Below are 142,402 nucleotides of genomic sequence, written 5' to 3' on the forward strand. Positions count from 1 at the left end.
AAGGAGAAATGCTCACAAACAGGAATGTAAACTAATTTGTGGTCAAAATTTAAGAGAAATAAACTTTTTGTGCGTATGGAACATTTCTTGGATCTTTTATTTCAGCTCTTGAAACATGGGACCAACACTTTACATGTTGCGTTTATATTTTTGTTCCGTGTAAGAAGATATCAAGTTTATCTTTATTTTTGTGGACTGTCCTGTGGAGATTAACCTATTTAATCCCATCGGTCACAATAGTGACCGTAAAAAAACGTTTTCAGTTATAAGGCTGTAAAAATGTTACTGACTGATCTATCAATGCATTTCCAGTAAATATTTAAATAATAAAGGGTCTCAATGAATGATGTGCAGTGTCACATGTTTAGTGTAAATTGTCACATGACAAGAGCTGTTTACTTCCTGGTTGCACCATGAGAAGAGGATGGCTGCATCAAAGTTCCCAAACAAAAGGTTAGTAAAGTATGTTAACATAAAGTTAGGACAAAGATGTTTGGTACACATCATCTTTAAGGTGTCTAGTTTTGATATATGCATTTGCAATTACTCAACTTTGTGCAGTGTGGTCATAGAATGTGTAAACATGTTGACGGCAACAATAGTGACAGGCGGGATAACACAGTGCATCTAGGTATACACATAGTTATACACATACATAGTTCTTGTTTTACCTAACTTTCTACTCTGTTCTTTCTTTTAGTTTCACTTTGAGTCAAGTTCTGGATATGTTGGATCTAGGTGACTGCCCAGACAAGGCATGCAACATTGCAGTTATCCCTCACAATGAGAAGGATGCTGTCCTGAGTGATTGTGACAGCGATGAGTCAGATATGGACTATGGACAGGCCATTTGCCAGCCAGGCTGTTGAATGCATATGCTGAACCTATGCAAACAGACCATGACAGGAACAACGTTATCAGTGATGATGACCTACCCCTCACCACCCTCCCCCATCCACAACCTCCTCCACTCCCCTCCATTGTTGTTAATGAAAAGCCAAGGGCCTCTACCCGCCAGAGGGTCCAGTCAGAAGAGCCAAGGGCCTCTATAAGCCACGGGGGTCAGCCAGAAGAGCCAAGGGCCTCTCTAAGCCACGGGGGTCAGCCAGAAGAGCCAAGGGCCTCTATAAGCCACGGGGGTCAGCCAGAAGAGCCAAGGGCCTCTATAAGCCACGGGGGTCAGCCAGAAGAGCCAAGGGCCTCTATAAGCCACGGGGGTCAGCCAGAAGAGCCAAGGGCCTCTATAAGCCACGGGGGTCAGCCAGAAGAGCCAAGGGCCTCTATAAGCCACGGGGGTCAGCCAGAAGAGCCAAGGGCCTCTATAAGCCACGGGGGTCAGCCAGAAGAGCCAAGGGCCTCTATAAGCCACGGGGGTCAGCCAGAAGAGCCAAGGGCCTCTATAAGCCACGGGGGTCAGCCAGAAGAGCCAAGGGCCTCTATAAGCCACGGGGGTCAGCCAGAAGAGCCAAGGGCCTCTATAAGCCACGGGGGTCAGCCAGAAGAGCCAAGGGCCTCTATAAGCCACGGGGGTCAGCCAGAAGAGCCAAGGGCCTCTATAAGCCACGGGGTCAGCCAGAAGAGCCAAGGGCCTCTATAAGCCACGGGGTCAGCCAGAAGAGCCAAGGGCCTCTATAAGCCACGGGGGTCAGCCAGAAGAGCCAAGGGCCTCTATAAGCCACGGGGGTCAGCCAGAAGAGCCAAGGGCCTCTATAAGCCACGGGGGTCAGCCAGAAGAGCCAAGGGCCTCTATAAGCCACGGGGGTCAGCCAGAAGAGCCAAGGGCCTCTATAAGCCACGGGGGTCAGCCAGAAGAGCCAAGGGCCTCTATAAGCCACGGGGGTCAGCCAGAAGAGCCAAGGGCCTCTATAAGCCACGGGGGTCAGCCAGAAGAGCCAAGGGAAAAGCTGCAGGTGGTCAAAAATAAAGATTGAGCGTTCAAACGATCGAAGAGGCCTGCCACTGATGTGATTCCAAAACACATAGAATACAGCCCAAATATGCAAAAGTTTGGCACAAAACCACTGAGCCATGGAAGGAGATCTTTACTGGTTGCTACTGTTGAAGATCAGGCAAGATATGACAAAGCTTCTCACTGGCCAATCAACACGATGCACCGGTTCCACAGAAGTCGTACTACCTATGCATGTGAGAAATGCAAAGCGCCACTGCACATTGAGTGCTTCAAGATATACCATGGACAGTAGAAAAGGAGATAAGACCGAATGAAAAAGGGTTGAAAAAGACAATAAAAGAAAAATAGAAAAGTCGATAAAGAGTGAGGAGAAGCAGTACAACGGACCCTAGGAAGAAAAGAAAAGTCGACGAAAAAGACAATCAAAATGACTGAAATGTTTTTGGAAAAGAAGGTCAATTGATTCAAGACATCCTGTATGACAGTAGGTCTGACTGATCGTAGTTCAAAACAGTGATGCACAAACTAATCTTGAACTTGGTTCTGAAGCCTAACTCTATGATATATATATATATATATATATACATCTATAAAAGCACTCATTGTCCAGTGGCGCTTTCAAAAAAAATAATATATATATATATATATATATATATATATATATAATTGTATTTTATTCAGTGTAGGCCTCTACTTTAATGAATATTCTACAGGCTACTTCTATCCTAAATGTTACCTTTATGTTCAGTGGGAATGACTCACATGACTGCTATACATTTGTTAGTGAATGTTGCACTAAAATGTCACAATGACAATGTTACAATAAATATTGCACTAAAGTACAAGTTCAACTGTTAAAATAAAGTTACAATATTAATGTTTCAGCACATGTTGAACTAAAGTAACAATGTTGAAATACGTTGATGGTTGTTGTCTTGTTGTCTTTGCTCTCAGTATTCATATCGTGTTGTGTAAGGGTTTTTGATGTGTAAAATAGTCACACTAGAATGTGACAGGGCATTCTAGTGGCAATGCTGGGGACTGCTAGTGACAGAGTTTTAAATGTGTTAATAACTGGGCTGGGGACTGCTAGTGACAGAGTTTTAAATGTGTTAATAACTGGGTTGGGATATATAACAACTTTTATAACTGCATAGGAGAAATATGTTAATTCAGTATACGTAACTTTATTCCACCGGTCACAATTGTGACTGACCATCAAACACACTTTTTCACCTACTTTTCCATTAAAATGTCAAAACATAATGATTGATTATTAATTCACTGCAATGTTATGTTTATGGAATCTGGGGATTATTGGCAGGAAATCACACTATTAAAATGCATGAAAAACTAGATCATTTATGTGCTGGCTTTTGGTTCTTAGAGCAGAACATTGAAATGACCTCGACAAACAAAAAGGCACACGTGGCTAGTGTAACTTGTATGAATCAATTGGGCCCTCTGCTGTTCAAGAAGAGAACTACAAATGCTCCCATCATCCCCTTCTTTCCTAAGGGCCATAGTTCGTAGTGCTGTTTTTTTCAGGCACATAAAGGGTAAAAACACTTAAATCATTCTTCATTCATTCACTTCAATGAATATATATTGAACCAATCCAGTTAAACAATAAGTACACTTTATTCACATTGGGTTCCAGCATATTTAAAACAGTTGAGACATTTATTTCGTCAATTATTGCTATACATCTAGATTATTTACTTAAACGGATATAAATATATATTCTATAATAGTATATTTTCAGTCAACAAGTCATCTTTGGTCACAAAAAAAATGTAAACAGAATTACAAAGGAGTTCTTTCCAGCCTGTATACCTTAGTAGGGAAAGGGGGTACCTAAGTCAGTTAGTTAGTACATGTTGATAACGTTTGAGGCTCTCTTTAGCAGCTTATTCATGACATCTGGGTAATACGACCCAACTTCTTCAAAGTGCTCTTTTGACAGGAAAAATATATCCACATAGTTATCAGCAATGGCAGTGTATCTACACAACTTGGATTTCAGCAGCAAGTCAACTCCCAATGCGGCTCCAGTTGTAAGATACTCAATGGCCTCCTTTCCAGTTCTCCATGAGCAAAGTTTCACCTTACCAATCAGGATCAGCAACATGCCACGGCCAGAGTCTCCCCTTCTATTGATGTATTCCCCTAGAAGAGATCGCATTTCAGCATGTATACCGAAAAGTATACACTGTTCCCCACTCAAAATAGTTGTGAATAACTCATGTGGTAATGTACACACCGTCAGATTATTCCTCAGAAGTGGTTAGGTGCAGAATCTTAGTTAAGAAAGAAAGTGAAATGGGCCGACCATACACCCTGCAGACTACTAGCGCAAAATGTGAAGTTATGCAGGTGAATGTCAAGTTAGTATTTAGCCCATGATGCTCATGTTTACCAGAGGTGTAGCTTTTCAGCAACATTTTCGTTGCCAAGTGTCGCAGGAATGTTTCTGAGAGGTGAGTGAAGAGCTGATTTTTCTTCAGTAGATTCACGCTTATTCTAAAATGGTGAGAAAAGAATAGTGTTTTATAATCACATGCTACATGGTCTTCTTTTGTACACATCATTCGTCAAATGAAGCAGTAGTTTGGTACAGTATGTAACAGTTTAACATTTCATCACTAAGCAGTTGCAGACGTATTGATGCCTTGCTAGTTACCTTGAGAAAATTTCAACTTTCATACAATGAGGTGTATCTTTGAACAATTCTTCTGAATCCATCCCTTTGGTGCGTGTCCATCGGTAATTGTAGAATCGGATTACGCGATTTTGCAGCGCCGATGGAATGTTCTCATCCATCATGTAGTTTTGGACTGCCTGCATTAAAAGAAAGATAATGAGTCACCCAAATGCATAGGTCTCTCGCAACAGTACCTAATTTTCAGCTTTTGAAAACTGAATTGCAATAAATCAAAAGTTGACTCTGAAAAAGTTTGTTAAATTCTAGTCTGAGTATTTTGTTAATAATACCTGCAGCTTCTCTTCATACGCCACTTGAAGTGATTGCTTGTTTGTTTGAGTGGATGAGAGAAGTCCCATATTATAACTGACTTGCATCTTGGAAAGAATCATTATCAAAACGGAGAATAACAATTCTCTGTATGTCACTGCACGGATATCACCATAGCCTGTTGTTGTGTAAGTTGCTAAAGTCCAATATACGGAGTAGGTGTAAATATCAGGGAGGTAAAACACTTCTGTAAAAACAAAACATTAAAACAACACAAATAAATCTAGTGTTTACATATTTAGAAACTCAGAAATGTTGCATGTCATACTAAAAGCTGTCAAAAGTCTAATAAATGTATTGTAATTAATACATGAATTATATTCATTTATTTATTTTCATTAATAAAACTAATTTAATCATTCATCATGCTTTATCCATTTTAGCTGACCTTCTGTGTTGACAACCCATGAAATAAAGCCACCATGCAAAGCAAATAAAAGAAATAAAACTGCGGTACAGTGGACAAACAGGATTGCATGGACCAAGTACTTGATGATTCGTATGGCAAGTAAGCTGTCAATGTAAAACGAGAGAAGAGAAAATAGATTAGAGGCAAAAGACTTGGGATAACACCAATCAACAACTTGACTGTGGGAAATTGTATTACACAACTGTTAAACACATACTGGTAAAAACAGCATTGAGAACATGCTAAATTTAACAAAAACATAATGCATATACTTAGTTATGATGGATTGCTCCTCCTTGTGCATGAAGACAAGTACAGTCAGAATCCGGAGTAGATGAAAAGTGCGAACATATACTATTATGGGCAGAAATGCTGACGGTGACACTTGATTCATGAGGTGCAAAATTGTAAATGCATATGGGAATGAGCATATGACATCATAAATGTATCCCACTTTCCTCGTCATATAGCTCAGTGACACAGATCTGTAGTCTGAGATGTATGATCCACTTTCATCATAGAAGCAAATATGAAATTTCAAAATGATCTAAAAGAAAAAAAAATGTTTTATGTAATCACACGCAGACTGAAAAACAAATCCGTAATACAACAAGGTGGGTGTAGTGTACATTATAATTTATGGAAACACAATGTTTCAACAGACTGAAAGGACCCTAAGGTGGTTATTTAGATTACTGACAAATTCGTGAGCTGCGTCTCTCACCTCAATCATTTGAATGTATTCGATAATCATAGTTAACAAAAAGATGCCTCGGTCAAGATTGAACACAGATGGCTGAAATTGAGGGAAATCAATTATTCATATTTTCTTATACTACTTACATCTCAAGTGTACCAACACGAATATTCATAAAGATTAATATTATATTTGACTGATATTTTACCTTGAGGTCAATAATACAATAGGCCGCTAATGGATATAGCAAACCATTATGCGACAACGAATTCTAATTCCGAGAACAATGTGTACCACCTACCATATATGTTATCGCCCAAAACAGAATGATGATCAGAAGGCAAGATGTGTACTGATACACAACACGTACTGTGCTTTCCGGATTGATTGTTGTGTTGTGGATTCTGATGACATTCAACAGAAAACTGATCAAGAATTGAGTGATGCTTGTCTTAATTCGGACATGAAATGGCAAGTCTTTAAACTTTGCTTTATTTTCCTCTTCTGCCATGCATGTCTTGTAAAGCTTTATATCTGATGGACGAAACAAATGGCTCATGTATAAATGGTGCAACCCATAAAAGCTACAATTATAATAAATATGTTTGCTGCAGCAATACTACACCAAAGAGCTAAGCAAAGCTTTTTCCTATAACTTGAAAGATAAAAAAAAAAAAAAAAAAAAAAAAAAATGTTGGCACCAAAACATTTTTGTGGGCAGTTTAAAAATGTGTGGTAGGGTGCCTCAGTACAAATACAATAATTATAAAAGTTACATAGATTTGCTTTTGCCTGACTTTCTATTTCATCAACACATGAATATAGCAACATTTCTGAAGTAATGCCAGCCAACTTACATCCGGTGTCATTCATAAGTATGTCAGTTGCTGAAACATTCTTCTGAACTTTTGACATGTCCATTGTTCTTTGCAGTAGCTGTTCACGTTTCGTTTCTGCAGCTTTCTTGATCTGTTTGCAAATGTCTGGATAGTATTTGACAGTTTCATCAAGGCTTTTCTTGGAGAGGACATACAGATCACAATTTGTGGCAGCCCTGGGACACACAAGAAAACAGTATAATTGATCAGACACAGTTTTATATTTAAATGTGAGAAAATTATGCTTTTAGTCATCAAAAGCCTCATGCCTTATTGTGGTTGCACGAGGTTCTGCAAACAGAAGGCTTCCTTCTCCAAAGTATTGTCCGGCATTCAGTTTGATGATAACAGTCAACTCGTCCTGTGACAAGACTTCTACTTCTCCCTTTTCAATGAAATACATCTAAGAAGAAAAAAATGCTAGTAATAACAAATATGGTGAAGAGCAACAGCAACAATCTCATGTACACCCGTTCTGTAATTGGGATGGAGCCCTGCTGTCATAGAACATAGAAACCTTAACACAGCAGGGCCGTGTGTCACACCTCAGATCCAAAGTCATTTCTTTTGCATATCAGGTCATTAGCTCTGTAAAGGCACGGTCGAATCTGTCTAGCTAGTAACCGAATGAATCCTCCATCTGTTTCCAATTGGTCCACACTCTCTTTTCTCAGTATTTTGTGAAAAAAGGGTCCCTGTAGAGTTGGCAGAACAAAAAGAAACTTAGCTTCCAGAATTAATTATGTAGAAAAGATTTGAAGAAAAGATTTATTAGCTGAAAAAAGTAAAAATGATTTTACATCAAGCTTTCCAGATAATGTTCTCTCGAGTGGGGATAAATGTTGTGCCACTAGGTTCCTTCGCTGCTTCCTCTTGATATCAAGTCCAAATGCCTAAAATTAAACAATAATAATAAGAAGAAGTGTATACCGGTATATGTACTTCAGTCACAACATTAAATCAAGGTATTCTAACCTGATAAAAAATCTATTGATAAATGTACCTTTGCAATAAGGTCAGAGTAGATAATGGTAGATATATCTCCGAGTAGAGATGATGGCAAATACTCAAACAGTGTGTCTTGGTCTATTCCTTTCGTTCTTATCCATTTGAAAGCATAGAAGTTCACAGTATTGTGATATAGATGCCCTGTAATATTCTGACTCTAAGGCAGAGAATTGCACATAATGAGACCTCAAAACATACAACAGGTAAGGAACAGAAGTTACAAACGATATCACATCTACAAAAATAAAAACCTTACCTTCAAGAATAGTTGTATGCTTTCCTTTTTCTCAGTAAAAGCTGCCCTTGTAGCATCTGCATTGGCTAACATAGCAGCAAATGTACCAGCCACATAACCACAATACAATGCTCCAGACACCATTATGAAGACCATGGTAATTTTCTGCAAATACACACACAAAAAACAAACAATACAATTCCTTTCGAATACTGTACATTTAATAATAACCGTATAAACCTTTTACAGTAGCTTTAAAAAAAATATTGCTGTGATCTTGAGTTGTTTACTTCATTGATCCTAAAACTGTCATTTGAATAACCTTACCATAGAGGTTAGATAAGGATGTATATCACCATAGCCTACACCACTGAGCGTTGCAGTTGCAAAATATAAACTTATGCAATACAGTTCTGTGAAGGTAGCCGTTTCTGAGGGGAAGAAGAGTTTCCATGACAATACAAAGTTCTCAAGTAAGTTACACACTTTCTAAAAAAAATATTTTTGATAACTTATGTTGTAGTGTAATTTAATGATATTATACAATACCAGTCAAAAGTTTGGACACACCTACTCATTCAAGGGTTTTTCTTTATTTGTACTATTTTCTACATTGTAGGATAATAATGAAGACATCAAACCTATGAAATAACACATATAGAATCAGGTAGTAACCAAAAAAGTGTTAAACAAATCAAAATATATTTTAGATTCTTCAAAGTAGCCACCCGTGGCCTTGATGACAGCTTAGCACACTCTGGGCATTCTGTGTCCAAACTTTTGACTGGTACTGTATATGGTTAAGATAGTAGTAAAACAATAGTAGCAGTAAAACAAACGAGTTGAGTTAGAACCTACCATACACCACGTTAAACGTGTAGTCCATGTGATATGCCCAGGACTGTGATGAACAGTTGTGCTTTACCATAGGCAATAAGTAATTGGTTGTGTCACCAAACAAGTCTGCTGGAGGGCATACAATTGCAAAAACGATGCAAGTGCTGAAGTGAAGAAAAAGGACGCAATACAGAAAGAACTTAGCAAATGTGACAATCGTCTTTTCGGTTGCAATCCCTGATTGCCAGAATGAAAATGCAAGAGGAATCCGATATAACTGGAGAAGATGAGGGGCTCTGAGATATGCATATAGGTGCAGCGCTTCACTGTTGGAGTAAAATCCATTCTCGTCAAAAGGGGAAACCACCATCCAACCAATAACTTCCCAAGGAAAACAGCTGATGAGATCTATTAGAAAGCTTGTCTTCACATAGTGCTTTGCCGTTTCCAGCGTGTCCACTTTGAGATTGTCCTTGTAAAAAGCAACATGCAAACGGATATAAATGTCAATCCAGCAAAAAAGGCCCAGAATATAGGACAAAATCCAGAGTTCCTTTTTGTAGTGGAGAAAAGCAAAAAGAAGAGAGCTATTGATGCTGACCGTTATGGCCAAAACAAATCGGAAACATTCCCATCGGATGTACAGTGGATTGCTAGGCAAAATGGCACCACTATATCTAGAAAAAACAAAAAAAAAACATTTTCATTACAGAGCAGAGCACTGTCATCAAGTCCCATAACATACTATTATTTCAAGTCATTTAGAACACACTGTCTGTCAGTTTGTCTCAATGAAACATTAAGCATTATATACACTGAAGGACAGGATCTGGAGAAAAACTCTGCTAATCTCTCTTGCGCAGTTCTAAAAAAAGAGGTTGCAACTTCTCACACTATTTTTTAATTTACTTTAGTTTATTTAGTAAATATTTGATTACCTATATTTCTTGAACTGCACTGTGGGTTTTAAGGGCTTGTAAGTAAGCATTTCACTTTCAGGTCGAAACGTGTTGTATTCGGCGCACGTGACAAATAAAGTTTTATTCGATTAATTTGTTACAGACATTCAGTGCATTCGGAAAGTATTTAGACCCCTTGACTTTTTCCAAATTTAGTTACGTTATAGCCTTACTTCAAAATGTATTAAATATTTTTTTCCCTCGTCAATCTACACACAATATCTCATAATGACAAAACAAAAACAGATTTTTAGATTTTTTTTGCAAATGTATTTAAAAAAAACGGAAACATAACATTTCCATAAGTATTCAGACCCTTTACTCAGTACTTTGTTTACGTATGTCTGGCAGAGATTACAGCCTCAAGTCTTCCTGGGTATGACGCAACAAGCTTAGCACACCTGTATTTGAGGAATTTATCCCGTTCATCTCTGCAGATCCTGTCAAGCTCTGTCAGGTTGGATGGGGAGTGTCGCTGCACAGCTATTTTCAGGTCTCTCCAGAGATGTTCGATCGGTTTCAAGTCCGGGCTCTAGCTGGGCCACTCATGGACATTCAGAAATTTGTCCTGAAGCCATTTCTGTGTTGTCTTGGCTGTGTGATTAGGGTCGTTGTCCTGTTGGAAGGTGAACCTTCGCCCCAGTCTGAGAGCAGGTTTTCATCAAGGATCTCTCTGTACTTTGCTCCGTTCATCTTTCCCTCGATCCTGACTAGTCTCTCAGTCCCTTCCCCTGAAAAACATCCCCACAGCATGATGCTGCCACCACCATGCTTCACCATAGGGATGGTGCCAGGTTTCCTCCAGATGTGACGCTTGGCATTCAGGCAAAAGTGTTCAATCTTGGTTTCACCAGACCAGAGAATATTGTTTATCATGGTCTGAGAGTCTTTAGGTGCCTTTCGGCAAACTCCAACTGTGCTGTCATGTGCCCTTTACTGAGGAGTGGCTTCCGTCTGGCACTCTATCATAAAGGCCTGATCGGTTGTGCTGGAGAGATGGTTGTCATTCTGTAAGATTCTCCCATCTCCACAGAGGAACTCTGGAGCTCTGTCAGAGTGACCATTGGGTTCTTGGTCACATCCCTGACCATAGCCCTTCTCCCACGATTGCTCAGTTTGGCAGGGCAGCCAGCTCTAGGAAGAGCCTTGGTGGTTCCAAACTTCTTCCATTTAAGAATGAAGGAGGCCACAATGTTCTTGAGGACCTTCAATGCTGCCGAAATGTTTAACTACCATTCCCCAGATCGGTGCCTCGACACAGTCCTGTCTCGGAGCTCTACAGATAAATCCTTCGACCTCATGGCTTGTTTTTTTCTCTGACATGCACTGTCAACTGTGGGACATTATATAGACAGGTGTGTGCCTTTCCAAATCATGTCCTATCAATTGAATTTACCACATGTGGACTCCAATCAAGTTGTAGAAATATCTCATAGATGATCAATGGAAACAGGATGCACCTGAGCTCAATTTCGAGTTTCATAGCAAAGGGTCTGAATACTGATGTACATTTCTAAAAACCTGTTTTCGCCATGTCATTATGGGGTATTGTGTGTAGATTGAGGAAGATTCTTTATTAATTTAATACATTTTAGAATAAGGCTTTAACGTAACAAAATGTGGGAAAAAAATCAGGGGGTCTGAATACCTTCCGAATGCACTGTAATTTGTCTCTTGGAGCAAAAAAACTAACTAGATGTAAATGTTTATGTAAATGCTTGTTATATTGTGGTTTTTATTATGAAATGTGGATGGTTTGACAGTGACAAGTTTTACAAGCCTGAGCAGTTGTCTGCATACCTTGTTGTGGGAGGTATCCGTTTAGTTTTGCTCAGTTTCAGAAGTTTTTCCTCAACAGTTTCTTCCTCTGCTCCAGCATAGATTGGGAAGTTTCCAAAATCCTCAATATCTACAATCCATTGTATGTTGTATGTTTAGTTTTTCCTAGTAATTGAATAAGAGGCACATATTGTATGCAGACATGGTGAAGGGAAAACTTACAACACTTCGACTTCTTGGCATATCGACGACCTTGATATGTCAACGAGGCATCTTTCTTCTTTAGTGTGTCATCATCCTGTTCCTCAGACTTCATAATTTCTTCAACGCTTTGCAGTAAAGTGTTGTAATACTCTGGTGTTGATTGCAATTCTGTAATTTGGCTAGAAGGAAACAAAATCAGAAATCATGATTTGTATTATATAATTCACTCAATCTGTTTCTCTACCAGTATATGGCATTTATAACGTTTGTGCATACACATTTTAACAGGAAATCTCTTATGACATTTGACAATTCATATGACAATGAATATTATGGACTCTTTTAACAAAAGGGTCAATCTAAGCGCAGGCGGTAGTGCTATAGGTTCAGGGGTGTGTCAGAAATATTTGTGCTATTTTAACTTTCACATTTATCAAGTTTGAGAGGAGTAAAACAGTGAGCTAATATTTGATGGGTTTTGTGGGGGTTCGATGAATAAACAAGTTGTGGGTGTGTCGATGCTTGGCCAATCAGAACATGCTCCATGGCGGAATATGTGGTTGCTTCAAGTTGTATTTACGGTATTTTATGTGTTGCCTTGGAATCAACTCCAACTCAAATGTTAGTCCGTTATAGTTTGTTAAATGGCTTATGGACATTTAGCCTACATCATGGAGTGTTTTAATAAGCACGTCCAAAACGGGACCTGCATGGCTAAAATAATGTGAGTCTGCCTACAATGTATAGATAAAAAGGGAATATCAGCTCACTGTTTTACTCCTCTCAAACTTGATATATTAATAAAGCTTAGGTGATTAAGATGTATTTCCAAACGGTCTCAGGAGCCAAATCCTTATCGAGTCTTGACTACTTCGCTATTGCAGTGGACAGGACAAAAACAAAGCCTTCATTGAGAGCAGGGGAGGTTATGCTTGGTTTTTAACCAAATAAACGAAATAGGAAGAAACATGAATTTTTTTTATGTTTCTAAATACGAAGTATAAAGGCTACTCATGTTCCATGCGCAATATTGTCAGTGTGCATCACCGCTGGATAGGCTGTTACCGCCTTCCAAATGCATCCCATTACCACATGCGTAACCGCTAAAACCAGCTTTTGGTTGGTTTTATAATCCCTATCAGCGCTGCCTGAAATTGGCACTTTGGATCATGATTTTAAGGACAAACCTCAAATATGTCTACCCTCCCATCTGAGTGCAAGCGAGCTGATATAAGACGGGGTCAATTCCCGAACCTGGCTTTAGGGCTTGGAAATGGCATTTCTCCAGTTTTTACATCACGAAATTGCAAACTAACGTGCGTTTGACACTGGCACCAACTGAAACTAGAGCTCCAAGTGTTAAAATAGATGTACCTTTCAATGACCGGGTATCTCTCCAGAACAGATTTAATTTTGTCAAAATCGATCACTAATATCTCACAATGAGTCTTTGCACGGACGGTCATTGTAGCTTGTTTTCCAAACAAAAATCCAGCCTGAAATTAGATCCAATGAGTATTCAGTGTAACATTCCAAATATGAATAAAAGTATTCAATCAAAACTCTGCTTGAGGAAATGTCTTTGTAAATATTACCTCCCCGAAATACATTCCTTCACCGTAGAGTCCAACAATTTCAGACAAGTCATCACTTAGAATCTTGAAAGTCAAATCAAAGGATTTATTTGTAAAAACAGAAACAAATGGGGGGGTGAGAATACACATTACATATCATTCATACAAGCATAACTATTTCATACTAACCTGGCAAGTCCCTCTTCGAATGCAAAATAGTTCTCTGGTAATAGTTTCACTGTACTGGATGATCTCCCCTCTGGGAAAGAAATACATGACAGAGGTTGATGCCAGGTCCCGAATGAACGCTTGTCCAGCTTGCTCGAAATAAGGAATCTGTTGAATAAAAATAAATGGCCCTCTTAATTTAAACATAGGTCGATTATGCTGTATAAAACGGATGATGGTTGCGATGAAAGAAGAAATAACTGATGAGCTCATAACTGACTCAAAAACATAACAGTGCCCTGTTATGATTGTAAATTAAGTTAAAGCTGTATGAAAAATCGATTTCCTTTATAAACAGTCTGCAATGTGTTTTTCTTCCTAACTACAAAATATGTGATATGACTGTCTTTATCAGCATACAGGTACATACTGTACAAAACAAATATGGATACCTTTGACAAGAACCTCCCTCTCTCTTTCATCAGGACAATCTGTTGAAGTTCGATTGGCAAGTCATGCATTAAAAATTGGCCCCCTGGGTATGCTTGACCCCTGAAACATAAAAATAATAATACATATTTGGTCTATTGAAAGGAATGACCTCTGAGATATATTTGAAAAATGAAAAAAAAAAAAAAAAAAAAAACCTTACTGGTACTTTGACCAAAGAAGACTCATATACTCAGTGACCCTTGTTTGAAGAGATACACTAAGGTCATGGCTTTCCATGAAGTTGGTCATAGCTGAGAGGAGATTCTGAAATGTAACCCTGGAGAAAAGATAGTCTTGCTTAGGAGTTATAAACCAATGCACATCAATACACACTTAAGATTAAAAAACATACAAAAGTAAAAAAGATTTACCTGGCAGCATTCTGACTGGCCAATGTGGCATAGACTTGACTGATAATGTAGTTAAAGACAAACAAGCCAATGAAGCAAACAAACACAGCAGTAAGTCGCTCTTTCATAGTGTTGGGAACAATGTCACCATATCCTGAGAGAGAAATATTCAGTTATGAAACGTTTAAGGCATTGTACTGTTGTATTAACTGAGCGGGGTGGACTTAATCTTACCAATGGTTGTCATGCTTGTTGTGGTCCAGTAAACAGAAATCATATAATGATACAAGTTGCTATGGCTGGCTTTCAGTCCTGTGTTCCAGGCCCATGACTCTTCATCACACCTATGGAAAAATGTAATATTTGTCTAAACATCAATTGAAACAGAAGTCATTAACACTTCCAAACCATTGTCTTTTTTTCTAAAAGATTGGAGTATTACCTGAAGTCCTTGCAGCCTGTGAGATACATTACTCCAGAGCAGCAGTGCACAGAGAAAATCAGGAGGAAAAGACATTTAGCCGTTCTTAGCTCAAACAGGTTCTTATCCATGTCATTTTCTTTTTTGTTGAAAAACAAACACACCTGGAATGTAAGAACATTTGTGTTCAGGTTCAAGCCTCACAATGACCTACATGGTCATAAAAACTATGAGATATTAAACTTGTTACCTTCCGAATCCAAATAAGACGATTCCATCGGACATAGCCTAAAACTCTCCAATGTGCTTCTCCACTTGTTGTAAAAGAGAAGAAGTCCAAAGGGACAACAGCCAGGACGTCATAATATAGATTCCAAGATTTTCGATAGTTGTCAAAAATACCCATTATGTCAGCTTGATAGCCTTTGTTAACAGAAAAAATAAACCACAATTAACATGCGTGTTTCTATTCACTGAAATGGCATCAGTATCAAAGTGAGTAAGTACATTTTTCTATAAAACAACGAAGACCAACACATTACCATCTTTTGTAAAAACTTCTGTGCGGAGGTTCACAAATATGTCGATAATGGCAAAAACATCAACCAATGAGCTGATTGTAAGATAGAACACACCCCATCCTTCATTGTAAAAGCCTGTAAAGCCATTTAAAAAAAACTTCAAAAACATTTTCAGTAATTGATTCATTTTAGATTTAAGGACTCGCTAACCTTTAGTGGTGGATGCATTTTTTTCAACAAAAGAGTTTACAGTTGTTCTAGTGGTGGTCTGGAAAATCAGGTCATTGAAAAATTACAACACGACTCACCCTTTGTGTCTAGGTTGTTGGTGAAAAAAAGTACCCATGTTTCGATAAAAATTGAAATGGTGATACACCAAAACATAAAAACCTCCCACTTCTGAGCAAAAATGCCATCTGGTCGAATAGTTGTCATCCAAAAAGACTGGGAACAAACAAAATAAATCAAGACATAAAGCACTCATAGAAGGATATACAGTTGAGGTCAGAAGTTTACATACACCTTAGCCAAATACATTTAAACTCAGTTTTTCACAATTCCTGACATTTAATCCTAGTAAAAATTCCCTGTCGTAGATCAGATAGGATCACAACATTATTTTAAGAATTTGAAATGCCAGAATAACATTAGAGAATTATTTATTTCAGCTTTTATTTCTTTCATCACATTCCCAGTGGGTCAGAAGTTTGCATACACTCAATTAGTATTTGGTAGCATTGCCTTTAAATTGTTTAACTTGGGTAAAACGTTTTGGGTAGCCTTCCACAAGCTTCCCACAATAAGTTGGGTGAATTTTGGCCCATTCCTCCTGACAGAGCTGGTGTAACGGAGTCAGGTTTGTAGGCCTCCTTGCTCGCACATGCTTTTTCAGTTCTGCCCACAAAGTTTCTGTAGGATTGATGTCAGGGTTTTGTGATGGCCACTCCAATACCTTGACTTTGTTGTCCTCAAAACATTTTGACACAACTTTGGATGCATGCTTGGGGTCATTGTCCATTTGGAAGACCCATTTGCGACCAAGCTTTAACTTCCTGACTGATGTGTTGAGATTATGGCCAAACAGTTATATTTTTGTTTCATCACACCAGAGGACATTTCTCCAAAAAGTACAATTTTTGTCCCCATGTGCAGTTGTAAACCGTAGTCTGGCTTTTTTTATGGCGGTTTTGGAGCAGTGACTTCTTCCTTGCTGGGCGGCCTTTCGGGTTATGTCGATATAGGACTCGTTTTACTGTGGATATAGATACTTTTGTACCCGTTTCCTCCAGCATCTTCACAAGGTCCTTTGCTGTTGTTCTGGGATTGATTTACACTTTTCACACCAAAGTATGTTCATCTCTAGGAGACAGAACGCGTCTCCTTCCTGAGCAGTATGACGGTTGCATGGTCCCATGGTGTTTATACTTGCATACTATTGTTTGTACAGATGAACGTGGTACCTTCAGGCATTTGGACATTTCTCCCAAGGATGAACCACACTTATGGGAGTCTACAATTTTATTTCTGAGGTCTTGGCTGATTTCTTTTGATTTTCCCATGATGTCAAGCAAAGATGCACTGAGTTTGAAGGTAGGCCTTGAAATACATCCACAGGTACACCTCCAATTGACTCAAATCATGTCAATTGGTCTATCAGAAGCTTCTGAAGCCATGACATCATTTTCTGGAATTCTCCAAGCTGTTTAAAGGCACAGTCAATTTAGTGTGTGTAAACTTCTGACCCACTGGAATTGTGATACAGTGAATTATAAGTGAAATAATCTGTCTGTAAACAATTGTTGCGAAAATTACTTGTGTCATGCACAAAGTAGATGTCCTCACCGACTTGCCAAAACTATAGTTTGTTAACAAGAAATTAGTGGTGGTTGAAAAAAACTAGTTTTAATGACTCCAACCTAAGTGTATGTAAACTTCCGACTTCAACTGTACAATGAAATAAATGTTCTTCGTTCATCTAACCTACCCGTTTCACATCTGTAGATGTTTTAACTGGTGAAGAGACATTGTGGGACTGGTTTGCAAGATATTCCATAAACAATGTAAAAATCTTCTGATCCCTTGGCTGAAAAGGAAAATAATTAAATACAATAACATCACACCAAGTCAAATAGACGTGCAGTACCAGTCAAATGTTTGGCCACACCTACTCATTCCAGGGTTTTTCTTTATTTTTTTTTTTACAATTTTCTACATTGTAGAATAATAGTGAAGACATCAAAACGATGAAATAACACATATGGAATCATGTAGCAACCATTGTTAAACAAATCTAAATATATTTTATAAAGTAGCCACCCTATGCCTTGATGACAGCTTTGCACACTCTTGGCATTCTCTCAACCACCTTCACGAGGTAGTCACCTGGAATGTATTTCAATTAACAGGTGTGCCTTGTTAAAAGTTAATTTGTGGAATTTCCTTCTTAATGTGTTTGAGCCAATCAGTTGTGTTGTGCCAAGGTAGGGGTGGTATACAGAAGATGGCCCTATTTGGTAAAAGACCAAGTCCATATTACAGCAAGAACAGCTCAAACAAGCAGAGGTGCTTTGCTGGTGACACTGTCAGTGATTTATTTAGAATTCAAAGCACACTTAACCAGCATGGCTGCCACAGCATTCTGCAGCGATACTCCATCCCATCTGGTTTGCACTTAGTGGGACTATCATTTGTTTTCAACAGGACAATGACCCAACACACCTCCAGGCTGTGTAAGGGCTATTTGACCAAGAAGGAGAGTGATGGAGTGCTGCATCAGATGACCTGGCCTCCACAATTACCCGACCTCAACCCAATTGAGATGGTTTGGGATGAGTTGGACCGTTGGAAAAGCATTCCAGGTGAAGCAGGTTGAGAGAATGCCAAGAGCATACAAAGCTGTCATCAAGGTAAAGGATGGCTACTTTGAAGAATCTAAAATGTCAAATGCATTTTGATTTGTTTAACATTTTTTTTTGGTTACTGTAAGAATATTTCAACGATAAATACACAACGCAGAGGACGAGAGGTCAATGGAGTACTAACAGTCAATAGGGAATTATCAATGGAAATAGTTGGTTTTCAGTTCAACATCTGTTAGGAATGTCAGTCCTGAACTTATAGCTACATATGGCACGTGCTTATTGGTCCAACCTGAAATAGGATACTTGTTATTTGGCTATTGGCACAGTTTTATTGCAAGGAATTGTAATTGGTCAATCACAGGCTAGGGCTGGGTTATAAAACTACATTCTGTCCCTTTGTTCTGTGGAGAGAATCACAGTAGAGAATCACTGAGGACAGGGAAGGAACGACCATCTACCATCTACCTCTCAGCATAACTATGATTTATCCTCTTTGAATAACCCTATTTACCTCCCCCTGATTTGCTTTGGGGTCTGTTTTATTAAGTGGCGGCAGGTAGCCTAGTGGTTAGAGCGTTGGACTTGTAACCGCAAGGTTGCAATATTAAATCCCTGAGCTGACAAGGCAAAAATCTGTCGTTCTGGCCCTGAACAAGGCAGTTAACCCACTGTTCCTAGGCGGTCATTGAAAATAAGAATTTGTTCTTAACTGACTTGCCTAGTTAAATAAAGGTAAAATTAAAGAATAACATCAACTGCTAACATTACTATATGATTCCATATGTGTTATTTCATGGTTTTGACATCTTCACTATTATTCTACAATGTAGAAAATAGTTAAAATAAAGAAAAACCCTTGAATGAGTAGGTGTGTCCAAACTTTTGACGGGTACTGTTCATCGCTGAAGCATCAACACTGGATGAAATGGCTTGTGATAGAACTCATACTTACCAACAGATTTACACTTAAATCCTTCTGAAAAACCACATTCTGGGGGTTCGATGCCACTCCTAGAGCAAAGGCTTCCCTAATAGGATGCTTAACATTATGCAGCCGTTTTTGAGCTGTTCTTGCTATCTTCAAACCAGCTGTTGAAGATATTTTATTTTGCAATATGACAGTATTTGTAATGTCACAGAAAATACAGATTTCAAAGAACAGATTTCAAAGGATGTACATTACATTAAACAATATGTTCAAAATGTGATTTAAAAAAAACTATACCTACCTTCTGGGTAATCCGCAAACAATGCAAGAAGATCACTGCGTTCCAACACACAAATTTCACACAATGTTGCTGCACAAATCGTAGTGTTTCTCGGAATTCTGTACATCAGATAAGCCTTGAAGGACAATAATCATATTTTACACACACATGATGCATAAGCCCATGGAATAGCTTACAAACACATTAAAACATTTTTTTTTTTTTAAATACTTCAAAATATCAAAACAGACGTGATGCTCTTTGCCATACCTCTCCAATTAACGATCCAGGTAGCAAACGGGCAACTTTGTCACAATGATTATCTCCTAATACCTGTAAGGAGGGCATAATAATTTGTAAACGAAAGCAATTTTCTAATGAATTCATTTTGAAATATGGAAATCTAAATTTGGTTGGACACTCAATGTTTACAGCATAGGACTATACATTTTCACTTTAGTTTGGTAAAGACTTGGATGATCGATTACAGTTTTGTACTAACTAGTTTAATCATGTTGAATGAAAAACTATTATTCATTATGATGGCATCAAAGTGATGACTGCTGATATTCATAGATAAAACTAAATGTACCTGCACCACTCCATGTTCAATGTAGTATGCATTTTGATTGATTTCTCCAGGCTTTGCCAAAATTTGTCCAGGACTGTATGTGTAGGTGTTGAATTTAAGTGACAAAGCCCTTTTGAAGCCATCTTCGGTATCATGAAACAGGGATGTCTGAAAGAGAATACAAAACATTGAATACTCATTGTCTCAACAGTTCAAGCCTTTGACTTTATCTGAGTACTATAAGGATCATACATGGCTGACCAAACCAAGCTACACATTAAAACAAATCTTACCTTTTTCATCAGAGGTTTGTAACAAGCAGAGGATATTTCTGAATGTAGCGCAAAAGGAAGGTCATCCAGTAGGCCAGCGATTATACTGCCTTTGCGATGCGTCCACAGATAATAGTAATATTTATGCACCCATGTTTGAACTTCCTCTGGCAATCCCATTTGTTTCTGGAAAAAGACAAAGAAAAGCTGTTTGTTTTTATCACGATTATTCATTTTTTATACATCCTGAATGCAGATTGGTTCAAACTGGATTCTAGACGGTGTCTATTCCACAAGTTACCATCGGCTAAATCTATGACGTTAAACTGCCTATCCACTGTCTAATCAGCCCAGTCAAGCAATTTATTAACTTGATCTCCACTATAAAAAGCATCTAGACATTATCTCACGTCTTTTAGACTAACATTTAGTTTTTAACAGCAGAGATTTGTATAAACCTTCCTGTCTGTCTCTCCGACATTTGCAACATTGTTTCAATATCCAAATTCGATCTCCAGCTGTCCCATAGTAATGAACGTGTCGGGACGAGACAGACAAGCAGGCAGCGTTTCTCAGCCAGACTAAATCATTAATCAGCTGGCATAATTTTGGGGGGATATATGCAAAGAAATGTCAATTGAAAAAAGATTAAACAAAATCTATTGCAGCTTGTTTGCAGCCATTCCAGCTTGAGTTTGAAGTGTGTTAGCTGAGTTGTTGGCTAGCTCCTTTGAACAACAGTGTCCTGATTAAAAAACAGCTTAAACAAATGAAAATGAATCTACTTTGCTGTTATTCTGGCTGCACTTTTTGGCGTGACTGTAAGTTAGCCGTAGTTGGCTAGCCAGCAAGTAAGGGATAAGAACGGTGCCAGCCAGTATGGCAATGGAACACTTAGAACGACTGCCATAGATACAGAACAAAAAGACTGAACACCTGGGTCGCGTCTCTAGCTACCGAACCGATAGAACGACCAACAGGCTTGGGTAGCAACCCTAGATTTGTGTCGGGACTATATCTTGTGGAAGAATAAAATAGTATGAATAAATTAATCAAAATAACATTTTTAATTAAAATATGTCAATCATTATTTGAATATTTTGGTAACCCGTTGTATAAAAGTGATAATACCCTCGAAACCGGTGTTTGGAGGACATATTGACAGGGTTTTCCCTAACAACACACGTGCCAATATATCCTCCAAACACCGTCTTTTTGGGCATTATCACTTAATTATGTCAATGGGTGTTGAGATATACCATATGAAGACAAATGGACTCCATTCGATGGCAGAACCTTCCTCTCCGGGCATCCAGATTGCTAATTATGGAGCTCATTCCAGTTGCGATGACTCCAATGAAGGCAAATAAACCAAGCACCATTACCAGTGAGGCAACCATAACCTCCGGGATCTTCATAGCATGTATGTCTCCATAGCTAAGAAAATCTAAATATTATTATACTTTCAGTTCTTTATGAAAAATGACCAGTATTCTAAAGCATTCAATACAAAACACCTGTGCCCATCAAAAACAAACTAATGCAAATACAGGGGAACACAAATGTATGGAGAACGTCACAAAGCATCCATGTGGTTATAGGTAGCCCAGATGGTTATTTTGTGATGTTTAATAGCCTTTGTCTAACATCGCTCACTATATAAAAGTGGTACTGGTAAAAAATTATATATATATTTAAACTCACTAAAAAGCAACTTACTTACCCCACAGAACATAGAGTTATTGCAGACCAGTATAGTGACGTGGCATAAAACTCTAAATCTGTTACTCCTGTCAAATTGGTTGAGACTTCAAGAAAAAACATTGAATTCAATACATAACAATGACTCATTCATACATGCAGCTACAATGATACATTTATTAACATCTTAGTGTTGTCAACATGTTTATTAACACCAATGATGGGATTACATCGTTGATCAACACTTATGAAACAAATCCCATCTCTGTTGCCAGTCATTAGAGAATGTTTTGCTCTACATCAGGGCTCTATGCTGACTCTTTTTTCCCTCCTAGATGAAAATTACAGGTTGCACAGCAAAATATTTAGGCGCATATGTGAGTAAAATGGTTGCACTGTAGAGCCCTGCTCTACATACATACAGTACCAAGCTAACTACCTCATTTTGCAAACAAAGAAAACTCTAAAACTTACACTCTGGCAACAGCTGTAACCAGTTCTCCTCTTTTGGACACTCCCTTGGATGGCCACCATGAGCAGCTATACACACCTGATTGTACCTAGTATGCAAAAATAAAGAAGATAATAAGGAATTCAACTTTAAAATGCAAGTATTTTATCTTTCATCTTGAGACTGAAGGAAAAACCATGTCAATGTCATAGTATTACTTGTAAAGGGGCCTTTGAATGGTGGGTGGTTTGAAGGGCCATGTAATTTTGACTAAAAGACCAACTCACCAGGCACACGCAGAGACTTGAACACTGAGGACAACAATAGAAAAGGAATTCAGGACTGCAACATGTATCTTGTTGGTGTCAGGTTCTTTTCCAAAGGACGCTTAATTGAAACAATGAGACAGTATATACAGGTTAAGATTGGATTAATTTGCCGTTTTGGAAGAATTTTTACAATATAAATTAAGCTAACTGTTTTTTTTGCCACAGCAAATAGAATTCTAGAATTTTATCTTGTTGTCATTATGTTAATCATTGACATGTACCATTATTCTTTTTTTTTTTAAAGTTAGGGCTTTAGGTGGTTTACAAATACAGTAGTGATTAATGTCATCACTGTTGTACAATAAAACAATCAAATGAAATCAAGAAACTTACATAATATGTCAAACAGCCGTAAGACTCTTAGACATCGATTGATATGCATAAAATGCAATTCAGGCGAGGCATATCTCAGAGTCTCAAAGGGAAGAACAGCCAACAGGTCCATGATAAACCATGTTCGGAGATATTTTCTCTGCACTGGTTTAGAATCAATTATGACTACACCATTACTTTCATATCCAATGTAAAAGCGTGAGATGATGTTCAACAGGAAGATCACATCCAGGCAGTATCTTATCCCGACAACGACAGGGATAGCGGAGTTGAAGAACAGCTAAAACCAAAACAAAAAGGTTAGCTGGAGGGGGATCTGTCTCAGTGATTTTGAGCAGATAGACAGATCATCTGCAGAGATATAGCTCCCATGCATTCGCCTAAGATTGTACTTTTCTATACCACATATCATATGGCTGTGTACAAAACCAAAATAATCTTATTTTAGCGCATATAAAAATCCGCCAATGGATGTTTTAACAAGGTGGTGCTTCTGAGTACGGCTGTGGGGAGGCACCCTCCTTTGGACTCAGAGACTTTTTGAACACATATAAATGCCATTTCCTGCAATCTAGTGCAAAAAACGGCCTTCTATGATATATTAAATAATTTAAAAAAATTATATACAGTGCATTTTAACATTTTTTACAATCAATATTACCATACATATATGCTTAGTTGCATTCAAAACAGCTCATAAAACTATTTCAGTGGAATGAATACTTGGTAGAACTGTAATACAGAAACCAGCTTCCCATCTATATGTACACATAGTGCTGTATTGGTGTGTATTCTCAGAAAAAAAAAGTTATTTTACAGGAAATATTATAGAATTCCTATAATATACTCCAATATTCTATATGTGCCACGTATTATGGTAATTGGTTTGCTATAACATTTGATTTAAAGAGACTTGGATGATTTGGGCATGCTTTTTTAGGTATCCTACCATAAGCCCTAACACACCTATTGATTCTCTAGTAGCGATGCTAATGCTGGATGTGAGGTAAGTAAATAAAGAAAACGAAACCGTATTTTGTGTCATTGTCTCTCAGGATGAATGGATGGATAACATTTGTCGATAAAATTAAGTATATTAAAATACTGGGTGTACCGGCCCTTTAAATAGCAGTCGTTTTTACCACATAAATACCACAAACAAAAATTATATTTACTTAACATTTCTAAAAACGAAATGATACTATATTCAAATGATCGTAAATCAGCTTTTTAGTACTAGTGTGGGTTGTCCTTTGAAAAGAAAAGTTGCAGATTATTATTTATGGGAAAAATATATATATTTTGGTTTGATAGAATATGCTAATTTACTGTAATTGTGCTAAAATATCAGTATTTCTTTATAATATTATATACATGTCTAATAATGTTTTGATAAGAATTAAATTGATATTTTGCTGGAGAAATGTAACCACTCAAATTCATAAACAGCGCTATGGATGCAAGGACTGACAATCCATGACATCAAAATTCTAGTTTTAACCATGATGAGGCCACACAGGGTACTTTGTTTACAAATAGAAGAAGAAAAAAACAAGCTATAGCCTATTTTGGGCTCTGATGGGTTACGACAGTGAAACTAAGATAATGAGGCATAAGTTATAGTCGTCAAGAATCAATGGGTACATATCATTAATTTATAAGTCCAAAAATAGATGTAGCAACTGCAGTTTGCCCCTTTAAATCTGACTTTGTAGTGTTGTAGCACAGCACTTGCCCTGATCACGAGCTACCGTTATTCTAGCTAGTTTACACGCGAGGTAATATTGAGCCCCACAGTGGACGGGTCATAAAATACCCATAAAACCTAACGGTCAAACACGGAAATAGTTCCAATAGTTTTTTCACCATTCATTTTGTTCTTTGTGGATTTTAGAAAGACTTTCATGTAGGCTTACCCTGACGTGATGTTTTGATAACTGTGTAAATCTCTCTCGGACAAGGTGACTTACCGTATTTATATATATATATATATACACTGAACAAAAATATAAACACAACATGTAAAGTGTTGGTCCCATGTCTCATGAGCTGAAATAAAAGATCACAGAAATTTTCCATATGCACAAAAAGCATATTTCTCTCAAATTTTGTGCACCCATTTGTTTACATCCGTTAGTGAGCATTTCTTCATTGCCAAGATAGTCCACCCACCTGATAGGAGTGGAATATCAATAAGCTGATTAAACAGCATGATCATTACACAGGTGCACTTTCTTCTGGGGACACAAAAGGCCACTCTAAAACGTGCATTTTTGTCACACAACACTATGCCACAGATACAGTGCCTTGCGAAAGTACTCGGCCCCCTTGAACTTTGCGACCTTTTGCCACATTTCAGGCTTTAAACATAAAGATATAAAACTGTATTTTTTTGTGAAGAATCAACAACAAGTGGGACACAATCATGAAGTGGAACAACATTTATTGGATATTTCAAACTTTTTTAACAAATCAAAAACGGAAAAATTGGGCGTGCAAAATTATTCAGCCCCCTAAAGTTAATACTTTGTAGCGCCACCTTTTGCTGCGATTACAGCTGTAAGTCGCTTGGGGTATGTCTCTATCAGTTTTGCACATCGAGAGACTGACATTTTTTCCCATTCCTCCTTGCAAAACAGCTCGAGCTCAGTGAGGTTGGATGGTGAGCATTTGTGAACAGCTGTTTTCAGTTCTTTCCACAGATTCTCGATTGGATTCAGGTCTGGACTTTGACTTGGCCATTCTAACACCTGGATATATTTATTTTTGAATCATTCCATTGTAGATTTTGCTTTATGTTTTGGATCATTGTCTTGTTGGGAGACAAATCTCCGTCCCAGTCTCAGGTCTTTTGCAGACTCCATCAGGTTTTCTTCCAGAATGGTCCTGTATTTGGCTCCATCCATCTTCCCATCAATTTTAACCATCTTCCCTGTCCCTGCTGAAGAAAAGCAGGCCCAAACCATGATGCTGCCACCACCATGTTTGACAGTGGGGATGGTGTGTTCAGGGTGATGAGCTGTTTTGCTTTTACGCCAAACATAACGTTTTGCATTGTTGATAAAAAGTTCAATTTTCGTTTCATCTGACCAGAGCACCTTCTTCCACATGTTTGATGTGTCTCCCAGGTGGCTTGTGGCAAACTTTAAACAACACTTCATGATTGTGTCCCACTTGTTGTTGATTCTTCACAAAAAAATACAGTTTTATATATTTATGTTTGAAGCCTGAAATGTGGCAAAAGGTCGCAAGTTCAAGGGGGCCGAATACTTTCGCAAGGCACTGTATCTCAAGTTGAGGGATCGTGCAATTGGCATGCCAACTGCAGGAATGTCCACCAGAGATGTTGCCAGAGAACCGAATGTTAATTTCTCTATCATAAGCCGCTTCCAACGTAATTTTAGAGAATTTGACATGATAAGTCCAACTGGCCTCACAACCGCAGACCACGTGTAATCACTCCAGCCCAGGACCTCCACATGCGGCTTCTTCACCTGCGGGATCGTCTGAGACCAGACATCCAGCCAGCTGATGACAATGAAGAGTATTTATGTCTGTCATATGGCCCTTTTGTGGGGAAAAACTAATTGGCTGGGCCTGGCTCCCAAGTGGGTGGGCCTATGCCCTCCGAGGACCGCCCATGGATCCGCCCCTTATATGAACTGTAACTCAGTAAAATTGTTGAAATTGTTGCATGTTGCATTTATATTTTTGTTCAGTATATATTAGCATAAAAATTAACATCATGGAAGACGACGAATCCTGCACGTCACCTCTAGCTGACACCTTACCTCTGACACCTTTACTGTCAGCTAGCTAGCTACTAGCTACCTTGACTCCCTTTCTAGGGAGTTTTTCCTAGCCACCGTGCTTCTACACCTGCATTGCTTGCTGTTGGGGGTTTTAGGCTGGGTATTCTGTACAGCACTTTGAGATATCAGTTGATGTAAGAAGGGCAAAAATGAAATATTTATTGAACACTAATGTACAGTCCCATATTTATTTTTAGGCATTTGGTCTTGTCTCGTACTGTGGTAGACACATATGTATAAATGTGCCATGAATACTAGGTAAGTTTTCTGCAAAGAAGCTATATAGCTAGCTTGCTACCTACCTACATGATATTAGCGACACCCTTATTTTACCAGATCCTCTTCTCCTTTAGCCGTTGGAGGTCGTTATTTAATCCCTTATAATTTCTGGTAACTATATGAACCAGGTGAAATCTATTTCATGGTGTCAGAACACACCAATGTATTAAAACAATTCAGAACTAACTTGTTGACATGTTCTGTTGCAGATCCAATGCCAGATTAACCCATTGCAGAATGTATCCAAAATCATGAATAAATTAAGCATATTTATTTGACAGGAATGCACTTAGTCACCCATCAATCAAGTCAAACACCTGCACTCCAACAATTACATTGTTTTAAAGAAATCAAAATAGTAAACAATGCATACATATGACTTTTAGACATAACATATAAACATCTGAATTTAAGTATTCATTCAATGATTTATTAATCAATACCACAAACCTGTGACATTGATGAGCACCATATGAACTGTTATAACTATCCAATAGCGTACAGATTCTTCTGCTTTTCCAGTTTAGGAATTAAACGAGAACAAATAAGAAACACATTTAACAGACTCAAAACAAGGAAGCCATGCCTAAACTCAGCTATATCAACACCCTTCTGGTCAATTTAACAGGTCCATGTTGCTGCTGTTAATTGTGAGCAGCACATTTTCCACTGCATTCAGTCTGAACCCCAGAATAAGCAGGACATCGTTACACAGGTGAGAAAAAGGTAGCAAAAACAGTACACCGCAACACTTAAAATTGTTAGTGAGTCTAGATGTTATCAAATCAGGAGAAGAACAAGTGAAGGAAGCAGCATAGGCAAAGGGTAGGGTAGGTTTAAAGAGGTTTAAAGTGTCTGAAGTTAAGGGACCATAGGGCATAAGAGGCATAGTGTGAAATAAGAGGCAGTTAGAGATGGTTGGTCATGGAATAAAAAATAAAATAGGGTGCTGGTGTGCTTTCTGCACCCCTTTTAGGTCAGTGTCACAAATATCCAGCCCATGTCCAGTCATACTCGGGGTCCAGGCATGTCCCTTGACGTTAGTCCGTCTGTTGCAGCATTCAAATCGTGGTCATCGTGTGTCTGTGAGTCACAACATTAACAATTATGTTTGATCACAGCATTTCCACAAATTGAGCCATAGACAATACAACTTAAGCATTGAGGACAGCATTTTGTCGACAACATGGTGGTTTACAATGTCTACTGTGTGTGAACAATGAAAGAATGTTACTTACTCTCAAAGTGCTGCTTGAATATCTTCTGGTCTGCATCTATAAAGGTCAAGTACAAAATGGAGGAAGTAAATCATCTATGGCTTAGATTTTAATTCAAAATAGACAAAAATGACAAACTAAGCAATACGATGGAACAAACTACTACACATATGAAAGATTGTACCACACATGCCAGTACAATAGCCTACACATGGAGAGGAACCTAAAGGCACATACAGTACCAACCAATACTACTCACCTGACAGACAGGGCAGGTGTGGACCAGTGCTGCCATGGCTGCAGTCTTCTGGTTTGCAGCTGCTCCCTTCTTCTTAACAGCCGCCGTCATGGAATCAGTAAACAAGTTCAACTTCAACTTGAGAGTGGAGCATGCGTTATATATCAAACATTATCAAGAATGATCAAGAATGCCTAGCCCTAGCTTCACCATATAAATTAGCTAGCTAGATAACTAGCAAGCTAGAATGTTGGTTTATAAAAGCCAAAGAAGGTTAAACTTGTTTTTATTAATTTCTCATGCATTTAAATGGCTGGACAAATAGACGGTTTATGTAGCCATCTAGCCAAGCTAATGTTGCTAACTTGCTAACCATGAGCTAGCTAGCTAGATAACAGGTATTTTTTTTTTTTTTTTAAATCACCCAAGACAGTTAACAGAATTGTCAATTTAAACAACTTGGACCAATTTAGTAATTACAAAATGTAGCTAACATTGGATAGTTAATCCAGATATTCTTACCTTTGCCTCGATTTGGCAGTCTCATCCTGATCTTTATGGCACTGGTCAGTGACATGAAGCTTGAGACAGGCATTTGTAGTTCTGTATGATAGCCACATTAGCAGCTAATTAGCATTTAATTTTGGGGTGGGTAAATACAGGCGATTATGTTGATAATAAAAGTCACCTTGTCCGAGAGAGATTTACACGCTTATCAAAACTTCACGCCTGGGTAAGCCTACACAAAACAGAGCACTTATTCGAAGTGTTTCTAAGAATCCACTATGGATAAAATGAATGGTCGAAAAACGATTGGAACCACTTTCGTGTTTGATCACTAGGTTTTTATTATGACTCGTACTGTGGTAGACTTAAATGAAGGATACGTATATACCCACAGTTATGTTGCCTATTGGATCACTCTAATATGGTAGGTATCCTTCCGTGCGGCAGGATACATTCCAAGTAAGGATTTCAGATTAGTTCCATGTACTGGGTAGTGCTGAGGCTGACCCCCTTAAATAGCTGCCACCGCACTACTTCCACCTTGTGTCTTTTTACGTGGATCACAGACAAAGAGGATTGGATTGATCCAATAGTGCACATAACCGTGGTTACATACGTAACCTTCGTTATGTAGCACTATATTGGATCACGCCAATATGGTATCACAATACCAGATTCATTCGTGAACTAGGTAAGGGCCAGACAGAGAGCAAAGTCCCGTAGGCCTGAGCTCAGGGCAGTTATAGTTGCAGTGTCCCTCCGTCCCCAATCAGTGAAGCGGAGGCAACAACCAGCACAGCCATCCCCACCTCATTGGCAGGAGCAACATTGACTAGATAGTACCTAGAAAAGGTGCTAGACGATGCCCAACTGGCCAAGGCGCAAATGTCACTGAGAGGAACTCCTCGGAGCAGGGCCCACGATGTAGCTATTCCTCTAGTAGAATGCGCCCCTACAGAAGAGGTCAGAGGCCGTTGGCCAGCCGATATGCTGTAGTAATAGTTTCCACAATCCAATGTGAGAGTCTCTGTATCGATAGCAAACAAAAAGCCAACCAGACTGCTGTATTGCCTGTGTTTGTGTAATGGGGCCCTGACCGGGCACAGCACACTTGGGGAAAAACACCATCTACCATCAACCTACCGAAGCACAGCTCAGAGTAAATATTTATTGCATTTTCCAATTTTGTATTGCTGATTCAACTTGTTAGCCAGGGTTCGTGAAGATAACCAAGAATTTACAACTTTCAGATGAGACTGAATTAAGGTGACGATTGACTGCTATCAAAATGATGTGGACAATTTGGGATTTTAAGAAACAAACATGCATGTAAATAATTATCTTCTCAATGAGACATTAAATAAGAACAATACAATCATAGCAATTTCAAATGAACATTGAAATGAAAACCCTTATTGACTGCTATTGATGTAAAGTATTACTAGGTCTTTAAGAGTTTATTCGGAAGATAACAGCTCTATAAATATTATTTTGTGGTGCCCCGACTCTCTAGTTAATTACATTTACATGAGCTCAATCAGGTAATATTAATTACGGAGAAAGGATTTTATAGAATAGCATGTCATAGCACTTAATCCGGTATAGACAAAGACATGACACACTCACAGAAGTTACAAAATAATAAAAGACATTTCAAATGTCATTATGTTTGTATACAGTGTTGTAACAAAGTGCAAATGGTTACAGTACAAAAGGGAAAATAAATAAACAGAAATATGGGTTGTATTTACAATGGTGTTTGTTCTTCACTGGTTGCCCTTTTCTTGTCAGGTCAGGTCACAGGTCACAAATCTTGCTGCTGTGATGGCACTGGTGGCCCATCACAATGACCTTGTCTAGCGTAGCTGTGATCAGGGGAAATGGCTTCGTTGCCGACCAATCGTGAGTGAGCACCACCTGAGGGTGTCCAAGAGCATGTCCACTGCATTGTTCAGGACCCCGGGGATATGTGCTGCTTGCAGTAATGCCAAGCAGTTCTGGGCCCATGGCAAGAGCTCCCGAGCCATTGGACCAGGAAATGCTGTCCTACCAGGTTGGGCTGGAACTGTTGGAGAGCTAGGTGAACCACCCTGAGCTCCAACACATTGAATTGTTGACCACTCCATGGCGTGCTGCAGTGTACGCCATTCCTATGAACATGGCACCCCAACCCATCAAAGAGCGTCAGGGCACATCAGCTCTCTGCGGAGAACTCTGATCAGGAAGGAGCGGGATAGCGAACACAGACACATCACCAACAGTTGACTGTGTCTGTGTTGTTTTGGATGCCGGCCATCACTGAAGTGGCCTGATGGGGAATGCCTAGTGGAACCAACAGTGAAGCCACCATCAGTAGACAAAGTGCCAACAGTTACTCAACACCAACATGGCTCGTCCAAGCTAGAAACGGTTGAGGTAGGATAGGATTTTGTTGCCCTCATGAAAGTCGAGTCTAAGGACATCTCGAGGTAGATCACCTCCTGTGAGGGGGTCAGGTGACTTTTCTCCTCATTTACAGTGAGGCCCAGAACTCTAATGTGGTTCAAGAGGGTCCTCGTGTCCGCTGTGGCCTGTTCCCTGGATGGGGCAAACTATCCATTCGTCCAGGTAAGGCAGTTACTCATCCAGTAGAAGGTAAAGGCCGGTAGGGCAGCTGAAATGCTGCGGTAACTAGAGGTCGACGATTAATTGGAATGGTAGATTAATTAGGGCCGATTTCAAGTTTTCATAACAATCGGAAATCGGTATTTTTGGGTGCCATTTTTTTTTTTTTTTTACACCTGTATTTAATCTTTATTTAACTAGGCAAGTCAGTTAAGAACACATTCTTATTTTCAATGACGGCCGAGGAACGGTGGGTTAACTGCCTCATTCAGGGGCAGAAAGACCGATTTTCACCTTGTCAGCTCGGGGGATTCAATCTTGCAACCTTACAGTTAACTAGTCCAACGCAATAACGACCTGCTTCTCTCTCTCGTTGCACTCCACAAGGAGACTGCCTGCCTGTTACGCAAATGCAGGAAGCCAATGTACGTTGCTAGCTAGCATTAAACTTATCTTAGAAAAAACAATCAATCAATCATAATCACTAGTTAACTACACATGGTTGATGATATTACTAGATATTATCTAGCGTGTCCTGTGTTGCATATAATCTGACTGAGCGGTGGTAGGCAGAAGCAGGCACGTAAACATTCATTCAAACAGCACCGTTGTGCGTTTTGCCAGCAGCACTTCATTGTGCGTGATGTGTGACCGAAGTGAAATGGCTGGCTAGTTAGCGCGCTAATAGCGTTTCAAACTTCACTCGCTCTGAGCCTTGGGGTGGTTGTTTCCCTTGCTCTGCATGGGTAAAGCTGCTTCAATGTGGTGGCTGTTGTCGTTTTGTTGCTGGTTCGAGCCCAGGGAGGAGCGAGGAGAGGGAAGGAAGCTATACTGTTACACTGGCAATACTAAAGTGCCTATAAGAACATCCAATAGTCAAAGGTTAATGAAATACAAATGGTAAAGAGGGAAATAGCCCTATAATAACCACAACCTAAAACTTCTTACCTGGGAATATTGAAGACTCATGTTAAAAGGAACCACCAGCTTTCATATGTTCTCATGCTCTGAGCAAGGAACTAAAATGTTAGCTTTCTTACATAGCACATATTGCACTTTTATATTCTTCTCCAACACTTTGTTTTTGCATAATTTAAACCAAATTGAACATGTTTCATTATCTACTTGAGGCTAAATTGATTTAATTGATGTATTATATTAAAGTTAAAATAAGTGTTAATTCAGTATTGTTGTAATTGTCATTATTAGAAATACATTGTTTTTTAAAAATCTTTTTTTTTATCGTCCGATTAATCAGTATCGGCTTTTTTGGTCCTCCAATAATCGGTCGACCTCTAGCGGTAACAGTGTCCATAACGCAATGTGAGAGCCCGGTTGGATAGGCTGTGGCCCAGAACTCTTTCACCATAGTAAAAGAAAACTGATAAAACGTTCATATTGGCTCTGTCTGCGAAAAGTAAGTGTCCATTGCCCCAGCCATGCACAACAAACTGAGGGAAGCCCTTAGTTCACCCGCAACAGAAAGAGGGGCATATGTGGACAATTGTAATGGCCGATTAACATGTCTGTCAGACAGAACCCTCGGCCAGAATGAGGGGTTAGGATGTAGGTTGAAACACTTCATCTGAACTCATTCGGAAACATTCAGTCAACCAGGGCTTCAACACCAGAAGACCCTGAGACATTAAAAGGCACCAGAACTATAGCCGTGGCCGGCATCAGAATTAGAGTTTGTAGCCTTCCATTACTGTGTTCAGTACCCATGGGGACTCCACTTGCCGCTCTCAGTTTGGCCTTTGGGCCTGTGAGAAGCTGCCAATGCCAGCGACAAGCACCCCAGGATGACTGCCGACTGGCACCGTTCTTAGACACAGTCCACTGCCTGTGGGCAGGGACACCTTGCATTTCTCAACGTCGAAACGCCATACTGGAAATTGACATTTCTCTTTGTGTGAAGAAACGGGTAGTGTATACCCTGCAGTGTAACAGAAACATATGGCAACCCCAGCTACACACTGCATATGACCAGCAGTGTCATCTAGCTGTTATGTGGGTTTCTAAGGGAAACTAGGATAGTTACTATCTGTACTGTAAAGTAGTGTAAGAGTACTATAGCTCAATCAATCAATGTATTTATAGTCATTTTTGCATCAGCCGATGTCACGAAGTGCTGTACAGAAACTCAGCCTAAAACCCCAAACAGCAAGCAATGCAGAAAAAGAAGCATGGTGGATAGAAAACAACTCCCTAGAAAGGCTTGAACCTAAGAAGAACCCTAGAGAAGAACCAGGTCCTCTCATAGATGACCAGCAGGATCAGATAATAATAGCTAACCCAGATATACACTGAAACAGTGTAATAGATATGAGCTGTGAGTTTCCAAGTGAAACGAGCTAGCATAGTCACTGTATGTACTGTAAAGTAGTGTAACAGAAAAACTATTGCGCACCAACCCAGCTACACACTACACACGGTGTGAAAAACAGAAGTGTAATAGAGCTGTAAATGTGAGTTAATGGAAACTACTATAGTTACGTATAGTAGTTTCCATAGTTACGTCTGTACAGAAAAAACATAGTAAACCCAGCTACACACTGTGCAATGCCCAGTGTATATATCTGAAAATGAGTTACTGTCGGTACTGTAAAGTAGTGCAACAGAACTATAGTACACACAGCTACACACAAACCCTTAGTATAAAACAGCTGAGATGTGGGTTTCCAAGGGAACAGTGAACAGACAAGTCACACAGACAACCCCTCAGCGCCGCAGTACTGGCCGACAAAACAGAGTATCGCCAAGGTTTGTACACTGTCACGAGTAATAAAAACAGGGACAAAACCCAAACGAGATAGCTGGCATGAGCCAAACCGAGTGGGGGGCGGGCAGCAGAGCACCCTGATGGAGAGGCTGGCTAGCTAGCTAGCTGCTCCATGCGGGCATACTTATGCGTTTGTACACTCTTAACATAAAGCTCTTACTAAGCAAATACTCTCTGGGATAAACTGGTAAAATGAAGGAGGTGGAAGTATTTAAGGGGGTCAGCCGCAGCACTACCCCGTACACTGGGCTCATCTGAAATCCTTACTCACTCTAAATGTGTCCTGTCGCGCGGAAGGATACCATATTGGAGTGATCCAAGATAACAGTAGTGCTGCATACTGACAACATAGCTACAGAAATATTTCACAAGGAAGAACATAGCTAACGTTTGCCTACCTCAAATAAAGACACTGTCACAGCCACCAACGATGTTAGGGCGATGAATAAATTCCATATCCGTACAATGTTCTGTTTCGGAGAAATTATGTTGACCTCGTTTTTTTTCAAAACAGTTGTCGGGCATTCCTCCTTGATATTGTACATTTCCTCGAACCCCATTGTCAAGGGACGGTTGGTATGGTATCTGTAAAAATCCGCCAGAAAAAAAAACAGGATTTATCCATCTGTTTTTACTAACGTTAGCTAGTTAGCTAAATTAGTTCGATTACATTAGTTAAAGAAAACTAGTTAGCTATTTTCATCATAAAAAACGTACCAGATGTTGAATTCAAGACATTTTCGTTTGTATCTTCTATATAACTACCGTTTCTTCAATGTTTCTCTGAAAAAAATAGGGTAAATGTAGAGAAAAAAATCCGTTGGCGATGCTCTCCTCACTATTCCAAACAGTCGTTTGAGCGCGCGACTAATGCTTTTTGAAATGTGCAGGTGCACCGTGCAGGATGGCTGTGACAGGAGCTATTCAAATTATACACACCAGATACACAACAACTTGAATTACTGCATGTGAAGCTTTAAACATTGATTAATCTGAAACCAAACCAATGAAAATAAATTATAAAATCAAAATGCATTGCCATGCCTGTAACATTTCGGAGGAACAGGATTTTTTTTTATTAAAATACTTTATTGTAGAAGCTAACATCACAAATACGTGTTTCTATTTAAAAAGTTCAGAATAAATTCTAGTTACAAATGTATTGGGTTTTTCCTCATTTTGCAGTCTGATGGAGATGACATCTAAACATGAAATAAAATAACCTAATGCACACAATGACATTTGTGTACGTTGTAATGTAAATTATCCAGGCATAGAGCACATCACATTTGATCCACATTGATTCCATTTCTAAAGATTTGATATCTCTCTCAATCAGACAAGTAAATCAATGATAAAACTTGATTGATGAAACAGGCAAGGACAACTATTTATTTTGTTATTGTTCCATCAAAGCAAGTAACATTCTCATCTCTATATTATAAAATGTTTTGGATTCTAATTACTAATTAATTCCCACAAGGAGCAAGACATACCACCAGACAACAACTTAAACAGCACAAAGCATTGAGATCAACTAAGGTATTTCCCTATACTTCGCCAGAGTGTACCATAACGAGCAGGGGTTGATGTGAAATTCTGGAGCCATTGTGCCCAAAGATGGCAGAACTCCGTTCCAATGCTTTTCCGGTTGTAAATGACCTGATTACAAGTAGGAATTATAGGAGGCTGGGCACCTTAGGCAGAATTGCATGTGTTTGAATAACATACTCTCCTCACACATATCCCCTCTCCAGTAACACGCACAACTCTAAAGCTGTGCCTGGCTCAGTGTTATATCTATAAACTCCCTTGATTTTCAATGACTGTTGGGGGTGTTAAGGCTTTGCCACTAGCATATTTTAATCTCTGACTTTATACAACATAGGGACTTCCTTATCCACATCACACTGCTATGCTAAATACACAACCAAAAGTGTACTCAATTTTTCCACTTCCTCGGTTCTTATACTTACCTTGACAGTCAGGAAACAGATTGGACATCCCTGCCAGGGATTCACTGCCAAGGATCAATTCTGTCAGATGAAGAAATGAAGCCACATCTAATCAATCAGTTTTCTAATTAATATACTAGTAATGAACCACTGTCCTCCGGTCTTCAAATGTTCTGAATGTGGTTGTGAACACCCATGTGACCAAGTCACAGATGCAAACACACATCACCACACAGCAGCAAGCCCCAGGTTCACACTCAAAAGCTGAAAACAACCAAAATAGTGTGTTCCACATGTGGTCTGGGCCTTGCACTGAACCAACATCAACTGGGCTCCTACCATCTTAATAATATTTCTATGGTTGTGACCTCGTTTTGCTAGGATGAAATGTGTTTTAAAGTTAAATTTAAAATGTTCAACTTCATATTCATCATCTTCCGCACCACCCCCAACATCAACATATGTGAAACTGGCACTTTTCTATGTTTGTAGTTAAAACAATAATAATTAAAAAAAATAAAAGAAGTGTTACCTATAACATAATAAATCAATTAGCGGTGGCAGGTAGCCTAGTGGTTATAGTGTTGGGCCAGTACCCGAAAGGTTGTTGGATGGAATCCCCAAGCTGACAAGGTAAAAATCTGTGGTTCTGCTCCTGAACAAGGCAGTTAACCTGCTGTTCCTAGGCTGTCTTTGTAAATAAGAATTTGTTCTCAACTGACTTGCCTGGTTAAATAAATGAGTAGATCATGCTAATCATAATTATTTAAAAATCACACAATGGACACCGATGCGGTCATTGGAATCACATCTGGTGTTTGTTACTACAGATCATTGAAAAAAGCACCATTTTCACTTATGTTGGTGGGTCTGGAGATGATTAGGTTACTTTCTAAATGTGATCCGTTAGTTACCTGTCTAAAATCGTCATCAGTAACGAAATTCTGGATTACCTAATCTGATTACATTCAGTTACTTTTAGATTACTTCCCCCTTAGGAGTACCTAAAGAGGATAGATCATTTGAGGACTTGACAAATATATTATTTTCATGTTTTCCTTAGGAGTCATTAGAAGACGACACAAATGTATGTTACCAATTAAACAAAATCTATTGCAGGATAAATCAATGTTAAAGTTTTCATAGCTGGCCATATATGGATGTTGCATTTTACTTTATGGGTTGGTTATGTAGGCTTCTTCTAACCCATCGCTTTCTACTACATATAATAATACGATTAAATTATATCTTTACATTAAAAACCAAAGTCTATTAGAATTCCAGTCAATCCAATAAATGTTATACCCCTTGATCTTCAAGAATAGGACTTATTAGCCAGCCCTACTCTCTTGTTTATGATTTTGTTGTCATGGAGGACTGATTGGGCTCATTGATTCGAGTTGAAAAATAAATGCTGCGCTCATGGAATGGCATGCTTTCAGCACTACTGAAAAGTGCTATTTACGTGTGAGAAATAAATGCCATATGCTGCATTTGCTATAGGCCTATTGTTTACCTTTTTGTTGGTGACATTTTGATATCTTGACAATATGCAGCTGTTTAAAGGGCAAATCCATTTGAAACAACAACAAAACGGCCACCCCGTCTCTGTTTTGGTAAAAAGATGAGTGATGGGCCTTGAGAATTGTAACCAGTCTCAGATTAATAGACAGAGCTATGGATGCAAGGACTGACCATCCATGATATCAAACTTGTTTTAACCATGTTATGAGGCTATACAGTGTTTGTTTACATTTAGAATGTTTACAAACATTGGAGAAAGACAAGCTTATATTTTGGATTCTCATGAGGTGTGACATTTGAACTAAGCCCATGAGGCATTTATAAGTTATATTCTTCAATAATCAATGGATATATGAATATATATATATATATATATATATAACATGTATTAGTAAAATAACTGATGTAGTAACTACATCAACTACAACTCCCTTTAAGTCTATCAAATGTGTGCGAGTTTGAGCATGTGTCCATTAGGCCTATGAATTTTTTATCAGCATGAATTAGATGGCGCTATAAAATACCCACTTTTATTCCATAGGCTGGGATCGGCACTATGCATGTGAGCATTTTTCACTGGCTGTCCGCTGGTTTCAAAAACAATGATTGCGCTTACTCAAATTGGATAATCTTTGAATTCCGACAGCAGTCGCGCCATTGGAAGACATTGCTTGGACCGTAGCCTAAAAACAGTCTATTCCTGCTCGTTACCCGTGATAGTGGTCGCTGACTTGAGGTCAGACTTGCTCAAGTGGAACAAACTTAAACGTGTACCTTTTTTTCAATGCTGATTTGAATGTCATTGAGACAACAGAACTGCCCCCCCCCAAAAAAAAAAAAATCACAAACATAACTTTCTAAATTTAAAAGTAATCCTCGAGGTCATCTAGTTCTTCAAAAGTATCTCATCTGATTTGAATATTTTCCCTCGTAATGGATTACAGTTTACATGTAAGTGATTACAACAACAAAATAACATGTAATCTGTTACTCCCCAACCCTGGAGATGTGAATATGAAGTTGAACATTTTAGAAATTTCCCTTTAAGAGTGACAGAGAAAATTCCTTGAAGACTGATTACTCTAGTCTATTTGAGATCGACAGCAACTGTGGAATCCATATGGGTAAAAGATGAAACCCTAAAATGAGTGTCAATGGCAGCAAACACTGTTGGGGGGGGACAATTGTGATACCGGACTTGACAAGGATATTGTTTTCATGTTCTATTCATATCAAAAAGGTAACATAAAAAAAGAAATAGGAAGGTATGAAGACCGTCGTCACGCTAGTCTTAGCAACCACAATGTGCAGAACATTTAAACACATTTAAATCAAGAAAAAAAAAACGGTTATAAGAGCAAACAACTAGTATACAGTCGTGGCCAAAAGTTGAGAATGACACAAATATAAATTTTCACAAAGTATGCTGCCTCAGTTTGTATGATGGCAATTTGCATATACTCCAGAATGTTATGAAGAGTGATCAGATGAATTGCAATTAATCGCAAAGTCCCTCTTTGCCATGCAAATTAACTGAATCATCCCAAAAAACATTTCCACTGCATTTCAGCCCTGCCACAAAAGGACCAGCTGACATCATGTCAGTGATTACCTCTTTAACATAGGTGTGAGTTTTGCCGAGGACAAGGCTGGAGTTCACTCTGTCATGCTGATTAAGGTCGAATAACAGACTGGAAGCTTAAAAAGGAGGGTGGTGCTTGGAATCATTGTTCTTCCTCTGTAAATCATGGTTACCTGCAAGGAAACACGTGCCACCATCATTACTTTGCACAAAAAAGGGCTTCACAGGCAAGGATATTGCTGCCAGTAAGACTACACCTAAATCAACCATTTATCGGATCATCAGGAACTTCAAGGAGAGCGGTTCAATTGTTGTGAAGAAAGCTTCAGGGCACCCAAGAAAGTTCAAGCGCCAGGACCGTCTCCTAAAGTTGATTCAGCTGCGGGATCGGGGCACTACCAGTACAGCGCTTGCTCAGGAACTGCAGCAGGCAGGTGTGAGTGCATCTGCACGCACAGTGAGGCGAAGACTTTTGGGGGATGGCCTGGTGTCAAGAAGGGCAGCAAAGAAGCCACTTCTCTCCACGAAAAACTTCTGGGAAAGACTGATATTCTGCAAAAGGTACAGGGATTGGACTGCTGAGGACTGGGGTAAAGTCTTTTTCTCTGATGAATCCCCTTTCCGATTGTTTGGGGCATTTGGAATAAAGCTTGTCCGGAGAAGACAAGGTGAGCGCTACCATCAGTCCTGTGTCATGCCAACAGTAAAGCATCCTGAGACCATTCATGTGTGGGGTTGCTTCTCAGCCAAGGGAGTGGGCTCACTCACAATTTTGCCTAAGAACACAGCCATGAATAAAGAATGGCATCAACACATCCTCCGAGAGCAACTTCTTCCAACCATCCAGGAACAGTTTGGTGACGAACAATGCCTTTTCCAGCATGATGGAGCACCTTGCCATAAGGCAAAAGTGATAACCAAGTGGCTCGGGGAACAAAACATAGATATTTTGGGTCCATGGCCAGGAAACCCCCAGACCTTAATCCCATTGAAAACTTGTGGTCAATCCTCAAGAGGAGGGGGGACAAACAAAACCCCACAAATTCTGACAAACTCCAAGCATTGATTATGCAAGAATGGGCTGCCATCAGTCAGGATGTGGCCCTGAAGTTAATTGACAGAATGCCAGGGCAGATTGCAGAGGTCTTGAAAAAGAAGGGTCAACACTGCAAATATTGACTCTTTGGACCAACTTCATGTAATTGTCAATAAAAGCCTTTGACACTGTTGAAATGCTTGTAATTATACTTCAGTATTCCATAGTAACATCTGACAAAAATATCTGAGGACACTGAAGCAGCAAACTTTGAAAATGAATGTGTCATTCTCAAAACTTTTGGCCACGACTGAATGTGGTGGTCTTGACACAGAAATATACTGTACATATTTCCGTGTTTTATCAGCAGAGGCATATAATGTGATATTATTGAATTTATGTCATAAAGCTATAAAATAAAAAAATCACAGCCACACTTTTATTGTGATGACTAAATGTAGAGTCCGACATTAGAAAATCCTTTGTAAGGTTTGTGAACAAATAGTAGTGGGGGAGGGGGGGATCATCTTCAATACCGTTCCAGACTTATGCCTCACTTTATAGCATGTCAAACAGCAAAAGAGATAACAAAAGCAAATAACACAGGAAAAATATTGGAACAGGTCTCCCACTAAGGACTAATTTACAAAACCACTGAGCCACATGACCGTCAGACACAGAGGGGCTTAAAAGCAAACTGGAAGAAAAATAAAATCCTTGAGTAATCCACTTATTGCATTCTGGATGAGAGAAAACAGGATGTGTGGAGGGAGTCGAGGATTCTGTCCCTCCTGAAGGATTCTGTTCTGTAGGACGGGACCAAAGCCAGGTCAGAATGGACCTCAATACCAGTGTCTGTCTATAAGCTTGAATGAACATGAAGGGTGACGACGGAATGTTGTGGACAAGAGGGGATTGGGGACAGTTGGGGGGTGGGGTGGGGGGCTACTGGTCCGTTGGCATGTCTCTGTCTGTTTCTGCTTTAGAGGGTTGCCCCGGCGATGGGGTGTGGGGGGGTCGGGACATGGGGGCAATCCCATGTGCCATAGCCAGGTTTCCTGCAACAATTCCCTCCACTGCAGCACCTGCCCCTGTCAGGCCTCCTGCCGTCACTCCCACTAGGCCAGTAGGGAACCTGTGGATCAGGGGGTGGAGTCAGAAGAATTACAACAGCTTTCTAAGGTCATAGAACACAAGCCAGATTCAAATCAATACCTGGAGTTGTCTAACTGTAATGTATATATTACCTACATGTGCTTAAGTCTAGTCGTACCTGTAAGCTGCAGCTCCGTTCTGTTCTGAGTGCACGGCCCCATGGTCCACACCAGGCCACTGGGGTGTTGCCATCAGATACTCCTTGTTGACACAGTTCTTCAGACTGTCAGGGATGCGGCCTGTCAGGACAACCATCACAACAGTGAAGCTAACTGATGAAATGATCAATGACAACTCTTGAAAAGGTTCTTTGTGCGGTAATACAAACTATATCACTAAAATGGTAAAGACTACTGTGCCAAGTATCACATGGCTAGACGGTTGTTCACTCTGCACGCCTGGTGTATTTGTGCCTATAAATATTCTGTCATACACCCTGAGGCTTGCATAACTGAATACCTGTGATGGCCCGGCGCACTTCTCTAGCTGCCTCCTCCCGAGCCTCAAGGGACGCCTGCTCACTGTACCAGGATGTGTGAGGGGTGCAAATCAGATTGGGAGCGTCCTTCAGTGGGCCCTGAGAGAAGCTGGAGAGAAACAGATTTAAGAGAGTGTACAAGGTGGAGTTTACACAGAGAATCACAACTTTTAAAACAGTTATTGTTTTCAAGTCTTAAATGGCTGGGCTATAAGTCGGAGGAGGCTGGGAGGAGGAAGCTGACCTGAAGGGCTCCGTCTCATGTACGTCCAAGGCTGCACCCCGTATCCTTCCCTCTTTCAGTGCCTGGGCCAGGGCCTTCTCATCCACCAGGCCCCCTCGTGCCGTGTTCACCAAAAACGCCCCCTGGCGCATCTGCACAGAGATCACAGTCAGAGGAAATGAGATAGATATCGCAAAGCAAGCCATGCAGACAACAATAACCAAAACGCATGGTCTCATTATTGGGGAGAACGGAGATACACTCAAGACTCGGGGTTATGAGGGGTGACTTGTTCATGGAGTTTGAAAGTGAAATCATTGATAATGGGGGTGTTGTGGGTGGCACACACCTGTGTATGTGTGTCTGTCTTATACCTGTTTAATGGTGAAGTCGTTGATGAGGTGATGGTTGTGCTCGTTGAGGCTGCAGTGCAGTGACACACAATCAGAGTGGATGAGAAGGTCCTGCAGGGTGGCCATTCTCTGCAGGCCCAGAGAGCGTTCCACTCCGTCTGGCAGGTAGGGGTCGTAGAATATCACACTGAAGCCAAAGGCCTTGGCCCGCAGCGCTACAGCCTGGCCCACTCGCCCTGCGGAACAAACACAGACACTCTATGCTCAGACTGGAGGATGGAATAGGGGAGAGAGGAACCGCTCACTAACTCTGAGAAACCTAAAATGGTTCACATTAAATATACACTGAAATGACCTGAGGCCACCCATAATAATTACTATAAAAACTGTTGGGCGTGAAAAACTCAGCAGCGTTGCAATTCCTGAAATAAACAGGTGCACCTGGCACCTACTACCGAACCCTTTTCAAAGGCACTTCAATTTCTTGTCTTGCCCATTCACCCTCTGAATGGCACAATCCATGTCTCAATTGTCTCAAGGCTTAAAAATCATTTTTTAACCTGTCTCCTCCCTTCAGCTACACTGATTGAAAATAATTTAACAAGTGACATCGAGAAGGGATCCTAGCTTCACATGGTCCGTCTATGTCACGGAAAGAGCAGGTGTCCTTAATGTTTTCTATGTACTATCCTTTGTGACTACACTTGCAGAGAGCCCATGCTAAGACAAGACCCATTTCCCTCCTCACCCAGGCCAATGATGCCCAGCGTCTCTCCCCGGATGCGGGCAGCGCCGCTGGCCACCTCCCTGATCTGCTCCACGCTGGAAGCCCTGGTGCCCTCTCTCATAGCCTGGTGCATCCAGGTGACGCGGCGGTACAGGTTCAGGATCAGACACATGGAGGTGTCCGCTGTCTCCTCCACTGACGTGGCAGGCACATTACACACAGCTATACCTGAGGGGGACAGAGCACAAAGGAGACAGTGGTTAGTTCTCATATATATTAAGGTGGATGGATGGGTCGACGGGAGGGGTGCAATGGGTCGACGGGAGGGGTGTAATAGGTCGACGGGAGGGGTGTAATAGGTCGACGGGAGGGGTGCAATGGGTCGACTGGAGGGGTGCAATGGGTCGACTGGAGGGGTGTAATAGGTCGACTGGAGGGGTGCAATGGGTCGACGGGAGGGTGTGAATAGGTCGACGGGAGGGGTGTAATAGGTCGATGGAGGGGTGTAATAGGTCGACTGGGGGGTGCAATAGGTCGACTGGAGGGTGTAATAGGTCGACTGGAGGGGTGTAATAGGTCGACTGGAGGGTGCAATAGGTCGACTGGAGGGGTGCAATAGGTCGACTGGAGGGGTGTAATAGGTCGACTGGAGGGGTGTAATAGGTCGACTGGAGGGGTGTAATAGGTCGACTGGAGGGGTGTAATAGGTCGACTGGAGGGGTGTAATAGGTCGACTGGAGGGGTGTAATAGGTCGACTGGAGGGGTGTAATAGGTCGACTGGAGGGGTGTAATAGGTCGACTGGAGGGGTGTAATAGGTCGACTGGAGGGGTGTAATAGGTCGACGGGAGGGGTGTAATAGGTCGACTGGAGGGGTGTAATAGGTCGACTGGAGGGGTGTAATAGGTCGACTGGAGGGGTGTAATAGGTCGACTGGAGGGGTGTAATAGGTCAACGGGAGGGGTGTAATGGGTCGACGGGAGGGGTGTAATAGGTCGACTGGAGGGGTGTAATGGGTCGACAGGAGGGGTGTAATGGGTCGACGGGAGGGGTGTAATGGGTCGACGGGAGGGGTGTAATAGGTCGACTGGAGGGGTGTAATAGGTCGACTGGAGGGGTGTAATAGGTCGACTGGAGGGTGTAATATGTCGACTGGAGGGGTGTAATAGGTCGACTGGAGGGGTGTAATAGGTCGACTGGAGGGGTGTAATGGGTCGACGGGAGGGTGTAATAGGTCGACTGGAGGGTGTAATAGGTCGACTGGAGGGGTGTAATAGGTCAACGGGAGGGGTGTAATAGGTCGACTGGAGGGGTGTAATGGGTCGACTGGAGGGGTGTAATAGGTCGACTGGAGGGGTGTAATAGGTCGACTGGAGGGGTGTAATAGGTCGACTGGAGGGGTGTAATGGGTCGACTGGAGGGGTGTAATGGGTCGACTGGAGGGGTGTAATGGGTCGACTGGAGGGGTGTAATGGGTCGACGGGAGGGGTGCAATGGGTCGACTGGAGGGGTGTAATAGGTCAACGGGAGGGGTGTAATAGGTCAACGGGAGGGGTGTAATAGGTCGACTGGAGGGTGTAATAGGTCGACTGGAGGGGTGTAATAGGTCGACGGGAGGGGTGTAATAGGTCGACTGGAGGGTGTAATAGGTCGACTGGAGGGGTGTAATAGGTCAACTGGAGGGGTGCAATGGGTCGACGGGAGGGGTGTAATAGGTCGACTGGAGGGTGTAATAGGTCAACGGGAGGGGTGTAATAGGTCGACTGGAGGGTGTAATAGGTCGACTGGAGGGGTGTAATAGGTCGACTGGAGGGGTGTAATAGGTCGACTGGAGGGTGTAATAGGTCGACTGGAGGGGTGTAATAGGTCGACTGGAGGGGTGTAATAGGTCGACTGGAGGGTGTAATAGGTCGACTGGAGGGTGCAATGGGTCGACGGGAGGGGTGTAATAGGTCGACTGGAGGGGTGTAATAGGTCGACTGGAGGGGTGTAATAGGTCGACTGGAGGGGTGTAATAGGTCGACTGGAGGGGTGCAATGGGTCGACGGGAGGGGTAGGAGAAGCAAAGTAATGATCCAGTAGCCAACCTAGTTCAGCCGCGGCCTTGATGTCCACATTGTCAAAGCCACTGCCTATTCGCACGATGATCCGCAGGCCCTTGAACTTGTCGAGGTCATCCCGCGAGAGAGTGATGGTGTGGTACATCAGGGCGCCCACTGCTTCATTCAGCACCTGAAGCACCAGGGAGAGAATGGGTGAGTAGTAGGGCGGGGAATTGCCAGGGACCTCACAATACTTTGGTGCCGATTCTATATGTAGAGTGAGCGATTCTATACAGTTGAAGTTGGAAGTTTACATACACCTTAGCCAAATACATTTACACTCAGTTTTTCACAATTCCTGACATTTAATCGTAGTAAAAATTACAGTTAGGATCACCAATTGATTTTAAGAATGTGAAATGTCAGAATAATAGCAGAGAGAGTGATTCATTTCAGCTTTTATTCCTTTCATCACATTCCCAGTGGGTCAGAAGTTTACATATACTCAATTAGTACTTGGAAGCATTGCCTTTTTTCAGGATTTTTTCTTTTTTTACCTTTATTTAACTAGGCAAGTCAGTTAAGAACAAATTCTTATTTTCAACGACTGCCTAGGAACAGTGGGTTAACTGCCTGTTCAGGGGCAGAACGACAGATTTGTACCTTGTCAGCTCGGGGGTTTGAACTTGTAACCTTCTGGTTACTAGTCCAACGCTCTAACCACTAGGCTACCCTGCCACCCCTTTAAATTGTTTAACTTGTTTAACCTTTCAGTTAGCCTTCCACAATAAGTTGGGTGAATTTTGGCCCATTCCTCCTGACAGAGCTGGTGTAACGGAGTCAGGTTTGTAAGGCCTCCTTGCTCGCACACGCTTTTTCAGTCCTGCCCACAAATGTTCTATAGGATTGAGGTCAGGGCATTGTGATGGCCACTCCAATACTTTGACTTTGTTGTCCGTAAGCCATTTTCCACAACTATGGAAGTGTGCTTGGGGTCATTGTCCATTTGAAAGACCCATTGCGACCAAGCTTTAACTTTCTGATGTCTTCAGATGTTGCTTCAATATATCCACATAATTTTTCTTCCTCATGACGCCATCTATTTTGTGAAGTGCACCAGTCCCTCCTGCAGCAAAGCACCCCCACAACATGATGCTGCCACCAACATGATTCAGGGATGGGATGGTGTTCTTTGGCATGCAAGCCTCCCCCTTTTTCCTCCAAACATAACCATGGTCATTATGGCCAAACAGTTCTATTTTTGTTTCATCAGACCAGAAAACATTTATCCAAAAAGTACAATCTTTGTCCCCATGTGCAGTTGCAAACCATATGGCTTTTTTTTAGGCGTTTTGGGAGCAGTGTCTTCTTCCTTGCTGAATGGTCTTTCAGGTTATGTCGATATAGAACTCGTTTTACTGTGGATATAGATAATTTTTTTACCCGTTTCCTCCAGCATCTTCACAAGGTCCTTTGCTGTTGTTCTGGGATTGATTTGCACTTTTCACACCAAAATGTTCATCTCTAGGAGACAGAACGAGTCTCCTTCCTGAGCAGTATGACGGTTGCATGGTCCCATGGTGTTTATACTTGCATACTATTGTTTGTACAGATGAACGTGGTACCTTCAGGCATTTGGACATTTCTCCCAAGCATGAACCACACTTATGGGAGTCTACAATTTTATTTCTGAGGTCTTGGCTGATTTCTTTTGATTTTCCCATGATGTCAAGCAAAGAGGCACTGTGTTTGAAGGTAGGCCTTGAAATACATCCACAGGTACACCTCCGATTGACTCAAATTATGTCAATTAGCCTATTAGAAGCTTCTGAAGCCATCACATAACTTTCTGGAATTTTCCAAGCTGTGAAAAGACACAGTCAACTTAGTGCATGTAAACTTCTGACCCACTGGAATTGTGATACAGTGATTTATAAGTGAAATAATCTGTCTGTAAACAATTGTTGGAAAAATGACTTGTGTTGTACACAAAGTAGATGTCCTAAACGACTTGCCAAAACTACAGTTTGTTAACAAGAAATTTGTGGAGTGGTTGAAAAACGAGTTTTAATGACTCCAGCCTAAGTGTATGTAAACTTCCAACTTCAAATTTATGTAGTGTGATTCTATATGCATAGTTTTAATTTTTTTTTAAACATTTTACCTTTATTTAACTAGGCAAGTCAGTTAAGAACAAATTCTTATTTTCAATGACGGCCGAGGAACAGTGGGTTAACTGCCTGTTCAGGGGCAGAACGACAGATTTGTACCTTGTCAGCTCGGGGATTTGAACTTGCAACCTTCCGGTTACTAGCCCAACGCTCTAACCACCCTGCCGCCCCGTGATTCGATACAGTGATTTTATTGCAATTTTATGTTCTAAACATATCTGCTGCAGAGGAACCAGAGAGACACATGAGAAAACAGGTTTTGATCAGTCATGGTAATAAAAGTGCTGAAAACATATTGGCTCCCGATTTAAAAAGATGGAGAACAAGCTACAGAAGGATAAATACTGGAGAGTTGGTGCAGGTACAGCCAACTAGTGCAAAAATATTGCGATAGTCAAAGCGATACGATATCGTAAAAAATAATATCCGATATGTAACTGTATCGATCCCCCCCCATCACTGGTGAGTGTTCAGAAGAGGCTATTGAATCGATATCCTGATTCTACCATTGCAATAAAAGAGCAGAGACTTTCTCTAACTCTATCGAGTTGGAAATAAAGCCCACCACAAAAATAGCAGACGTGTTCACGATGCAGACATTTCCCTCGCTATAAAGTGCAAACGGATACTTAGAGGAGAACCAGATAGTTAGAGGTTGGTTACCTTCTCGTGGATCTCCTGGGTGGACTGGGCATCACAGAAGGCCACCGTGGCCACGTCCTTCAGGACAGGCATCTCCACGGTGCAGTCGCGACCATCCAACAGTGCCACTAGGGGGCGCGGGTGCATCGGCCCATTCAAAATCGGGGGGCGAATGCCTATACAGATCAACATAAAATGGACAAGACTTCAAAATAAATAAAAATACACTCTTTGGATATTTATCCAGGGTTTATCACTTGTGTCCTTTCTAACGGATCAATCAGATAGATCAATGTGATCATGTAGTAGGTCTATCTGATTGAATTGTATGACAGTTAGGCCATCTACATGATCACATAGGTCTGACTGTCATACATTTCCATTTATATCAAACTTCCAGTATAAAAAATAAAACCATTAAAAAGTATATTACAAATAGCCTATTAAAAGACAGACAGGGCTTAGACTCTTGTGGGCTAAGGTAACAGCCTATACAAACACACTGAATAACAGATTCACTACATGGAACAGTCCCCCCTCCAAATAAAAATAAAGGAAGTTTGTTCTGATGTGTCTGTCCTATAACAGAGATAAGAACGAACAGGAAGTACAAAAAAAAAAAAAAAGTATTTATTTAACCCTTTATTTTTGTCACTAAACAGCCTCCATATATACTTCCATACATTTTTTCAACTGGTCCTGGGAGACCTTTGGAGGAATCTCATGACGGCCTACCCCGGCCAAACCCTCCCCTAAGCCGGACGACGCTGGGCTAATTGTGCGCCGCCCTATGGGACTCCCGATCACGGCCGGTTGTGATACAGCCCGGGATCGAACCAGGGTCTGTAGTGACGCCTCTAGCACTGACATGCAGTGCTGTAGACCGCTGCCCCAGTCGGGAGACGTCTGTCCATAATAAAGCACTGCTCTGGCTTCTTAACAACACTATCAACAAGGCAGGTCCAACAGGCCCTAGTTTCTACCTTCTTAACAACACTATCAACAAGGCAGGTCCAACAGGCCCTAGTTTCTACCTTCTTAACACTACTATCAACAAGGCAGGTCCAACAGGCCCTAGTTTCTACCTTCTTAACACTACTATCAACAAGGCAGGTCCTACAGGCCCTAGTTTCTACCTTCTTAACACTACTATCAACAAGGCAGGTCCTACAGGCCCTAGTTTCTACCTTCTTAACACTACTATCAACAAGGCAGGTCCTGCAGACCCTAGTTTCTACCTTCTTAACAACACTATCAACAAGGCAGGTCCTGCAGACCCGAGTTTCTACCTTCTTAACACTACTATCAACAAGGCAGGTCCTACAGGCCCTAGTTTCTACCTTCTTAACACTACTATCAACAAGGCAGGTCCTACAGGCCCTAGTTTCTACCTCCTTAACACTACTATCAACAAGGCAGGTCCTACAGGCCCTAGTTTCTACCTCCTTAACACTACTATCAACAAGGCAGGTCCTACAGGCCTTAGTTGTGTCACACCTGGACTACTGTTCAGTCGTATGGTCAGGTGCCACAAAGAGGGACTTAGGAAAGTTGCAATTGGCTCAGAACAGAGCAGCACGGCTGGCCCTTGGATGTACACAGAGAGCTAATATCAATAATATGCCTGTCAATCTCTCCTGGCTCAAAGTGGAGGAGAGATTGACTTCATCACTTCTTGTATTTATGAGAGGTACTGACATGTTGAACACCCATGCATACCCAACAAGACATACCACCAGAGGTCTCTTCACAGTCCAAGGCAAGAAAAGACAATGGGAAGCCACAGTACTACATAGAGCCATGACTACATGGAACTCTATTCCACATCAAGTAACTGACACAAGCTGTAGAACAAGATAAAAAAATATATTTAAAAAAAATACACCTTATGGAACAGCGGGGACTGTGAAGTAACACAAACACGATAACATACGAACACATGGATTTAGTACTGTAGATGTGGTAGTGGTGGAGTAGGGGCCTGAGGGCACACAATGTGTGGTGAAATCTGTGAATGTATTGATAATGTTTTTTAAATGGTATAAACTGAATTAAATTTTGTTGGACTCCTGGAAGAGTAGACGCTGCTTTGGCAGCAGCTAATGGGGATCCATAATTACATTTACATTTAAGTCATTTAGCAGACGCTCTTATCCAGAGCGACTTACAAATTGGTGCAAATTAATAAATACAAATACAACCCCAACCAACAGGGCAGACTTCTCCAGCCCCCCACCAACAGGGCAGACTCATCCAGCCCCCCACCAACAGGGCAGACTCATCCAGCCCCCCCACCAACAGGGCAGACTCATCCAACCCCCCCACCAACAGGGCAGACTCATCCTGTCCCCCCCACCAACAGGGCAGACTCCTCCAGTCCCCCCCACCAACAGGGCAGACTCCAGCCCCCAACCAACCTCCTCCCCCCCCACCAACAGGGCAGACTCCTCCAGCCCCCCACCAACAGGGCAGACTCCTGCCCCCCACCAACAGGGCAGACTCCTGCCCCCCCCACCAACAGGGCAGGCTCCAGCCCCCAACCAACAGGGCAGACTCCTCCAGCCCCCCACCAACAGGGCAGACTCCTCCAGCCCCCCACCAACAGGGCAGACTCATCCAGCCCCCACCAACAGGGCAGACTCATCCAGCCCCCCACCAACAGGGCAGACTCATCCAGCCCCCCACCAACAGGGCAGACTCCTCCAGCCCCCCACCAAACAGGGCAGACTCCTCCAGCCCCCCCACCAACAGGGCAGACTCCTCCAGCCCCCCCACCAACAGGGCAGACTCCTCCAGCCCCCCCACCAACAGGGCAGACTCCTCCAACAGAAGGGTGGGATTGGAGGCACAGGCTTCTTTTGAGTTATTATAACCATCATTTCCCCTGCCCTTCTGCAACAATACACAGTCTACCCTATCATCATAAAGCACACACATCGCATAAATAAACATCAATTACAGGGAAACCTAAATTAGCAAAGATAGATATGGCTCATAGCTGGGATATACATACATAAATGACAGAGAGAAAAGGAAGCATGTACGGAATAAAACATATTCCAAAACAAGCATTCTGTTTGCAATTAGGCACAACTGAAAAAAATGTGGCAAAGAAATGAACTTTAATGTCCTGAATACAAAGTGTTATGTCTGGGGCAAATCCAACAACACATGACTGAGTATCAAGCATGGTGGTGGCTACATCATGTTATGGGTATGCTTGTCATCGGCAAGGGCTAGATAGTTTTTTAGGATAAAAAGAAACTGAATAGAGCTAAGCAGAGGCAAAAACATCGTAGTGTTGCACGGTATACCAGTACCATGGGACAAAAACATCATGACACTTAATATTTTAGTATACAATTCTTATAAAGTCAGTTTTGTTTACAGATGTAGTTGAATTCAAGTAACAGCCACTAGTCTCTTGTATGAGCAGGTCCAATGATATCCACTTCGCTTTTATGCCCATAGCACGTGTGGAAGTTGTAATCAGCCCTCACCTGGTAGCCGTGATGGCGAGCTGGGATGCAGAACGTGATGACTCTTTTGTTGTTTATTTTATTGATTAAACTAGGCAAGTCAGTTAAGAACAAATTATTATTTTTACCATGGCCTACCCCAGCCAAACCCTCCCCTAACCCGGATGACACTGGGCCAATTGTGAATACAGCCCGGGATCGAACCAGTCTGTAGTGACGTCTCTAGCACTGAGATGCAGTGCCTTAGACCACTGCGCCACTCGGGAGCCTTAGATATGTTAGATGTTCACATTGGAGCAGCGCGCAGAACCTTACAAAATATTGCAGGTTTGAAACGGGCAGAGGGCAGAGAATGCCAACCCACTCCAATAGTGCAATTCTAAAATCTTGATGCCAGAGTCCCAAGTAGAGACAACTGAAAACACGAATAGCCTAAAACGAACAAGCTCATTCATAAGAGATAACATTACCATAGCCCCCCCCCCCAAAAGCAAGTTAGTTGACCATCCCCCAAGAACTATGAGAGATTACGTGCGTTTAGCAATTAACACATTGATGTGTGAACTTTTTCAATCTTAATGATGTGTTGTAATTGACAGTGACACCAACAATTGGGCAACAGTGGATGGACAGTAGAGTAGCCCAACCGGACAATACAAAGTGTAGCAACTAAAGCGAGAGAGTGTCACATGACCCTCACAATTTTTTTTTTTTTTAAAGGCACACAAGGGGCCTTGTGGACCTAAGATTTCTTCAGAGCTAAGGATAGTCATAGAGCAGCCTAGAGACATTGATGGCACTTAATAAAATAAATGAACATGAGAATTCGATCCTCAAAGCAACAGCACTACACACACTGACCACACCACTCATTGTGACTGTCAATAGCTTCCTTTGATAGAGAAAGATAGATATCTATATACACACACACAGTACTGCTTAGTGCTCTGTCGCCCAAAAGATTTCTTCATTCATCTTTTTTTTTTTAAAGACACGTTATGGACAAAGAAATTGCTTTTTGTCTCTTTCTAATCTGATCCAGAACATGAAAAACATAGCAGTAACGAGGAGCTAGCATGACACATCTTCACAGGGGATTGAAACAGAAAACACACTGCATAGCAAAAGGAGTGTTCAACAAACCTACAAAAATTACCTACATCTTTCTGGACAAAAAGACGAAGACATGAATTCAAATTAATCTGAAGGAAGGACAAGAAAGGCACATTCGACAAGGAAAGAGAGCGGAGCTGGCAACACACATGCACCATATGGTCTGGCAGAGTGTATGACCATGTGACTGTGTGACCGTGTGTGTGTGTGAGTGTGAGGAGAACGCCTGGTCCGACCAGCAGCAGGGCCATGCACACAATGCTATTCATTCAGCGCTCATTCATTCTCCCCCGTCCGCCTGCCACTCTGTGGGTGTAAGTAAGCGAGCTCGCAGGGAGGGGTGGGGGATAATGCTGCAGTACCCCACCCTGCCCCCTGCCACACAGGCTCCAGAGTACTCTCACACACACAATACTATAGAAGACCAAGGACAAAAATGCACCAGGATGGCGAATCACCTATATAAATCATACAAAACAAAATAGCAGATTTGTACTCCTCTGTCCTATCGATCTAAGCCCGCCTCCTCCTCCTCTCCTTCCTTCCCTCTCACTATCGCGCTGTAGGAAAACAAAAGAGAAGACATTCATCATCCTAACCTTGCATGCTGCAGTTGACCAGCCTTTCTTCTTCTCCTTCTCCACTTACAGTTACTGTCAGAATGCTTTCGCTTGGCACAATCCCAGGCAAACTCTCTCCTCCTTCAACCTACCCCTTGCTCCAATCAGAGGGAGGAACAATTCAGCCATAGCCAACCAAAACTGAGCTTATTAGCATTGAGAGGCTAGGTTGGGTAGTGTGCAGTAGAGGCAATTTCCATGTTGTTTTTTAAAGGGAAATGTGAGCCAGTGTGGTGCATTGCTCGCTGGAAAAACAAAAAGGTAAATGATTATGGCCAGTCTATTCAAATAAAATCTTTTTAGAAGATCAAATTCAGAAAGCACGTACTAATTCACTAATATAACAAATTAATGAAATTGTAAAATTATCAAAAGGCCACTACGTGCAACATTGATTTGACTGGTCAACAGTAGCTAAGGAACTGACTGTAGAGGCTGCTACTTGATACTAGATTCACATTAAATGATGCATAAATAGCAAAAAGCTATTGTGGGAAAAAAAAACATTTTAAAACATAGCCAATTAAAACGCTTGAATGATTTTTATAAATTTTAAATAAACACGAGTACAGGATTACAATCATCCCTGTCAACTAAAAATCCTACTATCCCAAAAATATTTCTGTGGATATTATTCCAGTGGATGCTCATTATGGAAGATGAGGCTATAGTGGGACCTCCGCAGCAAACCCAGCAGTCACCTGCACCACTGTAACAGAGACTGTATCCCTGCCACAGCAGACCTGGGGTTCGAACACGTCACAACCAAACAGATGGATTCATCATCATTACCGGTACAGTGGGGCGGTAGGTAGCCTAGTGGTTAGAGCGTTGGACTAGTAACCGAAAGGTTGCAAGATCAAATCCCCGAGCTGACAAGGTAAAAATCTGTCGTTCTGCCCCTGAACTAAGAAGTTAACAAAGAAATAGGCCTTCATTGAAAATAAGAATTTGTTCTTAACTGACTTGCCTAGTTAAATAAAAAAACAGTATTTCAATCTCAGAAAGGTGACCTCACTGCGCAATACAAGTTTAGCCATCCACTACACATTTGCAGTCAAATCACTGTCAGGAAGAGCTGAATGGCCATTCACATTGATATCCCAACCAGTTCTGCAATTATAAACAGAGAGTTCAATTAAGTTAAATGGGAAAAATCCTAATCCACAGCCACTCTCTGCCAGTTCTTTACGTGTCAGCATCCTCTGGGCACTGGACAAAGCACCGAGCAAATGGTCATTATTTTATTATATCTATGTAACTCAAATGACTTTAAGCGTGCAACGGGAACAAATGTGCCTTTCAGAAATCACATTCCTGACAGTTCCACCACTGAAAGTAGAGAGCTCTGTTACATGGTAATAGATCATTTTTTAAAATGCCTATTTGCACTCTACCTATCCAGTGGGGAGAGAACACCGACACCAACAGATAGCCATAGAAATTAATACACTTGTGTTAATACAGTAGTATTTTAACTGCATATGTGAGCGCCCTTAAGTGACTGGTGTATCAGCAGAAATTCTGTAGGTAGCACATTAACCGTAGAAATAACAACTACATTATAGAAGTTAAATAAGTTTTATGAAGGGATGGAGGTACAAGGTTTGACAGTGGCATGAGCCAAAGTCAAGCCAATGGTGCAAGTGAGGGGTTCATCAGTGTGTGTGCGCGACTGTCCTAGAAGCAGATGTGTGATTCAAGGAAAACAGTGCAATGCACTGCATACAAATATACAAGATATAGCCTGCTGTTTGTTATCAGTGTAATCTAAACTGCCAGTAATGACTTCACAAAGGCAACAGGAAGTAAGTAGGTCCACAGGCACCCTCCCTGTTTTGCTGTTTATGGAATTAGATCTGTTATTGACTCCGTTATTTGACAACCCTTCCCAACACAGATTAGACAGGAGTATACACTTTGAAATGTTATTGTCACATACACTGGGTAGTTGCAATGAAATGTGTTGTTTTACTGGGTCAGCCATAATTGTATCAGGGACAGAATGGGATTAGTTATAAATATATTTGTTCGTACGGCGCTATATGGTATATGGCACTGTCTGACATAATGAAGTCAAGCACAGATGTATGGTGTCCATCACCTATGTATGTCTACGGTCCATCGGGTCCATGTTTATCATTTCCCATTCTGTATTGGAGAAAATGTCCAATAATCCTTAGACAGCCAGCCGTTAAGTACAAAAGTTTGTACACGTGCATTGTCAGTCTCTAACATGATAATTGGGGGAAAGTATGTTAATACTGACCTTCACAAATGCGGTCAAGCCTCTGTCGCTTGACTTTATGCTTATCCATGAGAGCCATCGGCGTTCTTCACCCCAGCCAAAGCACAAACAAAATCAGACCAAAGCTGAGCCACAAAAGGCAAATGTCAGAGTCAAACACCTCCCAAGGAACAAGTATATGCCCCGGTGAAAACCTGTAAATAAAATTAACAACGTTTTAATATCTACATGACTGGTTTACCTACTAAACGTTTCCTAGCTACCAAGCCTAAAAGTGTAGCCACACGACTAGTTGTATGGATAATAAAGTTGTTGACTTGGAAGTACATATAGTTTTAATCTAGCTATTTTAGCTAACGCTAGCTAGCACCGCTGGCCAGAGACAATATTGTAGTTTACACCACAGCCGGTTATCACGCTAGCTAGCTAACATTCGTTTATTTTCCCAACTTTCACACTGCACTCACTTCTTAGTTAACTTTAGTTAAGAAATAATAAAAAAAGATAATTAATTTGAAGCGCCAGTTTATACCTAGCTAGCTAAATTACCCACGCAATGTGCACAGTAGTTAGCTAGCTGGCTAAATGTTGCTAGTTAGCTAAAAAAAAAAAAGTAACTAGTCTACCAATTCAAAGTCGGTAGACAATATTCGTGTGGCTAACATGGCTAGCTAGTTAGCTTATCTACAATCACGCAAACGTGATACAGAGTTGCACGAAAAGAGGCCTGTTTTACAAAGCTAACACAGCTACTGTAGCTAGTTAATACTAATAGCTAACGCCACTGATGGTAATTTTACAAGCAAATCAACACACGTTTAGGCGGCGTAAAACTATTTTTGCTTCAACAGAATAACACCAAGAAGACGACCACGGAGCAGTTAACGTTAGCTGTTGGATCAGATCACAGCACTACTAAAGTGGCTAGCTAAGGTTATTGGTTCATTACCAAGTACTGCAGGTTCTGTTAATCTCGGTCTTGTAGGGGTCAATATTAGTTTACGTCTTCCCACTTTACGGATCGTCATGAATCCAAACAGTTTGTTCAGATGAGTCAGGTGACGGACGAGTCGGTGTCACAAAATAATGAGAAGTCTTGATAAACCACTGTTAGTGGAGTGTGGCGCCTTCACGTAACACAAGGGGTATTGCAGACCAGACCTGCACACTGACCATCCGACCCCCGATTTCTCAGGGACCACATTTGAGCTTGACGAGGTTTCTTTCAAGATGGCAAAGGTCATAATGTATTCTTAACCACAGGTATACTACTACTTCCCTTTATTGTACAATAATAATACCTACAGTACCAGTGATCTGAGTGGAGGACAGTCACAAGACAAGGCCGAGTGGACAGTGCTAAAGCATTATGCATTCGAGTCATTTAGCAGACGCTCTTATCCACGATATACAGCACAGATGTTTCACCTAGTCGGCTAGGGAATTCAAACCAGCGACCTTTCAGTTATTAGCCCAACGCCCCAACCCACTAAAATACCTGCCTTCCTATTCCCTGTACTGTGGCGAGTGGGATGGGGGCCACTCATTTATGGTGGATGAGGACAGATACCTGACATACAATACATGCTTGAGATCAAAGGGAATATGATATATAAATGTGTTTAAAATAAGTACAAGTAAAATGTTAAAGACTAGATCACATGCAGTTGAAAAGCCCTTCCCCGTACTCTTTTCAAAAAAGCTCAGACTCTTTGTTTCCTTTCCTTGTAAAATAATTTCCAATAAACTTTATTTATACACAAACTGAGTTTGAAATCACCATCTTTTTTAACACATACAATAAAAAACATCTCTAAAAGACAGCAATGGCCTTCCCCGGGTCTGTCAGCTACCAGCTTTACACATAACTTGTTTTCAACAAAATGATCGCTGTATAATACAATATTACAATGTGCCCTCAGTGGTTGCTTCCCATTTTTAGGTTTTGTTTAACTTGTCAAACACAGTGCATTCATTATCAATGTCTATACATCTCTATATTCAGAGGACGAGTCCTAGAGATAAGAAATATTAAGAAAACAGCAGAAAATAAATAACAAAAGGACTAATATCAACTGCTACACAATTCATTTCATTTTCAGAGTAGTATTTTTTTTTGTTTACAGAAAAAAAGTTGTTCTTAAGGCTTATGCTGAATCATGTGGATTGTTTACCAGGAAATATAAGGACCGCAGGAATAAAACTGCAATGACACACTGCCCTTCTGCATCAAACTTAACAAAACACAGATATTCAATTCATCACCATCATTCAAGAAAGTCTATTCTTACTACTGTACCGAAAAAGACAATCGAGAGGAAAGTCATGTAAAAGAAAGCAAGTGACCAGAAGGTTGTTAGTCTTCTAACATTCCATCCTAGTCTGTTTGAGGGCGCATTAAGAAGCCATTCAACACACACTACGGGAATAGCTGGCATCTCCAGCATTCAGATTATTCACAAGAATGTTTCAGCAACTGGTTCTGGAATGTACTCTGATGGAAAGACCGCATCCATGGCTACCTGCATGAATTGTTCTTATTGGTAGTAGGCAATTCATGACTGTTGTCAATGAGATTATATATATACACCCAAGCTCATCCCATGAGAGAGAAGTCGTGTTCCTGAGAGCCCTGCTGATGAAAGCGGAGCAGGGCTGGGGTGGAGTGTTGAATGCTGGGGCTAGAGGGGGAAAACAGTCTCCAATTAACAAGATTTTAATTTTCTTCAATTAGGCTCAAATCTAGTTCTGTACAATCCCTCTCAAAGACACTCGGCTGACACTCTTCTCGATCAGGGTCCTCCTCTTCCTCCCCCTCTTCACCCTCCTCATCACTCTCGCTTAGAGGTCCAATGCTCGTCCTTCCCAGCCCCTCTGCTGGTGAACATGACCCTCTGAAATCCCCCCAAAAAGGCTCAAGGCCCATGCAAACGTCCCCCCCAGAAGCCAGCCTCCCACGCTCCATATAACTCAAGGGGTCGGTACTGCGAGTCTGGAAAGACACAAATAGGAGATCAAACAAGGCCTTGTTTACACATTTTATCATGCCTCTAGAAATACAAGAGCAGTTGAAATTCAGGACTCTATTTACAATTAAGAAATAGATATATCAAATGAAACCAAGTTGATATAACTGGCTAGGAAGTGGAAAAATGTCCCATCATACATAATATGTGTGATTCTTTTAACATGGGCGCCAAAGTTAGTTTTTCAGTTAAAATGTGACAAACTGTAGAAACAAGAGTAATATGATACCACATCTCCCTGAAAATTAACTGTGATAGTATCGCCAAATTGAATATATTGGGCTGAACTGACAAATACTGTAGAGGTCTTAGCCTAGTTTCGTGTGCCCGACTCAAACTCTTCAAATGACTGTGGCTTTTGAAAGAGACTATTCCAAACTTAGCTCAGAACACAACTGTTTTACATATACCACATGTACATGTTTAGGGTGGAATTAACAACTTCTTAGTGTAGTATTCTTAGTATTTTTTTTATGTCAGGGGGTGACTGGAAGCACTAACACGGGAAGCCAGACTTTCTCAAAGACATTCAGCAGCTGCATGCAAAGTATATGCAAATAAATTCCAGAGTGAGTCTTGGTGTACAGTACAACAGTGAGCTGCCATTGAAACTCTGCCAATCACCCAAACTCAAGGGCTGAGCCTAAGGCATGGGGGGTAGAAGAAGAGACAACTGTGGCCTGGGACAACGGGTAACAAGAAGGCAGGTGTGGTCTGGGTGACAGTTTCGCCTCATGTATGTCTACTGATGTTATAAAAATGAATGGTCCATCTCACTGATGAATTGGAATGTTTCTTTGTTACAGTACGGTTAAACTGTGTAGTTTGACAAGCTTAACAAGGATGCCTTTTAAGCCTTAACCTTCCTCTGGCTAGAAGATTTCATGTTCCACCAATCTACATACGGCAACCATTTCTATTCATTTGCTGACCCGCGGTTATCTTTTGTTTACCTGAGTCATCTTGGTGAAATCCAGTACTGGCCGGGCAAATGGTCTGTCTGGGTCACGCCGTCGCTTCAGGCCCGGTTTGAGAAGAAGCAGGTCGCAGGGCTGGGAGTGGCAGCGTGGGAGCTGAGGGGGGATGGCTCGTCGAAGAGAGGACGGGGTGCTGCAGGCAGAGGAGGGCGAAGCAGGCACAACTGGAGGGGGTGCTGCACGTTGGGGTGGAACTGGAGGCGGGGGCAGGAACTGAGCAGCAGCTTCTCTGATAAGGACAGGGGACAGCGAGAAGCGTCGCTGCGGAGGAGGGGGAGGGTGGAGCGGGGAGGGAGAGGATGAGCAGGACGACGGAGAGGGGAAGAAACAGCAGCAGGCGCCTCCTCCAGCAGTGTCACTTGGGTCCCATGGGAAATTCCAGGGCAGTGGGGAGTCAGGGGAGAGAGCAAGGCTAAAGAATGTGGGGCTTGAAGAGGAGTGTAGAGAGGAGTTTAGAGACGAGCTAGGAGCACGAAGCGGACAAGGCCCCCCCGCTCCCCCTCCACTGTGGCATTGGCGATTCACAGGTGTCCAGACCCTCGACGCGCTGGGCCGCCAGGTGTAACGGCAGCGTGAAAGGTCCTCTGGCACGGACAGTGAGCGACAGTGGCGTTTGGGGGGTGGCGGGGGGGGAGGGGGTGCACCGGGAAAAGACAGGTCCGTTACTGAGGTGCTTGGGACCAGGGGCCGGTGCAGGGCTTCCCCCTCTGGGAGGTGGGTTTCGGGGGAAACCAAAGGGACAGGGCCGGGGGGGAAACTGGAGCTCAGCACACCCTGCAGGCCAGGCTTGGAGGGAGGGCTGAACTGCCAATAACTGCTCTCTGTGAGGAGAAAGAAAGATGATACCATTAATACAAACTACCGTCAATATTCATTTTATTAAATTGTGAGAAAATGGACAAAAGGCAATTCATTCCTGATGCAATGTAGTTGCAGTTTGCTCTTGACAACAACCAACAGAGAGAAAAATGCAAAGCGGTATCATGATTCAACTTTTACAGGGAGCTGGTATGCATTAAACACAGTGGACTTAGCCCTTTAAAAGGGACATTTCATCGCTGGTCTTTCACTGTATATGTCCAATAATATGTTAATAATCAAGAATTTCCAGGCCTCCCGAGTGGCGCAGTGGTCTGAGGCACTGCATCGCAGTGGTCTGCGGCACTGCATCGCAGTGTTGCGGAGTCACTACAGACTGGGATATCTGTATTCCAGTCATGCGAAATCCATATACTAGGGCCTAATTAATTTATTTCAATTGACTGATTTCCTTATATGAACTGTAACTCAGTAAATTCTTTGAAATTGTTGCATGTTGCGTTTATATTTTTGTTCAGTGTACAGTTGTTTATCTAAACCAAAATCTAGCTAGGTTTCATAATTCGCTGGCTAGACTTTTCAAAGCAAACTAATGTAATTAGCCAGCTGCTATCTGGCAATGTGATTTGTAACTTTGCAAGCTAACGTTAGCTAACATAACCTGATGTAGCTAACGTAACCTGATGTAGCTACAGCCTATCGGACCATATCTAACCATTAGCTAGTTAACTATCTACTGCTGAGGCTAAAGGCACTGGCTTATGTGTTGTATTTACAGAGTCCGATCCCATCAACATCTGCAGCGGCATCAATATCAAGCTCAGCACCAGGACCTACTGTAAGTCACCTTTGCTAAATTTGTTCCATGACTCCATGATGAGCAAATAAACACATCGGACCCAGTGGATGAAAGCTTTCAGCCAGAAACAAGCTCAAGCTCAAGCTCAACATCATCTGACGGGCGGCAGGGTAGCCTAGTGGTTAGAGCGTTGGACTAGTAACCGAAAGTTCAAATCCCCGAGCTGACAAGGTACAAATCGGTCGTTCTGCCCCTGAACAGGCAGTTAACCCACTGTTTCTAGGCCATCATTGAAAATAAGAATTTGTTCTTAACTGACTTGCCTAGTAAAATAAAGGTTAAAAAAATATATATCTGACTCAGAGGAGGAAAAGAGTGCGCAGGGCTGGCAAGAGCCAAAGTGTACAGTCTATGAGTCCAAGGTCAAGGAGCTCATGAAGTTCTGCCAGACCAGCTGCCATTGCCCAACACAAGGTTCACCAGTTAATGAACATTCAGGACTCTGCCAACACAACATCCATATTCAGTAAGACTGATGTTGTAGTATAATACAGAATGAAAAGTATGCTCACAACTGCATTGTGGTCTAGATATTGCTAGTACATATGTATATAATTGAGTTAAAACATTATTATTATTTTTGAGAATCTTATTTACAAGTGTACTGACAAGTGACTAAACAATTCCAGCTGCATCAGAAACCAAGCAAGTGTTGACTTCCAACTTCATGAAGAATTTGTGATATTCATGTAATGTATTTGGAAGTAACTACAATAATCTTTAATGCGAAAACAAATGTAGGTAGTTGGTGTATCATTTACACTTTAATTTGTGGGCAAGGAAACATGTTTCAATAAAACAGATTAGTCAATGTAGCAAATAAGTAGACTTGGATTGTATTCAAAACCAAGTTTATTTTGTTCTGGAGACCGAGGTGAGTTTACACAGCAGTATGCAGGGACAGTTGTATGACATACACTGAGTGTACAAAACTTTTAAGAACACCTTCCTAATACTGAGTTTTGTATACTACAGTTTTAAAACGGGAATATTTGCATATGGTGTGTTTGGTGGGTGCAATGAGGTGTTTGGAGTCACTTTGAAACAAGGGGAGATTGTTGTTATGGACTTTCCACATCTCGTCTAAAGACATCAATTTATTTGTATCCAACAATACTGTCCATCGTGTGAGGGATTAATATATAATATAATAATATATGCCATTTAGCAGACGATTTTATCCAAAGCGACTTACAGTCATGTGTGCATACATTCTACGTATGGGTGGTCCCGGGAATCGAACCCACTACCCTGGCGTTACAAGCGCCATGCTCTACCAACTGAGCTACAGAATGATTAATTGCTTTAATGGCCCCCAACAACACACGCAGGCAAAGATATTCAGTGTTCTGTGCCTAGCGTCTCTCCACATAGAACTCCAAAAATAATCTGTAGGCCACCAAACTCTATTGTCTGTAAAATAATGACAAAAAAAATGCCTTTCATGGGCAATCGTTGTGTTCTGTCTGTATTCCTACTGTAGCAACACGATGCAGAACATAACACATCTCACAACCACACATCAGCTAGCTAGCTACAACACACAGGTATAGTTACTCAAAAATGAATATGAATCATTCCTTTACTCTCCATCCAAATGAATTCCTGTACTCTTCGTCATCATCAAAACATTTCTCCAATTTTGATCCTAAAAAGATACAAAGCTAGCTATAACAGACTACAGTACATTTTAGGTATAGCAAACACAGCTGACAAGCTCAACTTGCCTAGCTTGGCTTGTAGTGGTACTAGTAAGCCCCGTTACGGCCGAATCGATCACAAACTGAACAACACTGCTTCATTTGAAAAAAAGAGCTTAAATTGCTAGCTAGCTACCGATTACAAAACAATTTACTCGTTTGTCATTTGCCCTTCTGGTCTAGGCTGCCGCCACCAGATGATCTTGGAGGTTCTGAAGAACATCTCCAGCACAGCTCTATCCATACGTGAGACGAAACTTCGATGGTCTTGTCACAGACACACGATCCATTGGGTCTGCAGTGACCCTCTCCAGTAAGAAATGTCCGCGATCTAATTCGTTGCAGCAGACATTCGTCTTCTGTCAGAAATTCTGTTTACAAGGATATGCTTCTTAGTAAAAACCTATTTGAAACAAGCCATTACACTTCGTTATTATCATTACTATTCAGGTTATTACTTAGAAATATTAATCAACAAATTAAGAAATGCCAGGTTGGTCGCATTTTCGTATTGACAACATTTAACTGAGTCAAAATAAAAGAGATATGTTCTTGTCTGTTGGCTTTTCTGTATGTACATATTTTTTTTATACAGAACCTATTTTGATGCACAAAACCATTCAAACGAAGTATGATGGGTTTTTTCTTTTCCCTAAATATTCGTCACAAACACAGCTGCTGAGGTCATTCGATGGCATATGTCCGTCAAAGAGAGAACGCCATTTTGAGGGAAGTAATGTAGCCTAAACAACTGAAAACACGCCTTTTACAAGATTACATAATGACAGGAGCGTTTCAGTCTTATTAAAGAGATGGAGTCCAGACAGTTTCCTGAAGTAGCCTTTCTGAATGGACATACCAGCCATTTTTTTAGGTACACCACCCCGTTGAAGAAAATGGTTCGGTCCTACAGACAGTCATGTGGCTTGTTATATAAAGCAGGCAGAAAGGCTTCGAGGAATTCAGTTAATATTAGATTGAACTTAGAATGGGCAAAAACTAGAGACCTAAGCAACATTGAGCGTGTTATGATCGGTGCCAGGCTCGCCGGATCTAGTATCTCAGTAAACGGACGGCCTCCTGGGCTTTTCACACATGACAGTGTCTAGGGTTTACCGAGAACGGAGCGACAAACACACATCCAGTCAGCGGAAGTCCTGTAGGGGAAAACAGCTCGTTGATGAGGTGGTAGGAGAACGAGCAAGCTAACAGGCGGGTCACAAACACACATCCAGTCAGCGGAAGTCCTGTAGGGGAAAACAGCTCGTTGATGAGGTGGTAGGAGAACGAGCAAGCTAACAGGCGGGTCACAAACACACATCCAGTCAGCAGAAGTCCTGTAGGGGAAAACAGCTCGTTGATGAGGTGGTAGGAGAACGAGCAAGCTAACAGGCGGGTCACAAACACACATCCAGTCAGCGGAAGTCCTGTAGGGGAAAACAGCTCGTTGATGAGGTGGTAGGAGAACGAGCAAGCTAACAGGCGGGTCACAAACACACATCCAGTCAGCGGAAGTCCTGTAGGGGAAAACAGCTCATTGATGAGGTGGTAGGAGAACGAGCAAGCTAACAGGCGGGTCACAAACACACATCCAGTCAGCGGAAGTCCTGTAGGGGAAAACAGCTCGATGATGAGGTGGTAGGAGAACGAGCAAGCTAACAGGCGGGTCACAAACACACATCCAGTCAGCGGAAGTCCTGTAGGGGAAAACAGCTCGTTGATGAGGTGGTAGGAGAACGAGCAAGCTAACAGGCGGGTCACAAACACACATCCAGTCAGCAGAAGTCCTGTAGGGGAAAACAGCTTGTTGATGAGGTGGTAGGAGAACGAGCAAGCTAACAGGCGGGTCACAAACACACATCCAGTCAGCGGAAGTCCTGTAGGGGAAAACAGCTCGTTGATGAGGTGGTAGGAGAACGAGCAAGCTAACAGGCGGGTCACAAACACACATCCAGTCAGCAGAAGTCCTGTAGGGGAAAACAGCTCGTTGATGAGGTGGTAGGAGAACGAGCAAGCTAACAGGCGGGTCACAAACACACATCCAGTCAGCGGAAGTCCTGTAGGGGAAAACAGCTCGTTGATGAGGTGGTAGGAGAACGAGCAAGCTAACAGGCGGGTCACAAACACACATCCAGTCAGCGGAAGTCCTGTAGGGGAAAACAGCTCGTTGATGAGGTGGTAGGAGAACGAGCAAGCTAACAGGCGGGTCACAAACACACATCCAGTCAGCAGAAGTCCTGTAGGTGAAAACAGCTCGTTGATGAGGTGGTAGGAGAACGAGCAAGCTAACAGACAAACAGACCAATAACACTGCAGTGAAAACAGTGGTGTGCAGAACGGCATCTCAGAACGCACAACTCGTCGGTCCTTGTCGTGAACGGGCTATTGTAGCAGACGACCACACCGGGTTCCACTCCTATCAGCTAAAAACAAGAAGAAGCGGCTCTAGTGGGCACGCGATCACTGTACAATTGAGGAGTGAAAAAACATAACAGCGAGTTCAGTTTACTTGAGTGGCCTGCGCAGTCCATCCATCCAACCACCTCATCCCCATATTTGTTTTTCTGCTCTTTTGCACACCAGTATTTCTACTTGCACATCCTCATCTGCACATATATCACTCCAGTGTAAATAGCTAAATTGTAATTACTTCACCACTATTGGCCTATTTATTGCTGGTCACATTTGCAAATGAGAACATGTTCTCAACTAGCCTACCTGGTTAAATAAAGGTGTTCTCAACTAGCCTACCTGGTTAAATAAAGGTGTTCTCAACTAGCCTACCTGGTTAAATAAAGGTGTTCTCAACTAGCCTACCTGGTTAAATAAGGGTGTTCTCAACTAGCCTACCTGGTTAAATAAAGGTGTTCTCAACTAGCCTACCTGGTTAAATAAAGGTGTTCTCAACTAGCCTACCTGGTTAAATAAAGGTGTTCTCAACTAGCCTGCCTGGTTAAATAAAGGTGTTCTCAACTAGCCTGCCTGGTTAAATAAAGGTGTTCTCAACTAGCCTACCTGGTTAAATAAAGGTGTTCTCAACTAGCCTACCTGGTTAAATAAAGGTGTTCTCAACTAGCCTACCTGGTTAAATAAAGGTGTTCTCAACTAGCCTACCTGGTTAAATAAAGGTGTTCTCAACTAGCCTACCTGGTTAAATAAAGGTGTTCTCAACTAGCCTACCTGGTTAAATAAAGGTGTTCTCAACTAGCCTACCTGGTTAAATAAAGGTGTTCTCAACTAGCCTACCTGGTTAAATAAAGGTGTTCTCAACTAGCCTACCTGGTTAAATAAAGGTTAAATACAATAGCCTTACCTCCTTACTTCATGTGCACACACTGTATACAGATTTTTCTATTGTGTTATTGACTGTACATTCGTTTATTCAATGTGTAACTCTGTGTTGTTGTTTTTGTCGCACTGCTTTGCTTTATCTTGGCCAGGTCACAGTTGTAAATGAGAACTTGTTCTCGACTGGCCTACCTGGTTAAATAAAGGTGAAAAAAAAAATATATATATATATATAGTTTTTTTAAGTCCCCAGACCTCAACCCAATAGAGTATCTTTGAGATGAGACGGAACGGGCTGTTCCCAGCATGAATGTAGCATCGTCCAATCTGCAGCCATCGTGTCAGCATGTACCAACATTCCTGTGGAACATTTGACACTTTGTAGAATGCCCCGAATAATTCAGGCTGTTCTGCAGGCAAAGGGGGGTTCGACCTGGTACTAGATGGTGTTCCTAATAAACTGTCCGGTGAGTGTATAGGCTAGAGAGAATCAGCTAACTCACACACACACATACATACACCTCCGTAAATGCACCAATCAAAGTCACCAGCGTATGTCAGACCCAAAAATAACATATTAAAGCACCTTCCTTTCCTGAAAGTAGGCTCTAAGATAATGAACTGACAAGGAAAGTACTGTTTGAAGGGGACAGCTATGCTATGAAGATGACATTGACAATCATACCAAATACAAGTATGTAGTGTATATAGCGGTAGCTGACAAGTAGAGGCTTTGAGGAATCATCTCTGCCAACTGTAGTTTCTGTTTTTAGAAGATTTCCTTTGCATGATCCGCCTAAAATACATGCATGCAATAGATCGCATAATGTGGTTTCCTGTTTGGGGTGTATATAAAACAAGGGGTCGTGGAGAAGGAAACCCTTCACCAGGCACCATAGTACTGTTGTTCAGTCTATTTAACTTTATTAGCAGTAGCCTTCTTTTTGAGAGGTGGAAAATGAATGTACCTCTAGCCCCCGTGCCTAGTGGGTCTCTGTCTCTGTCTCTGTCTCTCTCTCGCTCTCTCTCTCTCTCTCTCTCTCGCTCTAATAATGGCTTGAATAATGGGCTAGTCCAAGGAGTTTAGGCAGAGACCATGGCATGTTTTTTTTAAAGATGAGACAATGTCAGCTAGCATTCAGACCGTATGACTGTGCACTCTCAGTAGCCTTCTGGAGCTACGCTACTCCCCAGGATAGGCATTGAGTAGGACAGCTAACGGGTTGTTTGATGAATGAACATCCCCTGATCAATCCATCCCTGCGTCTCATATTTTACATTACAAAATGACTGTGTTATTATTATGATATTACAGTGGTTATGATCAGCATATTTCAATGATGAATAGGCATGCACCTTGCAAATCATCTCGTCATCCATATACCACTCTATTGAAGGACAAGGACATCTGTAAATTATCAAAAACGTTGTGACATGTAATTTGGCTACTGGTCTATTGTGTCACAACATTTTGGTGCAAAATAATTTCCTAGGATAACTACATGAGCTAAAATGCTGAACATTTGTGCAATGTTTGCAGTGCCAGTACACTCAGTTGTATCGATTTCTATGCCACCAGTTTAGCGAGTGGTTCCCCCAGTGCTGTCACAGAGCAATTGACAGAACCCAACTGTTTTTCAAAAGTCTCTGCAAATTAACATGAAAAGTAGTCTTTTTTATTTTTTGAAACAAGGTGAAATTAGATGACTATTGGTTGTGAATAGGCTACTGGGTGGTTGTCGGGTTGTTTTCTAACAGTTGTTTGCCCTATTAAAATGTTTCATATACTCCTTTCAACAACCAATTCCCTTCTGTAATTTGGAATTCACCCCCCATTACCCTGTGCTAGTGTCAACATGGCACAGCACAAAGCCAAAGTTACAAAGCGTAATGCAAGGCATTGCTAAATCACAGGCTAAGTGGCTATACTTGTACATACTCACCAGGCATCAATCCATCTGTAGGCCAGCAAATTCCTAGGTTGTTGGGGTCCAGCAGAGACTGGAAGACATACATGTTCATTTAGAGGAGCCACAGCACAGAAAATACCAATCAGAAACAAACTGACAGCAGGGGAAATAAACGGTCCTAAACATGAGGACTATATTACAGTCAAGACAAGGGCAGGCAAGCAGTCATAGGCTAACACAGAAGTGAAGAAACCTTACCACGTTGAGGGCCGTTTTGTGAGTGTTGCCGTCCAGAATATGTTCGCGCAGACGCTCGACGATCAGTGTGACCATGGCATGGTTGCGAGGAGTAGGGGAGGTGGAGGGTTAGGGGGGGGCCCTCTGTGTTCGTCCGTCTGATTGAGAGTAGCCAAGCTATTCTGGCACCTCCAGTACTCCTCTGGGCCAGGTTGCCCTGCCCTGTCTCACTGGGGCATGTTCATCACTGTAGTCAGCTCACCTGAAGGGAGAAATCAGACACACAACAGGAGCCCTGTTACCACTTTTGTCTTCTCAACAGGAAAAGGCAGTGCAAGGGTCACCTTCATTAAACTCCAAAACAGGAGCAGGTGTTTAAACCGGTGGTGGTGCCTCTTAAATGGGAAAATCTCTAAATGTTTTAGGACATTTGCAATAACCCCATTTTCATCATATTCTGTACAGTTTGCCATATTGACTTTGGTGGTGACCCATCCCTTTCTCTGTCAAAAGTCTCCAGACCTAGAAGATGGAGACCGACTTTGAGATGCTCAACCACTGAACAACCCTTAAGGAAACATGCACATTAACATGTGTTCAGACACACACTATGTGAGTGCAGAAATAATGGTGACAGGTACCTGGGGAAAGCATGAAGCCTCAAGGTGCCTGCTGTTCAGGGCTGACCTGCCTGATGAAGCCACTCTGGGTTTCTTGAACAGTCCACGCTATCCGTAATCCCTGGGACGTCCCTATCCCATTTGAAATTAAAATGTAAAATGGTTAAGGTAAGGGTTAAGGTTATAGACGTCCCCTAGATTCCAGATATCATTTATCACTACGCACATGTCCAACAACCAGAACATTTAACCAAAAACGAATATATCAACCAGTAACCTTAAAAGGATACTTTGGGATTTTGGCAATGAGGAAATGTATCTATTTCCCCAGAGTCAGATAAACTTGTGGATGCCATTTTTTATTTCTCTGTGTGCAGTTTGAAGAAAGTTAACTACAGCTAGCGTCATGACTGGAAGTATATGGCAATAGAGAGCAATAGTAATGGCGTCTTTTTGTAGGCACTAAATCCACCATGGTTTGTTGAACAAAGTCTATGGAGAAAATGAAGTTTATTTTATTTGTTGTTGTTGTTGATAAACACTGAAAATAAGGTCTGTGGTAAACAGGCTTAGGAGATCTTGTACGTTTTGTTCTACGATATAATCTTCATCAGCTAACGTCCCTTTCTGTGAATTTTGAAGCATGTATGTAATAAAGCACAACATAAAGCTCATAAAGGCTTCATAATTCACGAAGGTTATGTTAACTGACTAATATCTCATAGAACAAAACATATAAGATCTCATAAACCGGTGTTCAACGACAACAATAATGTCTGAGTTATTACAAAACCCTATTCTTTCCCCATAGGAATGGCTGAACAAACCAGAGATAAATCATTCCTTATTTAGGACTACAAGCTGACGAGCTCAATGAACTGGAACCCTGTGGTATCTGTTAGCATGCTAGTAGATACCCATAGACTTCCAGACATTGCACTAGTAGATACCCATAGACTTCCAGACATTGCACTAGTAGATACCCATAGACTTCCAGACATTGCACTAGTAGATACCCATAGACTTCCAGACATTGCACTAGTAGATACCCATAGACTTCCAGACATTGCACTAGTAGATACCCATAGACTTCCAGACATCGCACTAGTAGATACCCATAGACTTCCAGACATCGCACTAGTAGATACCCATAGACTTCCAGACATCGCACTAGTAGATACCCATAGACTTCCAGACATCGCACTAGTAGATACCCATAGACTTCCAGACATTGCACTAGTAGATACCCATAGACTTCCAGACATTGCACTAGTAGATACCCATAGACTTCCAGATATTGCACTAGTAGATACCCATAGACTTCCAGACATCGCACTAGTAGATACCCTAATAGACTTCTAGTCATTGCACTAGTAGATACCCATAGACTTCCAGTCATTGCACTAGTAGATACCCATAGACTTCCAGTCATCGCACTAGTAGATACCCATAGACTTCCAGACATCGCACTAGTAGATACCCATAGACTTCCAGACATCGCACTAGTAGATACCCATAGACTTCCAGACATGCACTAGTAGATACCCATAGACTTCCAGACTAGTAGATACCCAGACTTCCAGACATTGCACTAGTAGATACCATAGACTTCCAGACAGCACTAGTAGATACCCATAGACTTACTAGTAGATACCCATAGACTTCCAGACAGACTTTCCAGATACCCATAGACTTCCAGACATGCACTAGTAGATACCCATAGACTTCCAGACATTGCACTAGTAGATACCCATAGACTTCCAGTCATTGCACTAGTAGATACCCATAGACTTCCAGACTTACCCATAGACTTCCAGACATTGCACTAGTAGATACCCCATAGACTTCCAGACATTGCACTAGTAGATACCCATAGACTTCCAGTCATTGCACTAGTAGATACCCATAGACTTCCAGACATCGCACTAGTAGATACCCATAGACTTCCAGATATTGCACTAGTAGATACCCATAGACTTCCAGTCATTGCACTAGTAGATACCCATAGACTTCCAGATATTGCACTAGTAGATACCCATAGACTTGCACAGTCACTTTGCACTAGTAGATAGACCCAGATATTGACTAGTTCCAGACTTCCAGTCATTGCACTAGTAGATACCCATAGACTTCCAGACATTGCACTAGTAGATACCCATAGACTTAGATACCCAGATATTGCACTAGTAGATACCCATAGACTTCCAGACATTGCGCTTACGCTAGTTATCATTGGCTCGCAAAACTTACTCTTACTTCATACTGGACACCAACATAAAAATGGTATCCACCTGACTCTGGAGAAGATAAACAAAGAGCCTCATTACCAAAGTCCGTAAGTATCCCTTTAATGATGGATATGTATATTTGAAAGAGGGTCATACTGAGGTCCAATCTTGCTAATTATTTTTCTATTTATTATGGATCCCCATTAGCTGCTACCAATGCAGTAGCTACTCTTCCTGCGGTCCAGCGAAATGAAGGCAATTAACTTATATACACAATGAAAAACATTACATTTCACAATACATTTAAGTGTGTACCATAAGGCCACTGATTTACAACCACATATCTACAACACAAAAGCCGTATATATGTACGTTTGTGTATGGTGCTTATGTTATCAAGCTTGTCATAATCTATCAATTGGCACGCTCTTCTGCATGATCAAATTGCCAATGTAGCAGATTGAGAAATAGCCAGTTTGAGAGGGGGGGGGCAATTTGGAAAACCAGAATGACGGCTACATAGGTGTAGCTGGTAGATAACACATTAACTGGCGCATTATAAACATATCCAGTGCGCAATAGTAGCTTTTCATTCACAATTATTATATCGTAGTTTTGAAGGTCGGCCTAAACTCGTTCACGTGATATTAAGCATTCTCATCGCTACATCAATAAAAAACTAAACGTTAGCTATTCCGCTAACATTGGTAGCGAGTTGTTGATTTAACGTTTGGTCCACAACCAGCCCGCACTGTGACAATCTGATGCTATGGTAGCTAACTAGCCGGTCAGTTAACGCAAGAGCAAATCGTAATTTCTATGGCTAGCAAGCTAACGTTAGCTCAGCGTACGTCCATTTAACTGATTAGGCCGATTTGCAGACAAACACAAACATTAAAATCAACAAAGCTTGTTGGCCTTAAATTAGTCAATTACAATGACTCCCTCCCCACCACCTGATTCAATTCCTAGCTATCGAGGCTATTGCATGCATTTATTGCTACACCCGAGGACCTCTGCTGAGTAGGACGCGTGCTAGCAAAACACGGCCATGCAGAATATAATGCAGTGAGCTATTTTTCTGACTAAACGGAGCTGGTATCAATACCTTTTTGTAACAGCTACTTGATTTAATGTCGTTCTTACCTTGACCAAGAAGCCCACCGGACCTTAGGCCTTGCACACACGGGTTAAATACTGCTCATGAAGGATAAACCCAATTTGTAGCCTGTGCAGCTCCCGACTAGTCAGCCGCGCTAGTGTTCGGCTATGGGTCTCCGATGTATTGACCCATTAAAAAGCATAACATGTAACAGACCATTCGTCGATTCCAATATCTGGAACATAAAATGTAATATTATCAACGTGCCAAATAGCTAAAGATATCATCTCTCTTTGAAAAATACATCTCCTACAAGCAATTCATCCAGTCTTCAATTTAAAAAAAAAACATTCACACGCCCGTAAGCGATTGGAATTCATAAATAACATTTACAGTTGGGGGTGGGGTGGGAGCAAGCAGTGAGTATTCAATAGTGCATACAAAAATATGTCAACATTAAAATAGCTCGGAATTTATGCTTTAAATAAAAAGCAAGCGGAAAATGTCATTCATGCTAGGAAATTGCAAAAATTGGACTGAACCGACAAAAATGTTTGGGACTTGTAGTTCGCTAAATCAGGATCAGTTGTTTACGTGACAAATTGATAAGACCTGATAATGCCAGGGCCCAACATTGAAATAGATCACTTTTGATATTAGGCTTTCTGAGACGCACTGATCATCCCGCAATACATTTGCGTCAAATTGGCGGGTATTGTGTAGCATGTAAAACAAAATTAAAGATTCACCCTAAGCGTATAGTGTCATCTTGTGGCCGCTTGGCGTAATGCAGTTAGTATGTTGAGGCCTTTTATTTTGTTTAACCAGGTAGGCAAGCTGAGAACAAGTTCTCATTTACAATTGCGACCTGGCCAAGATAAAGCAAAGCAGTTCGACAGAGTTACACATGGAGTAAAACAAACAGTCAATAATACAGTAGAAACAACTCTATATACGATGTGAGCAAATGAGGTGAGATAAGGGAGGTAAAGGCAAAAAAGGCCATGGTGGCAAAGTAAATACAATAAAAGTGGGGAAAACAATGGAATTGTAGATTTGCAGTGGAAGAATGTGCAAAGTAGAAATAAAAATAATGGGGTGCAAAGGAGCAAAATAAATTCATTACAGTAGGGAAAGAGGTAGTTGTTTGGGCTAAATTATAGGTGGGCTACGTACAGGTGCAGTAATCTGTGAGCTGGTATGACAGTTGGTGCTTAAAGCTAGTGAGGGAGATAAGCGTTTCCAGTTTGAGATTTTTGTAGTTCGTTCCAGTCATTGGCAGCAGAGAACTGGAAGGAGAGGCGGCCAAAGAAAGAATTGGTTTTGGGGGTGACTAGAGAGATATACCTGCTGGTGTGCTACAGGTGGGATATGCTATGGTGACCAGCGAGCTGAGATAAGGGGGGACTTTACCTAGCAGGGTCTTGTAGATGACATGGAGCCAGTGGCTTTGGCGACGAGTATGAAGCGAGGGCCAGCCAACGAGAGCGTACAGGTCGCAATGGTGGGTAGTACATGGGGCTTTGGTGACAGAACGGATGGCACCGTGATAGACTACATCCAATTTATTGAGTAGGGTATTGGAGGCTATTTTGTAAATGACGTCGCCGAAGTCGAGGATTGGTAGGATGGTCAGTTTTACAAGGGTATGTTTGGCAGCATGAGTGAAGGGTGCTTTGTTGCGGAATAGGAAGCCAATTCTAGATTTAACTTTGGATTGGAGATGTTTGATGGGGGTCTGGAAGGAGAGTTTACAGTCTAACCAGACACCTAGGTATTTGTAGTTGTCCACGTATTCTAAGTCAGAGCCGTCCAGAGTAGTGATGTTGGACAGGTGGGTAGGTGCAGGCAGCGATCGGTTGAAGAGCATGCATTTAGTTTTACTTGTATTTAAGAGCAATTGGAGGCCACGGAAGGAGAGTTGTATGGCATTGAAGCTTGCCTGGAGGGTTGGCAACAGTGTCCAAAGAAGGGCTAGAAGTATACAAAATGGTGTCGTCTGCATAGAGGTGGATCGGAGACTCACCAGCATCAAGAGTGACCTCATTGATGTATACAGAGAAGAGAGTCGGTCCAAGAATTGACCCCTGTGGCACCCCCATAGAGACTGCCAGAGGTCCGGACAACAGACCCTCCGATTTGACACACTGAACTCTATCCTGGAGCCATTTCCCCACAAGAGTCAATTTTCCACATATTCAATTTGGAACATATCTTTATTAATTTCATTTTGCATCAGTACTCAGGTTGTACAAAAAGACAATTAAGAAAAAAAAGGAATAAAAAAAACTACTAAACAAAGTGATAGCATTTTCCCCATCGACATTGTTTTTAGAAAAACAGCTAGGTAGGCAGGAGAGGATGGTGCATGAGACCGTATAGAGCCTGACAGTCAGTTGGGTCACAGACTGGTGAACATGGTGATGTGGCTGGTGTGCAAAACGCAACATAAAGCTAATACATTTTTACTCTTAGAGAGAAAACAGAATTTAGGCAGGTCAGAATAGAATCCAGTTTTAGAGGATGGGGCAGTGAAAACTCAAATGGAATTGTGATAAAGTGCAAAAAGTGCATTACAGTGGTCCAAATAGACATCAATGTAGGTACATGATTTGTGAAGCAGTTTGAAAATGTGCACTACAAAACCATAACCAAAGTGTAAAAAGTGAACCCAAAAGTGGTAAATATTTTACAGCAATCATCCCTTTCATAGTCAGCACAACACCCAGTGCAACCCTGCAAGTCTATTAGGATATACCCAAAAGATCTACCGCTGTGACTGACAGCAATGATCAGTACGGCTTCCACAGTAGCCGGTCGCCCTGCAGGGGCGCCTGTTGATCGCGGGAGTGGTCAGTTTCCAGGAGAAATCTTAGCCATCCCACCACATTCTCATCAGCCGTTAGATGACTGCTAAAGGCATACCCCAAGCCTGGCTGGGAGGATGGCACCTGAGGACCCGACACATCCACCTAAAGAGAGGCAAGTCACAGTCTGTACAGTCATCTCCAAATACAAGACAACACCTACTAAAGAAGAGAGTAAAACTGACACACCTGAGATCCATGGGGAAACATCCAGGGACTGTTGAATGACATTACTGGAGGTTTAGAGGAGAAGGGGGCTTTGGAGTTTGACAGCATCCCTCTGGTCCTCTCTTTACCACTATAGTCTTCATATAGCTCACAATTCATCTGCTCAAGCAACCCCTGCCTGCATATAGTCAAGAATTGATCAGGTCAACTTAAGACAAGCAAATACTATTACAAATGTAAAAACACCCAATGCCTACAGTTGGTCAAGAGGGTCTTGTTCCTCCACTTCTCCATGAGCTTCAGACAGAGGGTCCCACGCATGCAGAGCTCTCCGCCAAAGGCGAACCTGCATGTCCCAGGATCGGCGGCTGTACTTTCTATATTTGTTTGGAGTGGATGGGTGCAGCCCAGGGATTCTCAAACGCCTTGTATCAGAAAAAAAAAGATGAATAAATATTCCACCTACACATGGAGACTTACATTTATAGCCAACTTTTGAGTTGCCAAGGTCTCATCCAATAAATAGTTCAGTAAAAGTGTTTAGGGCTTTTCTTACAGGACATTAGTTACCCATTAGTTACCCATTAGTTACCCATTAGAACCTAGTTACTGTGCCCTGTTCTGATAGCAAATAAATAAATAGAATAATCAGTTGTCATACTTGGGAACTTGCTCCAGGTAATTCTGGTAGCCAGAGGTGTTCTTGCCGTACTGAACCTGTTTCTGCCGTCGTTTCAGAACAGATTCATTGCCTTCCATGTGAGCTGGATCCAGGTTTCGTGGGGCCAAACGCATCCCTGCCTGGGACCTAGAAAAACAAGCATTCAGGATTTCTACTAACATTGCTTGAAATAGTGCATGGGAATTCCCCATCTAAATAGAGAATGTTATACATTTCAAAAGAGCAATGGTAAAGGGTTCAAGTCATCTGATTGAAGGGCCTCCGTTCCTCAGTCATATAAAAGAGTCCTTAACTGTGCTCTTTAGGCTGACAAAAGAAATGAGTGGATTCCTACCTCCTGACACCATCCATGTCTTCCGTTCCAACAGCAACACTTGCAGTAGACATCCTAAGGATACAGCGCTCAAGGATGGAGGACCTGATAGGAAAAGCAATCAGACAAAAGTTCAGGTTAGAGTAATCAAAGTACAAATCAGGAAAGAAAGAACTGACCTAAATGTTTTCCTTTGCAAAAATGCTCTAGTGTGCACTAACAAATACAACTGTCATTAGAGCAGAGGTGCAAGGCTGGAATACCAGAGTAATGAATAATACCTGCGCAGCTTTTGCATAGCAGGGGCAGGTCCTCTTTCTCCATTAATGGGGGAGGGGGGCATGGCTGGGGCTGTATTACTGAAAGGAACAGGAAAATAAAGGAAGGGGGGGGGGGGATACCTAGTCAGTTGTACAACTGAATGTATTCAACTGAAATGTGTCTTCAGATTTTAACCCAACCCCTCAAACAGAAGTGCATGGGCAGCCATAATCAACATCCACATCTTCAGCACCAGGGGAACAGTGGGTTAACTGCCTTACTCAGGGGCAGAACCTTTTTACCTTGTCAGCTCAGGGATTCGATCCAGCAGCCTTTTGGTTACTGGCCCAACACTAACCTTAGGCTACCCAAATATAAGTAACCAGTGAATAGGTTGACTTTAGCACAGCTGAACAAACATTACATATTATGCATAATTATGGTTTTGTTTAGGAACAAGGGTTAGATTAAAGATAGTTTTAGTGATGTTCAGGTAAGGTTCAGGTAAGTGTTAAATATTAGGGAAAGGCATAGAAGGTAGTTGGGTTAGCACGCTGCCTTTCATTTTCTGCAGGTCAAATATTCTCTACAAGTAAACCAGACATTTTGGCCAAAAACAGTTTCTCTGGGTAAATTCAGGTTGACTGTTGTCATGCTCAATCAACAAAAGAAATGTACCTGACCAGACTGTCATACACAGAGCTACATCCTGGGAGAAGCCAAGGTTCAGGGCTGCTTGGATAAGAAGGTGGTCTGGACCTGAAGCCAGGGGGCAGCGCTGGAACGCCAGACAAAAGAGGCATTGACCAACCCCTAAAATAACAGTACACAGGAAGAAAAATATTATTCAATAAGTGAAACGTTTTTGTTAAAATTATACCACTTAACATAACTTTGAGCGTAGACTAAACAATTTCAGAATCAATTACGTGACCTTGTTGTAATTAGTACCAGATAAAATAATCTAGTGGTGGTCGGCCACTTTATGATGATGGGATTTTCGGCCATACACATAAGAAACATAACCTAATCATCTTCAATGTAGAGACGATGTCAACTACACGTGATAGAATGACAAACAAAAAAATACAGACCTCGACTCCATAAATGGACCTTGAAATGCGGATTCGACGCTTGTTGACATGATATATTTGGCTGCAGCCACGCAGTAAATTCTCCATTGCTGCAAGGAAAGGTTTTAAATGAACGCCAGGTGCCATCAGGGCGGGGCTGCAGGGGTGTGGCACATGCCCTATCTTGGGTGCGTTCAGTTCGATTGAACGTTTGATACGTTGCATAACGGTTTGTTCTGAACGACATGTTTCCCCCAAACACCAACACCCGTTTCAAGGTGCATTTATGGAGCCGATGTCTGTATGTTTTTGTCATTCTATCATGTGTAGTTTAAAACTACTGAATATTGACTGAGTAACATTTTGTTCCCTGCTCCCTGTGTTCTGCTATTTTAGGGGTTTGCTATAACTTTGGTGCGTCATGAAAGGACCATATGTTAGAGAAATCTGTCAGTCGATGACAGAGTCGAATGTTTTGACGCATGCAACATCTGAGCAGGGGAACAAGACCATAATCATGGCTAAAACTCTTATTTCTTGTTCGAGAGGAACAAATCTGTAATGTATCGTTGGTCAATTGTGACTGACTGACTGACTGATTTACAAATAATAATGAGTAGGGCTAGTTATTTAGAACGCAAGGTTCTTTATAGATAAATCAGAAGACTCCTGCATTGAAGGCTGCCATGTCATACAAGTCCAAATATAGAGTTATATGGGATTAGATGCCCCCTGGGGTAAAATGAGCCCCCACCCCCCTGTAAATTCTCACAAAAACCACATGATGTAAAAAAAAATACAAATAATAATAATCAACAGTTCCTCAGACTTCCTTGATCAACTACAAATGTATTCAGTTCCATAATTCCATCAAAATGATTTTGAGGAAAGTTTATAATTTAAATTGCAATTTAGAAAAAGTTATAGATATAATCCAAGGAAGTTAGATCCATCATTATTTTTTAAATGTACATGTAAGGAAACCTTAAGATCATTCTCCCACTTGTTTAGAGAGAAAAATGTTGATTGTTTTTTAGTGAAGTAGTAATATGTTAGGTTAGTATGTTGGGGACAAGATGCCCCTCCTCCAGTGGGGCATCTCACCCATTTATGGTCAGGGTTAGTGGTCACCCATTTATTTAGGGTTAGGGGTCAGAGTTAGAATAGGGGCCAGGTTAAACTGACATGGATAGACTGGTTTTACAGTTTTATGAAGCGGCACACAGGATTATCCATCCGTATCCCACAAGCAACCTCTGCCACAACATCAACATCCGCCGCAACCTCCACCCCACAGCCTACTCAACACTCACAGGTCTCCAGTGAACTTGCTCTGAATGTTGGTAAGAAAAATACATGTTTGCACTCATTTTAGGAAACATAAAGTAGCATAGAGAGGGATTAGGGATTGGACTGTTTATTGAACCAATACTCGTGAATTCTTGTTGTTGTTTGTTTGTTTTTGTTAACAGTACCAGTTCTACAACAACAAACAGCGGCAGATGTCATATTGGAGTTGTCCCCCAGGCCAAGATACAGGAGGCGAGTCCTAGGAAAATAAAGGCTGAGTCAGCTAGTCCTGGCAGCCTCACCCCACAAGAGGTTCCTGAAGGAAAAGGCAAAACAACTTTGAGAAAACTAAGAAAGCAAAAGGAAAAGGAAACCAGTGACACAGCAGAAAGCTATGGTGCCACTGAAAAAGGTTCTTCCAGGTTCCAAAACCACAACAAACACCCTAAACGAGCTCTTCTCTGTTACCGGTGGGGACTGGATACGGTGCCAGCAGTGTCAAAGGTGGGCTCAAGAGCTATGCTCAAATTTAACTGGGATGGGATTCATTTGTGACCTCTGTGTCAATAAACAAATCTGGGAAAATGCCATTGTGTTAAGTTATTGTTAAAAAATGCTTAATGTGTGTGTGTGTGTTTAATCAACATTTAATCAGTTATATTCCAAATGAAAAATAGAAATATTACAAACTATTGAAAACCTTTTGCTCTTGAATTCATTTTAAAGACTGCTGGGATATAAAATCTTTCCGTATTCAAATGATAATGAGTTTAGTTTAACTGTTCACAATGGAGGCAAAGATACATGTTTGAGTTCTTAGAATGCAAGGTGAAAGAAGAAAGATAATTTATGTGCAAAATAGGTAAAATTGTATTATTACTATTTTTTAAATAGGGACACTTCTATGAAACCCTATGGCATAATCTTCTATTAGCTGTCCCTTTCCTAAAAAATAAATGTTAACATTTAAACTGTAGTCATTTACTTTCCTTTATAGTTTACTACCCTAAGCATGGCCAAAAATGTTTCTCCAAGCTTTGCTTTTTTGTTTCAGCTATTAGGCATTGGCGGGGCTCTCACCCCATCTTACCCCATTTTAAAATCTGCTAACTTTATGCCTAACGATAAACTTAAATTAAGACTTTATGCCTAACCCTAAACTTAAATTGGGCCCCCAAATGACAACCTCACAACTAAATTAATTAAATTTGACGATATAGCCTATTTTTACTTTGTGGCTGTGGTAAGGTAACTAATGACAACCCTTTGGTCCGGCTTCCCAGTACGCTTAAAGTACTTCATTTAATAGCTAGCTAATTATTTGATGGGGCTAATTATTTGATGTACAGTAGATAATAATAATAATAATGATTTAACATAATGCAATGCATTCGATTTTTCCATTTCATAAAAAAATCTAAGAAAGGTGTCAGCTTTTGTTTAGAAATCCCATTATATGATGAATCAATGACTTGATATGAATAGGCTATTTATTTTTCCTACTTAAAACAAGGCGCTCGACATAAACACGACAATATACTTCACATCCCCCAAATATTGCGACAGTAACGTATTCCATAACGTTGTTACAAACAAAATGGCGTCCGGCAGTGGGGTATGTATCGTGAGGCTAATTAATCCTTACGGTTTTAGGGTGAAATCAACACGACTTTTATATGTCATAATTCGTGTGAGAGTAGAACGTTTGAGATCAATTCTAACTTTGTAAAATGACCAGCCATTATGGACGTAAGCTCACCGTGCTAACTAACTAGTAAAGCTTGTGGCTGTTACCAATAGCTATTTGTTTGTCTAACTCACCGGTTCTCAAAACTCTCCTCTGGACCCCCCCAGATGTTTCACAATTTTGTTGTAGTCCTGAACTACTTCACCTGATACTTAGTCAAGGGCTTGATAATTAGTTTACCATTTGAATCAGATTTGCTAGCTCCGGAGTAGATCAAATGGAAGGTACGGTTGTTGGTCCCCAGGAGGTTTGAGAACTATAGGTAGAAAGTAAAAACTCTAAGTAATTGTGCTTGAAGAAATTGTTCTGTGTTGAAATGTACTGTCATCATGCATTTCTTAAACTAACCCCCCTTTTTTTTGTTGTTGTTTGTTCCTGAAGTCCAGTGGTGGAGGTAATAGCAGCAAGAATGATTTTCGACGAAAGTGGGACAAAGATGAGTATGAACAACTGGCTCAAAAACGTCTCGATGAGGAGAGAGACAAAAAAGATGGTAATTATCCTTTCGCCCCTGTAACTAACACATGGGAGTTAACTAAGTGAAAGCTTCAAATTGAAATTGATTCCCATGAATTCCTGTGAGTAATGAATAGAGAATGAACACACCATGAACGTATACATAATTATCATGCCCCCCTTCTCTCAGGCAAACCAGCGCCCCCAGTTAAGCGGGAACTCCTGCGACACAGGGACTACAAGGTGGACCTCGAGTCCAAGCTGGGTAAAACCATTGTTATCACCAAGACCACACCACAGGCTGAGATGGGCGGGTAAGAGGCTGGCATCCAAAGATGCTTCTGAAATGAAGTTGACACTGTTATTGTCACTCCCTTATCTAAGAGCTGTATGCATTATATTATTTATGGATACAGATTAGCCCTAATTGATGTCATTGTCTTTTTGACAAGTGATACAGGTGTCTGATAAAGGCATTGAGTGCTAACCTCTTCTATCTAATGTTCAGGTACTACTGCAATGTGTGTGATTGTGTTGTGAAGGATTCCATCAACTTCTTAGACCACATCAATGGCAAGAAACGTGAGTATGCACAACATTGTCATTTACATTACAAGTGCAACGTATGGCCTCCCGAGTGGCGCAGCGGTCTAAGGCACTGCATTTGCTAGCGGTGTCACTACAAACCCAGGTTCGATCCCGGGCTGTATCACAACCGGCCATGATCTGGAGTCCCATAGGGCAGTGCACAATTAGCCCAATGTCGTCTGGGTTAGGGGATGGTTTGGTTGGGGTGGTGCTTTACTTGGCTCATCGCGGTCTAGCGACTCCTTGTGTCGGGCCGGGCACCTTGCAAGCTGACCTCGGTTGTCAGGTGAACAGGGTTTCCTCTGACACATTGGTGCGGCTGGCTTCCGGGTCAAGCGGGCGGGTGTTAAGAAGTGCAGTTTGGCGGGTCATGTTTCGGGGGATGTATGACTCGACCTTTGCCTCCCAAGCCCGTTGGGGAGTTGCAATGGCGAGACAAGATTGGAAAAGGGTGTAAAATACCAAAAAAATGTAAAGTGCAATGTAGATGGCTAAATTGGTCATCTGTTTTCTCATCTACTTTCTCCTCACAGACCAGAGGAATCTGGGAATGTCCATGCGCGTAGAGCGATCCTCATTGGACCAGGTGAAGAAACGATTTGAAGTTAACAAGAAGAAGATTGAGGAGAAGCAGACTGAGTATGATTTTGAAGAGCGCATGAAAGAGCTTCGAGAAGAGGTAGGTGATGGGGCTAGAATACTGCATAGAATACTGTCAATCTTACTCTGTCAGCCCAAATGGATGTAATGTGTGTTCAGGTCAGGAAATAAATACGTATGTCTAACATGTGAGTGTAATGACCATTAAGCCATGTTAAAACAAATTGTGAACGCATGTATCCCTGTCACTTTTCCAAGGAGGAGAAAGCAAAGGCTTACAAGAAGGAGAAGCAGAAGGAAAAGAAGCGCAAAGCAGAGGAGGATCTTTTTGAGGAGGATGATGAAATGGCTGCTGTGATGGGATTCTCGGGGTTTGGTTCATCAAAGAAAGGCAAATGACCTAAAGACTTTATGCATTTCTTTACACTCTACAACCTTTCCCTTTCAGCTGATCAAAGTAAACTTTGCTGTCTGTAGTATTCTATCAGCCTGTTCCCAGATGTGCTAAAGCCAGCTACTTGTTGTCATGAGCACAACAAAAGGGTTGGCTATAGAGCAAACTGTTCTGCCACCAGGTCGGTAGTCTATGACTCATCCCCAAAACCCCCTATTCTATTCCCAAACCAGCCTCTCAAAAAAACTAAATGCATACTGTACATACAGTCTGAGGAGTCCCTGAAATTGCTAGGTTTGTGGTTGATAGAATGGGATAACATGTCATAGTAATACAATTAGTAATTTATTGGGAATTTTATATCTGAATTTAGGGTAAATGTCCACAGATGTTTAAAAAAAAAACAATAATAACTTACAACAGGTTCCCATTGACCTTGAATATTTTTTTGTGTATTCATTTGCCTACATTCCACTAGTTGCACTACCTGTTTTTTCACGCAAATATAGTGGATGTTTATCTGCTATCAAAGATGTCAGTTATTGGACAGTGCATTTGATTTTATTTGACTTTAACTGTTCGGCCCCTAAATAACCTCACAACTAAATGCTTCCCTAATAAATTCCACCTAGAAACATGGGGCAATTGTGTAGTAGTGTTTGCCTTACTCAAGACATCTGTAATTCATACAATAAATAGTTTGACTTTGTAAATATTTTGTACTGCCATCCTTCTCAATATGAAACTATGGTGCAAACAAAAGAGGATTACTCTGGAACAAATATGCTTGCTAACAAATGTTTTAGTTATGCATTAAGAAATTGTTTAGAAAAAAACATTCAAAAATTATCCCCAGGTTTAACTTCATTGCCTCTGGATTGATGTTTCGGTCTGGGGTTAGTTCAGTGACTTCCTGGTGCCGTGAGGGTGTCTTAGCGTGTGTCTGATTTTGTCTATTCCTGTAAAAAAAAAAAAACACCAGGGAGAATACATCATTATGCATACCAAATGCTTAGCCTCCAGTGCTGAAATGACTGCAGGGCAGCGGTATTATCTCACCTTGTTTCTCCATGAAGCGGGGGACTCGCAGCACTCCAAAACACATGAGTATGGAGAGAAGAGGGTACATAATAGCCACTGCCCAGAAGAATAACACCAGTGCCACAATGCAATTGTTCCCCAACACCTGGAAATAATAACAAAAGGAGAACCAACTCCATAAATGTTGTGCGATACAGCAATTATGCAGCAGAGGTCACTCCAGGGGGTGGTCTGTTTCATTCCTCACCTGGATATGTCCTCCAAGAGCCCCATGATCAGAGAATAAACCTGCAAGCATCAAGCCCCAGGCCCCTGGAATTAAGTACCCTGACAGAGAAAGTGAGACGCATTATGATTCATGTGGGTTTTGGGGATGGGAGGCAATTATTATTTTTTGGGATTTCAACCAGAAATATGATTCTAACCGGAGATGATGTTAAGGGGGTCATCCACCCTCACAGCACAGAGGAAGCGGCGAAAGCCAATAAAGAGGAGAGATCCAGTGGCCCCACACATGACTGCCACACCAGGCATGTAGGTGTCTACTCCTGCACACACTGCCACCTGCAAACACCACAGAAAGATCGGACTCTGAGCTCAGCGTAAAAACAAATGCTTAGTTATTGATTATGCACAGGTCAACACAAAGATGATGTGCAGTCACAACGGACCAACATCTCCCAAGCACCGAACTGTATTACCATGCCAGCAATGGCCCCAGAGAGCATGCTGTCGAGATCATAGTAGTTCTTATCGATGCGTTGGATCATTAGTCCGTAGAGTCCTCCGCTTGTAGCAGCATGCAGCAAGTTTACAGTGCCTAGCCCCAGTAACAGGCCCTCATCAGCATCCAACACACGGGGGTGAGTGCCTATCACCAGGCCCAAGAAGCCCAGCATTTGAAGGCATCCTCCCAGCACCACCATCTAAGAACAGTCATACACACAAAGGAGACAAGGAGTTGGTGGATGCAGAAGAATGCATCTACTTTTGTAGTCTTCAAGATGGCCTTTGCACTTGTATCCATGACTTACAGGCTGGCTGTGCTCTGTCCGTTTGAAATGGGGACTCCAGCGTCCAGCCCGTGATCCTATAACCCGCAGTGAGACAGCTGCCGCTGCACCACCCAGCAAGAAGATCACACCGCTGCCTGCATAGTCCTGAACGGAAATGTGGGTCAATACGAGAATCTCTCTGCTTGTAATGCATAGTTAAATCCTGAATTTGATTATGGTATGTGATGTGACTGGTTCACACCTGTGATGGGTAGGAGGTGGAGGTTGGACTGAAGATGCCTTGCTGGTCCCAGACCCAGTGACAAGCCAGAGGGTAGATTATTCCTGAGGAAACAGAGAGACTCTGAACACAAGCAATATAACAAACCTCACCTTAAAAGTATTGAGTGAAGGGAAAGTGGCCCAAAAACTGTGGTTTTAGAATCAGTGAGTGAGAATACCTGAGAAAACATATGCGGATATGAGGTAGCCGATTGGTTCTGTCCTCTCGTTGGCAGCCCCTAGTGCCAGAGTAGTGGCTACAGCACAGCGAACATAGTTGAAGAAGAAGTTTACCATGTTTGTCTTGTTCAGTGTGAGGAAGAATTGGGTTCCGATAACAGCGTTGTGCTCCCCAAAGGCAAATGCATAGCCATGGAGAAAGAAAGCCAGCAAAGTGACAACTGAAAACAAACAAGGGATGGAATGGGTTAAAATAAGTAGTGAACTAAGGTTTACCCATTAGGCCGTTTGTTAACTCGGTTGCATTGCATAAAAACATGAATACTTTTTTCCCAGCAGATTAAAGATCTTCATGAACTAAACAGTCACCTACTCATTTCCTTCTTTGACCTGTAGGCCTATAGTTCAAACTCCTACTCTGCCACATCAGTCACCAGGAAGTGGAAACTGTGCTATCGAAACAACAAGCAGCGTGCATGCTATTGCCACTTCTTGCACTAACATGCAAGCATAAAACTTGCAACGTGTTTATGGGTTGGTGTTGGTGGAGGCCTGTAAGCATGTGACAGCTACAGTAAGTATCCTGAGAATACAGCCTCCTCTCATTCTAGTCACATTTAAAAAATATATATTTAAGATATGATTCCTGATTCTTCACAGATTAAACACTCACACAATGCTCTCTCTCCTTCAAAGTTATAATTTTGATATTGCAAATGACCAGTTGCTAAAAAAAAATGTACAACTATAGTTGTGCAGCTCAATATAAGCAAACCGGTAAAATAATTACACTTCCATCAAACATCATTGGGTGAACAAGTTAAATGTGGCATATGTGTTTGCATCTCAAGACATTTATATTTTTATAATCTCCTAGATTATCTTCAAACTAGGCAAAAAAAACTACCAAAAAATGTCAACTTACATGTGTCTGCTACATTTTTAAAGATGACATTGGAGACGTTCTTTGGATCTGTTTTGCCTGCCTCCACAAACGCAAACCCAAACTTGAGGCCTGTGCAATCAGGTTGAAAAGTAAAGTAAGAATATATTTTTTTAAATCATCAAATAATAATATATCTATTTTATATAGTTAGCGCTTTTCATACAGAATCTCCAAGTCGCTTTAAAAAATTGAAAAACAAAACAATTCAGGCAGCTGGCAGTTCATTGGAGATGGTCTTCCACAGATCGATGATGATCCCGTTCAATAAAGGAGTCGTTTGAGTGGTGTCTTGCGCCTGTTCTGATAAAAACCTTAGGGCATTTAGCCTCGGGAGATGCCTTCCTTGACCACACCCTCCTTCCTTGCTCCTGGCCTGCCCTGCCTCTTCCACCAATACATGTGTTTTTTATGGACAGAAAAGAGAAGAAACTGAGCTGTCCGATCAGGTCCATTATTTACTGAGGTGGCGTCGATGGTACAGCCAGGGAGGGAGAAACATCAATCAGACAGGCCAGGAGCTTTTCATGAGGCACTTCTTCTGTCTTTGAAGTTCAAAGCTATGGCTCTGTATAGGCTGGGACATCCACCACCGAAAGTGTATAACACCCACCTGGGTCATCCTTTGGCAGCTATAAGAGCCTTAGAGCTCACCACACCTAGGCAGTTATCCTATGAGGCGAGCCTCTGTCATCCACTCGCACAGTCCACGTCCTTCCAGAAACAGGGGAAGGTGTGATAAAAGAATCCGGTGCTATGTTGATCAGGTGTTGGGATGCATTATTCAAATTAAATCAGCCAGCTAGCTATAGTTAGCCAAGACAAGGTAAACAACATTCAGTCCTGCAACTCCATGAGTCACCAACATATGTTTTAGGCCAACCCTCAACAGGTCATCAACCCCCACAACAACAACAAATATATATATATTTTTTTAATACTTAAAATAACAAAAAATATCTACATTTACAGAGCTCTCTACCAAAGCTTCCCCATGGTAACCACGGAACTGAGACGAGATAACAAACAGTAAGATCTTACTTTACTACTCTAGCTAGCTAGCTACATTACTTAGCCTGCCTGTCAGACAGACAGATTCATGAACAATACTCACACAATGCAAAGAAGCTGCAGAGGAGGATGAACGCATCGTGGACAGCTATCGAATCAGGGAAAGCCATGTCAAACAAAAAACTGTACAGCTAGCCAGCTGGTAGCATAAACAGCTAGCTACTAGCTTGCAATTTGGTTCGTTAGCGCAGCCGTTAGCCGTTAGCATAAATAGACTAGCTACTAGCTTGCAATTTGGTTCGTTAGCGCAGCCGTTAGCTAACTATGCAATGGCAAAACAAACAAGTAGCCTAGCTAAATGTTACACGTATAAAGCACATTAGCTATGTGTGGTTCACGGTATCAGGCTCGCAAGTGACTGATCGTGATGGAGGCAGACACGATACATACATATATCCAGGCTAGGTTGAAGATAAGTACTTAGCTAGCAAAATATAAATTGCATTTTCTTTCCCGAACTCGAATTCGGGTGCTTCTATTACGTCACAGATCCTTCCTTACCTGTGTGATTAGCTAATAATAATAATAAACCAATTTTATTTATTTATTTATTATTCATAATACAAAAATCAACTTACATTGCTACAACAAACATGGCTAATAAAACAAACACAGTTATTTAAATACTCAAACATACAAAAAGAATACAAATAAAATAATACAAAATAGAAACCATTTTAGTGCAATTGTATTCACTCTGGAAAAAAATCGTATTATAATGATTTAGGAAGATGTTATTCTTGTTGTTATTCACTAGGGTTAATGTTTTAATAAGATGTGTAAAAAAAATGTGTAATTTTGGTATAGAATTTTTGAATTTTTGTTTGTCTATGAAGTATTTGGCAACCAGAATACAATTTTTTACAATTATTTCAGTTGTCTTGTTATCATTGCAATAGTAACATATTATATCTTTCATGTCAAAAACCTATGCCGAAGAGAGCGCGAAATGCCTGTGTGATTGGTCGTTCTTGAACGAGGTGAACGTTGGGAGCCGGTTCGAATATCAGAAGAGCCGAATCTATTTATAAAAATTATTTTCAAAGTTAAAATATAAATAACCTAAATATTTAAATGAATAGAATGAACTAATTCAAAGAACGAAAAAATAAATAAAATAATATAGGCCTAAATGCTCAAGAGCACACACATTCGTTCTGACTGTTGACTGCGTGCTCAGACTAACAGCCTCACCTGTTGTTCCTGTCAATCAGACACACAGTGTCAATCAATGAACCAAAGATGCAGCACGAAGGAATTCCTCAGCAGATGCCATAATGGAGGTCCGATCCAATTTGGAGGAGCCCCTCCAAAGATCTGCAGATCCTCAGAGCTGGTGGAAGAACAAGGCCTCTGTCTACCCACGGCTTACTAAAGTCATGACAGAGAGACTCTGCATAGTGGCCTCATCCGTTCCCTCTGAGAGGGTCTTCTCGGAAAAACGGGACAAATAATTACTGGGAGAAGAAACCGCATCAGCCCCTCGAAATTGAGGCAGCTTGCATTTCTGAATGCAAATGTCTCATAAAAGCAAAATATGGTCAGCATTGCTGTGTGCTGCTGATTATAACATGACAATAAAGAAGAGAGAGAAACGAGGGACCAGTTTAATGTTTTAACTGGGATGCTGAGGTTTTGCACATTGTTATTTGTTTTTCTTTGATATGTGCAATATGCTATTATTATGTTGTTCATATTTTATTCATTTGAATTGTTATTTATATGCACTTTGTTTATATACATTAAAAAGTTATACTTTAAATGCAAATGTTAAATAGCATTCTTTTTCATAACAAACCAATGCATTTTAAAATACTTTGTAGTTTAGGTAGAGTTTGATTTGATTTAATTTAATAATTTAATTAGAATTGTTTTAACACCAATCATAGTCAAACTATCGCAAACTGTTTGAATAGAAAAAATACAAAACATATATTTGCCCATCACCACTGGCCTTAGTCTTGGATTCTTTTATTTTACTAGTTAGTGACCTTGCTGAAGTCTCAAGTCATTAAAGTTAAATAAGTTGCTGTTGTTGTCCAAACCTTTGTCAGATAACATTGAATGTGTGTTCATTTTATGGTTCAAATAAAAGCAAATAAGATTCATTCTGAATATAAATATGTCACGCATAAATCATTATTTTAGAATAACTGACATTTTAAATGTGTGGCCCTCAAAAGTTTCTGTGTACTGTTCCCATTCTAAACTTATGACATTTGTGACACTTATGTAATAATAAATAAATAAAATAGTAACAACAACAATTTATGTGTGTGTGTGTGTGTGTGTGTGTGTGTGTGTGTGTGTGTGTGTGTGTGTGTGTGTGTGTGTGTGTGTGTGTGTGTGTGTGTGTGTGTGTGTGTGTGTGTGTGTGTGTGTGTGTGTGCGTGCGTGCGTGCGTGCGTGCGTGTGTGTGTGTGTTATTAGGTTTATTGTGTATAGTGTTATGCTTCTATGTTAACTGCAGTTGTTCTTAGAAGGGGCTATAACTTCTCTTTGCTATTGCCCCCACTGTCATCGTCAACAGGAAGCTCATGAGGAAGTTTGCTTTCTTTCTTTCTTTTCTCAGAGCTCTCAGATAACTGACTAGCCTACCATTTAAGATATTGACATTTAAATGTTTGTGTTGCTCTTGTCTGGACTTCAGATCATACATAACTCTTGGTGAATAGCTTTCATCACTTACCAGACAATTGACACACCCAACATGATTTCACAGAAGAGGAAGGAGACAAAATAGTGACGTTCTTTCTTTCTTTCTTTCTGTAGTCCTCAGATTGCACTTGTGGTGAGTGTTGTAATGCTTTTCTGTGTGGTGAAAGACTAATATCTTCCTATTTTATTTCTCTGAATACCGGTCAGACTGCAAACTTCCTCGACAAAGGGCCAGACAGAGCATTGCCAAGGGCGTAGCAGCAAGATACAAGGAGCCATTTTCTGACAGGCCTCGAAGTCGAACATGGCTGTGGATATGACTGCACTGTAACAGAGGAGGTGTTGCAGTCAATTGTCTTTCAAAGGATTTTGTATTTCATTTATATTCAGAAGAAGAGAAGGGAACAATGAGTTTTGACCGAGTGCCATCCAAGTCAGTGGTAATGGACTGGAATCCACACCAATTGGCAGACTACATGAAGAAGGTAAGTCCTTTTCAGGATAAATTATTGAACCTTTTGTTGGCAGTTCACAACCTGTAATATTTTTTCCTTAGTTCTCTGTCTTACAACATTATTTTCAATGCTGTTTCCCAGGGATCCATATTAATTCATGTGTTTTATGCATTTACAGTTGAATTTAAGTGGCTGCGATAAAGTCATTATGAAATGTAGCATAAATGGACAAAGGTTCTTGGTAAGTGATATGAAGCAGATGTGTGTCCCTTTTCCCGTGTGTTCCTTGTATAATTATTCATCTTCGATCGTGAATTTCATATTCAAACAATGCTTTTGACTGTCATGTATCACTTGATGGAAATACTCAATCTATCATTTTGTAGAACATGACTGAAAATGACCATCAGAAATTCCCCAAAATCCATGCGCCGTGAGTGATGAATTACTTTCTCTTTCATTATTTTAAGAAAACTGAACATTACAACAATTACATTAAACTATGAATATGTTGGGAAGTATGCTAATTGCACAGGGAAAGGAAATTATTCAACAGCAAGAAAATAGAGCTACATTAGTGTTTTAGGGCAGGAAACTGAGTAAGCAGAGAGACCATGAGAGATAGACAGAGAGGGAGGAGTGTACCAGTATGCCGTATTTTAGAGAAGAAGATGTGGAGACAAAGACTGAAAATGAAACTTAAATATACTTCAGATACCACATCCTGTCACAGTGGCAGACTCAAATAGAACTCACCAATCACTGCTCACAATATACAACACATGCTTAGAACATAACTATAAGGCAGTTATTGACTGTGTCGCTACACGACTGTGTGACAAAAGATGGAAGCATTGTTTGCCCCAAAATATGGTAGCCGTATTTACTGCCACAATGTTGCATGCTCTTTCTGCAGACTCATCTCCAAAATCTGCAGTGAAATCAACAGGAAAGAAGAAAAAAGGAGATTCTTTACTAAAAGGTGTGCACTTACTTCCATTCTTAGCTATTCAACTGTAGTCATTTCATTCAAAGCAATATCCAAGCACAATTTTGCTCTCCTCTGTATTTTCTCTAGAACTGCAGCACCAAAATATGAACCAGGTATGGATTATTTCAGACCTTACCTTAGATCAAGTTATTATGATCAACAGAGAAGCAATTGGACCATGATAAATTGCCAATTTTACCATTGTACTGCTACCTACTACAGCTATGCCACAAGAGGATCAGCCCTGGGGACCGGATGAATTTGTAAGTCTGTATTTGGCATACCATTCCTTCCTGTTTTATTCCGTTAAAGTGTTCCTCCCTAGATGATTCATCACTCCATCAGAATTCAACTTGGTTGTCTGTCTCTCCCAGGATGAGGGGAGTGACGAAGACTATGAGAATCCAGATGCTGAGGAAGATGATGGCAGTGGGGGAGATTATGAATCACCAACAGAGGATGTTGGACTTGAGGATAGTGACAACGGCTATGAGTCACCTCCGTCTGAGGCGCCTGAAGAAATTCCCCATCAGCTCCGTGCTGCCAAGCCCATGGCTGACGGAGAATACATTGGTACGGCGACATCAATACAACATTGCCTTGCCGTGCTCAACTCCTCTCACAAAGAATATATGTTGTGATTTTTAATTTTAACAACATTTTCATTTGTTTTGTTCCTCATTGATACAATTGTCTGTCTGTCTGTCTGTCTGTCTGTCTGTCTGTCTGTCTGTCTGTCTGTCTGTCTGTCTGTCTGTCTGTCTGTCTGTCTGTCTGTCTGTCTGTCTGTCTGTCTGTCTGTCTGTCTGTCTGTCTGTCTGTCTGTCTGTCTGTCTGTCTGTCTGTCTGTCTGTCTGTCTGTCTGTCTGTCTGTCTGTCTGTCTGTCTGTCTGTCTGTCTGTCTGTCTGTATGTATGTATGTATGTATGTATGTATTTCTGTCTGTATCTGTCTCTGTGTTTAGATAGTACACCGCACCGCAATACAGCTAGAAGCCATCCTCCTCCAACAACTCAACGCCCTGGGGCTGGTCCTCCAATCCCCTCTGCCAGTCACCCTAGTGTGAGTATCTTCCCTCTGACTACACCCCCTTTTCACTCCTCCACTCTCTCCCTCCCTCCTTCCACACAGTCATTCAACATTACATTTCATTCCTTGTCTCTGCAGCTACTGCAGCCTCCCCCACCCAGAAGAGAGCAATCTCCCCAGCACCCTGGCAGAATAACTGGCAAGTGTAAGTGTGCAATCTGGAATGTTACTATCTAACTATAATTATAAACTGTGTGGTTCGAGCCCTGGATGCTGATTGGCTGACAGCCAGCATACCACGGGTATGACAAAAAAAAATATTTTACTGCTCGAATTACATTGGTAACCAGTTTATAATAGCAATAAGACACCTTGGGGGTTTGTGGTATAACACGGCTAAAGACTGTATCCAGGCACTCTGCATTGTGTTGTGCATAAAGAACATCTCTTAGGCATTTGATAAAGTAAGACTGGATTTTATTTATAAATGCCTGGATTTTTTCAATTTTGGTAACTCTCTTGGGTAAAAATAATGTATAGCAACCCCAGGTGTAAAATAGTAAATAACGGAGAGTTTTGAATTGTCAAGAGGAGTTAAACAAGGGTGTCCGCTGTCACCATATCTATTCGTTATGTCCATCGAAATTCTAGCTATTAAAATCAGATCCAATAACAACATTAGAGGATTAGAAATACAAGGCTTAAAAACAAAGGTGTCCATGTATGCCGATGAATCAAGTTTTACATTCAGTCTGCAAGCTAGATCCCTGCAATGTCTCATTAAAGATCCCTGAAATGTCTCATTAAAGATCCCTGCAATGTCTCATTGAAGATCCCTACAATGTCTCATTAAAGATCCCTGCAATGTCTCATTAAAGATCCCTGCAATGTCTCATTAAAGATCCCTGCAATGTCTCATTGAAGATCCCTACAATGTCTCATTAAAGATCCCTGCAATGTCTCATTAAAGATCCCTGTAATGTCTCATTGAAGATTCCTGCAATGTCTCATTAAAGATCTTGATATTCTTTCTGTACTCTGGACTAACACCTAATTATGATAAGTGTACAATATTACGTATTGGATCTTTAAAAAATAAACATTTTAAATGATCCTGCAGTTTACCTATAAAATGGGCTGATGGTGAAGTAGACATACCTGGTCGTCATATCACAGAAGATATAAATAAGCTCCCCACAATGAATTTCAATAGAAAACTTGTAAAAATAGACAAGATCCTGTAACCATGGAGAGGTAAATACCTGTCTATTTATGGAAAAATTTCCCTGATTAACTCCTTAGTCAGATCTCAGTTTATTCACTTACTTATGACGCTGCCTACTCCTGATGATTAGTTTTCAAATCATACGAGAAAAAAATATTTAGCTTTATCTGGGACGTTAAACCAGACAAAATAAAACGTGACTATCTATATAATGAATATGAATTGGGTGGGTTGAGATTATTAAGTATAAAACCACTGAACCTCTCTCTCTCTCTAGCTTCACTCATTCAAAAGTTTTATTTGACCCCTAAATGCTTCTCAAGTAGATTAATAAGAAAAGCTCATCCATTGTTTAAAAATGGCCTTTTTGCCTTTGTGCAGATAGCCGTGTCTCATTTTCGATGAATTGAAAAGGATACTTTTTTTTCAAAGTATCTCTCTTTTTCAAACAAGCATTTGCAGATCTGGCTACAATTTCAATTTCATCCCCCTGAAAAGATATTACAACAAATATTATGGCTGAACTCAAATGTCCTGGTTGATAAAATACCTTTATGGGAAAGATGTTTGAAAATGGTATTTTGTTCTTAAATTATATTGTAAATGGGAATGGTAGAGTTATGTCCTTCATGGAGTTATCAGAATTGTACGGGAAGGTCTGCTCAATCCAAGAGTACAACCAATTGATTACAGCATTACCCCAAAAATGCAGATGGCAGCAGGAGGAGGCATGGTAATGGTCTGTCTGCCCAATATAAAGGATCAAAACTGGAGGAGGCAGATGGCAGCAGGAGGAGGTAGGGAACTGGTCTGTCTGCCCAATATAAAGGATCAAAACTGGAGGAGGCAGATGGCAGCAGGAGGAGGTAGGGAACTGGTCTGTCTGTCCAATATAAAGGATCAAAACTGGAGGAGGCAGATGGCAGCAGGAGGAGGCATGGTAATGGTCTGTCTGCCCAATATAAAGGATCAAAACTGGAGGAGGCAGATGGCAGCAGGAGGAGGCATGGTAATGGTCTGTCTGTCCAATATAAAGGATCAAAACTGGAGGAGGCAGATGGCAGCAGGAGGAGGCATGATAATGGTCTGTCTGCCCAATATAAAGGATCAAAACTGGAGGAGGCAGATGGCAGCAGGAGGAGGCATGGTAATGGTCTGTCTGCCCAATATAAAGGATCAAAACTGGAGGAGGCAGATGGCAGCAGGAGGAGGCATGGTAATGGTCTGTCTGTCCAATATAAAGGATCAAAACTGGAGGAGGCAGATGGCAGCAGGAGGTAGGGAACTGGTCTGTCTGTCCAATATAAAGGATCAAAACTGGAGGAGGCAGATGGCAGCAGGAGGAGGCATGGTAATGGTCTGTCTGCCCAATATAAAGGATCAAAACTGGAGGAGGCAGATGGCAGCAGGAGGAGGTAGGGAACTGGTCTGTCTGCCCAATATAAAGGATCAAAACTGGAGGAGGCAGATGGCAGCAGGAGGAGGCATGGTAATGGTCTGTCTGCCCAATATAAAGGATCAAAACTGGAGGAGGTAGATGGCAGCAGGAGGAGGCATGGTAATGGTCTGTCTGCCCAATATAAAGGATCAAAACTGGAGGAGGCATGGTAATGGTCTGTCTGCCCAATATAAAGGATCAAAACTGGAGGAGGCAGATGGCAGCAGGAGGAGGCATGGTAATGGTCTGTCTGCCCAATATAAAGGATCAAAACTGGCAGAGGAATAAAAATAGCATAAATAGGAAAGTATACCAGTTTCATTTGAGGACCAGGATGTTGACAACTGTGCCATACAGATTGCAAAATATATTGAAAGAGATTGTTGATGTACCGATTCCATGGTACAGGGTGTATGAGTTGATATATAAAAACAACGCAAAATTCAAGACTTTGTGCTTTTCAGCTAAAATTATTATATAGAATTCTTGCCACCAACAAAATGTTGAATATTTGGGGCATAAAATCATCGAAGCTCTGCAGATTTTGTTGTGAGGATACAGAATCAATAGACCATTTATTTTGGTATTGACCTCAGGTAGCCTGTTTCTGGTCTCAGGTTCAGGAATGGCTGAAAATGCATAACATTGATCTAAAATTGACCCTAGAAATAATACTGTTAAGAGATTTGGATGGGCTGAGGGAAGTTGAGGAATTGGAAACAAGTGGGAGTGGAGTTGCTGTGTGGAAGATAGAATGATGGTCAAAGATAAAAGTAAAAAATAAAAATAAAATATATATAAAAAGTCTAAATAAAACCTATTAAAAAGTACATTTGAATGACACTAAGTGGCAGTGTTTTTACAGCTAATGCCGGTCAGCCTGGGGCTGATGTCGTGCAGGTGTTTGTACACATGCATATACACACACTCTCATTCAAATAAACACATACACAAATACACACATACATGTAGTAGTGCCAGACATGCACACAAACATATACAGTTGGTATTGCTGTTATGATTTTAGTTGTCCTTGATGTCGTTTGTTTAAAATGTATTATTTTTTAAAATATTTTTGTTGCATTGTTATTTTCTGTTTTCTTCTGTCTTTTCCTTTTTTATCTTTAGTTCTCTTGGTTGTTGGTGCATTGGGGTGCATCCTGGGGGCGGGGAATGGAATTAATTGTATTTTATTTATTTTTTCTTCTTCTTGGGGGGGGACTGTAGGAAGGGTCTCGAATGGTTGAGGGTTCATGTTTTTGGCCTGGTGGGAGATCTGTCAACGTGTCCTTGAGCAGGGCATTGACCCTGGATGCTTCTGTGTGTCGCTCTGAATGGGAATCTGTTGGATGACTGGTATGATGTAGTTGTTGAATGGGAGTCTGTTGGATGACTGGTATGATGTAGTTGTTGAATGGGAGTCTGTTAGATGACTGGTATGATGTAGTTATTGAATGGGAGTCTGTTAGATGACTGGTATGATGTAGTTGTTGAATGGGAGTCTGTTAGATGACTGGTATGATGTAGTTGTTGAATGGGAGTCTGTTGAATGACTGGTATGATGTAGTTGTTGAATGGGAATCTGTTGAATGACTGGTATGATGTAGTTATTGAATGGGAATCTGTTGGATGACTGGTATGATGTAGTTGTTGAATGGGAATCTGTTGGGTGACTGGTATGATGTAGTTATTGAATGACTGGTATGATGTAGTTGTTGAATGGGAGTCTGTTGGGTGACTGGTATGATGTAGTTATTGAATGGGAATCTGTTGGGTGACTGGTATGATGTAGTTATTGAATAGGAATCTGTTGGATGACTGGTGTGATGTAGTTATTGAATGACTGGTATGATGTAGTTGTTGAATGGGAATCTGTTGGGTGACTGGTGTGATGTAGTTATTGAATAGGAATCTGTTGGATGACTGGTGTGATGTAGTTATTGAATGACTGGTATGATGTAGTTATTGGATGACTGGTGTGATGTAGTTATTGAATGACTGGTGTGATGTAGTTATTGAATGACTGGTGTGATGTAGTTATTGGATGACTGGTGTGATGTAGTTATTGAATGACTGGTGTGATGTAGTTGTTGAATGACTGGTGTGATGTAGTTATTGAATGACTGGTATGATGTAGTTATTGAATGACTGGTATGATGTAGTTATTGAATGACTGGTATGATGTAGTTATTGAATGACTGGTGTGATGTAGTTATTGGATGACTGGTATGATGTAGTTATTGGATGACTGGTGTGATGTAGTTATTGGATGACTGGTGTGATGTAGTTGTTGAATGACTGGTATGATGTAGTTGTTGAATGGGAATCTGTTGGGTGACTGGTGTGATGTAGTTATTGAATGACTGGTATGATGTAGTTGTTGAATGGGAATCTGTTGAATGACTGGTATGATGTAGTTGTTGAATGGGAGTCTATTGGATGACTGGTGTGATGTAGTTGTTGAATGGGAGTCTGTTGGATGACTGGTATGATGTAGTTGAATGGGAGTCTGTTAGATGACTGGTATGATGTAGTTATTGAATGGGAATCTGTTGGATGACTGGTATGATGTAGTTATTGAATGGGAGTCTGTTAGATGACTGGTATGATGTAGTTGTTGAATGGGAGTCTGTTAGATGACTGGTATGATGTAGTTGTTGAATGGGAATCTGTTGGATGACTGGTATGATGTAGTTGTTGAATGGGAATCTGTTGGATGACTGGTATGATGTAGTTATTGAATGGGAGTCTGTTAGATGACTGGTATGATGTAGTTATTGAATGGGAATCTGTTGGATGACTGGTATGATGTAGTTATTGAATGGGAGTCTGTTAGATGACTGGTATGATGTAGTTATTGAATGGGAGTCTGTTGGATGACTGGTATGATGTCATTGTTGAATGGGAATCTGTTGGATGACTGGTCTGATGTAGTTATTGAATGGGAATCTGTTGGATGACTGGTATGATGTAGTTGTTGAATGGGAGTCTGTTGGATGACTGGTGTGATGTAGTTGTTGAATGGGAGTCTGTTGGATGACTGGTATGATGTAGTTGTTGAATGGGAGTCTGTTGGATGACTGGTATGATGTAGTTGTTGAATGGGAGTCTGTTGGATGACTGGTATGATGTAGTTATTGAATGACTGGTATGATGTAGTTGTTGAATGGGAGTCTGTTGGATGACTGGTATGATGTAGTTGTTGAATAGGAGTCTGTTGGATGACTGGTATGATGTAGTTGTTGAATGGGAGTCTGTTGGATGACTGGTATGATGTAGTTGTTGAATGGGAGTCTGTTGGATGACTGGTATGATGTAGTTATTGAATGACTGGTATGATGTAGTTGTTGAATGACTGGTATGATGTAGTTGTTGAATGACTGGTATGATGTAGTTGTTGAATGGGAGTCTGTTGGATGACTGGTGTGATGTAGTTGTTGAATGGGAGTCTGTTGGATGACTGGTATGATGTAGTTGTTGAATGGGAGTCTGTTGGATGACTGGTATGATGTAGTTGTTGAATGGGAGTCTGTTGGATGACTGGTATGATGTAGTTATTGAATGACTGGTATGATGTAGTTGTTGAATGACTGGTATGATGTAGTTGTTGAATGGGAGTCTATTGGATGACTGGTATGATGTAGTTGTTGAATGGGAGTCTGTTGGATGACTGGTATGATGCAGTTTTTGAATGGGAGTCTGTTGGATGACTGGTATGATGTAGTTATTGAATGGGAGTCTGTTGGATGACTGGTATGATGTAGTTATTGAATGGGAATCTGTTGGATGACTGGTATGATGTAGTTGTTGAATGGGAGTCTGTTGGATGACTGGTATGATGTAGTTATTGAATGGGAATTTGTTGGATGACTGGTATGATGCAGTTATTGAATGGGAGTCTGTTGGATGACTGGTATGATGTAGTTATTGAATGGGAGTCTGTTGGATGACTGGTATGATGTAGTTATTGAATGGGAATCTGTTGGATGACTGGTATGATGTAGTTATTGAATGGGAGTCTGTTGGATGACTGGTATGATGTAGTTGTTGAATGGGAATCTGTTGGATGACTGGTATGATGTAGTTGTTGAATGGGAGTCTGTTGGATGACTGGTATGATGTAGTTGTTGAATGGGAGTCTGTTGGATGACTGGTATGATGTAGTTATTGAATGGGAATCTGTTGGATGACTGGTATGATGTAGTTGTTGAATGGGAGTCTGTTGGATGACTGGTATGATGTAGTTATTGAATGGGAATCTGTTGGATGACTGGTATGATGTAGTTATTGAATGGGAGTCTGTTGGATGACTGGTATGATGTAGTTGTTGAATGGGAATCTGTTGGATGACTGGTATGATGTAGTTGTTGAATGGGAGTCTGTTGGATGACTGGTATGATGTAGTTATTGAATGGGAATCTGTTGGATGACTGGTATGATGTAGTTATTGAATGGGAGTCTGTTGGATGACTGGTATGATGTAGTTGTTGAATGGGAATCTGTTGGATGACTGGTATGATGTAGTTGTTGAATGGGAGTCTGTTGGATGACTGGTATGATGTAGTTGTTGAATGGGAGTCTGTTGGATGACTGGTATGATGTAGTTATTGAATGGGAATCTGTTGGATGACTGGTATGATGTAGTTGTTGAATGGGAGTCTGTTGGATGACTGGTATGATGTAGTTATTGAATGGGAGTCTGTTGGATGACTGGTATGATGTAGTTATTGAATGGGAATCTGTTGGATGACTGGTATGATGTAGTTATTGAATGGGAGTCTGTTGGATGACTGGTATGATGTAGTTGTTGAATGGGAATCTGTTGGATGACTGGTATGATGTAGTTATTGAGCGGCTTCACTGCAAGTATATTGTATGTTTCGAAATAAATAAATACAATTTAAAAGAACATCGCTTAGCCGTGGTATATTGGCCATATACCACATCTCCTCGTGCCTTATTGCTTAAATGTAGCATTTGAACACTTTTTATTCCCTTGTAATGATTTGTACCCTGTCTTTTCATATTGTCTTTTAAAGTGCCTGCTACTTCCTCAAATGCTGCCCCCGCTCCACCAGTTGACCGCAGAAGAAAGCCCACCAAACTGGATCGCACAAGACTTGCTGAATCTCCAATACCAGGTACTCTCAGACCACAGGAGGCTGCTGAGGGGAGGACGGCTCATAATAATGTCCGGAATGGAGCAAATGGAATGGCATCAAACACCTGGAAACCATGGAAACCATGCGTTTGATGTATTTGATTCCATTCCACTGATTCCGCTCCCGTTATTACCACGAGCCCGTTCTCCTCAATTAAGGTGCCACCAACCTCCCGTGTCTCACACCAATCTAAATTTAGCAAAATAATGTTTACTACTGCAGTTGTCTGTTCCTACACCTGCCTGCCCACAGATACATGTCATGTAACAGTTCCTCTTCCATAAGTATGTGTCAATGTTAGTATAGAGAGGATACTTTCTATTTATGTTCAATTGACATACTTAATCACATTTATTGGATTTATCATCACCATAAAGCAGTAATGTCATGTTTTTTTATGCCCTCGTACTGACCTGATCTGTTATTCCACACAGCAACGAAGTTAAACACAACTAACATGGTGAGAATTAACTTTGTTTATGTTTTGATCAGTCCTATATTGTGTCCAAACAACGTTCTTCTCATCTCAATGTCAAGTGAACAAACATATGCCTATAGATCTTTGCATGTGCTTGCTAAAGTTATAGTTGGCCTATATAACTGTATAGCTAATAGCTATAAGAATGTCTACATATGAGTGTTTAAAGACCATCCCAGACTAATGGGATGCTAATATGCTAATGCTAATAGTTTGAAATATGAAGATTTCACAATGAAGTGACATGTTTGTTTTGTCTCTCACACGCAGCCTGCTCCACATTCATGGAGGTATAGAATACTTATTCTTTTGGTTCTATATTGCTTTCCAGTCATGTGACTTCTCGCTATTCTATTTCACAATGTCATTGACACCTCGTTTTCTGTTTGAATGATGACTGCACATAAGTATATTCACACCCCGTTGACCTTTTTCAGAAATGTGTTGTGTTACAAAGTGGGATTTAAAATGGATTTAATTGTCACTACCTTGCTTGAAAATATGAAGAGTGGTACTCGGTGATGTGTTGTTGTGGATTTGCCCCAAAACATAACGCTTTTGCGAGGCATGGGAGAACCTCACTGGTCTTTGTGATTGAATCTGTGTTTGACATTATCTGCTCGACTGCGGTACCTTACAGACCATTTCTTTGTGTGGTTTACAGAGATTAGGTAGTTATTCAAAAATCATGTTAAACACTATTATTGCACAAAGCCCATGCAACTTGTTAAGCACATTCTTACTCCTGAACTTATTTAAGCTTGTAAAAACAAAGGGGTCGAATACTTATTGACTCAAGACATTTCAGCTTTTCATTTTTTATTAATTTGTAACATTTTGGAAAAACATAATTCTTCTTTGACATAATGGGGTATTGTGTGTCGGCCAGTGACACAACATCTAAATGTAATCCATTTTAAATTCAGACTGTAACACAACAACATGTGGGAAAGGGGTGTGAATACTTCCTGAAGGCTCTGTACAGCACATTTGTTGTACATACATTCAGTTTCTAAAAACGGTGCCTTTTCTACAAGAAATGAACCAAGATATAACTTCCTGAATTGGTAACTACACTGTCCAGTTTTGGAACCTCTGACTTCACATTGCTCCTATATCCAGGTCTCAGGCAGAAGAGAGGGGTCCAGACCCTCCCAGAATGCCCAAACCTCCCCTCCCTGTGTCAAGTAGTGTCAGCAGGAGCAGCTCGTCGGTCGGTAGAGCCCCGCTGAACAACACCAGGTCTGCAGTGCACCTCCCTCCATCCTCCATACGGCACCGCTCCAGACACACATCACATATAGACTACACATCAACTGATCCTTAAATAAACACACTGTGATTCAGTGGTTAGTTAAGCCATGGTACCCTGCTCAAAAAAATAAAGGGAACACTAAAATAACACATCCTAGATCTGAATGAATGAAATATTCTTAGTAAATACTTTTTTCTTTACATAGTTGAATGTGCTGACAACAAAATCACACAAAAATTATCAATGGAAATCAAATGTATCAACCCATGGAGGTCTGGATTTGGAGTCACACTCAAAATTAAAGTGGAAAACCACACTACAGGCTGATCCAACTTTGATCCTTAAAACAAGTCAAAATGAGGCTCAGTAGTGTGTGTGGCCTCCACGTGCCTGTATGAACTCCCTACAACGCCTGGGCATGCTCCTGATGAGGTGGCGGATGGTCTCCTGAGGGATCTCCTCCCAGACCTGGACTAAAGCATCCGCTAACTCCTGGACAGTCTGTGGTGCAACGTGGCGTTGGTGGATGGAGCGAGACATGATGTCCCAGATGTGCTCAATTGGATTCAGGTCTGGGGAACGGGCGGGCCAGTCCATAACATCAATTCCTTCCTCTTGCAGGAACTGCTGACACACTCCAGCCACATGAGGTCTAGCATTGTCTTGCATTAGGAGGAACCCAGGGCCTACCGCACCAGCATATGGTCTCACAAGGGGTCTGAGGATCTCATCTCGGTACCTAATGGCAGTCAGGCTACCTCTGGCGAGCACATGGAGGGCTGTGCGGCCCCCCAAAGAAATGCCACCCCACACCATGACTGACCCACTGCCAAACCGTTCATGCTCGAGGATGTTGCAGGCAGCAGAACGTTCTCCACGGCGTCTCCAGACTCTGTCACATGTGCTCAGTGTGAACCTGCTTTCATCTGTGAAGAGCACAGGGCGCCAGTGACGAATTTGCCAATCTTGGTGTTCTCTGGTAAATGCCAAACGTCCTGCACAGTGTTGGGCTGTAAGCACAACCCCCACCTGTGGACGTTGGGCCCTCATGGAGTCTGTTTCTGACCGTTTGAGCAGACACATGCACATTTGTGGCCTGCTGGAGGTCATTTTGCAGGGCTCTGGCAGTGCTCTTCCTGCTCCTCCTTGCACAAAGGCGGAGGTAGCGGTCCTGCTGCTGAGTTGTTGCCCTCCTACGGCCTCCTCCACGTCTCCTGGTGTACTGACCTGTCTCCCGGTAGCGCCTCCATGCTCTGGACACTACGCTGACAGACACAGCAAACCTTCTTGCCACAGCTCGCATTGATGTCCCATCCTGGATGAGCTGCACTACCTGAGCCACTTGTATGGGTTGTAGACTCCGTCTCATACTACCATTAGAGTGAAAGCACAGCCAGCATTCAAAAGTGACCAAAACATCAGCCAGGAAGCATAGGAACTGAGAAGTGGTCTCTGGTCACCACCTGCAGAACCACTCCTTTATTGGGGGTGTCTTGCAAATTGCCTATAATTTCCACCTGTTGTCTATTCCATTTACACAACAGCATGTGAAATTTATTGTCAATCAGTGTTGCTTCCTAAGTGGACAGTTTGATCTCACAGAAGTGTGATTGACTTGGAGTTACATTGTGTTGTTTAAGTGTTCCCTTTATTTTTTTGAGCAGTGTATATTGGCCCTATGCCACAAACCCTGGGGTGCCTTAATGCTATTATAAACTGATTTACCAATGTAATTTTGTGATCAGCATTCATGGCTCGAACCACCCGGTTTATAAGGAAGTACACTCCATCAGAAATACATGGGGTGACGCATTGGAATTGCGGTTGTTTAGTCAGCAGGAGCTAATTGATCTGGGGTGAATCACTACCACAGAGCACAGCTTCGAACGACCTCTACTTGTTATAGAATGAAGGAACTCTGCATCTCAAGATGTGTATCATTTTATGATTAGCAGTCTTCCGCTTGCGTTTTGTTTGATTTGCTGGTTGTTGCACATACAGGATTTGACTAAATCTTCGTGCTCCGTTATTGCGTTCAACACGATATGCAAGTGAATATAGCAACTTATTCAACTGTCATTTCCATTTGTGTTGCAGATATGTGCCTGATGCAAGAAATGAGGTAAAGGTATATTTTGGTGTACACGTGGTAACATCACCATGATGGGGTGGAAAGAGACTGATAAGGATTTTCAAAATGTGTCTTTATCGTAACTGAGAAAAGTCTATTGTTCCTCCTCATAAAATGTTTAATATTATGTCATCAACAGGTACAAGATGATGGTAAGACATTTTCTGAAACCTTTTTCGACTTGTTAAGGGAACTTTACATTGTAGCTATTTAATCTTCATCCTGTTTTACATTGAAGGACTATGCAGTCATAGTGATTGCATGAGTGTATCTCTCTTTTAGTGCCCATGCCCAAACCATACAACTCCAACACATTTCCTAGACCAGGGCACCCTAGAGCAGTGCTCCCTGGACTATCCTTACATTCAGACGGGTAAGATCAGTTTTGTCTTGTCAAAGTTAGGGATTCAAATGGCCTCTAGGCTTACATGGAGGACAGCACTTTGCTGGAGATGATGGAATTTAAAAGATACGCACATTTTAATGGTAATCTGCAAACTGTTGTTCCATCTCTCTCCAGCTTTCCTCCTAATATCGCTTCAACTGCATCTCTACCTTCAAAACTGCAGGCACTGCAGGCATGTGAGTGCTTTGTTTTCACTTCAGTACCCATCCTTAAAATATACTGTACAGTGTGTATATATATATATATATATATATATATATGACTCACAACTTCTCCTTTTGATAACTGGTATGATTCTAATTTCTTTCTTTCTTTCTAAGCCATCTCACCCAGGAGCAGTTCTAGGATTGTGCCAGACAGACACATTATGCCCCCTCCGCCACCTATGCAAGCTTCTATCCCCCCACCGGCAGACCTAGAGAATGAACAGGTGATCCCCACAACACAGACAGACAGACAGGCAGACAGACAGGCAGACAGACAGACAGGCAGGCAGGCAGGCAGGCAGACAGCAGGCAGACAGACAGACAGACAGACAGACAGACAGACAGACAGACAGACAGGCAGGCAGGCAGGCAGGCAGGCAGGCAGACAGGCAGGCAGGCAGGCAGGCAGGCAGGCAGGCAGACAGACAGACAGACAGACAGACAGACAGACAGACAGACAGACAGACAGACAGACAGACAGACAGACAGGCAGGCAGGCAGGCAGGCAGGCAGGCAGGCAGGCAGGCAGATTCTCAAATATGACCGTACATACTTGAATGTTGGACAGACAGACAGACAGGCAGGCAGACAGGCAGGCAGGCAGGCAGATTCTCAAATATGACCGTACATACTTGAATGTTGGATGTGGTCTAGTGATGCAATGACTTGCATAGCTCAGTAGGTGGCGCCATTGCATTGTTATTCTAAGGGAGCATTGTCCGTTCAGGCTGCCAACCACTAATCTCAACAGCTGTGTTGAGCAGAGCCCTTTGTCTCTAAAACTAGTCAGCTCTTATTGAATAGATCAAATATTTCCCTAGGTCCTCATATAGTACAGTATGTGCAAGTAATGGTCATTTGGAGCATTTAACAACTCACTTCTATTGAACAATGTGGAAACATGATGCAAACTCAAGGATTTTTGTTAATGTGTTTTTTTTGGTCTGAAGCCTATCACAGAAATTAGTAACAGGTCACAAAGTCACAAATCCCATCTGATTGATGTGTGATTGTGTTCCTGTGTGAATATGTAGGACCTGAACCCTCAGTGGTATGTTGGTCAGGTGACACGGGGTCAAGCGGAGGGCTGTCTCAGACAGGTCAACATGGTGAGACATCTTCTGCTGTCAATATCACTCACACACCTGGTTAACTGTAATAACAGGCAAACTGACATTCACACTCTGTTCTCACAGATTAATCGTGACAATGGTTTTTGAAGGGACAATGCAATATCACATACAGTGCATTTGGAAAGCATTCAGACCGTTGACTTTTTTTCACATTTTATGTTACAGCCTTATTCTAAAATGGATTAAATACAAATTTGTCCTCATCAATCTACACGCAATACACCATAATGACAAAGCGAAAACAGGTTTTTAGAAGTTGTTAGAAATGTTTAAAACGTTTTAAACAGAAATACCTTATTTACATAAGTATTCAGACCCTTTGCTGTGAGACACGAAATTGAGCTCAGGTGCATCCTGTTTCCATTGATCATCCTCGAGATGTTTCTACAACTTGATTGGAGTCCACCTGTGGTAAATTCAATTGATTGGACATGATTTGGAAAGGCACACACCTGTCTATATAAGGTCCCACAGTTGACAGTGCATATCAGAGCACAAACCAAGCCATGGGGTTGAAGGAATTGTCTGTAGAGCTCCGAGACAGGATTGTGTTGAGGCACAGATCTGGGGCAGGGTACCAAAAATGTTTTTCAGCTGCAGGGACTGAAAGACTAGTCCGGATTGAGGGTAAGATGAACGGAGCAATACTTGATGAAGTACAGAGAGATACTTGATGAAAACCTGCTACAGAGTGCTCAGGACGTCAGACTGGGGCAAAGGTTCACCTTCCAACAGGACAGCCACCCCAAGCACATGTAACAGTATAGCTTCCATCCCTCTCCTCGCCCCGAACCCTCTGCAGCCACCCTTGAAGCATCGTTACCCATCGCGCCACAAAAGCCGCGGCCCTTGCAGAGCAAGGGGAACAACTACTTCACGGTCTTCGAGCAAGTGAATTCTCCAATTGAAACGCTATTAGCGCGCAACACCGCTAACTAGCTAGCCATTTCACATCGGTTACACACACAGCCAAGACAAGACAGGAATGGCTTCGGGACAAATCTCTGAATATCATTGAGTGGCCCAGCCAGAGCCCGGACTTGAACCCGATTGATCATCTCTGGAGAAATAGCTGTGCAGCAACTCTCTCCATCCAACCTGACAGAGCTTGAAAGGATCTGCAGAGAAGAATGGGAGAAACTCCACAAATACAGTTGTGCCAAGCTTATAGTGTCATACCCAAGAAGACTCTAAGCTGTAATCGCTGCCGAAGGTGCTTTCAACTCAGTCCTGAGTAAAGGGTCTGAATACTTCTGTAATGGTGACATTTCAGTTTGTATTTTGGTATTCTTTGTAAAAATACAAATAAATTAAAACTGTTTTTGCTTTGTCATTATGGGGTATTGTGTGTAGATTCATGAGGGGGGAAACTATTTAATCAATTTTAGAATAAAGCTGTAATGTAACAAAATGTGGAAAAAGTCAAGGCGTCTGAATACTTTCCGAATGCACTGTCCAAAATGACAATATACAGTATAAAATATTTCTTATGTGGATAGTTCACCAGTGCTCTTTGGTGATAGAATACCACACAAACACCACTATAATGTACAATGTTTTTCTGTTTCATTAGGACGGTGCATTTCTGGTACGGGACAGTTCGAAACGGTCGTCCATTCAGCCCTATACACTCATGGTACTCTATCAGGACAAAGTTTACAACATCCAGATCCGCTGTGAACAGAATGAGTTTCTGCTGGGGACTGGTCTGAAGGTCTCAGAGGTACACAATATCTGCCTCATTCATTCTGACTATGGCCAAGACTTGTTCCTGACCAGGTCACATGTTCAGGAATGAACTCATATCCCTAATTATGACCAGTCAGAGTAATATCTGTAATTGTATATCATATTATCAATCACTCTGAGGATGAAGCAGTGAGCTTTGTGAACTGGATCTATGAATCTGTCATCTGAAAGTTTGTTATATAGCCATTTTTTTGCCAAAACATCAACTACGAGATTCAATTAGATGTACAGCAAGCCATCTTACGTTTTATGTTTCAACTTCTGTTATGACACAACTCAATGATGCCCTGTTAATGTTCATGTTTTATGTTCCAGACCTATCCGATGGTGGCACACATCATCGCTCATTACAGACAGTCACCTCTTCTGCTGATTGATGCTAAGAACCGTGGATCAGGGCAGCAGAGCCAGTGTCCCCTGATCTACCCAGCAGGTGGAGCACTAGCAAGTCTCTACCCGTCCTTTTAACAGACAGCAGAGCCAGTGTCCCCTGATCTACCCAGCAGGTGGAGCACTAGCAAGTCTCTACCCGTCCATTTAACCGACAGCAGAGCCAGTGTCCCCTGATCTACCCAGCAGGTGGAGCACTAGCAAGTCTCTACCCGTCCTTTTAACAGACAGCAGAGCCCGTGTCCCCGGATCTACCCAGCAGGTGGAGCACTAGCAAGTCTCTACCCATCCTTTTAACAGACAGCAGAGCCCCTGTCCCCTGATCTACCCAGCAGGTGGAGCATTAGCAAGTCTCTACCCGTCCATTTACCAGACAGCAGAGCCAGTGTCCCCTGATCTACCCAGCAGGTGGAGCACTAGCAAGTCTCTACCCGTCCATTTAACAGACAGCAGAGCCCGTGTCCCCTGATCTACCCAGCAGGTGGAGCATTAGCAAGTCTCTACCCATCCTTTTAACAGACAGCAGAGCCCCTGTCCCCTGATCTACCCAGCAGGTGGAGCACTAGCAAGTCTCTACCCATCCTTTTAACAGACAGCAGAGCCAGTGTCCCCTGATCTACCCAGCAGGTGGAGCACTAGCAAGTCTCTACCCGTCCATTTAACAGACAGCAGAGCCAGTGTCCCCTGATCTACCCAGCAGGTGGAGCACTAGCAAGTCTCTACCCGTCCATTTAACAGACAGCAGAGCCAGTGTCCCCTAATCTACCCAGCAGGTGGAGCATTAGCAAGTCTCTACCCATCCATTTAACAGACAGCAGAGCCAGTGTCCCCTGATCTACCCAGCAGGTGGAGCACTAGCAAGTCTCTACCCGTCCATTTACCAGACAGCAGAGCCAGTGTCCCCGGATCTACCCAGCAGGTGGAGCACTAGCAAGTCTCTACCCGTCCATTTACCAGACAGCAGAGCCAGTGTCCCCTGATCTACCCAGCAGGTGGAGCACTAGCAAGTCTCTACCCGTCCATTTACCAGACAGCAGAGCCAGTGTCCCCGGATCTACCCAGCAGGTGGAGCACTAGCAAGTCTCTACCCATCCTTTTAACAGACAGCAGAGCCAGTGTCCCCTGATCTACCCAGCAGGTGGAGCACTAGCAAGTCTCTACCCATCCTTTTACCAGACAGCAGAGCCAGTGTCCCCGGATCTACCCAGCAGGTGGAGCACTAGCAAGTCTCTACCCATCCATTTAACAGACAGCAGAGCCAGTGTCCCCTGATCTACCCAGCAGGTGGAGCACTAGCAAGTCTCTACCCGTCCATTTAACAGACAGCAGAGCCAGTGTCCCCGGATCTACCCAGCAGGTGGAGCACTAGCAAGTCTCTACCCATCCTTTTAACAGACAGCAGAGCCAGTGTCCCCTGATCTACCCAGCAGGTGGAGCACTAGCAAGTCTCTACCCATCCATTTACCAGACAGCAGAGCCAGTGTCCCCTGATCTACCCAGCAGGTGGAGCATTAGCAAGTCTCTACCCATCCTTTTAACAGACAGCAGAGCCCCTGTCCCCTGATCTACCCAGCAGGTGGAGCACTAGCAAGTCTCTACCCATCCTTTTAACAGACAGCAGAGCCAGTGTCCCCTGATCTACCCAGCAGGTGGAGCACTAGCAAGTCTCTACCCATCCATTTAACAGACAGCTGGGGGAGTGATAACAATAACATGGAGCAATAGTCAAGATTCACAGTGGTTTTAAAGGACTGCCACTCACATTATGGGTGGAAGGACTTATGCAACCTTTGAATTGCAGTTCATAGTCTTTTACATGTAAGGTAATTTCATATAAAGACAAGTGACTCTTGGATTGAGATGGTGGGTACGGTACATCTCTGACAACGGTTCACTGTATGGACCTCAGAAACAAGTCCATATACACAATAATATTCATAGTTTTTGTCTCAATGTGTATTTTTTTAATTCCAGTATTGAAAGCACAGAAGCTGAACATGTCCATGTGAGTAGTTACGTAAATGCTTGTGTTTGCTCTGTGTTATTTCCCTGTTACATGCAATGGAAAGGTCTAGAATAGCAGCTAGCTCTGCAATAAATCAGAAGCAGCATACATTATCCTAGTAAGGAAATAGTGGGGTCAACAGTCAGTCACAACTGCTGAGCTTTTATAATATGGATTTTGTTTCAATTTCCTGCATTGTTTAATGGTTAAATTAAAACTATATTCTTTAATCTCTCACACTGTATGTTCTATAACATAGCTATTATCAATGTTTCAAATAAACGTTTGCATTTTTTTAAAATTGGAAACTTGTGGCAGAAATTCTACAAATCATTGGTCACACTAGGAAAAACTTCCCTGACCTCTGTTCCAACCTCTGACCTCTGTTCTTTTTTCATTCAACTTTATCGACGTCCATTGTTTCTCTAACTTCTCTGAAGCATGGCCGATTACCAAAGGCTCCTTACTGCTGATCTGGCGCTGTAATATTAGGCAAGTGAATACAAAAGCGTGTCGGATCTGCACTACTAACCTGTTGTAAAATACAATGCCTCACCGTCGGTATCGGTATTGAAATAATATATATAATATAATAATATATGCCATTTAGCTGACGCTTTTATCCAAAGCGACTTACAGTCATGTGTGCATACATTCTACGTATGGGTGGTCCCGGGAATCGAACCCACTACCCTGGCGTTACAAGCGCCATGCTCTACCAACTGAGCCACAGAAGGACCGTATAAAAGATTTATGTCCCTAATCTCTCTTATTTGTCTGTTGTAATTTACACAAGCCTTGTCATTTGGAGTGTGAAGATCTTAAGCATCCAAGTATGTAAAATACAACAGCAGACAGACAATATAAACTCCCAGGAGGGACAGATGTGCCGTTATGTCTGTGTCACCACCACTGAAGAGGATTACTATAATCACACTAACTGCCATCCTTGGTAACCTCCAAGATGTGTTTCTTTGAAATGAATCATGGAACACTTAGCCCAGTCCTTGCAGGCAATTTGAGAGAGACACCATCTCTAAGCTGACAAAGTAGGATATATCTTTGGAAGGACCTTCCAAGTTCACAAATGATGAAAAGCATAAACAATCAAACTGCCATCATGTCTCTGCCCATATTCAGGCTTGGATTACAGGACACATGACTGTGCAGAAATGTTTGCAGTAAAAAAATAAAAAAAAGCACATCAACTCTTCTAAGCCTGCATGGATCACTGAACTGAGGCATGTAATCATAACGTTCCTGAATCACTCATCTCATATTTATGTTTCCACCCACCCCGAAAAATTCCATTGCGGTACATACTACCTTCCCCAGTAAAAACGAATTATTCCGCATGAAAAAGAAGCCATGGTAACCAATCCGCGCACAATGTGTGCAGACTACCAAATATCTTCGAGCGCGCTCCGCTCTTGTGTATCCTATTATGGGCATTGCAGAGCACGCTACAATGGAAACATATTCATTCCTGGCGTCCTGGCCACGGCCATTTATCAATTAAACTACGAGTATAGCTTCCTATACGAGAAAAACAAAACAGAGACATTTCAGAACTGCTAATGATATGTCAATGTTGTGAGCTTTAAATGTCCATGCGCAGAGAAATAACACAATTGTATGTTTTAAAGTAATGTAATATGGAGAATAAGGGCATTCTTAAAAGCATTATTTGGCGGGGTAAATAAATGATATTAAAATCATCCATGGCGGGATGGAGAATAATACATAATACAAATTGTTTTAACAATCATATCTGTTTTGACGATGAAGGTGTTAATGGCTTCACACCCAACCCAATTCGTTGTAGTATTTATAACACCTGTTTCTGAATAAAAACCTATGTAAATTTCAACAAACATGATGTCTAAAATGTTTGTGACATCTAAGAAATGGACAAGGGGGGGGGGGGGAAAGTTTGGGGATAGAACAAATATACAATTCAGAAGCAATAAAATGATGAATAGGAAGAAGCCTAAATGCAGTTCCCCTTGGAATGTTGAGCGCATGAAATCCCATATGAAGTGATTGCCTATTTGAGCCTATCGTCATAATAAAACAGTGTCGCATATTGCCCATACAACTATGTTAGAGGAAAAACAAATAAATGTACAAACTTCAAATTCAACTGACATTCAATTATCCTTTCATATTACGTTATATTTATATATTATATTTGAGTCTTGAAATTGTTATACATTAAATTACTGTAACATTTGTATTTGTAAATGTAGCACTCATTATCCCGTTCTGCTGTAAAATAACCAACTTTAAAATGTTCTTAAGTAAATGGTTGGATGTCAAATTAAAATAGCTAAACATTTCACAGAGCTTAGACGAACTTCTGGTGGAGAACTGGTGAAATTTCACCTCCTATTCAAAGGGAATTCTCCACGCCTAAACTCACTCAAATGACATAGTCACAGAAACACCCAATGAGAGCAGACATGGGTGTTGCTGTAGTACTATAAATTGATCAGGTGAGACAGGTGTCAGGTTGTGATGCACCTGCACTGGACACTAAATACAGAGTGAAAGGAAAATACCTCTCAGCTGGAAACAGAGGAACAAATAATACTGAAGAAAAGCGAGATCCAGATTTTTTTTTTTTTACCAGAGCCATTTATTAGACTGAAGAGACCAGCTGCCAATCCAAGGATCAGTCTGTGGGTGAGCATGATGTCGTTTGTGCCACAGGGCCTCTCCCCACCTCCTTGTGGAACCCAGTACCCTAGCCTCGAACAGGAGCCTCCAGAGTTCAGCCTGTACAGCAACAACTTCTACAGCACTCCAACCCTGCCTAGCCCGCAGCAGGCCACCCCTACTTCCTACGACCTGGGAGACTACACCAGCCCTCCTTCCAACCCTTACTTGTGGTTCAACGGCCCAGAGCTCAACAGTGTTCCCTACCTAGGTGGGTCCACAGGGCCAGTCTGTGGGCCCTATGTGCCCCAACTCTACAACATGCAGAGGCCCTATCTGGGTGCTGGCGTGCCGAGGGGTGGTGTAGGGGACCTGAGCTGGTTCTCCATGCCCTCTCAGGAGGAGCTGATGAAGCTAGCCAGGCCACCCTACTCCTACTCTGCCCTTATTGCCATGGCGATCCACGGGGGCCAAGACAGACGGCTCACCCTGAGCCAGATCTACCAATATGTTGCAGACAACTTCCCCTTCTACAACAAGAGCAAGGCCGGGTGGCAGAACTCTATCCGCCACAACCTCTCCCTCAACGACTGCTTCAAGAAGGTGCCCCGAGATGAGGATGATCCAGGTAAGAACGTTTGGAACTTGGTTTTTAAAATTGGTCTTTTAATTTCAAGGTGTTCCATGCCTACTCAATGTTTGGGAAGTGTATACACGTACAGTATAACCTTAAAAAAAGACAAATATTAACTGTTGCCTAACTATGTGAGAGCAATTCCTTAACAAAAATTACATGTGTCTCCTTATAGGCAAGGGTAACTACTGGACCCTGGATCCCAACTGTGAGAAGATGTTTGACAACGGCAATTTCCGTCGCAAGAGGAAGAGGAAGTCGGACTCCCTGCCTGGTGAGGGGGGCTCCTCAGGTTCTGAGTCGTTAGAGTCCAGCCCCAAACACCACAACAACATGAATGACGTTTCCAGCTCCTCCGAGCGCGGCCCCTCCCCCATCTCCTCAGCCCCCTCCCTCTGCCTGAACAGCTTCCTGTCTCAGATGGCTGAAGTGGGGACAGTATCAAACACAGTAGTGTCAGATACCCTCCACAGACCCAGCCTGGCTACAGAGCTGTCCCAACGGGTCTCTCCGGCCCAGGGATACGGCTCCTACTCCCCCAATGCTCCGATGCCTCAGTGGGAGGTCTGTATGTCCCATCCACAGCAGCCTACCATTTCCTCCTCTCCTCCCCTCTACCCTGCGGGCTACAGTGACTCTGTCCTCACCCAGCTCAGCAGCCAACTATACCCAGCCCTGGACTCTGCCTCAATGCTTTACCCACGGGAAGGCACAGAGGTGTAAAGCACAACTGATACATCTACTGGGTCGTTCCACCAATTAGGTGCCTTCGAGTACTTTAATTTGCCGATTTAATAACAAAAAAATGCACCTACTTTTAACATTCTGTCATAAAGAGCACTGGTTCAACTTAATAAAAAAACACCCTTTCCCATCTCAAGAAGTTAACTAACAACAATACTATAGTAAGTAAGTGCCTGTTAAGTGGGGAGGCAGGGTAGCCTAGTGGTTAGAGTGTTGGACTAGTAACCAAAAGGTTGCAAGTTCAAATCCCTGAGCTGACAAGGTACAAATCTGTCGTTCTGCCCCTGAACAAGGCAGTTAACCCACTTGTTCCTAGGCCGTCATTGAAAATAAGAATTTGTTCTTAACTGACTTGCCTAGTTAAATAAAGGTTAAAAAAAAGTTTAAATAAAAAAAAAATAAGTGCCAAGTAACAGGTTTGACCATCTTAAATGGGCCATAAATCCCCTTGTGACAGGGGGAATGGAAGTAAGTGTGTTGTGTGCAACAGGGAGGGGCAATTGAAAGCAAATTTGTATCTATTGATAAAAAAAGATTTCTAGCCTGGGTTGACGTATTTTGCTCGACCCGCTTAGTTTTCCACCACAAAACAAATTGTAGCGCCAGTTCACCTGCTTTTACGCTATGATTTGACTATTAAATGTTCAATGTGTCTTTTGAAAAAATATATTTTAAAAGTAATAGCTTCACCATATTTAAAATGTAATTTCAGTTCACATAACAGGATTGACCTTAAAATAAATCACTAATAACATTAAATAAATAATCATCTTTAGAAATGACTTTGCCAAAGTAACATAATAAACCTGGAGAAATGTTGGGGGTTAAGTGGGTTAAAATCTTCCTGGATGTCACAGAGGGACATGTCAAAATGCTGAAGTTTGGCACTTTAGCAAATCTTTATCCGTATTATAATTCAGATGTATTGAATTTCCCATTTAATATAACAGGCTTTTAAATATTTGCGCACAATTTCTACTTAAAGTATTTTTAAAAAGGCAATCATTTTGTGGAACAACCCGTACTGTGTATTGTAGACTGTAGGGCAGCTTGTCTTCGACAAACTCACTGGAATGTCTTCCCCAGCAGAGAATGAAAGTGCACTGAACTCATACTGAACAGTGGGTGATTTACAATGGGGTTTTTCTCTCTCTTAATTGATTGTACATATGTATATTGTTTGCGGTTCCGTGTATTGTCTTCATAATATCAACTGAACTATCTGTCAAATGATTATTGAGGGATTCTTGACTTTAGTAAAAACGTGTGGGTTGTGTATGAGCTGTACATAAATGTCATGTCCTCGTGCTTTTTCATATTGGTCAAATAAAAAACAGCATAAACAAGACATTCTCACTGCTATTTGTCTGGGAGTATTTATTTAAAACGGAATAAAAGAGAGAAATACAGGATATGGTCACACTTTAAACCCCAAAACGTTATTTGGGTTGTGATTAATTTAGAAATTCCTATTTAGCATGGTGCTTAAACACAGTTTGATCTAGATTTGTGATTGCCAGTGCTTTTGGTTGAGAAGACAAGTCAAGCTCCCATTACAGTCAATGACCCACATCACAGAGACGGGTTGTGAAATGAGGGAGATAAAGAAACCGTTTAAACAACACTCTGAACAAGGGGGGAAAAGACAGGTTTGACAGCCAGTGAACTAAAAGATAAATGGAACAGAACTTGTTCCTCAAGGTTCCCCTTTGCTCCCACTTACTGCCACAGCGCCCTCTCCTCACACCTGTCTCCTTTTATTTGCTTGTCTTGGGTTCAGGGTACAAGCCCATGCCTCTCAACATCAGTCTGTCATGCTTTTGGAGACCTAATAACCTATTGGGTTCAGGGTACAAGCCCATGCCTCGCAACATCAGTCTGTCATGCTTTTGGAGACCTAATAACCTATTGGGTTCAGGGTACAAGCCCATGCCTCTCAACATCAGTCTGTCATGCTTTTGGAGACCTAATAACCTATTGGGTTCAGGGTACAAGCCCATGCCTCTCAACATCAGTCTGTCATGCTTTTGGAGACCTAATAACCTATTGGGTTCAGGGTACAAGCCCATGCCTCTCAACATCAGTCTGTCATGCTTTTGGAGACCTAATAACCTATTGGGTTCATGCTTTTGGGTACAAGCCCATGCCTCTCAACATCAGTCTGTCATGCTTTTGGAGACCTAATAACCTATTGGGTTCAGGGTACAAGCCCATGCCTCTCAACATCAGTCTGTCATGCTTTTGGAGACCTAATAACCTATTGGGTTCAGGGTACAAGCCCATGCCTCTCAACATCAGTCTGTCATGCTTTTGGAGACCTAATAACCTATTGGGTTCAGGGTACAAGCCCATGCCTCTCAACATCAGTCTGTCATGCTTTTGGAGACCTAATAACCTATTGGGTTCAGGGTACAAGCCCATGCCTCTCAACATCAGTCTGTCATGCTTTTGGAGACCTAATAACCTATTGGGTTCAGGGTACAAGCCCATGCCTCTCAACATCAGTCTGTCATGCTTTTGGAGACCTAATAACCTATTGGGTTCAGGGTACAAGCCCATGCCTCTCAACATCAGTCTGTCATGCTTTTGAAGACCTAATAACCTATTTGACATATTTATTTCCTTTTACACTATATGAACAGAACTTCTTAGACGGCTATTTGTAATTGCGTTATTTTTCCCATATTGGTAAATACATTCTTTAAAGGCCCAGTGTAGTCAAAACTGCATTTCCTGTGTTTTGTATCATATAGTACAACTGACACTGTAAAAGTACAACTGACACTGTAAAAGTATAACTGACACCGTAAAAGTGTGGATTTTTAAAATCAGTATTATATCCTGATAGTTGCTGGATGAAAATACAATCTACAGGACCTAATCAGCCTGTTTGCATTGCCGGGAGTTTCAGCTTGCCTGGTGACATCACTAGGCGGTAAATTGGTTAATAGACCAATAACAAAGAGAGTTCCAAACCTCTCTGCCAATAGCAGCTAGTTTCCAGTTTGCCCCTCCCCACTCAGACCACTCCCAGACAGTCCAAGCAAAATACTTCATTGAGAAATAGTTTTGCTAAAATGCTAAAAAGCATTTTTTTTGTAAATGGAAAATTGTTATAGTAAGGTATTTGATTATTAAACTGAAATGATTTGATAAAGATTGCTGTATTGGCCCTTTAAACAACTCCATTAACTTTTCTGCTCGGGTTTGGAGGTGGTGTGGCATTTCAACTTTGGATGGCCTCTCCTTCTTGAGTTTTCTCCTTAAACGTACACTCCACACCAGACCTATTTCTGTCCCACCCACTTCACAACTAAAATTGAGTTCTGTTCACATTCTTAAATGTAGTCTTCAACATCTCTCGAACACGGCATTGTTTTGAAGCTTCTCTATGCTGTTTCGTGGAGCACGCACAACTGTACAACCTGGGAATGTGAAAGTAGACTCTTCTCACAAAAAGTTTGACAGTTGACAGTATTATAATTTTTTCAGCGCATTACATGTTTGGCATATATCTATTTGCTTTAACAATTTGCTTTCATCTCAGCACAAAGAAAACTGCTGACAGTATCATTTAAAATCTCACACCTCCAATATTCACACGAGCTGAAAAACATGTCACCTCAGCAGATTCAAATGAGGAGGTCTGTGAGATGCTACGGTCAACATCTGTAGCCCAACGCTTACAGCCGTGGGAACCAGAGCACCACATGTCTCCCTCGGAGTTGCAGGCAGCAAATGGGGACTAGAGAACCGGTTTGAGGATCCATTCCCATGTCTATCTTTGGCGATGAAGAATCTGTGGAAAGGCCCGAGAGTATAAATGGAGTGAGAAAATGAAGGGATTAATGGGGCGAATGAGGAGAAGGGGGAAGTGTTTAATGATCACTCTCACAGATCACCACTTGGAGAGAGGGAGGGGTAAAGACTGATCCTCTAACATGGAGGGAGGGGTAAAGACTGATCCTCTAACATGGAGGGAGGGGTAAAGACTGATCCTCTAACATGGAGGGAGGGGTAAAGACTGATCCTCTAACATGGAGGGAGGGGTAAAGACTGATCCTCTAACATGGAGGGAGAGGGAGGGGTAAAGACTGATCCTCTAACATGGAGGGAGGGGTAAAGACTGATCCTCTAACATGGAGGGAGGGGTAAAGACTGATCCTCTAACATGGAGGGAGAGGGAGGGGTAAAGACTGATCCTCTAACATGGAGGGAGAGGGAGGGGTAAAGACTGATCCTCTAACATGGTGGGAGAGGGAGGGGTAAAGACTGATCCTCTAACATGGAGGGAGAGGGAGGGGTAAAGACTGATCCTCTAACATGGAGGGAGGGGTAAAGACTGATCCTCTAACATGGAGGGAGGGGTAAAGACTGATCCTCTAACATGGAGGGAGGGGTAAAGACTGATCCTCTAACATGGAGGGAGAGGGAGGGGTAAAGACTGATCCTCTAACATGGAGGGAGAGGGAGGGGTAAAGACTGATCCTCTAACATGGTGGGAGAGGGAGGGGTAAAGACTGATCCTCTAACATGGAGGGAGAGGGAGGGGTAAAGACTGATCCTCTAACATGGAGGGAGAGGGAGGGGTAAAGACTGATCCTCTAACATGGAGGGAGAGGGAGGGGTAAAGACTGATCCTCTAACATGGTGGGAGAGGGAGGGGTAAAGACTGATCCTCTAACATGGAGGGAGAGGTAAAGACTGATCCTCTAACATGGAGGGAGAGGGAGGGGTAAAGACTGATCCTCTAACATGGAGATCCTCTAACATGGAGAGGGAGGGGTAAAGACTGATCCTCTAACATGGAGGGAGAGGGAGGGGTAAAGACTGATCCTCTAACATGGAGGGAGAGGGAGGGGTAAAGACTGATCCTCTAACATGGAGGGAGAGGGAGGGGTAAAGACTGATCCTCTAACATGGAGGGAGAGGGAGGGGTAAAGACTGATCCTCTAACATGGAGGGAGGGGGAAAGACTGATCCTCTAACATGGAGGGAGAGGGAGGGGTAAAGACTGATCCTCTAACATGGAGGGAGGGGTAAAGACTGATCCTCTAACATGGAGGGAGAGGGAGGGGTAAAGACTGATCCTCTAACATGGAGGGAGAGGGAGGGGTAAAGACTGATCCTCTAACATGGAGGGAGAGGGAGGGGTAAAGACTGATCCTAACTAACATGGAGGGAGAGGGAGGGGTAAAGACTGATCCTCTAACATGGAGGGAGAGGGAGGGGTAAAGACTGATCCTCTAACATGGAGGGAGAGGGAGGGGAGGGAGAGGGAGGGGTAAAGACTGATCCTCTAACATGGAGGGAGAGGGAGGGGATGGTGGGAGGGTAAAGACTGATCCTCTAAAGACTGATCCTCTAACATGGAGGGAGAGGGAGGGGTAAAGACTGATCCTCTAACATGGTGGGAGAGGGAGGGGTAAAGACTGATCCTCTAACATGGAGGGAGAGGGAGGGGTAAAGACTGATCCTCTAACATGGAGGGAGAGGGAGGGGTAAAGACTGATCCTCTAACATGGAGGGAGAGGGAGGGGTAAAGACTGATCCTCTAACATGGAGGGAGAGGGAGGGGTAAAGACTGATCCTCTAACATGGAGGGAGAGGGAGGGGTAAAGACTGATCCTCTAACATGGAGGGAGAGGGAGGGGTAAAGACTGATCCTCTAACATGGAGGGAGGGGTAAAGACTGATCCTCTAACATGGAGGGAGAGGGAGGGGTAAAGACTGATCCTCTAACATGGAGGGAGAGGGAGGGGTAAAGACTGATCCTCTAACATGGAGGGAGAGGGAGGGGTAAAGACTGATCCTCTCACATGGTGGAGGGAGAGGGAGGGGTAAAGACTGATCCTCTAACATGGAGGGAGGGAGGTAAAGACTGATCCTCTAACATGGAGGGAGAGGGAGGGGTAAAGACTGATCCTCTAACATCGATGGTAAAGAGGGAGGGGGTAAAGACTGATCCTCTAACATGGAGGGAGAGGGAGGGGTAAAGACTGTTCCTCTAACATGGAGGGAGAGGGAGAGGTAAAGACTGATCCTCTAACATGGTGGGAGAGGGAGGGGTAAAGACTGATCCTCTAACATGGAGGGAGAGGGAGGGGTAAAGACTGATCCTCTAACATGGAGGGAGAGGGAGGGGTAAAGACTGATCCTCTAACATGGAGGGAGAGGGAGGGGTAAAGACTGATCCTCTAACATGGAGGGAGAGGGAGGGGTAAAGACTGTTCCTCTAACATGGAGGGAGAGGGAGAGGTAAAGACTGATCCTCTAACATGGTGGGAGAGGGAGGGGTAAAGACTGATCCTCTAACATGGAGGGAGAGGGAGGGGTAAAGACTGATCCTCTAACATGGAGGGAGAGGGAGGGGTAAAGACTGATCCTCTAACATGGTGGGAGAGGGAGGGGTAAAGACTGATCCTCTAACATGGAGGGAGAGGGAGGGGTAAAGACTGATCCTCTAACATGGAGGGAGGGGTAAAGACTGATCCTCTAACATGGAGGGAGAGGGAGGGGTAAAGACTGATCCTCTAACATGGAGGGAGAGGGAGGGGTAAAGACTGATCCTCTAACATGGAGGGAGAGGGAGGGGTAAAGACTGATCCTCTAACATGGAGGGAGAGGGAGGGGTAAAGACTGATCCTCTAACATGGAGGGAGAGGGAGGGGTAAAGACTGATCCTCTAACATGGAGGGAGAGGGAGGGGTAAAGACTGATCCTCTAACATGGAGGGAGAGGGAGGGGTAAAGACTGATCCTCTCACATGGTGGGAGAGGGAGGGGTAAAGACTGATCCTCTAACATGGAGGGAGAGGGAGGGGTAAAGACTGATCCTCTAACATGGAGGGAGAGGGAGGGGTAAAGACTGATCCTCTCACATGTTGGGAGAGGGAGGGGTAAAGACTGTTCCTCTAACATGGAGGGAGAGGGAGGGGTAAAGACTGATCCTCTCACATGGTGGGAGAGGGAGGGGTAAAGACTGATCCTCTAACATGGAGGGAGAGGGAGGGGTAAAGACTGATCCTCTAACATGGAGGGAGAGGGAGGGGTAAAGACTGATCCTCTCACATGGTGGGAGAGGGAGGGGTAAAGACTGATCCTCTAACATGGAGGGAGAGGGAGGGGTAAAGACTGATCCTCTAACATGGAGGGAGAGGGAGGGGTAAAGACTGATCCTCTAACATGGAGGGAGAGGGAGGGGTAAAGACTGATCCTCTAACATGGAGGGAGAGGGAGGGGTAAAGACTGATCCTCTCACATGGTGGGAGAGGGAGGGGTAAAGACTGATCCTCTAACATGGTGGGAGAGGGAGGGGTAAAGACTGATCCTCTAACATGGAGGGAGAGGGAGGGGTAAAGACTGATCCTCTCACATGGTGGGAGAGGGAGGGGTAAAGACTGATCCTCTAACATGGAGGGAGGGGTAAAGACTGATCCTCTAACATGGAGGGAGAGGGAGGGGTAAAGACTGATCCTCTAACATGGAGGGAGAGGGAGGGGTAAAGACTGATCCTTAACATGGAGGGAGAGGGAGGGGTAAAGACTGATCCTCTAACATGGTGGGAGAGGGATGGGTAAAGACTGATCTTCTAACATGGTGGGAGAGGGAGGGGTAAAGACTGATCCTCTAACATGGAGGGAGTGGGAGGGGTAAAGACTGATCCTCTAACATGGAGGGGGTAAAGACTGATCCTCTAACATGGAGGGAGGGGTAAAGACTGATCCTCTAACATGGTGGGAGAGGGAGGGGTAAAGACTGATCCTCTAACATGGAGGGAGGGGTAAAGACTGATCCTCTAACATGGAGGGGGTAAAGACTGATCCTCTAACATGGAGGGAGAGGGAGGGGTAAAGACTGATCCTCTAACATGGAGGGAGGGGTAAAGACTGATCCTCTAACATGGTGGGAGAGGGATGGGGGTAAAGACTGATCCTCTAACATGGAGGGAGAGGGAGGGGTAAAGACTGATCCTCTAACATGGAGGGAGGGTAAAGACTGATCCTCTAACATGGAGGGAGGGGTAAAGACTGATCCTCTAACATGGAGGGAGAGGGAGGGGTAAAGACTGATCCTCTAACATGGAGGGAGGGGTAAAGACTGATCCTCTAACATGGAGGCATGATCACCTGTCTTTGTTGTCTTGGTTGTGTGATATTCACCTCTGTCCTTTACTTTGGTTGTATCCTTTCCTCTATTAGGGAAGAAGCAGTGTGCTTGTGACTGGTTGATTCTGAGAAAGAGTGTGCTTGTGACTGGTTGATTCTGAGAAAGAGTGTGATTGTGACTGGTTGATTCTGAGAAAGAGTGTGATTGTGACTGGTTGATTCTGAGAAAGAGTGTGATTGTGACTGGTTGATTCTGAGAAAGAGTGTGCTTGTGACTGGTTGATTCTGAGAAAGAGTGTGCTTGTGACTGGTTGATTCTGAGAAAGAGTGTGCTTGTGACTGGTTGATTCTGAGAAAGAGTGTGATTGTGACTGGTTGATTCTGAGAAAGAGTGTGATTGTGACTGGTTGATTCTGAGAAGGATTGTGATTGTGACTGGTTGAATCTGAGAAAGAGTGTGAAGCAAAATCCACACTTCTGCAGTATCTCAAATGTAAGATATAAGAGTGAGTCCAGTTAAAGTCCAGTCATAGATTTCAATTTGATAGCCTTAGGTAAGGAGGAGTCATGTGATATTCAGTAATTACTCCAACTTGCCTCATTAGCCTAGTGAACCCTCAGAGAGGCAAGTGTCCAGTCCCTCTGTCAGTGGACGAATGTGGAACTATAGCCCCAGTCCTTCCACCACCCCACCCACATGCTCCAGGGCCCCCATCCTCATGTGTTTATTGACACAATACTGGGATCCACTATCTTGACATGATGAGACGGCCCATCCCCTTCAGATGTCGAGGTGATTGATAGGTGACCAACGACAGTGTAGGTGTGCCCTGTGTTTATGGTCTTGTGCCTCTTTAACTGTATCTGTCAGTGTTGCTTATGAGGAAATCTAGAGATTTCTCCTTTAGCTTTCTGCATGACAGTAGTTAAACGTTTTTTTCCCCCCTTTACATTTTTTTTGCCATTTAACAAACATTGTTATCCAGAGAAACTTACAGGAGCAATTAGGGTAGAGCGCCATGCTCAAGGACACATCGATAGATTTGAAACCATGTCACTTCAGAGCATTCGATAAACCAACAACTTCTCGGTTAATGGCCCAGCTAGGCTACCTGCCGCTCTCATCTCATGCCACATACTGTCTACTCTAACCAACTCAGATCCCCTATCAAAATCTTAGCAAGGCCAATTTAATTAAGGTAAATACAATAAATATGAATACAATTTTAACCAGGCCAATTTTCCAGGATTTCACACCCATTTTTTATGTAAAATGAATTATGTAAATGAATGTCTCTAACAAGTCAAATAGATAAACAGCTGCCAGATGGGTACAAATGAGGGCTTTAATCTGTTCTGTGTGACATGTAGAATATACCTGAGGTTCTTCTCTAGTTCACAGGTGTGTGTGTCTAGCTCACAGCATGGGCCTGTCTGAAGCTGGGCTGGCTGGTCTAGTCTATGAGACCAGGCTGGTCTGAGGCCAAACAGCTTCTTAAAACCGTGCCCCCTCGACCTGTTAACATCTCTCTGCTTATCCACACGTTCAGTCATGTCTATAGTGTATTGATTAAATTGTATTGATGAAACAGCTCTACCTGTTCAAATGCGTCTCTCCTGATTCACTATCTTATAACTCACCGCGGAGCGTTGCAATGTAGACATGTATTCATTCAATCATTTTACTCATACCGCTCGCTCGTGGGAATGAGCGTCTGGGCGGTCAGGCGCTAAAATACAACTTGGTTCTATTTAGATGGTCGACACGCTGCAACTCCACTTCTTATTGGATATCAGGAAGACACAAACCCACGTGGATGCTTGAAAGACAAATGAGGAGAGATTAGGAAAAATAACGAACTAACTTCAGAAAGTAATTCACACCCCTTGACTTTGTTCCACATCAGCCTAAATTAAAAATGGATAAAATTGCGATCTTTTTGTTTGTTACTGGCCTACATACAAGTCCATAATGTCAAAGTGGAAAAATGTTTTCCGAAATATTTACAAATTAATTTAAAAAAGAAACGCTGAATAATAAGTATTCAACCCCCTTTGTTACGGCAAGCCTAAATAAGTTCAGGAGAAAATGTGCTTAACATGTTACATAATAAGTTGCATGGACTCACTCTGTGTGCAATAATAGTGTTTAACATGATTTTTTGAATGACTGCCTCATCTCTGTACAATCATAATGTTAGTAAGTTGTTCCTGTGTAATAATTGAAGTACAGTACTGTAATACCCCACATACTGGTAATTACCAGTAATGGTATTGGTAATGGTACCATTCATCATGTGATCACTTTCAATCCACACCAGTGGCACCAATAACCCCATTTTGACACAGAGACAGGTTTGCTGCTGACAGGTTTCCTGCTGTATGGTTCCAGTCTGCTGTATGGTTCCAACCTGTTGTATGGTTCCAGTCTGCTGTATGGTTCCAGTCTGCTGTATGGTTCCAGTCTGCTGTATGGTTCCAGTCTGCTGTATGGTTCCAGTCTGCTGTATGGTTCCAGTCTGCTGTATGGTTCCAACCTGTTGTATGGTTCCAGTCTGCTGTATGGTTCCAGTCTGCTGTATGGTTCCAACCTGTTGTATGGTTCCAGTCTGCTGTATGGTTCCAACCTGTTGTATGGTTCCAGTCTGCTGTATGGTTCCAACCTGCTGTATGGTTCCAGTCTGCTGTATGGTTCCAGTCTGCTGTATGGTTCCAACCTGTTGTATGGTTCCAGTCTGCTGTATGGTTCCAACCTGTTGTATGGTTCCAGTCTGCTGTATGGTTCCAACCTGCTGTATGGTTCCAGTCTGCTGTATGGTTCCAGTCTGCTGTATGGTTCCAGTCTGCTGTATGGTTCCAACCTGTTGTATGGTTCCAGTCTGCTGTATGGTTCCAACCTGTTGTATGGTTCCAGTCTGCTGTATGGTTCCAGTCTGCTGTATGGTTCCAGTCTGCTGTATGGTTCCAACCTGTTGTATGGTTCCAGTCTGCTGTATGGTTCCAACCTGTTGTATGGTTCCAGTCTGCTGTATGGTTCCAACCTGTTGTATGGTTCCAGTCTGCTGTATGGTTCCAACCTGTTGTATGGTTCCAACCTGTTGTATGGTTCCAGTCTGCTGTATGGTTCCAACCTGTTGTATGGTTCCAGTCTGCTGTATGGTTCCAACCTGTTGTATGGTTCCAACCTGTTGTATGGTTCCAGTCTGCTGTATGGTTCCAGTCTGCTGTATGGTTCCAGTCTGCTGTATGGTTCCAGTCTGCTGTATGGTTCCAACCTGTTGTATGGTTCCAGTCTGCTGTATGGTTCCAACCTGTTGTATGGTTCCAGTCTGCTGTATGGTTCCAACCTGTTGTATGGTTCCAGTCTGCTGTATGGTTCCAACCTGTTGTATGGTTCCAGTCTGCTGTATGGTTCCAACCTGTTGTATGGTTCCAGTCTGCTGTATGGTTCCAACCTGTTGTATGGTTCCAGTCTGCTGTATGGTTCCAACCTGTTGTATGGTTCCAGTCTGCTGTATGGTTCCAACCTGTTGTATGGTTCCAGTCTGCTGTATGGTTCCAACCTGTTGTATGGTTCCAGTCTGCTGTATGGTTCCAACCTGTTGTATGGTTCCAGTCTGCTGTATGGTTCCAACCTGTTGTATGGTTCCAGTCTGCTGTATGGTTCCAACCTGTTGTATGGTTCCAACCTGTTGTATGGTTCCAGTCTGCTGTATGGTTCCAACCTGTTGTATGGTTCCAGTCTGCTGTATGGTTCCAACCTGTTGTATGGTTCCAGTCTGCTGTATGGTTCCAACCTGTTGTATGGTTCCAGTCTGCTGTATGGTTCCAACCTGTTGTATGGTTCCAGTCTGCTGTATGGTTCCAACCTGTTGTATGGTTCCAGTCTGCTGTATGGTTCCAACCTGTTGTATGGTTCCAGTCTGCTGTATGGTTCCAACCTGTTGTATGGTTCCAGTCTGCTGTATGGTTCCAACCTGTTGTATGGTTCCAGTCTGCTGTATGGTTCCAACCTGTTGTATGGTTCCAGTCTGCTGTATGGTTCCAACCTGTTGTATGGTTCCAGTCTGCTGTATGGTTCCAACCTGTTGTATGGTTCCAGTCTGCTGTATGGTTCCAACCTGTTGTATGGTTCCAGTCTGCTGTATGGTTCCAACCTGTTGTATGGTTCCAGTCTGCTGTATGGTTCCAACCTGTTGTATGGTTCCAGTCTGCTGTATGGTTCCAACCTGTTGTATGGTTCCAGTCTGCTGTATGGTTCCAACCTGTTGTATGGTTCCAGTCTGCTGTATGGTTCCAACCTGTTGTATGGTTCCAGTCTGCTGTATGGTTCCAACATGCTGTATGGTTCCAACCTGCTGTATGGTTCCAACCTGCTGTATGGTTCCAACCTGTTGCTGTTGTATGGTTCCAACCTGCTGTATGGTTCCAACCTGCTGTATGGTTCCAACATTCTGTATGGTTCCAACCTGCTGTATGGTTCCAATCTGCTGTATGGTTCCAACCTGTTGTATGGTTCCAACCTGCTGTATGGTTCCAGTCTGCTGTATGGTTCCAACCTGCTGTATGGTTCCAATCTGCTGTATGGTTCCAACCTGTTGTATGGTTCCAACCTTCTGTATGGTTCCAACCTTCTGTATGGTTCCAACCTGCTGTATGGTTCCAACCTTCTGTATGGTTCCAACCTGCTGTATGGTTCCAGTCTGCTGTATGGTTCCAACCTGCTGTATGGTTCCAGTCTGCTATATGGTTCCAACCTGCTGTATGGTTCCAATCTGCTGTATGGTTCCAACCTGTTGTATGGTTCCAACCTGCTGTATGGTTCCAGTCTGCTGTATGGTTCCAGTCTGTTGTATGGTTCCAGTCTGCTGTATGGTTCCAACCTGTTGTATGGTTCCAGTCTGCTGTATGGTTCCAACCTGTTGTATGGTTCCAACCTGCTGTATGGTTCCAACCTGTTGTATGGTTCCAGTCTGCTGTATGGTTCCAACCTGTTGTATGGTTCCAGTCTGCTGTATGGTTCCAATCTGCTGTATGGTTCCAGTCTGCTGTATGGTTCCAACCTGTTGTATGGTTCCAGTCTGCTGTATGGTTCCAACCTGTTGTATGGTTCCAGTCTGCTGTATGGTTCCAACCTGTTGTATGGTTCCAGTCTGCTGTATGGTTCCAACCTGTTGTATGGTTCCAGTCTGCTGTATGGTTCCAACCTGTTGTATGGTTCCAGTCTGCTGTATGGTTCCAACCTGTTGTATGGTTCCAGTCTGCTGTATGGTTCCAACATTCTGTATGGTTCCAACCTGCTGTATGGTTCCAACCTGCTATATGGTTCCAACCTGTTGTATGGTTCCAGTATGCTGTATGGTTCCAACCTGCTATATGGTTCCAACACTCTGTATGGTTCCAACCTGCTGTATGGTTCCAATCTGCTATATGGTTCCAACCTGCGAAATGATTCCAACCTGCTGTATGGTTCCAATCTGCTATATGGTTCCAACCTGCTGTATGGTTCCAATCTGCTGTATGGTTCCAACCTGTTGTATGGTTCCAACCTTCTGTATGGTTCCAACCTTCTGTATGGTTCCAACCTGCTATATGGTTCCAACCTTCTGTATGGTTCCAACCTGCTGTATGGTTCCAATCTGCTATATGGTTCCAACCTGCTGTATGGTTCCAATCTGCTATATGGTTCCAACCTGCTGTATGGTTCCAATCTGCTGTATGGTTCCAACCTGTTGTATGGTTCCAACCTTCTGTATGGTTCCAACCTGCTGTATGGTTCCAACCTGCTGTATGGTTCCAACCTTCTGTATGATTCCAACCTCCTGTATGATTCCAACCTCCTGTATGGTTCCAACCTGCTGTATGGTTCCAACCTTCTGTATGATTCCAACCTCCTGTATGATTCCAACCTCCTGTATGGTTCCAACCTGCTATATGGTTCCAACCTTCTGTATGGTTCCAACCTGCTGTATGGTTCCAATCTGCTATATGGTTCCAACCTGCTGTATGGTTCCAATCTGCTATATGGTTCCAACCTTCTGTATGGTTCCAACCTGCTGTATGGTTCCAATCTGCTGTATGGTTCCAACCTGCTGTATGGTTCCAACCTGCTGTATGGTTCCAACCTGCTGTATGGTTCCAACCTGCTGTATGGTTCCAACCTGCTGTATGGTTCCAACCTGCTGTATGGTTCCAACCTTCTGTATGGTTCCAACCTTCTGTATGGTTCCAACCTTCTGTATGATTCCAACCTCCTGTATGATTCCAACCTCCTGTATGGTTCCAACCTGCAATATGGTTCCAACCTTCTGTATGGTTCCAACCTGCTGTATGGTTCCAATCTGCTATATGGTTCCAACCTGCTGTATGGTTCCAACCTGCTGTATGATTCCAACCTCCTGTATGGTTCCAACCTCCTGTATGGTTCCAGTCTGCTGTATGGTTCCAATCTGCTATATGTTTCCAACCTGCTGTATGATTCCAACCTTCTGTATGGTTCCAGTCTGCTGTATCGTTCCAACCTGCTGCATGTGCTGTATGGTTCCAACCTGTTGTATGGTTCCAACCTGCTATATGGTTCCAACCTGCTGTATCGTTCCAACCTGCTATATGGTTCCAACCTGCTGTATGGTTCCAACCTGCTGTATGGTTCCAGTCTGCTATATGGTTCCAACCTGCTGTATGGTTCCAACCTGCTGTATTGTTCCAACCTTCTGTATGGTTCCAGTCTGCTGTATGGTTCCAACCTGCTGTATCAAATCAAATGAAACATTATTTGTCACATGTGCCGAACAGGAAATGTTTACTTACAAGCCCTTAACCAACAATGCTTTAAGAAATTTTAAGAAAAGAAATACAAATAAGTGTTAAGTAAAAAATAGATAAGTAAACAACAAAGCCTCCTTCACTCAGGCTGCTAAACAAACCCTTGTAAAACTGACTACCCTACCTATCCTTGACTTCGGCAATGTCATTTACAAAATAGCCTCCAACACTCTACTCAGCAAATTGGATGTAGTCTATCACAGTGCCATCTGTTTTGTCACCAAAGCCCCATATACTACCCACCACTGCGACCTGTATTCTCTCGTTGCTGACCCTCGCTACAAACCCACTGGCTCCAGGTCATCAAGTCTTTGCTAGGTAAATCCCGTCTTATCTCAGCTCACTGGTCACCATAGCAACCCTCACCCGTAGCACACGCTCCAGCAGGTATATTTCACTGGTCATCCCCAAAGCCAACACCTCCTTTGGTCGCCTTTCCTTCCAGTTCTCTGCTGCCAATGACTGGAAGGAATTGCAAAAATCACTGAAGCTGGAGACTTATATCTCCCTCTCTAACTTTAAACATCAGCTGTCAGAGCAGCTTACCGATCACTATACCTGTACACAGCCCATCTATAAATAGCACACCAAACTACCTCATCCCCATATTATTATTATTTTTTGTTGCTCTTTTGCACCCCAGTATCTCTATTTGCACATCATCATCTGCATGTCTATCACTCCAGTGTTAATCTGCTAAATTGTAATTATTTCGCCACTACGGCCTATTTATTGCCTTACCTCCCTAATCTTACCTCATTTGCACACACTGTACATATACTTTTTCTATTGTGTTATTGACTGTACGTTTGTCTATACCATGTCTAACTCTGTGTTGTTTTTGTCGCACTGCTTTGCTTTATCTTGGCCAGGTCTCAGTTGTAAATGAGAACTTGTTCTCAACTGGCCTACCTGGTTAAATAAAATAATAAAATAATAATAAAAATGGAAAATAAAGGTAACGAATAATTAAACAGCAGCAGTAAAATAACAATAGTGAGGCTATATACAGGGGGTACCGGTACAGAGTCAATGTGCAGGGGCACCGGTTAGTCGAGGTAATTGAGGTAATATGTACATGTAGGTAGAGTTTAAGTGACTATGCATGGATTTTAAACAGAGTAGCAGCAGCGTAAAAGAGGGGTCTGATTAGGCCTTTGATTATCTGTTCAGGAGTCTTATGGCTTGGGGGTAGAAGCTGTTCAGGAGTCTTATGGCTTGGGGGTATAAGCTGTTCAGGAGTCTTATGGCTTGGGGGTAGAAGCTGTTCAGGAGTCTTATGGCTTGGGGGTAGAAGCTGTTCAGGAGTCTTATGGCTTGGGGGTAGAAGCTGTTCAGGAGTCTTATGGCTTGGGGGTAGAAGCTGTTAAGCAGTCTTATGGCTTAGACTTGTAGAAGCTGTTCAGGAGTCTTATGGCTGTGGGGTAGCAGAGCTGTTCAGGAGTCTTATGACTTGGGGTAACTGCAGTCTTTGGCTTTTTAGGGCCTTTAGGGAGTCTTACACCGCCTGGTATAGAGCTGTTCTGGATGTCTTATGGCTTGGGGTTAGTGATGTACAGCAGTCTTATGGCACCGGGGGTAGGCTGTTCAGCAGTCTTATCCCTTGGGGGTAGAAGCTGTTCAGAGTCTTATGGCTTGGGGGAGACTGTTCAGAGTCTTATGGCTTGGGGCTCATCAAGCTCATCCCTGAGTCTTATGGCTTGGGTCTTCAAGGTAGAAGCTGTTCAGAAAAGTCTTATGGCTTGGGGGTAGAAGCCCTCCGCATGTCTTAACAACTACAGAAGCTGTTCCAGTCTTATGGCTCTCCAAAACTCTTGAACGTGGAGTCTTATGGCCAGCTGTTCAGGAGTCTTATCTTGGGGGTAGAAGCTGTTCAGGAGTCAAATCAGCTTGGGGTTTCAAGACTAGTCATTCAGTCTTATGGCTTGGGGGTAGAAGCTGCTCCGCAGTCTTATGGCTTGGGGGTAGAAGCTGTTCTGAGTCTTATCCTTCTAGAGCTGTTCAGGAGTCTTCGATACTGGGGGTGAACTGTTCAGAGTCTTACCCTTGGGGGTAGAAGCTGTTCGGGAGTCTTATGGCTTGGGGGGTAGAAGCTGTTCAGGAGTCTTATGGCAGGGGGGCTGTTCAGGAGTCTTATGGCTTGGGGGTGTCAGCTGTTCAGGAGTCTTATGGCTTGGGGGTAGAAGCTGTTCAGCAGTCTTATTAAACCCTTACAACTCATCCAGAAGCTGTTCGTCTGAGTCTTATGGCTTGGGGGTAGAAGCTGTTCAGCAGTCTTATGGCTCCTGGGGTCTCCACTGGCTGTTCAGCAGTCTTATGGCTTGGGGGTAGAACCTGTTCAGCAGTCTTATGGCTTGGGGGAAGCTGTTCAGCAGTCTCCAGGCTCTGGGGTAGAAGCCAAACAAGGGCAGTCTTATCCACCTCTGGCCTGCTGTTCAGCAGTCTTATGGCTGGGGTAGAAGCTGTTCAGGAGTCAGCTTGGGGGTCAAAGCTGTTCAGCAGTCTGGCCCCCAATGGTGGAACAAACTGTTCAGGAGTCTTATGGCTTGGGGGTAGAAGCTGTTCAAGTCTTACCACCTTCCGGGGAGAAGCTGTTGAAAGCCTTTTAGACTTAGACTTTAAGGACCATGCTGTGTGGTATAGGAGAACAGTCTATGACTTGGGTAACTGCAGTCTTTGACAAGATTTAGATGCACTATTGTAAAGTGGCTGTTCCACTGGATGTCATAAGGTGAATGCACCAATTTGTAAGTCGCTCTGGATAAGAGCGTCTGCTAAATGACTTAAATATAAATGTAAATGTAAGCAGTTGCCGTACCAAGCAGGGATGCAGCCAGTCAAGATGCTCTCAATGGTGCAGCTGTAGAACTTTTTGAGGATCTGAGGACCTGTGTCAAATATTTTAAATGACAATTTCCTACAACAGCACATAGAAACAAGTAATATATGGTAGTAGTATATGCCTTATGAAGTACATCAAATATAATATATTTCAAAATGTATGACAATTTTTATATAATTTGTTTTTTTGTTCTACCTTGTTATGTTTAGTATTACATTGTTATTTTGATTACTGCATTGCTGGGATTAGAAAGGCATTTCACTGCATGTGACATTAAAACTTGAAGACAACATTTCTTGACTGGTGATTTTTACAACGTAACGACAAGGTTTGTAAATTACGTTGTAACGACCAACCAAAATAGATCCGTCCCTATTCCGGTTCTAGTGACGTGAGATAGTTACGTACAGTAAGCGGTACGAAAAGTTACGTTCTCACTAGGTCGTGACAACGTAATATTGTTTGTTGTGGCATTCCACATCAATAAGTCTGTATTTTTGGTAAACACTAGTGCTGATGGGGGCAGAGATATGAACACCTATGTGCCTCACTATGCCCTTGTGCTCATTCAGAAAGGTATGAAACAAATTGTTGGATCAATGCAAAGAAAGAGGAATACAGAGTAATGTACACTGAACAAAAATATAAATACAACAATTTCAAACATTTTACTGAGTTACAGTTCATATAAGGAAATCAGTCAATTTAAATAAATTCATTGGGCCCTAATCTATGGATTTCACATGACTAGGCAGGGGTGCAGCCATGGATGGGCCTGGGAGGGCACAGGCCCACCCACTTGGCAGCCAAGCTCACCCACTGGGGTTCCAGGCCCAGCCAATCAAAATGTGTTTTTCTCAAAAATGGCTTTATTACAGACAGCAATACTAATCAGCAGTGTATGGCAAATAAATTAATATTCAATTATCTGGCAACAGCTCTGGTGGACATTCCTGCAGTCAGCATGCCTCCCTCAAAACTTGAGAGATCTGTGGCATTGTGTTGTGTGACAAAACTGCACATTTTAAAGTGTCATTTTATTGTGCCCAGCACAAGGTGCACCTGTGTAAGGATTATGCTGTTTAATTTGCTTATTGATATTCCACACCTGTCAGGTGGATGGATTATCTTGGCAAATGAGAAATGCTCACTAACAGATATGTAAACACATTTGTGCACAACATTTGAGACCAACAAAAAAATTGTGTTTTTATTTGTTTGGCACAGTTCAAAAATATGAATCAGAGTTGAGTAAGAGTGTCAAAAATATTAATGACATATTGAGACATTTGAGATAGTTGATTGATCGTGACTTTGGCCCAGATAGTGTTCTCACATTGTAGGTATCTCAGAAGAACAAAGGCCGAATTGGGGCGAAATCGGTGGTTTCTTGGTAGTCTTTAAAAAAAAATCTACTTTGAAACAAAAGTATACACCTCACACACGTTTATAGGCTTTATTAAAAGAAATATACCTGTACCATGTCAGATTTGTATTCAATTTTGAGTTTGCATCCCAATATTACACTTTCTACACACTACAGTTCAAACGTTTGGGGTCACTTAGAAATGTCCTTGTTTTGAAAGAAAAGCACATTTTTTCGTCCATTAAAATAACATACATTTGATCAGAAATACAGTGTGTCATTTAGCAGACGCTCTTATCCAGAGCGACTTACAAATTGGTGCATTCACCTTATGACATTCAGTGGAACAGGCACTTTACAATAGTGCATCTAAATCTTTTAAGAGGGGGGTGAGAAGGATTACTTATCCTATCCTAGGTATTCCTTAAAGAGGTGGGGTTTCAGGTGTCTCCGGAAGGTGGTGATTGACTCCGCTGTCCTGAAGAGAACATTCCTGGTCATCCCTACTGCCTCTGATCTGGTGGACTCACTGAACAGAGAACATCCCTGGTGATCCCTACTGCCTCTGATCTGGTGGACTCACTGAACAGAGAACATCCCTGGTCATCCCTACTGCCTCTGATCTGGTGGACTCACTGAACAGAGAACATCCCTGGTCATCCCTACTGCCTCTGATCTGGTGGACTCACTGAACAGAGAACATTCCTGGTCATCCCTACTGCCTCTGATCTGGTGGACTCACTGAACAGAGAACATCCCTGGTCATCCCTACTGCCTCTGATCTGGTGGACTCACTGAACAGAGAACATCCCTGGTCATCCCTACTGCCTCTGATCTGGTGGACTCACTGAACAGAGAACATCCCTGGTCATCCCTACTGCCTCTGATCTGGTGGACTCACTGAACAGAGAACATCCCTGGTCATCCCTACTGCCTCTGATCTGGTGGACTCACTGAACAGAGAACATCCCTGGTCATCCCTACCGCCTCTGATCTGGTGGACTCACTGAACAGAGAACATCCCTGGTCATCCCTACTGCCTCTGATCTGGTGGACTCACTGAACAGAGAACATCCCTGGTCATCCCTACTGCCTCTGATCTGGTGGACTCACTGAACAGAGAACATCCCTGGTCATCCCTACTGCCTCTGATCTGGAGGACTCACTGAACAGAGAACATCCCTGGTCATCCCTACTGCCTCTGATCTGGTGGACTCACTGAACAGAGAACATCCCTGGTCATCCCTACTGCATCTGATCTGGAGGACTCACTGAACAGAGAACATCCCTGGTCATCCCTACTGCATCTGATCTGGAGGACTCACTGAACAGAGAACATCCCTGGTCATCCCTACTGCATCTGATCTGGAGGACTCACTGAACAGAGAACATCCCTGGTCATCCCTACTGCATCTGATCTGGAGGACTCACTGAACAGAGAACATCCCTGGTCATCCCTACTGCCTCTGATCTGGTGGACTCACTGAACAGAGAACATCCCTGGTCATCCCTACTGCATCTGATCTGGAGGACTCACTGAACAGAGAACATCCCTGGTCATCCCTACTGCATCTGATCTGGAGGACTCACTGAACAGAGAACATCCCTGGTCATCCCTACTGCCTCTGATCTGGTGGACTCACTGAACAGAGAACATCCCTGGTCATCCCTACTGCCTCTGATCTGGTGGACTCACTGAACAGAGAACATCCCTGGTCATCCCTACTGCCTCTGATCTGGTGGACTCACTGAACAGAGAACATCCCTGGTCATCCCTACTGCCTCTGATCTGGTGGACTCACTGAACAGAGAACATCCCTGGTCATCCCTACTGCATCTGATCTGGAGGACTCACTGAACAGAGAACATCCCTGGTCATCCCTACTGCATCTGATCTGGAGGACTCACTGAACAGAGAACATCCCTGGTCATCCCTACTGCATCTGATCTGGAGGACTCACTGAACAGAGAACATCCCTGTTCATCCCTACTGCATCTGATCTGGAGGACTCACTGAACAGAGAACATCCCTGGTCATCCCTACTGCCTCTGATCTGGTGGACTCACTAAACAGAGAACATCCCTGGTCATCCCTACTGCCTCTGATCTGGAGGACTCACTAAACAGAGAACATCCCTGGTCATCCCTACTGCCTCTGATCTGGTGGACTCACTAAACAGAGAACATCCCGGTCATCCCTACTGCCTCTGATCTGGAGGACTCACTAAACAGAGAACATCCCTGGTCATCCCTACTGCATCTGATCTGGAGGACTCACTGAACAGAGAACATCCCTGGTCATCCCTACTGCCTCTGATCTGGTGGACTCACTAAACAGAGAACATCCCTGGTCATCCCTACTGCATCTGATCTGGAGGACTCACTGAACAGAGAACATCCCTGGTCATCCCTACTGCCTCTGATCTGGAGGACTCACTAAACAGAGAACATCCCTGGTCATCCCTACTGCCTCTGATCTGGTGGACTCACTAAACAGAGAACATCCCTGGTCATCCCTACTGCCTCTGATCTGGAGGACTCACTAAACAGAGAACATCCCCGGTCATCCCTACTGCCTCTGATCTGGAGGACTCACTAAACAGAGAACATCCCCGGTCATCCCTACTGCCTCTGATCTGGAGGACTCACTAAACACAAATGCTTTGTTTGTAAATGCTGTCTGTGTGTTGTAGAGTGCCACTGGCCGTCTGTTAAAAAAAAATATATATAAAAAATAAAAAAAATAGTGCTGTCCGATTTGCTTATTATAAGCCATTTTAAATTATTTATACTTTTGCCTTTTAAGTATATTTTTGCAATTACATTTATTTTTGATACTTAAGTATATTTAAAACCAAATACTTTTAGACTTTTCCTCAAGTAATATTTTTCTGGGTGACTTTCACTTTTATTTGAGTCATTTTCTATGAAGGAATCTTTACATTTACTCAAATATGACAGTTGGGTACTTTTTCCTCCACTGCTTCCTGATTTAACTGAACTTCATTAACTTCATTAAAAGGGTGCATTTATTTGGGGTTCACAACGGTTCATCTCCACTTCCCCAGAGGGCTTATTCTACTGTGTAGCCTCTGATTAAACCAGGGGGCTCTGTGGGTTTCTATGGCCCACTTCACACGTCTAGATTTACATGACAATAATCTCTTGAACACTGTCATGTACCGCCTCTTGTCACTCAAGGCTCTTGAACTCTGTCCATGCTGAACCACTTCAAACACAACACATGCAAAGACAATACTTTGGAATTGTTTACAACGATTTTATTTCCAATATTCTGTCACGTGCCGTATATCCCCACTCATTGTGACGTTTTTGGGGTCAAGTTATAAACTGTAAATTGGCATTAGGTCAAATAGTGTCTGATAACATGACTTAGAGGAAGGTAATGGATCACAAAACATAGATGGATGGCATTTGAATGGTGCAAACCTGAGGACATCCCTGAGCAACCATGCTTGTCAGCTTATGCATACCATCACATTTCTATTTGGCAGATCACCTGAAGATATTGCAAGAAAGCATTGATGTAGAAATTGAAATAACAGATAACATGATGATAGGAACGCTTTCATTAGCATTAGAGACACTTCTGTCGAGTTTCCATCTAAGATATACCCTGGTGTTTTTTTTTTCTTCTTCAAAATACGGTATGTCTGCCTGTGGTCCTGTTCCAGCCTGCATCATTTGTCACCCTGGCGGGCCGCTCTGTGAGCCCCTATATGAACTTCCTCGCCCCTATACACCTCCACCCATCCCACGGGTTTCATTCAATGGGACGGGCGCACACAGGAGTAAACAAACACAGACATTAGCACACAGAGAAACCGAGAGGTCGGCGACTTTCGCCAGCCGTCTGAGGAGAGGATTAGGTGTCTGAGGAGAGTCTGACAGACTGTGTGACGACGCTCAGATCCATTGATACCCACTGTCTCTCACATCTTCCATCGCACCCAAACACATCAACACAGTCATCCACCATATCAAACCACAGAGGATTTGACCTCCTGAGAGATACACCTCAACATAATATAAGACAGCGTTTCCCAAACCCGGTCCTGGGGACCCCAAGGGGTCCAGGTTTTGGTAGTTTCCCCCTAGCACTACACAGCTGATTCAAAGCTTGATGATTAGTTCATTATTTGAATCAGCTGTGTTAGTGCTAGGGCATCAACCAAAACGTGCATTCCTTCGCGTACAGAGGACCAAGTTCGGAAAATGCTGCTATAAGGTCATTAAGTTAAAACCATAGAAAAATTATTACAAGAACCAAATTGCTACGGTCTGAGGATGACTATAGTGATTATATTTATATGGTAACAATCAGGGATGGAAATGAAGCTAACCCGTGGCTAGTACTTTTCAGACCGCGCTAGTAGAAAATGTGTCCAACTAGCCCGGCCGGCTAGTGCAGTTTTGGACCAGGGCTAGTAAAAATTGCAGTCTACTAGCCCTGCTGCCCAGTGCCTAAAATCCTTAAATAATCCAGTGAGTCTGGGTCTTCCAACGCTCAGACAAATCTCAGCATCTCACCATTGTCAGCTGTACACATTATTTTACCGAAAAGGGGCCTTTTGAATTATGATCTGATGGCCACAGAACTTACTGTAGTGGAATGAATAAGAGAGGCATAATGTTAATGAGAATATGTGCTATCATTTAGGAGCACGGAGAGAGCAGGTGTACGACAGTTCTGCAGGTGCAGACAGGTGTAGATGCAGGTGCTTAACAGCTTAAAGCTTGGATAAACAGGACTGGTATTCCACTCCACTGAGACTGTATGTGTATCTCTAAGTCAGTGGCATGCAGCACTGATGAAGGAAATATTATGGTTTCCAGACGTGTGGGGAATACATTGGCATCATCTCTTATATGAAGGAAAGCTAGCCTCCCTCCATTACAACAGCCATGGTTTATACAGACGCTGAGTGCAGTGGGGGCTCTGCTTTGTGAAACAGTCTTGAAGTGACACACAACGAGATGAGCTAAAGGATGATGATACATTACATCACATTACATCTCAAACCCGCCGAGCGAGCCTCAGAGCCAGGAAGGGGGAACACAGGGACTAGGGGACACAGGGACGAGGGGTTAAATCCCCCCTCCCCTAAAAAAATATATATACCTGGCAAATATATATGTATATATGTATTTTACACACACACACACACACACACACACACACACACACACACACACACACACACACACACACACACACACACACACACACACACACACACACACACACACACACACACACACACACACACACGTAACCCCCTCAACCACTACTGGGCTCTTAGGTCCAGTAGATAGAGACGGGGGTCGGTGTAGATAAGACCTGTAGATTCCATTGACCTTTCACCTTTTACATTTCTCAGACAAACTGTCAAACTGTAACCTTTTGTCTCTTTCTCTCTCTGAGACAGTGATGGGTATTTGGCGTAAAGGGAACGTCAAACAGAGACCATCAGTGGCTGGCGTTTGATTGGTAGCCAGCTTTCTGTGGTCATGTCCGTTGCTGAAACAGAAGATTTTATCAGATCGCAAGTCAAGATTGGACATTTTCGGTGCACTCAGGTGTCAACTGTTGGAGCTGACAGGAGTTTATGAACGGTGAGGGATCTGAGAACAAGCCCCCACAAGCCCCCAGAGATAGTAAGAACAGGTCGCCTCAAGGCTGTTCTGTTGGCACACCGACACCCCTATAACCTGCTTGTACACACACCTACACAGGTGCACAAGAACACAAGTGCACACAAGTACAGAAAAAAAAATGGCTAATTGTAATGCAATTGATTTAGTATTTAACTGAAATATATGTCTGACAGCACAGGAGGCAGTTTAAGAAAACAGTTTAACCAGTTTAGACTGACATTAAAACAAAAGTCTAGACCTCACACACATGGTTAAGGGCATAACAAAGAAGACACCTGTACCATGTCAGATATAGAGTCGAAATATATTACATTTTAAGTTTGCATCCCAATATTACACTTTATATACATCACAGAAGACGGAAATCGAACAAAACCTTTTGATATAGAAACACCAGATTTTCTGCAAAATAAAAAAGTGTATTAATTATGAAAAATATTAACATTCCACCCACGAAACCACCACTAAGTCAATTGACTGCAGGAAAGGGCTATGGACTGAATTCAACATTTCCGTTGTAGCTCGATTGCATTCGTGGAGACTGAATTCACTGTAAATGTTGCCGGCTCAATCGAAAATGACCTTTACATTTTGACACAGATCTCCCGCGATACGGATTAAATCAAGACCTAAGTCGTTTACAGGATCCCTTCCATTAAACTACACACTCCCCCTGATCCTGTGTCTTTGTGGACAGGGAGAGAGGTGCTATGCCTGCCTGCCCATCACCCTTTATTCATATGGGTACCTGCGGTCCGAGGACATGCCTGCCTTACGCCTGGGAACTATTGCTCAACAGAATGTGATTAAAATCAATAAATCTCCCACTACACCTGCTCCATCGCTCACTGCAGACATCCACACACCTGCCTGATAAAATGACTGTACTGCAGGGAGAGAGGGAGAGATGGAGATAAATATATAGAGAGAGAGTGAGAGAAATATAGAGAGAGAGTTGGAAAGAGAGAGACGGAGAGAAACAAAGAGAGAGAGACATCGAGAGAGATGGCGAGAGAGAGAAACGGATAGGGGTTTAGAAAGGGGAAAAGAGACTAGATCAATGATATAAAACTTGATCCCCCATCTTTAGCAAAAGGTTTAAAATACACAAGAACAAAGTCATATCAATCAGTAAAAAAACGGTTGTCAGCTAGATGGGGGCGTGTGGAGTCGGGTGGTAAACAGAGAGTTAACATGTTGGTTGATGTCGGGGTGCCCAGCAGTGTGACCTGGGGCAAAGTTGTACTCTCAGTAAGTGAGGAGATTAGGGGAAATGGCACGTGTTAGGTTATGGCGCGTGCTACGGTGAATTAGGGAGGAGGAGGCAGGCAGCAGGTGCATTGTTGACACAATAAACATACACACGGACAAAGCCAAACTCTAAATTAGTCATCCAGCTCGCAGCACAGGGAGGAGAGCGAGAGGGCCAGGGGAATGACACAGTTGCATTTGTTTTATAAGGCATGCCACAGGAGGAGGTGACCTTTGGTGCCGCTGCCTGCCTGCCTTCCTGCCTTCCTGCCTTCCTGCCTGCCTGCCTGCCTGCCTGCCTGCCTGCCTTCCTTCCCTCTCTTTGTCTTTCCATCTCAGCTGTTCATCCCTCTGACAGCCCGCTTAGACGTTAAACATGTCAATAAAGCACTGTTAGAGAGAAAAGGACAGAGAGGAACAGGGAGAGGAAATAGGATGATATGAAGAGCGATAAGAAATGACAGAGAAAGAGAGAGTCAAGCAGCTAGTTCGACATGGCAGCCAACAGTACGAGCGACAGTACGAGCGACAGTACGAGTGACAGTACGAGTGACAGTACGAGCGACAGTACGAGTGACTGCCGAGCGACAGTACGAGCGACAGTACAGCCGACAGTACGAGCGACAGTACGAGCGACAGTACGAGCGACAGTACAGCCGACAGTAGCCGACAGTACGAGCGACAGTATGAGCGACAGTACAGCCGACAGTACGAGCGACAGTAGAAGCGACAGTACAGCCGACAGTACGAGCGACAGTACAGCCGACAGTAGCCGACAGTACAGCCGACAGTACGAGCGACAGTACAGCCGACAGTAGCCGACAGTACGAGCGACAGTACAGCCGACAGTACGAGCGACAGTACAGCCGACAGTAGCCGACAGTACGAGCGACAGTACGAGCGACAGTAGCCGACAGTACAGCCGACAGTACGAGCGACAGTACAGCCGACAGTAGCCGACAGTACGAGCGACAGTACAGCCGACAGTACGAGCGACAGTAGCCGACAGTACGAGCGACAGTACAGCCGACAGTACGAGCGACAGAACAGCCGACAGTACGAGCGACAGTACGAGCGACAGTACGCGCGACAGTACGCGCGACAGTACAGCCGACAGTACGAGCAACAGTACAGCCGACAGTACGAGCGACAGTAGGAGCGACAGTACAGCCGACAGTACAGCCGACAGTACGAGCGACAGTACGAGCGACAGTACAGCCGACAGTACGAGCGACAGTACAGCCGACAGTACGAGCGACAGTACAGCCGACAGTACGAGCGACAGTACGAGCGACAGTACGAGCGACAGTAGGAGCGATTGCCGACCGACTGATCTACAAAGAACCTTGCATCATAAACAACGAATCATTATTATTTGTTGATCAGTCAGTCACAATTTACCCATTAACTGTAGACCTACAGGTACATTGTGTCCCTACTTTGGGTTCATCTGTCTTGTTTTGGATAACAACATCCTAATCCCCATCACCGTCACAACCAGACAGGACCCTGGTCGTGACCCCACTCCCCGCGGGTGTCTCAGTGGGAGTTGGGATATGGTGACCCTGGGCAGGACCAAACTTCCTGTGGGTGTCTCACGGGGAGTTGGGATACGGTGACCCTGGCTGTGACCCCAGTCCCTGCAGGTGTCTCAGTGGGATTTGGGATATGCAGAAACACATTTCCATTGGACACTTGTACAAGTGTGTAACAGGACAAATGTAAGCAAATTATGACTGTTATTTAAAGACACCATTGTAATATTCATAATTATAAACATACTGAATTGTAATTGGATGCATTTTACCGCCATATCATACTGGGCTATGATTGGTTAAGACCACCCAAATGGTTAGGTGATCGGCAGTTTGATCCTGG

The 142,402-nt window shown here is 42.4% G+C and overlaps 9 protein-coding genes across 64 annotated transcripts; 4 read left to right on the top strand and 5 right to left on the bottom strand.

The window, feature by feature from the left end:
- The first annotated feature begins 411 nt into the window (after positions 1-411).
- Positions 412-1,597, top strand: LOC127906221 (PGC-1 and ERR-induced regulator in muscle protein 1-like). Its single transcript, XM_052457508.1, has 2 exons — positions 412-453; positions 701-1,597. The coding sequence occupies exon 2, from the start codon at positions 887-889 to the stop codon at positions 1,595-1,597; it is 711 nt and encodes a 236-aa protein (XP_052313468.1). The 5' UTR covers positions 412-453; positions 701-886.
- Positions 1,598-3,529: 1,932 nt separating this feature from the next.
- On the bottom strand, positions 3,530-35,596 carry LOC118389781 (uncharacterized). The gene is made up of 42 exons (XM_035779626.2): positions 35,361-35,596; positions 35,042-35,228; positions 23,205-23,484; positions 22,830-22,929; positions 22,566-22,651; positions 22,114-22,198; positions 21,650-21,827; positions 20,412-20,576; positions 20,140-20,286; positions 19,818-19,880; positions 19,569-19,683; positions 19,292-19,428; positions 17,463-17,561; positions 15,787-15,922; positions 15,500-15,613; positions 15,208-15,380; positions 14,979-15,121; positions 14,771-14,880; positions 14,558-14,690; positions 14,347-14,463; positions 14,147-14,246; positions 13,716-13,862; positions 13,548-13,610; positions 13,327-13,448; positions 11,971-12,131; positions 11,770-11,878; positions 9,032-9,687; positions 8,501-8,604; positions 8,195-8,338; positions 7,934-8,095; positions 7,731-7,823; positions 7,476-7,625; positions 7,200-7,333; positions 6,910-7,106; positions 6,354-6,586; positions 6,080-6,151; positions 5,628-5,902; positions 5,335-5,459; positions 4,907-5,133; positions 4,596-4,753; positions 4,332-4,435; positions 3,530-4,081 (listed from the first exon to the last, which is right to left on the bottom strand). Exons 2-42 carry the CDS (start codon positions 35,201-35,203, stop codon positions 3,783-3,785), a joined length of 6,378 nt encoding a protein of 2,125 aa, XP_035635519.2. The 5' UTR covers positions 35,204-35,228; positions 35,361-35,596; the 3' UTR covers positions 3,530-3,782.
- Positions 35,597-41,165: 5,569 nt separating this feature from the next.
- On the bottom strand, positions 41,166-57,132 carry LOC118389782 (C-terminal-binding protein 1-like). 5 transcript variants are annotated; one of them, XM_035779630.2, is made up of 10 exons: positions 56,940-57,108; positions 56,012-56,184; positions 48,552-48,706; positions 45,763-45,907; positions 43,698-43,904; positions 42,971-43,185; positions 42,618-42,748; positions 42,355-42,482; positions 42,014-42,134; positions 41,166-41,875 (listed from the first exon to the last, which is right to left on the bottom strand). In XM_035779630.2, the coding sequence occupies exons 2-10, from the start codon at positions 56,067-56,069 to the stop codon at positions 41,686-41,688; spliced, it is 1,350 nt and encodes a 449-aa protein (XP_035635523.2). In that variant the 5' UTR covers positions 56,070-56,184; positions 56,940-57,108; the 3' UTR covers positions 41,166-41,685. The 5 variants fall into 5 exon arrangements, with proteins under 5 accessions (XP_035635523.2, XP_052385356.1, XP_052385357.1 ...); XM_052529396.1 differs by lacking the exon at positions 56,940-57,108 and adding an exon at positions 56,807-56,935; XM_052529397.1 differs by lacking the exon at positions 56,940-57,108 and adding an exon at positions 56,850-56,869.
- A 555-nt stretch (positions 57,133-57,687) lies between these two features.
- fam53c (family with sequence similarity 53 member C) lies at positions 57,688-73,289 on the bottom strand. Of its 2 annotated transcripts, XM_035779632.2 has the most exons (6): positions 72,801-73,289; positions 69,448-69,558; positions 68,828-69,068; positions 68,603-68,660; positions 59,970-60,814; positions 57,688-58,982 (listed from the first exon to the last, which is right to left on the bottom strand). In XM_035779632.2, exons 3-6 carry the CDS (start codon positions 68,900-68,902, stop codon positions 58,707-58,709), a joined length of 1,254 nt encoding a protein of 417 aa, XP_035635525.1. In that variant the 5' UTR covers positions 68,903-69,068; positions 69,448-69,558; positions 72,801-73,289; the 3' UTR covers positions 57,688-58,706. The 2 variants fall into 2 exon arrangements, with proteins under 2 accessions (XP_035635525.1, XP_052385359.1); XM_052529399.1 differs by lacking the exon at positions 69,448-69,558.
- A 1,664-nt stretch (positions 73,290-74,953) lies between these two features.
- slbp2 (stem-loop binding protein 2) lies at positions 74,954-78,285 on the bottom strand. The gene is made up of 8 exons (XM_035781394.2): positions 78,142-78,285; positions 77,726-77,860; positions 77,068-77,145; positions 76,808-76,891; positions 76,453-76,599; positions 76,049-76,216; positions 75,813-75,969; positions 74,954-75,728 (listed from the first exon to the last, which is right to left on the bottom strand). The coding sequence occupies exons 1-8, from the start codon at positions 78,189-78,191 to the stop codon at positions 75,549-75,551; spliced, it is 999 nt and encodes a 332-aa protein (XP_035637287.2). The 5' UTR covers positions 78,192-78,285; the 3' UTR covers positions 74,954-75,548.
- Positions 78,286-80,933: 2,648 nt separating this feature from the next.
- zmat2 (zinc finger, matrin-type 2) lies at positions 80,934-83,908 on the top strand. Its single transcript, XM_035779635.1, has 6 exons — positions 80,934-81,025; positions 81,539-81,650; positions 81,804-81,927; positions 82,122-82,195; positions 82,735-82,880; positions 83,060-83,908. The coding sequence occupies exons 1-6, from the start codon at positions 81,008-81,010 to the stop codon at positions 83,198-83,200; spliced, it is 615 nt and encodes a 204-aa protein (XP_035635528.1). The 5' UTR covers positions 80,934-81,007; the 3' UTR covers positions 83,201-83,908.
- A 97-nt stretch (positions 83,909-84,005) lies between these two features.
- LOC118389786 (putative ammonium transporter 1) lies at positions 84,006-88,216 on the bottom strand. 2 transcript variants are annotated; one of them, XM_035779633.2, is made up of 10 exons: positions 87,751-88,216; positions 86,619-86,708; positions 85,693-85,914; positions 85,494-85,576; positions 85,271-85,396; positions 84,938-85,162; positions 84,662-84,800; positions 84,484-84,563; positions 84,255-84,381; positions 84,006-84,154 (listed from the first exon to the last, which is right to left on the bottom strand). In XM_035779633.2, exons 1-10 carry the CDS (start codon positions 87,815-87,817, stop codon positions 84,093-84,095), a joined length of 1,221 nt encoding a protein of 406 aa, XP_035635526.1. In that variant the 5' UTR covers positions 87,818-88,216; the 3' UTR covers positions 84,006-84,092. The 2 variants fall into 2 exon arrangements, with proteins under 2 accessions (XP_035635526.1, XP_035635527.1); XM_035779634.2 differs by lacking the exon at positions 87,751-88,216 and adding an exon at positions 86,803-87,624.
- A 1,959-nt stretch (positions 88,217-90,175) lies between these two features.
- lcp2a (lymphocyte cytosolic protein 2a) lies at positions 90,176-110,206 on the top strand. Of its 50 annotated transcripts, none has more exons than XR_008147194.1 (24): positions 90,176-90,850; positions 90,999-91,061; positions 91,207-91,253; positions 91,737-91,802; positions 91,899-91,924; positions 92,034-92,074; positions 92,186-92,384; positions 92,776-92,873; positions 92,979-93,045; positions 100,543-100,644; positions 101,100-101,125; positions 101,414-101,433; positions 102,266-102,385; positions 104,496-104,520; positions 104,669-104,681; positions 104,812-104,902; positions 105,050-105,111; positions 105,256-105,365; positions 106,176-106,250; positions 107,848-107,997; positions 108,339-108,456; positions 108,603-108,748; positions 109,260-109,332; positions 109,771-110,206. XR_008147194.1 is itself a non-coding variant. In XM_052529407.1 (23 exons), the coding sequence occupies exons 1-22, from the start codon at positions 90,773-90,775 to the stop codon at positions 109,000-109,002; spliced, it is 1,632 nt and encodes a 543-aa protein (XP_052385367.1). In that variant the 5' UTR covers positions 90,176-90,772; the 3' UTR covers positions 109,003-109,040; positions 109,771-110,206. The 50 variants fall into 50 exon arrangements, 20 of the variants coding, with proteins under 20 accessions (XP_052385367.1, XP_052385372.1, XP_052385373.1 ...); XR_008147198.1 differs by having other exon boundaries at positions 108,676-108,748; XR_008147208.1 differs by lacking the exons at positions 109,260-109,332; positions 109,771-110,206 and adding exons at positions 109,041-109,113; positions 109,333-109,405 and having other exon boundaries at positions 108,676-108,748.
- A 2,713-nt stretch (positions 110,207-112,919) lies between these two features.
- foxi3a (forkhead box I3a) lies at positions 112,920-115,802 on the top strand. Its single transcript, XM_035779639.2, has 2 exons — positions 112,920-113,704; positions 113,886-115,802. Exons 1-2 carry the CDS (start codon positions 113,110-113,112, stop codon positions 114,431-114,433), a joined length of 1,143 nt encoding a protein of 380 aa, XP_035635532.1. The 5' UTR covers positions 112,920-113,109; the 3' UTR covers positions 114,434-115,802.
- Positions 115,803-142,402: the final 26,600 nt, after the last annotated feature.

Source organism: Oncorhynchus keta, chromosome 11 (genome assembly GCF_023373465.1).
Source record: "Oncorhynchus keta strain PuntledgeMale-10-30-2019 chromosome 11, Oket_V2, whole genome shotgun sequence".
Taxonomy (NCBI): domain Eukaryota; kingdom Metazoa; phylum Chordata; class Actinopteri; order Salmoniformes; family Salmonidae; genus Oncorhynchus; species Oncorhynchus keta.

Excerpts from the sequence above, each read along its gene's own strand:
- LOC127906221 (XM_052457508.1), top strand. The coding sequence starts at position 887 with ATGCAAACAGACCATGACAGGAACAACGTTATCAGTGATGATGACCTA.
- LOC118389781 (XM_035779626.2), bottom strand. The coding sequence starts at position 35,203 with ATGGGGTTCGAGGAAATGTACAATATCAAGGAGGAATGCCCGACAACT. Across the intron at positions 17,562-19,291 it reads ATTTAAGTGTAAATCTGTTG|CCAAGGGATCAGAAGATTTT; the intron begins GTAAGTATGAGT and ends TTTCCTTTTCAG. Across the intron at positions 4,754-4,906 it reads CGTATGAAGAGAAGCTGCAG|GCAGTCCAAAACTACATGAT; the intron begins GTATTATTAACA and ends CTTTTAATGCAG.
- LOC118389782 (XM_052529395.1), bottom strand. The coding sequence starts at position 57,018 with ATGACGATCCGTAAAGTGGGAAGACGTAAACTAATATTGACCCCTACA. Across the intron at positions 45,908-48,551 it reads CCCAGGAGATCCACGAGAAG|GTGCTGAATGAAGCAGTGGG; the intron begins GTAACCAACCTC and ends CTGGTGCTTCAG. Across the intron at positions 42,749-42,970 it reads ACGACTTCACCATTAAACAG|ATGCGCCAGGGGGCGTTTTT; the intron begins GTATAAGACAGA and ends ATCTCTGTGCAG.
- fam53c (XM_052529399.1), bottom strand. The coding sequence starts at position 68,902 with ATGGTCACACTGATCGTCGAGCGTCTGCGCGAACATATTCTGGACGGC. Across the intron at positions 68,661-68,827 it reads ACAAAACGGCCCTCAACGTG|TCTCTGCTGGACCCCAACAA; the intron begins GTAAGGTTTCTT and ends TATGTCTTCCAG. Across the intron at positions 60,815-68,602 it reads TACAGATGGATTGATGCCTG|AGAGCAGTTATTGGCAGTTC; the intron begins GTGAGTATGTAC and ends TTCTCCTCACAG.
- slbp2 (XM_035781394.2), bottom strand. The coding sequence starts at position 78,191 with ATGTCAACAAGCGTCGAATCCGCATTTCAAGGTCCATTTATGGAGTCG. Across the intron at positions 77,861-78,141 it reads GGTCCATTTATGGAGTCGAG|GGGTTGGTCAATGCCTCTTT; the intron begins GTCTGTATTTTT and ends CTGTTATTTTAG. Across the intron at positions 75,970-76,048 it reads CAAGACCCTCTTGACCAACT|GCAGGGGTTGCTTGAGCAGA; the intron begins GTAGGCATTGGG and ends GACTATATGCAG.
- zmat2 (XM_035779635.1), top strand. Across the intron at positions 82,196-82,734 it reads CCACATCAATGGCAAGAAAC|ACCAGAGGAATCTGGGAATG; the intron begins GTGAGTATGCAC and ends TTCTCCTCACAG. Across the intron at positions 82,881-83,059 it reads TGAAAGAGCTTCGAGAAGAG|GAGGAGAAAGCAAAGGCTTA; the intron begins GTAGGTGATGGG and ends CACTTTTCCAAG.
- LOC118389786 (XM_035779633.2), bottom strand. The coding sequence starts at position 87,817 with ATGGCTTTCCCTGATTCGATAGCTGTCCACGATGCGTTCATCCTCCTC. Across the intron at positions 86,709-87,750 it reads CTGCAGCTTCTTTGCATTGT|GCCTCAAGTTTGGGTTTGCG; the intron begins GTGAGTATTGTT and ends CTGATTGCACAG. Across the intron at positions 84,801-84,937 it reads CTGGGGCCATTGCTGGCATG|GTGGCAGTGTGTGCAGGAGT; the intron begins GTAATACAGTTC and ends TGGTGTTTGCAG.
- lcp2a (XM_052529407.1), top strand. The coding sequence starts at position 90,773 with ATGAGTTTTGACCGAGTGCCATCCAAGTCAGTGGTAATGGACTGGAAT. Across the intron at positions 90,851-90,998 it reads TGGCAGACTACATGAAGAAG|TTGAATTTAAGTGGCTGCGA; the intron begins GTAAGTCCTTTT and ends ATGCATTTACAG. Across the intron at positions 91,062-91,206 it reads TAAATGGACAAAGGTTCTTG|AACATGACTGAAAATGACCA; the intron begins GTAAGTGATATG and ends ATCATTTTGTAG.
- foxi3a (XM_035779639.2), top strand. The coding sequence starts at position 113,110 with ATGATGTCGTTTGTGCCACAGGGCCTCTCCCCACCTCCTTGTGGAACC. Across the intron at positions 113,705-113,885 it reads CCGAGATGAGGATGATCCAG|GCAAGGGTAACTACTGGACC; the intron begins GTAAGAACGTTT and ends GTCTCCTTATAG.